Source organism: Trichoplusia ni, chromosome 27 (genome assembly GCF_003590095.1).
Source record: "Trichoplusia ni isolate ovarian cell line Hi5 chromosome 27, tn1, whole genome shotgun sequence".
NCBI lineage: Eukaryota > Metazoa > Arthropoda > Insecta > Lepidoptera > Noctuidae > Trichoplusia > Trichoplusia ni.
The window spans coordinates 4530903-4674200 of NC_039504.1; the positions used below are offsets into that span (position 1 = coordinate 4530903).

At 38.7% G+C, this 143298-nt stretch overlaps 14 protein-coding genes and 1 non-coding gene across 19 annotated transcripts in view; 9 read left to right on the forward strand and 6 right to left on the reverse strand.

The window, feature by feature from the left end:
• The first annotated feature begins 19571 nt into the window (after positions 1–19571).
• LOC113505761 (tetratricopeptide repeat protein 7B-like) lies at positions 19572–40020 on the forward strand. Its single transcript, XM_026888567.1, has 12 exons — positions 19572–19981; positions 21822–22101; positions 24956–25070; positions 25453–25604; positions 26960–27065; positions 27433–27552; positions 28043–29380; positions 37578–37713; positions 38149–38270; positions 38800–38916; positions 39223–39372; positions 39796–40020. The coding sequence occupies exons 1-12, from the start codon at positions 19855–19857 to the stop codon at positions 40018–40020; spliced, it is 2988 nt and encodes a 995-aa protein (XP_026744368.1). The 5' UTR covers positions 19572–19854.
• Positions 29477–31866, forward strand: LOC113505908. Its single transcript, XM_026888780.1, has one exon. The coding sequence runs from the start codon at positions 30279–30281 to the stop codon at positions 31524–31526; it is 1248 nt and encodes a 415-aa protein (XP_026744581.1). The 5' UTR covers positions 29477–30278; the 3' UTR covers positions 31527–31866.
• On the forward strand, positions 40010–43721 carry LOC113505762 (tetratricopeptide repeat protein 7B-like). Its single transcript, XM_026888568.1, has 5 exons — positions 40010–40492; positions 40838–40985; positions 43005–43086; positions 43170–43275; positions 43516–43721. The coding sequence occupies exons 1-5, from the start codon at positions 40306–40308 to the stop codon at positions 43719–43721; spliced, it is 729 nt and encodes a 242-aa protein (XP_026744369.1). The 5' UTR covers positions 40010–40305.
• A 6317-nt stretch (positions 43722–50038) lies between these two features.
• LOC113505909 lies at positions 50039–51298 on the forward strand. Its single transcript, XM_026888782.1, has 3 exons — positions 50039–50229; positions 50450–50657; positions 50967–51298. The coding sequence occupies exons 1-3, from the start codon at positions 50075–50077 to the stop codon at positions 51069–51071; spliced, it is 468 nt and encodes a 155-aa protein (XP_026744583.1). The 5' UTR covers positions 50039–50074; the 3' UTR covers positions 51072–51298.
• On the forward strand, positions 51125–52731 carry LOC113505763 (organic cation transporter protein-like). Its single transcript, XM_026888569.1, has 4 exons — positions 51125–51132; positions 51280–51434; positions 51742–52280; positions 52342–52731. Exons 1-4 carry the CDS (start codon positions 51125–51127, stop codon positions 52582–52584), a joined length of 945 nt encoding a protein of 314 aa, XP_026744370.1. The 3' UTR covers positions 52585–52731.
• Positions 52732–54284: 1553 nt separating this feature from the next.
• LOC113505907 (organic cation transporter protein-like) lies at positions 54285–68231 on the forward strand. The gene is made up of 7 exons (XM_026888779.1): positions 54285–54572; positions 61588–61789; positions 63650–63750; positions 65348–65502; positions 65635–66279; positions 66360–66541; positions 66815–68231. The coding sequence occupies exons 1-7, from the start codon at positions 54418–54420 to the stop codon at positions 66953–66955; spliced, it is 1581 nt and encodes a 526-aa protein (XP_026744580.1). The 5' UTR covers positions 54285–54417; the 3' UTR covers positions 66956–68231.
• Positions 68232–73568: 5337 nt separating this feature from the next.
• On the forward strand, positions 73569–78266 carry LOC113505949 (organic cation transporter protein-like). The gene is made up of 7 exons (XM_026888834.1): positions 73569–73882; positions 74632–74863; positions 74953–75208; positions 75293–75612; positions 75703–76009; positions 77117–77298; positions 77509–78266. Exons 1-7 carry the CDS (start codon positions 73656–73658, stop codon positions 77671–77673), a joined length of 1689 nt encoding a protein of 562 aa, XP_026744635.1. The 5' UTR covers positions 73569–73655; the 3' UTR covers positions 77674–78266.
• Positions 78267–80251: 1985 nt separating this feature from the next.
• On the reverse strand, positions 80252–109764 carry LOC113505947 (organic cation transporter protein-like). Of its 4 annotated transcripts, none has more exons than XM_026888829.1 (10): positions 108776–109764; positions 91747–91834; positions 90817–90989; positions 86013–86247; positions 83792–83892; positions 82859–83007; positions 82404–82732; positions 81550–81862; positions 81143–81324; positions 80252–80804 (listed from the first exon to the last, which is right to left on the reverse strand). In XM_026888829.1, the coding sequence occupies exons 2-10, from the start codon at positions 91771–91773 to the stop codon at positions 80577–80579; spliced, it is 1737 nt and encodes a 578-aa protein (XP_026744630.1). In that variant the 5' UTR covers positions 91774–91834; positions 108776–109764; the 3' UTR covers positions 80252–80576. The 4 variants fall into 4 exon arrangements, with proteins under 4 accessions (XP_026744630.1, XP_026744631.1, XP_026744634.1 ...); XM_026888830.1 differs by lacking the exon at positions 108776–109764 and adding an exon at positions 96891–97421; XM_026888833.1 differs by lacking the exon at positions 108776–109764 and adding an exon at positions 92831–93032.
• Positions 109765–109793: 29 nt separating this feature from the next.
• On the reverse strand, positions 109794–112239 carry LOC113505950 (organic cation transporter protein-like). Its single transcript, XM_026888835.1, has 6 exons — positions 111976–112239; positions 111668–111887; positions 111339–111594; positions 110607–111242; positions 110342–110523; positions 109794–110030 (listed from the first exon to the last, which is right to left on the reverse strand). The coding sequence occupies exons 1-6, from the start codon at positions 112173–112175 to the stop codon at positions 109878–109880; spliced, it is 1647 nt and encodes a 548-aa protein (XP_026744636.1). The 5' UTR covers positions 112176–112239; the 3' UTR covers positions 109794–109877.
• A 1220-nt stretch (positions 112240–113459) lies between these two features.
• LOC113505936 (organic cation transporter protein-like) lies at positions 113460–117402 on the reverse strand. The gene is made up of 6 exons (XM_026888817.1): positions 117128–117402; positions 116172–116391; positions 115843–116098; positions 114431–115072; positions 114158–114339; positions 113460–113944 (listed from the first exon to the last, which is right to left on the reverse strand). Exons 1-6 carry the CDS (start codon positions 117343–117345, stop codon positions 113777–113779), a joined length of 1686 nt encoding a protein of 561 aa, XP_026744618.1. The 5' UTR covers positions 117346–117402; the 3' UTR covers positions 113460–113776.
• A 5542-nt stretch (positions 117403–122944) lies between these two features.
• Positions 122945–127606, reverse strand: LOC113505937 (organic cation transporter protein-like). The gene is made up of 6 exons (XM_026888818.1): positions 126939–127606; positions 126191–126419; positions 124529–124784; positions 123745–124368; positions 123390–123571; positions 122945–123173 (listed from the first exon to the last, which is right to left on the reverse strand). Exons 1-6 carry the CDS (start codon positions 127127–127129, stop codon positions 123015–123017), a joined length of 1641 nt encoding a protein of 546 aa, XP_026744619.1. The 5' UTR covers positions 127130–127606; the 3' UTR covers positions 122945–123014.
• A 98-nt stretch (positions 127607–127704) lies between these two features.
• Positions 127705–130257, reverse strand: LOC113505938. Its single transcript, XM_026888819.1, has 3 exons — positions 129628–130257; positions 128589–128788; positions 127705–128284 (listed from the first exon to the last, which is right to left on the reverse strand). Exons 1-3 carry the CDS (start codon positions 129645–129647, stop codon positions 127743–127745), a joined length of 762 nt encoding a protein of 253 aa, XP_026744620.1. The 5' UTR covers positions 129648–130257; the 3' UTR covers positions 127705–127742.
• Positions 130258–130632: 375 nt separating this feature from the next.
• The window catches only part of LOC113505940, a 22653-nt gene continuing 9987 nt past the window's right edge, over positions 130633–143298 (reverse strand). Inside the window, exons 5-15 of the mRNA XM_026888820.1 lie at positions 133850–133976; positions 133289–133366; positions 133033–133119; positions 132794–132930; positions 132590–132682; positions 132140–132518; positions 131801–131987; positions 131588–131657; positions 131452–131510; positions 131189–131353; positions 130633–130903 (exon numbers count right to left, since the gene is read on the reverse strand). Of these exons, the coding sequence (XP_026744621.1) occupies positions 130703–130903; positions 131189–131353; positions 131452–131510; positions 131588–131657; positions 131801–131987; positions 132140–132518; positions 132590–132682; positions 132794–132930; positions 133033–133119; positions 133289–133366; positions 133850–133976 (1583 nt within the window). The 3' untranslated portion in view covers positions 130633–130702. The remainder of the gene's footprint in view (positions 130904–131188; positions 131354–131451; positions 131511–131587; positions 131658–131800; positions 131988–132139; positions 132519–132589; positions 132683–132793; positions 132931–133032; positions 133120–133288; positions 133367–133849; positions 133977–143298) is intronic.
• Positions 134214–134284, forward strand: Trnag-gcc. The gene has a single exon. It is a non-coding gene; the product is annotated as a tRNA-Gly (tRNA).
• Positions 138236–143298, forward strand: part of LOC113505942 (acetylcholinesterase collagenic tail peptide-like) — a 9065-nt gene continuing 4002 nt past the window's right edge. For both annotated transcript variants that reach the window (XM_026888823.1, XM_026888822.1), the window contains exons 1-2: positions 138236–138519; positions 141827–141965. In XM_026888823.1, the coding sequence (XP_026744624.1) occupies positions 138510–138519; positions 141827–141965 (149 nt within the window). In that variant the 5' untranslated portion in view covers positions 138236–138509. The remainder of the gene's footprint in view (positions 138520–141826; positions 141966–143298) is intronic.

Consider the following 143298-nt stretch of genomic DNA (forward strand, 5'->3'; position numbering starts at 1 on the left):
TTGAATATCTCACAGGTCCCCAATTATTTGGAAATGTGACTATGAAGGTGTCAACAAACATTTTGTAGTCACTAATTTCAAGCAGAAAATTCAGAAAGCAAATAAAGTATAAGATCCTGAATTAAACAGACCACTTCTCCCACAGTGAGTAGTAATTAAATCATATTAATAACCAAGAGATATGCTTCGCATCGACTTTCTGTAATTATCAGGAGGGTATTATCAAGTATACATGTGTAATCATATTTAATGACTGCTTAGCCATGCAGCGCACTACGGCGGTAGCAGCCGCGGTAATTGCCAAGCAATGGAGGGCGGCATCGATAGCTAACGGCATAATTCATGAGCCTCCGGGAGCACATAACTTTAGGCGATGAGAAGACACCATTTTCGTGAAACGAATCTAAGGGTTTCGGGAATGAGGAAGTCAAAAGATTGCGGTAATGGCCAAGATTGGAAGATTGGAGATTCGACAAATGTTATTGTTCAGCTATTAGATATGGAATTGTTGGGAAACGAGATTGGTTATCCAAAAGTACCGAAACTTCGCACAAATTCTTGAAAATGTTTTTTTTTTATAAGTCTCAACATATTTAATATAGAGGTTTAGTGCTCGGGGTATCCCATCTCGCAACGTAAACATCCAATACATCCCTTAAAATGTACAAAACATAATTAAAATATCAAATCGTTAGTTTTATTTCCTAGAGTGACATCTCCATAAGTTCAGCCCTCCACGACAAGCCACGCATTAATAATGATCGACGGATGTAATTGCTGAGTCGCGAACACTTGCATGCAATCAGTGACGGAGCTTATGACTTCTGTATGATAGAGGTGATTATAGGCAAATTGACGGTATAGTAGGAATTACTCGATGGTGCAGTTTATATGACAAAGTACTGGGCGAGTTTAATGGGAGAACTATTGATTAACAATAAAAACTATCAGAAAGAGTAAAAGATAGTGAATTTGCTTGTCTGGAAATGTCGGTAAAGGTTGCGCTCAGGAAAACTGATAAGGTTTGTAAAATGACCTATCGTGTCCCGAAATAGAAGGAATTACGATTTCATAAATAATCGATCCCATGCTGCGGTAAGGATTCTGTAGCGCCCCCTAGGGGCTCTGGGATGAGGTGTTGTTTAAGTCACTCTGTGATTTTTCATTAAATGAAGTTTAAAATACTGTCACTCATCATTTAGCAAATTGTGTTTGGATTAATTTGCCAATTTATAAAGTGATTTGATCTTTTCCAATAAATTTTTAGGTTTTCATACCCTAAAAAAATGTTTATTTTCATTGTCACATTAAAACTTTCACAATTAATCTTACGCAAGGACCTCCTTTTAAGTATATGGAATACCTGTGCTAGGAGACCCCTAAGTTATCGTATATCCAAAAGTAAGGAAAATAAACACGCGGTTAAGCAGAGGTAGTTACGGTCGCGCATGGTTTTTAAAAGCTTTTGAAGTAATTCGACAAATGTAGACCAAAATTCAAACAATACTGGTTAGGATGACGTGATTGCGGTGTTAAACCATCAATAAACAAGGAGCAACTCCATTACCGGATTGAGTAACCTCAATCCCGTGAACCGCAAGCAGTCGTCACAACACTTAGGGTACAAGTGTACAAGTCGCTGTGCAAACGGCGCTGGGCCACTGTGTCAACTAATTAGTGCCGGGCCCCGCCATGTGGTATTATTAAACCTCTTTGTTGCTACTGCTTTGTTCATTACAAGGGCGAGTGCCACTGTTTACATGTGCCCCGAATTGAATGACTCAGTGATGGGTCAATGGATTTGTTTGAAGTTTTAAGTGGGGTTAGGTCGAGATTTTGTGCTTGGAATGTTCCGTCGTTGATTGGGTGTAAGTTCTAATTTGCATATTATACCCTTAAGTAAACCCATCATTATTACTGGCCTTTTAATTTTATAAGGTCGTTCTTCATGATTAATATAATTTACATCCAATAACGTATTGGCAAAGTTGCAAGTGCCACGCCCAAAAAACTACCCGAACCAACATTATTATACGAGAGCTATGAATTTATTTTTCTAGGTTAACGTAGTGTTTCCTTTATAATTCGATTCAACCGAAAGTTTGAAACAACAATAAAGGGAGTTGGACGGGGTATAAACGTGCGACAAAAGGCTGCGGCTAAATAATAGAGCTTCAGCTAAATGTGTTGTGATGTGGGTCAAAGCGTGACCCAAGCGCGGCGTGGGGTCACACTGCCAGCAAGATTAGTTTATGAAGTGCAAAGAACGCCGCCGTCGATTTTACCAGTTTTTTTACGTTGCTTGTGGATCGATTACTATGTAATTTAATGTTCTTAATTGTAATTGAACTTTCATACAGTTATTAACCATCGCAATTTTGGCAGACCTGCTTCTATTTGTTTAAGAGAATCCGAACGATTAATAATGAAGAACAATGCGTACATAAAACATTTAATAATTAAAAGAAAAACATTTGAGGCTCAACCGCTGTAAGTGACACTACACGCCTAAACGCCGGCTAACGATGGCTATAATGATGAAACACGCGCTCACTAATGTTACACAAATGGTGTCCTACAGCCATTGCACTCGTCCACCTGACTGTACCTCCACACACTCCAGCACGCTCGCCACGTACACTCGAGAACAACAAGAGTTTTAACAAACGATGTATTTGTGAAACTGTTCGTATGTGTTCAATTTTATTTCTCGATATAGAAGCAGTAAATTCGCGAAACAAAAGTAATTAATACTTGAGGAAATGTTTGTTTCACAGCTTTCGTTGGATTAAATTGCTTCTGTGTTTGTGCGGCGTATGCTGTTTGCTTTTTAGCTGATTGTGTAAGTTATTAAAGGCAATTTCGGAAAATATTTTGATATGGTTTTTCTTTATTATTTTTTGCTACAGCTGGTGGAAAAAAGGTACTTGAAGATAAATTCTGTGAGTATTTTACTAAAATCTTATCAGAAAGCGCTAACCAAAATATAATCCAGGTACCTACACATGTTCGTATTATTACAAAGGATGGAATAACGTTCACTCGCTGGGTTCTGGCAGATATTTTGAAAGGACTTACTTCAGCTCTTTTAACAAAAACGAACTATATTTACTTTTAAAAGGCTGTTATTACATTAGTTATCGCAAACTTAAATATGCGTTGTTATAAAGCAATTTGCGTATAAATAGCGAAATATTTCATAGAAACAACGAAGGACGACGATCACCTTTCGAATTGAGACTTTTGTAATTGTAGAAGCAAGATGCAACTCTATGCTTTTTAGAGCGCCATCTCTTTCTTATACCTATAGTAATCTTACTATTATTTATAAGAGGCCGTGGTACGCCCCAGGTAAATTGATTCAGTGATTAAATCATATTCATGACTCGATACTTTGCGCGGTTTACATCAAACTTTCAATATTATTAGTATCTTTATAAAGACTTGTAAATGGATGGTCTTTTATTCATATTTCGTTTTATTATTGAATACCTTTACATATTTCCATTTATTACACAAATTCCTGAAAAGTTTTAGTAACGGAAACATCCAGTAAGCAACAGTTAGTGATTTATTAAGTGACCTGTAGTCACGGAGGAAGGTAGAGAGAGTTATTATTATAGTTAACTATTTTATACAATAGCTTTTCCCCGCGGCTTTGCTCATATTACCTTATAAATAACTTTATCAAATAAATTGGCTGTCGAATGCAGAATATCTTCCTATTGAAATTCATTTAGTTTAAGTATACTTGTATATTATTCTGCCAAAAGTAAATACATTTCTCTTTATAGTAGGTAAGTAGGTAACTCTTGAGTCGACCTCAGCAAATATCATTTCAGCATCAAAGCGAGGAGGAACGTACACTTAATATTAATTACTAAATACAATTAATTCCGAAGTACATGCTTTTGACAGGCGTAATAATAGAGATGTTTAGTCATTATCGAAAAGTAATACTGATACTCTTAGGCTTCTAGACTTCATACAAGATACAGAAACAGTGACCGTTATTATAATGTAAAACGGGGGAATTACGACTGGCGGGGTAAATCCGTAGAGACGATTTTGTTATGGTTTTAAAATGTTTTTTTTCAGAAGAAATAATGACGACTCTCGCTGTTTTATGATAAAACCGAAGCTGGTAATCCCTTTACAAAAAACAAGTCTATTTACGTCGCTAGTCCTATGTACCCCATATTACTTGGTGCTTTACGTTTTAATATTTATTACTATAGTAACTACTTCATACTGCAATAACTAGATTTATACTAGTATTGTATGCTCCAGATTAGCGGTTAGTAATTAGAACCGCCTAAGTATCAAGAATAATTTATAACGAGCTGATTGTGGTTGAGTTTATGTGAAGTATGATTTGGTCAGTTAAAACCTTAAATTAATATCATAATCTCGTCTTACTTGTCTATACATTGTAGTTTTGTTTGCTCAACTCACAATTAATATTGCTCTTTAAAAATAGAATGAAATGGATGAATGAATAAAGTACAAGCATAAGCTAATATCGTTCTAAATCATAATAAAATAATACATGATAAAAACCATTAAAAATAACTTTTATAAATGATAATTGAACCATTGTCGTAGATAACCCGACAAACTACAGTTACCGTCTAAGTTATATAATGTTCGTGAAAGACTAGTGCCAATAATGTTCGTCCCGCAACAATAGTCATATAATTAGCATAACAATGTTACCTGAACACAAACGCGCACATTTCTCCCTAATAGCTTCCACAATGGTCGCACGGAACGCTCATTTTACTTTTCCTTTCCTTTCATTATTCAAAGTTGATGAATTTTAAAAACTCGACAAAGCAAAGGTAATAAAGGGGAAGTTATAAATTCTTGTGGAGACGACGCCGCGCCCGCGCCTCGCCCGCGCCTCGCCCGCGCCTCGCCCGCGTCTCGCCCCCGCCTCGCACGCGCCCTGCTCACGTAGCCAGTAAGGCTATGGGTGGACTTAGTACTTAGATATGTAGTTTGGTAATAGATTTAAAAAGTTTTATCTATTTCCAATATGTACGCCTATCTTTTCAATTATTTTATGAAATTTGTTTTACATTTCATACCATCCTATCTTTTAAATAACTCGTCTTCCTACCCTTGAGAAAAATGGCGAAGTCTTGTCGTCGTAAAAGGGGCTTTCCGCTAAGATGAAAGCCTCTCTAAGCATTATTAAAAACGCAAGACGTAATTACTATGGACGGCTTCATGTCTAATATAATAACTTTAAAAGGAAGTAAAAGGGTTTGAACATTATCCGAGAACATTACGAGATTTACTACGCTTTCACTCTTGGCTACATTTTCATCAAACATCTTTTGATGATGAAGAGAATACGCCTTTTAAAATAACTATCTACTATATTCGTGTGGTATAATCAACTCTAGACATTTCAAAAAAAGTAGAACAAGTAAAAACTATAAAACATTTATTAGGTTCACAGACACAAGTTCATAGAGCCACGTAGCGAACGTACAGTCGACAACACTCTACACCCAACACCTTTATAACAAAGCAATAAGGTTGATTGTTGAATTCTTCAACACTCTCACCGTGGGCTAGGTTTTACGTAGGTACCGCGGTAACATGTAACAACGGAGCGGTAGCCAATAACAGTTTATGTGCCGCCATGTAACGTTAAATTGCTATTTTTATGACATCCACACTAACTCTGAAATAGTGAAAAAGTTCGGCAAGCGTGCCTTCAAATAATAATAAAAGTAAACGTTAATAGTTAGAGCGTAAGTACAAGTTACACGCGGGTCAAGTGTTATGACTTTACATTGTGAAAGATAATCACTTTTTGAAAAGGACTTTTGTCCAATAGGAAAAGTTAGTGAATAGAAACATGCCATGGAAGTGTTCCATAATTAACCTTATTAAGTAAAGTTAAAAGATCACTGAGTTGTATGAAAAAACAAGTCCAATACATTAATGTAGTAGTATTTTCAATAATAGTTGTTCACGATAATTATAAAAATGTTTCAAATTTAATAAAGAATCCTTCAAGGAACGATAAAACATAACCTTTTTTCTTTCTTATCGCAAATTCATAATGAATTATTCTGCTGTCTTTAGTAATGTTTCCAAGCTCACCATAATTTGTAATTCACGAACGTTATTGGCATCTTTATAGGGCGATATATTTTTATGTAAATGTCTGTCTGTAACATTTCTATTGGCGGAGGCTGCGGTCCATAACTCGTGTTAGTTATGACGTCATAACTCGTCCAGTTAACTGACCTGCCGCTGTCTATACGCATCACTATGTTGTACATAAAAAACCTACCATATATTATATTCTAAGTTGTATATATTGAAAATGTTGCAACATAATGCTTTTACCAAGAGTACAATTAAGAAAATAATAATGTATTAAACTTCTGTGTGTTTAAGAGCTCAACATAAATAGAGAACGTCTTGCTTTCATCATATACAAGAATATGTACTTCATCAACAGCTAATTGATCGAGTATTTTAACAAAATCGCAGCACAAGAAAGTAAGTACTTACTGACTTATGGAAAACTTCGATCATAACTCATGTGGAATAGAAATAAAAAAATAATATTTACCGTGATAGTTTAACATTACAGAAAATAAAAACTCTTTTGTATATAAATAAAGATGTTCACAACTATAACATTGATGGATGCAGTATTTTTATTGAATGCAGACATTTTACTACTAGTTCTACAACGATACTAGAATGTAAAGCTTTGGAGCAGCGTTTTATTATTATTTGCATTTTAAAGCCGAGTTAACGATCGCTGGTGACGACAGACTTGAAATGTTGAGGTATTTCCCCACAGCGCGCGCCGGCCGCCATGACACTCGCGCTCACTATTTATGGCATTTTAAATCCTAGACTTATTGTGAACTGCAGTATTCATGGTTAGCAGTCTCTTGAAAATCTATGAATTATGTATCAACGTGAAATATTTAGTTTATTTAAGTCGCTTCTGAACAGTATTATTATCATAGCGGGTAGATACGTGGCGTGGTACTGTATTTTACATAAATGAATCGTAATTCGCGTCAGGTGAAGCGGATTACTTCTATACAGCAGTGAGAGAATAGTACAGAGAAATCTTTGATAAAACTCACGTCTCACTTCTTATTAAATGATTCTTAAGAAAGAAAAAAGAAATTGGAAACGATAAATAAAAGTCCCACGTTGTACCTACTAGGTTTTATAATAATATGGAAAATTGCTATCAAAAGATACCTATCAAAGATACAACAGATGTGAAGAGAAAATAAGGAAATGAGAATTCATTAATATTACATTATGGACACATTAGTTTATATTAGTATTGATTACAAACAATAATAAAACTAATCAATGGTCATTTCCCGATGGCGATTGATTCAAAGCGTCTCTCTGCGCCGTCATAACAAACAGCTATGAAACTCTATAGCTCATTGAAGACCGTCCCATAACCTGAGGGCCTACCACCATCTCCTACAGTAACATTATCGCAGTTGTGGAAAAGAGAGGCCACTATACACCTTATAGTGCTCTATCCCGCTTACACAACTACAACAGTTTTACTTAAAGATACGTTGGTAGGCCCCTGAAGGTAGGTATAACCATGGCGTCGGGCACGCATGCGCAGTGGCGGGCGGCAGGCCCTCGCCGCGCAGTCGATATAAATTAATTAGCGGTAATGAGCACGCCGTATTCAGCTTTATGGAGAGCAAATTGTTGTTTAGAGCCGTCCCCGGTATTTATGTGGCTCTAGCGATTGTTTTCTGACAAATGTTTTATGATCGTGTTCGCTTGATTGGATCGTTTTTGTTATTGTTGTTCTATTGTTCAGGCTATAGCTTTGTGGATACGGTCGTTAGTTGGACCGCGGTATGAATGCTTCTTTTGGTAATAGATAGATAGCTGATTTAGGAAAAGGAATTTGTACAGGATTTAGATGATAATTTTTAACTGTCTTGAGATAGACTGAGGCTGTAAGAGGAAGGGGAAGACCTAGATAGAAGGACGAATGAATGAAGGAAAATGGTTGAAATGAAAACGTATAAAGAAATTAAAGAGGTAGAACAGGATCAAGTAAGATGGAAAGACTATGGATTTATTAGGATAGGTATTTCAGTATTTTCAAACCTTAAACCTACTGAATCGTAATTAGCGAATACACTAAAACGAAACTCTTTTTTTCTCTTTGGAATTTTACGTATATAAAGATATTTTATTAGACTAGGTAGTATGTACAGGCAATGATTACGTAAACGTACTGAAAATTTACTATTGTGAAAAATACAAGGGCGTATCTATGATATCCGCCGGATCGGGCTAAAACATTTGTTATCTTAATCTCTTTGGTAGCGATTGTAGCGAATTCTTTTTACATCCCAATATCGGCGGCGCCATTTACTTGCAAATCGCCACTTTGTTGGGCTCAAATACATGTAATCTTTTTACAATACTTTTTGTCATGTACTTACATACCTATACACGGTTATTTTTAGTCGTCTTACAAAAGCAGCCCAGTTCATGTATCCGACGTAAAATACCCCTAGGCGCGATTTTTTTTTTATAATCTACTAAGATATACTCTTAAAAATGATAAAATTGCCGCCGCCCGCGCCCCTCACCATTGTTACAAGGCTCGGACCGCGCTCGCAACAGAGCTGTGTTTCTAAAAAACTACGAATTGCATCATAATATTGAATAAAAATTGCATTAATTTTTGTTTCTAATCTCATAAATACCTATTGTTTTTATCATAAACGTGTTCTAGTCATTGGATACATGAACAGGGCTACTTTTGTAAGACGACTAAAAAATCACGGTGTATACATAATTATGTGTAAATTTTGGTGCCGTAGGTAAAGGTTTCGGAGTTTGACAATGAGAATCTATTAATTAGTAAGTAGGTAAAGACAGGATTATTCGTCCTGTATTAATAAATAACTAAGTACATTAGACATAAAGTAGATGCGAATTAATTACATAATCATCCACAAAATATAATTACAAAACGTCTGAGGAATTTCAATGAAACGTAATTAATCACGTTATGAAATGTTCAGAGTTGCGAAGACTTCATAAAGACGGTTGTTTGTAAGTAAAGTTAATGTAAATAAGGTGAACAAAGGTAGAGCGCGGGCAGCCCGCCGGCACCCGGAGGCCCGGAGCGGCCCGGAGCTGCCCGGAGTGTGCCCGGACGTGCCCGGAGGTGCCCGGAGCGCGCTCGCTAGATATCTGCCTCAAACGTAATAATAAACTCTGATTACATTATAACTCGGTACTACAATGTTCTTTTAGAACATCATTTGGATGAAAATTGTTTTCTTTATTAAATAAAATATTCTTTTTTTCTGTTTCTGGCATCTTTCTTGGGTAACTGTGTTGTGTACGGTCGATGGTATCATTTTTTAAGATTGGTACCACTGGACTCATATCTTTCTTCGTTATAAAACTCATGTCTTGTGCCTCTTCGGTTACTTACGGTTAGGCGATTAATGTCACTTTGAAATTATTTAAGTAATATAATTCGATATCACACCTGCTATTAACAGAATGTATTTCAACAATCTATACTCTATACTAATATATAAAGCTGAAGAGTTTGTTTGTTTGTTTGAACGCGCTAATCTCAGGAACTATTACTATACTTTGTATTGAATAGACAATTCATCGAGGAAGGTTTTAGGCTGCGACTAAGAGGAGCGAAGATACAATGGAAAATGTGGAAAAAACAGGGAAAATTATTCATCTTCAAGGGCTTTCGTTCATAAATTCCTAACTTATATCTTCTTACCACGCGGACAAAGTCGCGGACAATAGCTAGTGAAATAATAAGAGTAAAATGAACTACACTAATTGTAACCAAAGTCCCTCAAAGAGACTTCACTACTCTGATTCTTTACAAAGAGTAATTACTAACAAGGTAAACGCCCAAATGTACCGGTATCTAGGAGCTGGTCCTGTAGTGACGTCAGCGGTGCAGCAGCAGCAGGTCAAGGCCGGGTCGCCCGCAGCGCGAGCCTGACGCAGCCTGCGCACCAAACTCTTACTACATAACTTTAAATAACACCTACTTACAATATCCCCAGAGCGCTGGAAAAACGAGTTGCTGTGTCTTACATACCTATAGATAAATAATCCTTTTTAGTGAGGCGTGGGTTGTAGAAGAGGGATGAAAAAATTTCAGCACTTTTGCATTAAATTATGAGAATCTAACTACTTTCTACAGTATTTATAAAAAACCCTGTCCGCTCTTTAAAGAACTAAAAATGACTTGTGGGACGAGCTAAAAAAAATACATATTTCTTAAGCACAGCATGAACGAGAAATATTACTCTGAGTTTTGAGAAATTACCCTTAACTATCAAATCTCAATTTTAGACAGTTACCTGGATGATAAATTAGTTTTCTTTCGCGTCTATACATAACATACAGATTTTAACAAGATCACCAGTGATACTTTGTTTCAAATTTGGGCTTAATGCCAGTGGATGGTGTTACAGCTGAATATAGTTAATTAGGCCTAATGATGAACTTTACCAATAATACCGATGTGTTTCTACTTTCCACGTGGAAACTATATCATTAAGAAGGTACAGGTTAAATGTATAAATAACTTCTACCATTTCTATAATAATCTGACTTCCGAGGCAAGGAGGATAGTTACAAACTTCTGCTCTACATTTTAACGTAATCTAACTCTAAGAATGACTGAATAAAATGTTTTTAGTTCCTTAATGAAATCAAATATTCCATTTCTAAATATCACTTTACTTTTTACTTATCACAAATTTCAATATTTTTTTGGATTGCTTATGAAAAATAGTGAAGATATTTCTTAATTTTGATTCCGGCTTTATTTGAGGTATTTCGTTAAATATAAATTACGGTAACGTTGCAGTTATAGGTCAAGGGCGGCACTCCCGCATCCCCCCCGCCCGGCGGCCGCGCCCCCGCGCCCCCGTGCCCCGCCCCCGCGCCCCCGCGCCCGCCCCGCGCTCGCCCGTGTCCCGGCTCCAGCCGCACCGCGCGCCGCTCGATATTACAGCGTTACTTCAATACACCCCATTCATACATACATTACATGTAATCATTTGATTCAGCAGTATGATCTTAACTCTTTAGTTGATGATTAGCTGCTTGCAATAGGGCAATTCTCATTGAATTTCATGTATTTGTGATGTAGTATCACAAGAGCAATTTGTCCAACATACTTAAGTACTGCCAGAAAACACACTATAGGCAAGTTCAGGTAAAGAAAGAGTTAATCGAAACCACAAAAATATCAACTATGGACAAAATTGCAACGGTCACATGTCTCATAACTAACATAGGGCAAGATAATACAGTCTTACTAATACCGTTAACTGTACAAAATTTTTAAAAACTCATTTCTCATTGTAAAGAATTAACAAAAGTCCCAAAAGACTAGACATGTATAACTGAAATTGTAAGTAAGTTAGTGTTCCGTGGCGACCCTCGCCTCCGTCAAGTCATGACATCTCCTCGCAACAGGTCGAGGGTTGAGTGTTCCGCAGCCGGCGCCCGCCACCGCTGGCAGCCCGATGACAAATTAACAAATAAGCACCCGCTTTGCTAGTTCAAACGACGATGGTTTTTCATTAGAATTTCATTGAAAAGATAGGGCTAATGCCTTGCCATGTAGATACATGTTTAGGAAAATAGTGAGCTTATTTCCCAAAATCTAAAGAACAACTTTTCGAACAATATAGTATGATAATTTTCTCATAAACAGTTTTGAAGACGACCGCTACAACTATACAATCATTTTGTCGAGGAAATAGAAAGTGTATCAAGTAAGCCTATCTATAGAGATAGGGCGCTGTAAGTTCACCTTGACGTAAGTATTGCTGCAGGCGCAGGCCGCCAAGGACACGGAATGCGGCGTCCCGGGCAGCTCAGCCCGCTCCGACCCGCTCCGACCCGCTCCGACCCGCCTCCGGCCTGCCGGGCTCGCTCTGTATTAATTCGTTTCTCTTTAATATTAAACTAGTATTTGCGTATGATTCCGTTTCAATTTTCAATGTCTTCCCTTTTCAAGGTCTCCATGGAATTCTCATAAAAGTGTCCATAATGTTGGTTTCAAGGAAGACACACCAAGTGCGTATGTGTGTGTATTTGTGTGTATGTGTATGTATGTCTATTATGTTTCTGGATAGTAATAAACCCCATACATAATGAAACATTAGATAAGAATTCTGTAATTTCATTGTCCTTTGTGTTTCTTTTTTAATGCCACTACGATCATTTATGTCACGAGTACAAACAGACCCAGACTCAGAACAATCATTCACACTAACATTAAAATTTGTCCAACGTGTCCATCGAATTCGCGACACGTCGTGCTCAGTGTTTTTGGGATGGTACTCCTCAACCACTCGGCTATCCATACAGTACTTTTTATCAGCATGCCAAAAAAAACACATCTGTGAAGAAACCTAACTCCGTGATCGATTAGGCGTGGGAGTACCGCTCTTGTCAGACTTTGTACTTCATTATAATATTGTCTACCTATGTATGTATGTAGGTACTCGAACAAAGTTACTCGGAGATCAAAGGAGGCTTACAGCGGCGCATGTATGATACGCTGTAACTGTGTAACAAGGCTGGGTAGTTGGAAGCGGATTACGTACGACGACAAACATCTATGAATATTAATGTGAAACACATTATTATTATGTACAGAAATATTGTGTAGTCTTTGATACTGTATTTATAGCCAAGTACTACATTATCTATGCCTGTGTCGCTAAACATGTTATGATTACCTGACATATAGGAAATGTTTTTTTTTCTTTTTAATTTACGGATTTAGTCCCACCATATCCAACGCAATATACAGAAAAGTCGATCAACTGTCTTGCTACAGCTGACCTCGGCTTAGGGGAAGTGTATATTGTAAGATAAAACAGAAGGTATTTTCCATAAGGTATTAAATTAGAAAAAAAGACGTCTGAAAACTGCAAGCTCATACATAAAAGCATTTTTTATCGACTGAACCAATTTACAAACGAGCAATATCTCGTTCCAAATACAATGTATAAAATAAACTGAATATATAATACCATCCCTACATTGCACACGCCGCCACTCAAACTGAAACTCAGTCTTGTAAGTGTATGTCTCCATTACAGAACCCTCTCAGCCTCTCACTATATATCTTAGTTACGAAGGGGCTCCCTTACATAGCCCTAATAGAATAACAACCAGCTTCAAATTGTTTGGAAACTGAAATTAATATGAAGGTCCATTCAAGAGTTTATCTGTAAAAGTTGAAGTTTGTAAGACAAATATATCTTTCTGGGTGGTCGAGAAGAGAAGGAAATTAATTTAGGTGGTTTAATTTCTTTTACTAAACAACCTGTATACCTTTAATTAACTACCATCAATGTTATACAAAGCGAATGTTTCGTTGGAAATGTTCTGAAATATTCGCGCTGCGTACATCTCGCACAGATGCATCTGCAGCCCGTCAAGGACAGATCCTCGGCGATCGATACGTCACCGGCACCACGCAGTACACAGCGCGGCTCTACTTACATGAACATTTCACTTTGTTGAATGTTGTTGGAGGTGAGTAGTGGATTGTCGACTTTAGTGTTGGTTACATAACAAGTCGCCAATAAGAGTAAAAAGGTAAGTAAGAGAATAGAGACGGCGAAGACACATAAAAAGGAGTCACAATCTGAAGTTAATTACTGTAGTATGGAAATTTATCTATCTATATTATAGACTAGCTAGCTGTTGCCCGCAAAGATGAGTAATTTTCCCCGTTTTTTCCACATTTCCCATTGTATCTTCGATCCTATTAGTCGCAGCGCCTTCCTTGATAAATGGTCTATTCAACATTTTTCAATTGATTGATCTTAAGATCCTGAGATTAGCGCGTTCAAAAGATCAAACAAACTCTTTCGCTTTATAATATTAGTAAAGAAGTATAGAAGAGTAAGATAAAAATCCAGAATAAGACCATTTTAAAACAAAATAAGAATTCAAATGCCAAGTAGAGCCGACAAAGATTCAAAAAACAATAATTTAATTATCCCAGCGCAGGTGTAACATTACGCAGCGCTCCAATATCCTGTTACATATTCATTTCCTTATTAACTTACTCGCGAACGGAAAAGGTTTTCATTCGGAACTTTTTACATCGATATTTATATCCTCTTCGAAGAAGATTTTACCATTAAATCGGATCTCAAGTAAATTGAGATGAATGACGAAACGTTATGGATTTATATTAGTCGGGGAGATCGAAGCCTTGTTAGGTAGACAACAAGGTGATAATAAGGACAGCTATTTGGTGGAGATTAGATTGTAAGAGTTAAATTGAAAACTTTAGTGAGTTATATTGTCACTAACTCACAATACCTAAATGTAAGTAGTAAATGGTACTGAAAAATTAAACTACTAAATAAAAACTGAAGATACTGGATCTTATCTGGACATTTAGATATATCTCATATTATTTACATATAGTTTTGTACAACCCAATTCTATTTTCCAAATACTCATATTTAGTAACCGAATAGATTGAAAATGTTATTCGTATCTGCATCTCAGCCATAACGCAGACAACATGAGTCTAATAAGAATTTACGAGAGGAGCTGAGGCAGGCGGCCCCGGCTCGTGTCAGGTACGACCTCGTAAATCCTGATAGCATACACTCGATAACTGACTAAATAATGGCCACAATAACTACCCCTACGTGCCATTACTACAATGTCTTCTTTCGCTGACGTCTTATTCTACAGCTATTGGCCATTCTTCTAGTATCCTCTCGTTTGGAAAATGTTTTAGTCTGACGATAACTTCTCGCTACGGGTCATCAAGATGTATGGAGCGTAATATGTGCGAGTGGTTGCTGGTAAAGGAACTTAAAATAACGTGAATTTATATGAGCTCGCTGTACCGAATTCAAGTAAAAAAGGTATCCATTGATTCAGAACTAACTAAAGTTATTACATTTCATTCGAGGTGTTTGCTATCCTGATTGCTGCCGCTCTCTACATGGAACAAGTAAAATAGCTCCCTTCATTATAATTGCGAAGTTAATTGTTCGAGCCAACTGTTCGTAATTAACTTGATGAACTCGTTATGTATTCACAAATTAATCGGAACAAAGACGTGACGTATCACCGGCCGCCGGCTGCCGGCTGACCCTCGTCTCCACAACAGCGCTGGACTAAATTGAAAACGGAACATTTAGATCCCATTGCATTCGCTGATGGCCATAAAGGTAAACCAATTTGGTAGGGCGGGCCGCGAGAGTGATAACGCTGTCCTTTTCATCCGAGCCGCACCCGGCCGGGGCCCGGGGGGGAGCTGGCCCGACATTGACCCGCACTGCGCCGCGGTGCCTGCACAGGTGCGTCATTCATGTCCCCCCTGCGCCCGCCCGCACCCTGCGCCCCGCCGTGCCCCCAGCCTGCATAGCGGGTACATGTTGCAATGCCTTGTTACCGGATCAAACTAGTTTGTGGAAAATTGCACCGCCCAACGTGCTATGCTCGGGAAAATTGATATTTATGTGCAAATATGATGCTTACAGCTTACAGCTTTGTATGTAGGAGGTCGCCATGAATATACTTAAAAAGAAGAGGACATTTTCCGGAATTTTATCTCTTTTTAAAGTATTCCGAATCCCTAGCCTTGGCTGAGTTAAAAGCTATCTACTTAATGCAAACACAGCTTTTATACCGTACTTAATACTGGTACTGGAACTTTCTAACGCTAGGAAACTCAGTTATTTAGCCCCTTTTGGCGGAAAGTAATGCTGGCTTAGATATTACAGAGTCAATAGTTCCTCGGAGACCCTGGCCGGAGCCGGGGCAGGTACGTTAGCGCCGTTATCTCCGGGAAAATGGAGTCTGCTCCGCAGGTACCTATGAACAGGAAGATAGTGATTTTCGTCGTTCAAAGTATTTTGGGTAAATATAAGACATTAAGGGAAAATCTGGTCAGCGAGCTGTTACATACGCACGTAATATGGCTTTGAAGCCATTAAGGAAATAGAACGTCGGGGAGAGTCTAACCAGCGTAAGATTGCGTGTTGTATAAATTGTCTTACAGAAAATGGAAGGTACCTATTCAATAAGATCCCAATAAATATGAACGAAACACCGATTTTGTTTCCACAAGCTCAGCAGTTTAGAGCTCTATTAGGCAATCCTTTAGTAAATTCTATCCCCACGTTAACCGCTACTGGCAAATTAATGATATTTGATCGCGAGCACGCCACTCGAATGTCAAGGCGTCTCGTGTTGGATCCACTCAACACTGGCAACACTGGCATTACGGAATATTGCCTAGAACCAATTGGCACGCCGTTATCATTCTACATAATGAGTGCTATAAATTCTACCGCGGTTGGAGTTTTGTTAATAGAAATAAGGTTTTAATGATTTCCAGAATAAATGAATCGAATAAACCTACCTATTATGTTTTCTATAGACGTGAGCAACATTAATATTTTAGTAAAACGTTCTTTAAAACTTTTCAAAGCATTATAGTCAAAAGAAATTTAATTTAACTGTCTAATAATTTCCTCCAAATACCTATTTTCAGCCTAATTGACAGGGACATCATTATACGAAATAGGGATGTAATCAGGAATAGCTTTTTATTATTCAGGTACATATACATACATACATATAAGTCCACCAAAAGGTGAACTTGGCCTATAACATCTAGCCAATATATTTACTTTAAAGGCCCGTTTTAACGATCTCATTCATAAAAAAAGTATTTTACTTTATTGCTAAATTTGTTCTTTATAAATATTTTACGACACGGTTATGAAATATTTTACGGCAACAAATTACAGCCAGTAACAGTTGCGTGGGATGTGTATGTGATGTGCGAGCACCATTATATATCACACCAGTACCTGAAATATGAGCTGATAATACTAGACTATAGCTATAGTGGGAGCGAGATAGCGCAATACATCCAAATGGCTGTATCTACCTTCTATCTTTCAGTATGGCATCAGGCTTGCTTGAAGAGGTCGCAGTAGAGCTGAGCAGGTGTGGAGGTAAGGCTGTGTCCTCGCTGACGGCGCAGTGTCACCCGGCGATAATCCGGCGACCGCGACGTCACCGCCGCCGCGCCGCCCACAGCGCGCGCCCGCCCGGTGACCACACCTACACACACCTTAGGACTTTACTTACAAACGTACAATTCTTTTTATTAGAAAGAACATTTACCCTTAGGAATTTTATCGATTTTGCCTATTCAGGTTTGATTTACAAATAATATTCGTAGCGTCATCTACCGTGCGTAGGCTGTCATAGAAGCAAGATGATGTGAGCATTTTAATTCTCTGTATCGCTTTAATAACGCCAGCAGTTAATGAAGATAGATACAATACGTATAGCTCACCTAGAGTTGGAACTAAACTTTAATTCTGTAGATCAGACAACTTTGTATCCTCTGAGGTAATTAAACGCGGTGCACTTTGTGCCACAGCAGTGTGTATAATGACATAGACTACTCTACAACTCTGCTCTCTGTTCAGTCACTTATTCTGCATATACACTGACCATGTAGGTAAGTAAAGCAATGTTATTCTATACCTACGTTTTCTAAATAACTCTAGACATTATTACAGAATGCCAAAGTTCACGCTACCTGACTTACAACTTACAACTAACAGAACAGTTCCAAACTAGACACAAAGGATAACTCAGAAGTTTCTGTGTGAGCTAACTTATGTAATGGGCACACAGTACACGAATAAAGTTGTAAGACTGTTGTTACATGAACAAGTATTTGTTCCTTTACCAAACAGTTTTATTACGACCTTCGTATCAGTATTGCGATATTGGCTGTATGTAGGTAGGTATAAAAGCAGATAGTCAACTACCTTCATTACATTTTTGTTCTGAACCTAAACACAATTATCGCATGTGAAGCTAAACCCCCGTATTTCCGTGGCCTGTCCTGCGTCGGCGGCGCTACGTGGCGACAGTTCCCGCAGACGGCGCGCCCCTCGGAAGCAGTTATGCTGTAAATGTCAATCAAACGGCCATAACGTTTTTATATGCCCTCAACTGGGCCCGCGCTCCTCGTTCTTCCTTATTTGCCATTACCTACGCCAAATTGTTTTAATAGCTCCCACGTTTCGCTGAAAGAACTAATTTAGGTCCATTGTCATGTAATGTTTTTGTTTTGTTGACTCGAAAGGATTGGTTTGGGCTCTTAACATATATACATTGTTTGGATACTAACTTGCTTTATCTGCGTACTTAACTTTCAAATACGAAAGTAGTCTGTTAAAAAAATAAATTACGCTGACGACGTTTTAGCGTCGTATTTATTAGAAACAATAGAAATGGGCATTTTTATTACTAAATATAACACTGTTATAATCAAGTTAGGTAAGCGCACGTGCAAATGTCACTTAATTCTCCGATAACGTCCGGTGAACGCGACACGTCACGTGACTCTTAGTATGCGAATCATGGGAGTATTTAACGTGCCTATATCTATATCATTGTGAGTAAAAGTCTTTGAAAGAGTAAGTCAGATTAGTAATTCAATTCGGTGAATATTGATCCAACGGAGTATGGATGGAGGTACCTACCCCGAAATTAATTCCTTGCAAATTGTGTCAAATTATGTCATAATTAATTTGGGTGATTTATTTTGCCCAATATGCCAAGGTACAAACTAAATCATAGTAAAGTTAAAAATGTCAGGTTCAGTCTCGAAGGATGAGTTCACCAATCGCCTATTTACCTATTACAAGATATTGAGGTACAGAATAGACGTCATGAAAATAATTAAATTAAATATGAACTTTTTGATTGATATTACCTTACGCCAGTACGGCTGACTATCTTAACACATGTCTTTTGGTTCACAAAGTCATTCTTCCGACTTTAAGAAAATACCAGTTTAACCAAATAAATTGTCTTTAATTTGTCAACAACCCATGATTTTTATTATTTAAATAAAGTTAGTCTAATTTGTGTATGGAAAAACAATTTCCTGCCAACATGCAAGTTTTTACATCAAATCACCAGAACAATTTTAAAATTACATATCTATTAAAATAATTAAAGTAATAAATGTAAAATGTAGAATTTGAAGTGGTTTACTAGGAAATGGCCAATTTTTAAAATGATTGGCATGAACATAGCCCACATTATATTTATTTAATAACTGCTCATTATAAACATGATAGCCTCTTTAATATTATAATAATATGAATCATCAGATGTAAGGCTTTGCATTTTAAGTTTTCAAGGCTCTTACCGCCATCTGTTAGCAAGAACCAAAATTAATTTGCTTTCTGTCCATGGTGCGTGCGTTAACAGAGTTTGTTTTAATATTATCAAATCCACCAATTTCATGTAGCCTAAAATTATGTCACTTATTCAGTTTTAAATCATGTTTATTTCTTGTTATTAATTTGCATATAAATTGAATGGGAAAATCATTTAAAACTTTAATGCCCTCTTTATAAACACACTTTTTAGATAAATACATTTTATTAATTTTTAAATTAACAGATAACTGAATAATTTATAGTGCAGTTTCAGTAGGTATATTTAGCTAAATCTTATGCAACATTATTTTAGGCAATCGTCCTGGGCACGCAGTGAGGACGTGGGCGTAACAGATTTATTGCTTCAGAATGTGACTTGCGTTGCAGAATTGACTTCGCGAACTATGTTGTCATCTGTCAAATTTGGCCTTCAATTTGCTGGTGATCCTGGGAACCTTAATGCAATTTCGAAAAGGTTTTGCAATGTATGAGTGAAGTGTTTAATTAATTCAATGGTGTGACATACAATTCAAAGTATTCCCGTGTTAAAATGACATCGCGGAGTAAGAATGCAGTGCGAGGCTACGAGACAGAGATAGAGAAGAGTAGAGAGGAGTCTAACTGGAAGAAGGCGGTGGAGCTGGCGCAGCAGCTGAAGGCCAGGTCACCGCAGCACGGTCAGTGACACGGGACACTCGGTATCTGTGACGTTATGCAGGCTTGAGGCCTCAAAACTGAGGTCGATGCAGTGCAATTGTTATCATGAGAGCCTTAATATTGAATCATTACAGTCTTATCAGTTGAAGTTTAAAACATGATACATGTTTAGAGATTTCCGTTTGTGTACATACATGATAAGTATGAGCCAGCATGGTGTCACTGTAGGTTTATTATGATCATTATTTATTCATGTTTCCTTGAATGCCAGTTACAAAGTCATTTAGTTTTAATGAGTTTGTACTTGAAATAGTGACTAAGGCCAAAAGCTTTATTGTTAGTAATTACATTACCTTATTGTTGTTGTTATCATCATATATCAGCAGTCATTACTCTCTCTATGTTCAGTCTAAAAGTAGTAATGGTTTCCCCAAAATATAAGTATTTTTGTTATTTAAATATTATGGTTTTCCTGTGTAGACTGATATTAAAATAACACAATAGTTCAAACTGAATATCCAAATATTGGTTGAGTAATTATGAATTATAATTCTGTCATGTGCCCTACTATGCAAAATTGTTGAATCATCCACATTTGTATAATCATCAACCATTATAACAATGAAACCAATATTTAATATAGAGAACAACTAACTTCAGACATTTTATTTTACATTCTAGATAATATAATCATTTTCATGGTTAATTTGAGACTAGATGCGGTTGTGTGAAAGTTGTGGTATATTATTTATTATAATAGCTGTCTCAACAACAATTGCTTTGCCAGATAAATAAGATAAGGGAAAAAAATGGGCTATGTAAAATAGATGTTGTCTGATTCTCAGACCTACCAAATATAAACAAAAAAATTCATGAGAATTAGTCGAGCCGTTTCAGAGGACATCTCTTTCGCACACCATGACATGACAATTTATCAATGAATTTATTCAAAGATTGTGCTTAGAAAATTAATCTTACATTAATGGCAAACAATCAACAAAATTGCTTAACTTCATATGAAAGTAGGTCCCAAGGGGATTTTAATGTATATCATCTTATTAAATCTCAATATGTAAAGTACTTTCAATAGCAATGGCCAGATTGCACACAACAATATGTTTATAAAAATTATTACCTTTCCTAATAATATTGTCCTTCTAACATGAAATTAATGGCATATAGAAATTGCAATTGCAATAAAGTAGTAGTTTACCAACATAATGTGTTGTAGACTCATTTTAATAATAAATATTCTTATCAAGGCTTAGCAGTACAATGTTCAGTATTCTTTGCAACGATTTCAACGACAGGCTGTACCAAAATGTGACTTATTCAAACTTTTTAATTACTAGAACTTAATTTATTTATTGTATCCTGCCAAACTTCTAGAATGGAATCTTAATGATTCATTCTCATGTCGTTGTTTGTCTAACCAGTGAGACAATAATGGCTGGTGTTATTATATTACTTAGTGAAGATATATCTCTGCTGGTGTTGTCATGCTCTTTTAACTTCTAATTACCTGTAATCATGAGAAGTGCAGTTACAATTGTTGCCGTATCACTAATTGTTGTTTTGTGTTAGCTAACATTATTTTTGTTGGATTATGTTGTTCTTACAACATTTTGATGACATTTATATAAAAAGTTAATAGAAAGGTGTCCATGTACTTCAATATTTATTTTTTATTTTTAATATTTGCCTTTATAAGTAACATGCCACTTGACTTTTAGCTGTTATCTTGTATGGCCACACCCTTTTAATTAAATATTTTGGTACATATAAGTTCTATCCCAACCTGTTTTTGAAAGTAATGAAATAATACACTAGCTGAATTTTGTTTTTTTTTGTTCTCAACAGAAAGTCTCGCTCACTTCCTGATTGGTGAAGGCAAGCTAGAAGCACACTTGGAGGAATGGCCGCCGACGAAGGAGAACATAGAGCGTGCGCAGCGCGAGCTGTCGGAGGCGCGCGGCTACCTCACGCTCGCGACCGACGAGGCCGGCAAGCGCGCCGGCGTCGCGCTCGACGCGCACCTGCTGCTCGGCAAGCTCAACTACGCCTGCGGGGCCTACGATGACGCCTTGAAAAACTATAAACTGGCCGAGCTTAATACATTGACAGAGAAAGAGTTGCCTGTGTAAGTATTTATGTATGTATTACAATGCTTTTTAGTTAGTGTAATGTAGTCTGTGTTAGCAGAGTCGACTGCACGGATAGCCGAGTGGTTGAGGTCAACACGCATTACCCACTGCGCGCGTCGTGTCGTCGATTCCCGCGTAGGACAAGCATTTGTGTGATCCATGAATGCTTGTTCTGAGTCTGGATGTCTTTGTGCAGAGTTTTATGTTTGTTAAGACACAAGGATTTAATTCCTTACTGCGGGAGTCGTTTGTAAAAAGAAAAAAAAAGCTAATACATACAAAAGATAATCAAGATTAAGAGCGTAGTCTGGTATATCAGGTGTCGGATTTGAAACCAGTGTTGTTGTGAGAATTATATTCAATTAACACTTAATTGATAATACCCTTATTAACGAAATTCGCCATTCTCTCAGCGTAAAACTGGGAAATTTATTTGCGTCTAGGTATTAAAAAACTAGGTAAAGATAGATACTTATTTATGATGAAGGCATAAATAATGCCATCAAAATCGACTTTATTTATGCCAATTTAAAGCAAGTCAAGATAAAAGAGAATCGCATTCACGAGTATACAAAGATGTTGTTTTCTATTATTAGATTGTATTGAGTCATTGTATTTAAGTGGTACTTATTCTCTCCACATCACTAATTAACTTTTTGCGCTGATTGCTGCAGAACGTGATTGCAGTTCATGCAATATTATCAGCTAATTAGAATGCTCGTTATTGCTAAACAAAGTGTTTATGGTTGAATGGATTCATTGACTCATGGTGTAATTTATGAGTAATGTTGCTATTACCTAATATCTAATTTTGGTGTTCCTATTAAAATTAGGTGCGTGTCAAATTAATTACTGTTATAAATTTGAAAGTAACGGTATCTTCTTATTACGTGTTCGCTTCTCTAAACTGCTCATACGATTTCGATGAATATAATCCTCTGATATGGGGACAGTGGCTGATTGAACTGCAAGACAGAGTGAAGCTGCAGTCAAATCTAGATTATAATAATCATTTAAACAATATGGTGAAATATTCGTAGACATTATTTCCTTTCAATTAAATTATGCATTGATAACACAACAATCAGATTTGCCTTTTTTGTTGGAAAATTCTTAATTGTTATTTATCAAGAGCACCATTTTAACTATGGAGGGCGTAACACTAATGATTTGTTTTTAATTAAAAGCCGAGTTTTAATTAAAAGACTGTGGTTATTGATAATTAGTGATGTATAAAAATGATTACTTATTATTGCAATAGGTGTTAATACAAGTTGTAGCAATAATATTATACTAAGAGACGAACATAATATCGACATGAAAAGCCTATATTTAGAAGAACAAAAGTCTATAATGTAATAATACTTATGCAATACGTGACTTTAACTCACTAATGATTGATGATTATGATTGATAGTTTTTTATGTATTGTGAATGATCTCATGTAACTCATACTACCAATGTCTAAAGTGTACTTATTGAATTTTAAAATGATTTATGTATTACCAATGCTTTGAATTATTTGCGATAAACCTCAAATTTTGGTTTCAGATAATGATAGCTCATGATGTATTTTCATAATTAAACGACTTCTTAACAAGAGATGACATTAATAAATACTATAACGCTGGCTTTTATAATTTTGTCATGGAATGAAAATTTGATAAACCCATATTATGTTCAAGCACAAAGTATTTTTGGAGGTGTTTGGTATATGTTTACGTATGTGTCTTGAGAGTAAGGCATGTGCTGTGTGACGTCATATGATGAATATCAAACAGTATGACACGCTAAACAATCAGGTGTTTACAGCGTGATCAGTGGCGGCTTGCAGAAGTACCACTTTGCACAAAGTTATGACCTTGCATATACACACATACACACTCGGTCTTAAAGCTGAAGATGGTCTGTCTTGACTATCTTCTGTAGTGTTTCTAAAGAATCCTAGAAAGTTAATATGATGTCTATGAATATATTTTTTTTATGTACTGTCTACAGTGAGATTAAAGCGGTTCAGTTACACCTATGAAAAAGATAGTATAAAATATTTAGCTATAAAAAGTTATAATAAGAGGTTATTATTAGCCTTCTTCATTCAATTATTTAGTGGTACCTAGACGGACAAACATAGCGCGTGAATCACGATGCTGCATTGTCTGCTACGATTTTATCACCTGACAACTTTAGATGTTGATGATTACGTTATTATTCGTTTATCTATCCAGAGATCAAACATACCATGTGTCATAGACTCTGTACAGTAGCTTACAGTAATGCCGTTTATAATGTTTGACACGTTTTTATTTCCTCTTATCTGAGTATTAAATTGTTGATAAATGTTATCGTAAATAGTTGTTTTACACGTACATTGTTGGATATTAGATTTGTTACACATGAATCATACGAAATTAGAATTTTGTTGAGTTACTGAGATGAATAAACAAGTTTAGGTTAACTTCTAATTATCACTAATTGGTGAAGTCTAATACAGATTTCATTGTACTGGTTCTCAATACAACCAATTGCTCATTCACATTCACACATATTGCGGATAATATAAGACTGATACGATGTTGATGTCCTTAGGTAGAGTGTTAATTCACATTTTTTGATGAAGGAAGTTTTGCTTTTTATCTTTGAAAATAACACTGTACACTTGTCTTTCTATTTAAGTAAACTAGATACAAAATAATGTCTTGACCGACTTCGATCATGGCGGCTAGTATCTCAAAACACCAGCCCTTAGAATCGAGACCTTTGATTCGGCAGTACTCCAGACTTGCCACTAGGCTATCACAACTTTAGCACATTTAATATTACTACCTACTAACAAGTTACTTATCCAAACAGCCGGAGTCTGCGCATCGTGGCGGAGTCATACGCCATCAAGGGGCTCTGCTTAGAACAGAACACAATCCCCGGTTCCACCAGCAAGTACAAGCAGGCCGAGAGGGAGTCCGAAATGGTGAGTCTTTAGGACTAATAATATGTTCTTTTAAAAACTTATATACCTACTTAGCACTAAACTAAACGTAGATGTCACTACCATAGGTATGAGTAACACTCTCATATCGAAATTATTATTTATTATTTTCAATACCAAGTGTGTTTTGGAAAAGAAACAAGATTACATTTCGATCTGGCACAAATTAATTTATAACTTACCCCACGTAATAATTTTGTAACAATGTTTTGAAATGAACAGTAGTGATTCTTCAGATGCACGCATTCCGATCTTGTGTCTCGATTCTTCTATTTAAGACAGCCACCATCACACAGTATAACTTTAATTTGATGAAAGGCTGTAACGATTATGTATAATCCTATAGTAATGTTTCTGCCTCCAGATCCGCAGTTTCGAGCTATCCTCGGACCTGACGCTGCTGTACCTGCAGCGCACGGGCGCCAGCGCGCGCGCCGGGCCCACGCTCGAGACCGCGCTGCAGAGGGTGCCCATACTACACATACGGGCCGGCAGGCTGCAGAACGCTATCGACAGGTAATATCTGAGCAAACTTAAACATTATCATTATCTTGGGAGGAATGGACGTGTTAACCGGGGTATTACTGGAAAACACAAGCAGATTTAGGGTGCTTAGAGATCTTCATTTTCGGAAAACTTGTGGACTTTTTCCATCCCAAGAAATACATGTGTTTTAAAGGAGTTTGGCCCTGAGGTGTGAAAACCGTTTGTCGGAGACATCACGGTTTATAATGAGGTGATTGACCCCAGAAATTTGAGTCAGAGTCCGATATTATTAGTGATCGCACCACATAAATCGATAGGCGTTATTGATTCTTTATTGAAATTAATTTAAAGTCTGTCTCATTAAAATAAGGGAAAGAGTGTGATTGTGGGACTAAAATAATAATAACCAATTTCAGACCTTAAGGTGCTTTAAAAAAGTAAGTTCTTAAAATGTCGAGTGCTCTAAACGGAGGACATGTGCAGTGCCTCATACATTTTGTATCTAAAAGCAATAAGGTGCTATTTAAACATTGTTACTGTTTTATTTTCCTGCACAAAATTAGAGATCTATCCATAACTCTACTTCACTATAACGAATATAAATATTACTCCATGTTAGCTCTCGCTGTATCCCCTGTCGACTGAATGTGTCCTAGTCCTAATGTAACACGTTACCGTTGCCTGGCTTCGCGGCTTTGAGCACTCGCTCAGATTTGTGCTCAAATCCTATTAGCCTTGTGACATTAATTGTTACTACGTTACTCGTGTTACCTGTGCCTTCCGATACGCGTTATGTTAATGTTTCAATGACTTTTATATGAACACGGACAATGTATTTTGATATAAAGCACGTGTAGATATGACAAATATAATTGTTTGATCTCATTGATGAGCTTTGTCCTTTGTAAAATGTCAGCATATTTTAAATTAAAACGGCGTTATTAATGATGAATGGAATTGTCGATCCAGTTATTTTTTTATTTTGTAATATGGTATATCGCACTTTTTATTTTGAGATTGACCAAAAACGACTGATGAAGCTTGTAATGTTTTCTTACAAAATTAAAAGAATAAAGTGTGGTGGATTGTAAGACGTAGCGCGTTTTACCTTACCCTTATGTGTACTGTATAATTCATGCCTTATATAAGTGGCAATCCATTTCAATACAATTCAACTTTTCGATAAGCTAAATTTTTTGCTTCTGGTATCTTGATTGGTCGATGATATACTAAAACTCTCGGGTCGAGTCTGGATGAGACTGGCACATGACCTTAGAAATTGGCACGATGAAGTCAAGGCTGATGATCTTGATCACCATCCATCGATCCAGATTGTCTAAATTTACTGTCTCTGTCTCAACAGAATATCTTGTTATCTTTTACAGGTATAGAGAAATGTTAAACGCGGTGGAGTCGGTGTCGACGCAGGCGTTACGGCTGACACTTACGAGGCAGCTGGCCGAGGTGCTCATGAGAGGGGTCACTGGACAGGTAAACTAATTATATGTCATCGTAAAGGCAATAACCATAGGAAAATAATATGATTATGATCTGCTGGAAGAAATTTTATATGAAATAAGCAATACCTTTTAATCATTCTGAGCTTAATATTGTATGTCCGTTGTGTGTACAAAAACTAATAAATTAGATAAATAAATAAAATAAATGATTGTGGTGTTAATGTTAAAAAAAAACATGATAGGTGTGGACATATGCTGAGACTCTTGACACAATTGCGCTGACACCATTCGATAATGTGTCACAGACGATTCAAATATGTTTCATAGATCTTAACTAACAGTCCCAGATTTATCACTCGCTTAAAAGTAACTCCATTAAGTCTATAATCTACGTCCAGGTATACAAAGCGCCGGAGAAGCTCGCGGTGGAGCCGCCGCGAGGCACGCTGACGAGGCGGCGCGAGGACCACGTGTCCGAGGGACCCTGGAAACCGAAGAAGTATGCCGCCATCAACCAGGTGAGCGACACAGTGTTACGTTAGGTCTGTAGCAATGTATACTCAAGGCTCCAAATTACGTGTAATTTAAACCGGTTCAGGTTTATGGTCGAATTCTTCCCTGGGACCTCAGAGGCCTCTTGATGTTCATTTTTGTAAGTATGTTGTACAATATACTCGCTAAGCTATTACTGCATAAGTGAATCGATCACAGCTTAGCTTGTCGCGATTGGTCCGTGGTGACCATCTTTGTCATAACGAGTTCCTTCGTGTTTCGGAAGGCTCGTAATATCAGATATCGCAGACATCTTTAACAGTCGTTGCAGGTAATCAGAAGCTTCAATCTAATTTAATATGAGAGAAATAAAGACTTTGAATTAGAATTAGAATTTGAACCAGTCTAATTAGCTGAATTTGGTTAGACTCGAAGCCGACCCCAACATGGTCAGGAATAAGGCTAGGACGAACCTGAAGTTTTACACGGTGATTACAATGCTGTTGTTGTGTGCAGTTCGTCCCCCGCAACGAGTACGAGGAGGTGGTGTTGCTGCTGCTGGTGGGCGAGGCCATGGCCGTGCGCGACGCCGTGCTGTCGCAGAGCGCGGAGTTCGAGGCGGCGCGGGCGCACGCGCTGCGCAACGCCGTCGCCGTGGTGGACCTGCTGGCGCTGGCCGCCGCCAGGTGGGGGCAGCTGTGTCTGCTGCTGGAGGTGAGTTGCATGTACGAGGCGGCGCGGGCGCACGCGCTGCGCAACGCCGTCGCCGTGGTGGACCTGCTGGCGCTGGCCGCCGCCAGGTGGGGGCAGCTGTGTCTGCTGCTGGAGGTGAGTTGCATGTACGAGGCGGCGCGGGCGCACGCGCTGCGCAACGCCGTCGCCGTGGTGGACCTGCTGGCGCTGGCCGCCGCCAGGTGGGGGCAGCTGTGTCTGCTGCTGGAGGTGAGTTGCATGTACGAGGCGGCGCGGGCGCACGCGCTGCGCAACGCCGTCGCCGTGGTGGACCTGCTGGCGCTGGCCGCCGCCAGGTGGGGGCAGCTGTGTCTGCTGCTGGAGGTGAGTTGCATGTACGAGGCGGCGCGGGCGCACGCGCTGCGCAACGCCGTCGCCGTGGTGGACCTGCTGGCGCTGGCCGCCGCCAGGTGGGGGCAGCTGTGTCTGCTGCTGGAGGTGAGTTGCATGTACGAGGCGGCGCGGGCGCACGCGCTGCGCAACGCCGTCGCCGTGGTGGACCTGCTGGCGCTGGCCGCCGCCAGGTGGGGGCAGCTGTGTCTGCTGCTGGAGGTGAGTTGCATGTACGAGGCGGCGCGGGCGCACGCGCTGCGCAACGCCGTCGCCGTGGTGGACCTGCTGGCGCTGGCCGCCGCCAGGTGGGGGCAGCTGTGTCTGCTGCTGGAGGTGAGTTGCATGTACGAGGCGGCGCGGGCGCACGCGCTGCGCAACGCCGTCGCCGTGGTGGACCTGCTGGCGCTGGCCGCCGCCAGGTGGGGGCAGCTGTGTCTGCTGCTGGAGGTGAGTTGCATGTACGAGGCGGCGCGGGCGCACGCGCTGCGCAACGCCGTCGCCGTGGTGGACCTGCTGGCGCTGGCCGCCGCCAGGTGGGGGCAGCTGTGTCTGCTGCTGGAGGTGAGTTGCATGTACGAGGCGGCGCGGGCGCACGCGCTGCGCAACGCCGTCGCCGTGGTGGACCTGCTGGCGCTGGCCGCCGCCAGGTGGGGGCAGCTGTGTCTGCTGCTGGAGGTGAGTTGCATGTACGAGGCGGCGCGGGCGCACGCGCTGCGCAACGCCGTCGCCGTGGTGGACCTGCTGGCGCTGGCCGCCGCCAGGTGGGGGCAGCTGTGTCTGCTGCTGGAGGTGAGTTGCATGTACGATGCGCAATGCGATCCCCGCTCTTCCTCTGAGGGCTCAAGATCCGTGCCGGTGATTATACCTCAATAATTAAGTTTTTACTGCAGTCAACGATTTGCTTTTTCAGTTTCGTCAGTCAGTTCGACAGTAGTTCCTATTTGAATGATTCTTTTATCTGACAGTGAACCGCGATTGGATGATTTGTTTGACGCAATGTAATTTATGGTTAAAAGAACTTACCTTAAGTGAATTTCAACCAAAATTATACTTCGATGTTACATCCTCTAGATTTAACTTTACCATGTAGATGTTGAGCGTTGTGAGTTGCCGACCCAACCTGCAGTTTGTTTGATAACTTCAATAGAAATACCAGATCTACGCGCGGCAGAAGTAGTCGCGTGACGAGTGCTGTGGGCCGTGAATATGAGAGAGGGCGCTACTGTGCGCATGTAAACATCGGCTCCGTAGATAAATAAACTTTAAAAATAGCTCAAGTGTTTAAGTAGTGATAAAAAGTGAATAAAACTCAAGTTAATAAAGACCTTCAGTGAATAAAAGTGTAGTACAAGTCTTAACTTCATCTATTCTCAAAAAAATTCAATTTCTGCCAAATAACGACCAAATTTCAAATGTGTGAAAAAAAGCCGCGCAATATTTAGAAACACATCACCTGAGGTTTCAACTACCGAAAACAAACTTCGGGTCAAGTATCTATCACCATAAAAAGGTACGCAGATTCACTCTAAATTGTATGATTGAGAAATACCTATAAAAAGCAATTTAAAAGTGAACGAGATTAAATATAGAATTGTTAAAAGCGCCATCTGTTGATGAGTAGCAAGCCCCAAAAAGTTTCGATTCAATAAACTTAGAAAAATATCCAATAGAGGGCGTTGTTGTAAAAATGGCTCTAATATGTGCTGGTTGTAACGAAAACGTACCAAACACCGATTACCTAACCTGTTCATTATGTAACAGTATATATGACTTAGAGTGTGCCAATATCAATAAAGAGCGCTTCAAAATAATGGTGGAAACAAGGGGCATCGAAACCTGGAATTGCTTAGCTTGTTACTGCAAAATACCTAAGCGAGGCAACATTAACACACCCATACGCCCGCAAGAATATGATGAACGCCCAATAACCTCACCACCGGAAATAAATAACGTCACAATTAGGAGAACAACAAAACCTATGAATGATACAATCTGTTCCTTGGATCTAAGCCTACTGGGTGACACAATAAACATGCAAGATGGAGGTAAAACACCTCAATCCATTACACAAACACAAACAGAACTAACACTGCAGAACATAGGCGAAATGATAATGTTCCGATTAAAAGAAAACAATAGAGAAATTATCACCGAATTACAGAATACTATCCAAACAGAGATAAACAAGGCCATATCAAAGTTAAGACAAGATTTTGAACGCGAAACCAGTTGCTTACAAAGTCAAAATGAAGAGAGGAAAATAGACATACAACATGTAAACACAGAAATAGATAATTTAAAAACTGAAAATGAAAAGTTAAAAACTGAAATAGAGAACTTGAAGAAACAACAAAGAACAAACACTTACCAAAAGAATTGTACTGAAAGCTATTCTAAGAAAATAGTATTATATGGATTTGATGAATATAAGGAATCTGTGAATAACCTACACATGAGATTAATCGCCCTTTTTCGTGAATTTATGAACATTGACCTGATGGGGTACATCGAGGAAACCTATAGGATTGGCAAACGAAGCTCGAAAAACCGACCATTAGTGATAGAAATATTAAGCAAAAGGATGGTATCGTATCTAAAGGAAAACAGCTACGTCTTTCAAGGCACTAGACTATCTTTATCGGAATTCTTAGATGATGAAGCACGAAGAGATAGGAAATTGTTGCGCGAAGAAATGTTGAAAGCCAGAAAGCAAGGACTTCATGCAGTCATCCGCGATAATCAACTATTCATCAATGGAAAAATTACGAAAAATACAGATAATACAACCGACAGCCAAATAAACACAAATAAATGGAATACACAAGACCACACAGACCTATCATCTTCTCAAACCACCACAAACAATTTTTTTCGCCGCTTCACTGACTCAGGAGATAGAAGCAGAACCCCTCGAAAACAAAGACCAACAATTTAGAATATTATTTCAAAATGTCCAAAGCCTATTCAATAAACAACACTTATTGGAGGACTTCATTCAACAGGCACCAAAATACCATGCTATATGTGTATCGGAAACCTGGCTATCAAAAGAAAGACAGGACCTAATAAATTTTAGTGGCTACAAGATTGCAGCTTCATTCTGCCGAAAAACTCATGCTGGTGGAGGCGTCTGTATACTTCTACAAGAACATATAGAATACTTAGAGAGAAGTGATATAACAGACTTGTCAGTTGAATATATAATAGAAGTGTGTGCAATAGAATTACGATTAGAAAATTTATTATTAATAATTATTTACTGGAATAGGAGAGAGGAAGCTATATTCTATAAACAATTAAAACAATTGCTAGAATATTTAAATAAGAAAAACCCCAGACTTAATATTGTTATAGGAGGAGATTTTAATATAAATGTATTAGATAGTAACTTAAAAACAAACCAATTTTTAGATCTCATGTTAGAATTTAACTTTGTACAACGTATAAAAACACCAACACGAGTGACCCAAACCACCTCAATGTGTCTAGACTTAATATTTACTAATACGAACATTAGATCACATGCCATAGTCAAAGAGTTAGGGTTTTCTGATCACAGTAGTACAAGTTTACACTTAGCTGTACCCCGGCAAACTAAACAGATAGTCTGGTGTGTGGAAAAGAGACTGTTCAATAGTAAAAACACACAGCGATTCAAATCTAATTTAAAAGAAATAAAATGGCACGATATAATAAAACCCGGTAAGAACATAGATGAAAACTATGAATCATTTAATACTAAACTTACGGACATACTTAATAAATCCATGCCAAAAACAAAATTAAAGCTAAAGACAAACTATAAAAAACATTGGCTAACTAAAGGCATCAAAATTTCCTGTAAAAATAAAAGACTAGAAAAAATACTGTCCACAAAAACAAACAACCTCTTAATTAAACAACATTATAAAATATATGCAAAAATCCTAAAACAAATTGTAAATAAAGCTAAAAAACTACATTATATAAATAAATTAATGATATCGAATAATAAAGTGAAGACAATGTGGAAAATTATAAACGAACAAACGAATAAAAACATTAAAAAAGTAAAGAAAAACATAACACTTCACCTAAACGACAATGCTATCTCGGACCCAAAGCAAGCAGCAGACATATTTAATAACTTCTTTGCGTCTATCGGAGAAAATAATACCCAAAACCCTGCAAACAAACCTCGAACAACCCCTGTGATCCATCGCACAGAAAATACCATGTTCCTTAGTGCAGTAGGTCCCGATGAAATAAATTTAATATTAAAAAACCTTAAAAACAAAAACAGCTACGGAATAGATGAAATACCTCCAACTCTAGTCAAAAAGTGTGCAGAAGAGCTTACCCTTCCATTCTACTTGCTAATCAATCAGTCATTTGAAGAAGGAAGGTTTCCGAACTACCTAAAAAAAGCCATTATAAAACCAATCCACAAAAAAGACTCACAAACCGACCCCTCAAACTATCGCCCTATTGCCCTCTTACCCACAGCCTCAAAAGTATTCGAGAAAGTGATGTGTAATCGCGTTTATTCTTTTTGTGAAAAATATAAAATTTTTAATGAATCCCAAAATGGTTTCCGGAAAAATCACTCTACAGTTCTAGCAGTATATAATTTTATCCAGGAAGCTATTAACATAATCGATAGGAAACAATACGCTGTTGGTATGTTGCTAGACATGACAAAAGCTTACGATAAAGTACAATTCGATATTCTACTTAATAAGCTACAAGGAATAGGTATCCGCGGAAAATCTTACCAATGGTTCAAATCATATTTGGAAAATAGAGAACACCAAGTCGAAATAGAATTTTACAACGAACATACAAAAGAAATACAACACGTTCGGTCGGATAGCAAGCAAATTAACGCCTCAATACCCCAAGGAGTGTAATTGGATGCCTCTTATTTATTATCTATATAAATGACCTCCCTTCGATCATAAATGAGTCATGTGTTTTGTTTGCCGACGATATCTCAGTACTAACTTCTTGTCAAGACAATACTAACCTCACTAAAAAGCTTACAAGTATACTCGACAAAATAGTAACTTGGATGACAGAACACAACCTAGAGTTAAATTTTAATAAAACTAAAATTATGTCCTTCTATCCACATCAGAAAAGTCCTTTAGAAATAAAATTTAATTACAATAATGCTGAAATAGAAACTGTTAAAGAATTCAACCTACTCGGCTTATCTATAGATACAAATATAAACTGGAAATCACATATTAAAAAGATCAGGTCAAAGTTATCAAAATTCGCCTATGCCCTCCGTGAAATTAAAAAAGCAACAAATCTCTCTACTGCTCTGGTTACGTATTATGCCTATGCAAACGCATGGTTAAACTACGGCGTTATACTATGGGGTAATAGTACAGACGCATCCACACTTTTCATACTACAAAAACGACTTATTAGAATATTAGCTAACATAGAAAACACAGACAGCTGCAAACCCTTTTTTAAAGAACATAAAATTCTAACCCTTCCCTCCATATATATCTTAGAAATATGCAAATTCGTTAGACATAATCAAAAACTCTTCACTACACGCGAACACATACAAACTAACTATACACTGCGACACAAAAACAGGCTAAACCTACCAGGGTCTAAGCTGACAATACACTCTACAAGTACTTTAGTAATGTCAGTCAAAATATACAATAAATTACCAGATAAAATTAAAAATGAACAAAAATGTAACATATTTATAAACAATTTAAAACAATTCCTCATCCAAAAATGTTATTATAGTATAAAAGAATATTTAAGTGATAAAGTAAATAATTAAAACAGAAATAAATAAATAGTGTTAATTTATATAGAATAATAATAAAATATATTTATAATTTAAATTCATAGAAATGTAGATATGAATACCAAAACCAAATGTAGATAAGAATTGTAGAAATACTTTACCTATATTATTATTAATTTGTAAAACTGAAAATGTTATTAATAGCCCTCCTCCAAATTCTTATTTTTGTTATGCCCGACAGGGCCCACAATGCTCCAAAACTAATGTATCTTGTGTACCTACCACCTAAGTTCACATTGTGGAATGCAATAAATTTATTGAGTATTGAGTATTGAGTAATATATTGACGTCCACACCACTCCCACGTAACGTTTCTTTAATCCAGCGACTTATACTTTGTGAGCTAGCATTGTGGTATGGTTTCTTAGTGGTTAGAAATAACTTCTCTGTATCAGAAAGGTGTCTGTATTGTTTTGTTAATTCTATGTAAGAGCACAAGGTTGACGCTGGGCAAATTGGTTCTTTCTCTCTGAAACTTTGGGTTCTTTCCACTAGGTGCGGAAGTTTTATTGATAATTTTATTGATTTCAATGCTTATATGAGAATCATTTATTGTTACATCTTGTTCATTAATCAAAGACAACGCCTGCACACGTTGTCCCGTAGACAATGCGAGAAGAGTTGCGAGCTTTTTCGTTACTTACTTATCTAACCGTAAGGACGTGTTTGGAAACATTGTTGTTAAGTAGTTAAATACCAAATTAGGATCCTAGATCGTGTTGTGTTTAGGAAAACAAGGTTTGATTCTAAACACGCCTTTTAGGAATCTAGCAATGTTTTCATCACTGGGGCAAGTTTTATTCAGGATTAGTTTTAGTGCGGAACGATAACAATTTAATGTGTGATAGCTAGCACCTCTGTGAAATTTTAATATAAGTGAAGTTGATACATTATACAAATCGAGGTTATTAATTTGACAGAAACGAAACCATTATTTTAATGCATCATTGTACTGCGAAATTGTGTTATTTGATAAAGAATTTAGCATTATATCTACTGTGTCGTTACCGATGTTATTATTTAAGTACGCTTTCCGGATAATATTCCGCACGCCATGGCCAGGGTAAGGCTGTTCCACAGTGGGTGACGTACCCTAGAAGGTGACAGTAGGAGATTTTTATTAGGTATAAACAGCGGAAACCAGGGTTGTCCCGGCCAATAGGGTACGAGAATTATTCCTGTGGCTTCATCATCTATTATTTTTCTGAGACATTTTAAAATTAGAGCAAAAGGAGGAAAGGCTTGCAAAAAAATATTTATTCCAGCTGATAGTGAACGCGTCGATGTCGTAAGCCTCCGGATCTCGCTTCCAAGATATGTATCGTTGGCATTTACAGTTAGGCGCGAAGCGAATAGATCTATTTGTGGTCGGCCAACAGTGTTTATGATTTGCTGAAAAGAATTCGAATTAATTTCCCATTCTGTGTCTACATTGCTATATCTAGAGGCTTGGTCAGCATCGATGTTTTCGGAAGATTTAATATAAAAAGCGAATATGAAAATATTGCGTTGTTCATACCATTGCCAAATTCGTCTCGTAATACGATTGAGTGAGGGAATTGTATTCCCCCCATTTTATTTATGTAGGAAATGGCCGTAGTGTTATCTATTCGGAGTAAAACGTTAACATTATTATAATTTTTACAAAATAATTTTAAGCCAAAAAATACTGCGAGTAACTCCAAATAATTTCTGTGATTCTTTGTCTCGTCTGCTGACCATTGACCTCTTGTTTATGTTTGTCAATCTAGTGTCTGCAGCTTTAATTGCTAAGTTAGACCACCAGTTAAAATCATCTTGTAAATAGCCAAAAATTTTCGCGTTCATATGTTTCGTGTAGACCCAGCCGTACGCGACAGCCGGACATGCTGCGGTTAATGCACCTATGAATTGAGCGAAAACACGAATCGAGATTTGGGATCATTTTTGTATTTTCTTGACAAGTTCTATAATCTTATTTATTTTTTGTGTAGGTAGTTGTAATGACATCTTTGGAGAGTTTATTTCGAAGTTTAGAAAATTACAGTTTGACATGGAACAATATTACTTTTATCAAAGTTTATTATGAAGCCTAAGCTTTCTAGTGCTTGGATCGCTTTGTGTACAGTATTTTGACACGCTTGATAGCCCTCAGCTATGCACAGGATGTCATCAAGGTATGACACGAACTTGTTTTCTTAAAAATGTTAGTACTGGTTTCATGAGTTTTGTAAAGTTGTATGGCGCTCAAGCAATTGAATTCGTATAAAATATTGTTATGCCTGAATTTAAGGTATTTTTTATATTGTTGATGTATAGGCACTAGAAAATAAGCTTGTTTGAGGTCGATAAGTTTTGAGTCGATAAGGTTTGTAAGAACCTTTCGAGACTAACTTTACGGCTGTCCGAATATCTTCCATTTTAAAATGGTGAGTACTTATAAATTTATTTAATTTTTTAAGGTTTAGTATGAAACGAAAGCCTCCTGTGCTTTTGGGTGTTAAGAACACAGGAGAAATAAATTGGCCTGATTGCTCATCGCATTGTGATATAGCACCTAAGCTTTTAAGCTTTTCAATAGCAAGTTCCATCTCAAGCTTACAGTTAGGCGGGTTAGGCAGTTCTTTAGTTTGGAAGACTGTATATTCAAATGGAATTTTATATCCCCTTAGGTAAGATAGTATAATAGGGTCCTCGGTAATTAGTGACCAATTATGAAGGAATTAACGAATACGACCAGCATGTGGTACCTCTATTTGCGTCTCCGGTCGTGATGCCTGCTGGAGGGAGCCGTACGGGCGCGTAGTTGCTGCGTCCTCCTCGTTGCAGCAGGCGGCGGCTTTAAGCCGTTCGTTGCTGACGTCGCCGGCTTCGCTTGACTCTGTTGCTGGCGAGGAGGACCTCGCGCGTTTTCCGATAATGTCGTTCTCCTCTGGAATGGTTGCTACATAGGTGTTGACGATGCCGCACACGAAAAACGAATGAATAGTGAAGTGACAGAACTTCCGACCGGACCGAACGAGTGAACGGTTACCGAACGAATAACCGTTTTTATACTTTTTAAATTATTTTATAGATATTATATAAAAACGGACTACATGGTAAAATTAAATCTAGAGGATGTAACATCGAAGTATAATTATTATATAACAAATTAATGTACACTACAATGGTTGTCCCCGGCAGTCCCTGGAGCGCGCCATGAAGTTCTCGTTCGGGTGCGCGCACATGTGGCGGCAGCGCGCGCTGGCCACAGCCGCCGCCGCGCCCGCGCGCGCGCCGCCGCCCGCGCCGCTCACGCACAACACGCACGTCGCGCCTGGTATGAGCGCTGTTAACATTTTTTATTACATAATAAAAAATATTTCAGAATCATGTATGCCAATTTGAAATTTGACACATTAAAGTTACATTGATTAGCATTCACACTCAGTAACGCTTTACTGCTTTCTAAATACTCTTTCTGCTAACTTCTCTGACAGTAAGAGAACTTGAGAAACAACGCGACAAACACCTTATTATGCTCTCAATCCTACTTAAAAAAACTATCTTGTTATAAAGTCTTCTCTTTTTTTAAATATCTCCCACACTCAGCAATTCAATTCTTTACACACACAGTTCACAAATATTCAAATCACAAACTCAAAGACAAGAAACGGCTGACATCGTATCCTACCCAGGGATCCAACCTACTTCTCGTTGCACATAGCGAGCTTAGCGTGGTGCAGTCATAATAAACAATGTTGTCATCCGACAGGCAGCAGCGCGTGGAGTGCGGGTGTCCGCGCGGCCAGCGTGGCCCGCCGCGCCGCGCCGCTGTCCCCGCAGGACGCGCCGCTGCGCCTCGTGGCCGCCAACACCTGCTACAAGATGGGATGGGTCGGTAGCCGACAGCATGACACAATCATACAACTACCAAACTTTGATATTTATTTTAATCGACTCCCGCAGTAATTAGTTTAATCCTTGTATCAGTTTCATAAACATTTAAGTCACATGTCTGCATACAGGACAAGCATTTCTTGAGGATCGAACTCAAAACATGTCGCGCACAGTGCACACCACTCAATTATCCGTACAGTCATATCTTATGTCAAACCTGATATAGCGCATTTATTTATTGTTCGGTATTTATTGTGCCTTAATAATTTGTTCGCAAATTAAGATATATATATATATATATGGTCGCCGTTATCGAAAACGATAACTATATATATACATATACATATATATATACATATACATATATATATATATATATATATATATATATATATATATATACAGTTACACACACACAGTTCACTTTGTTCACACAGTTGCCATTGGCAATTCACCTCCTAGCGTGACCTCCTCTTTTTGGGCTTGGCGCTTTTCGTCTTTTTTTAAAGATATACCCGTTGTACAGATAGAGGAGGGTATCGAGATGGCGGAGGAGGCGCTGGCGATAGAGGAGGAGCAGGAGGGGCCCATGCTGGCGCGCTGCTGCCTCTACACCGCCATCGGGTACCAGATGAAGGCGCAGGTGCGTGCCAAACCCTTCACAGAGTAGTCAGACTCAGCGAAATAAAATTAAAATGTTATCTAAAAGTGGAGACATCCTCATATCCTACTTACAGAAAAAAATATTTTATTTATTATTTTTATACTTCAGAATTTATCAGTGTGGTGCGTACGTTTCTAAAAACACTAAATTTGTCTCTGTGGGACTTATCTCCCAGATGCAACAAACTTTAAAAAAAAATCAATATCACCACAAGAGCAGAGTCATTTAGTTTACCTGGAGTAAATCTGTGTAACATACTTAAAGTCCTTGTGTAACTATGTGTAGAAAACGAACGCGCGCATCGACAAGGAGGCGGCTAACGACAAGTCCCTGAAGCTGCTGTTGCGGTCGGTGCAGCTGGACAACAACGACCACCTCGCTTTCTACTACCTCGCGCTGCAGTACATGCATCTGGGCATGCTCAACGAGGCCATGGTGAGATATTTATTGGATTTGTTGTGATTTTTTTAGTTATATTTTTGGGCAGAAGTGCTGTGAAGTTTGATTGTAGTTTTTTTTCATTATTAATAGGAAATATGGTTGAACTTCTTATAGAAGACGTGACTTTTACGTGTGGGATGATTTTTGTATTATGTTCTCAAGTTCATTTTTGGGAAGGTGCCTTTTTCGGATCTTTTTATTTATGGGAGCTTTTGCAAAATAGATAGTGTGTAGACTTTTAAATTCTTAAGATTATTAATAGCGACAAGTGAAAGTCAGTCGAGTGACTTATCGAAGAGGAATAAGCAAATTAATCTGAGCTTTAACGTTTTTTAAAATATATCTTGTTTACGGGTCCATACCCTTACTCAAGTTCTGAATGTTAGTGCGCATAGTGTATACTGTGGGTGTGTGCAGGACGCGACCCGCGCGTGCCTGTCGGCGCGCGGCGAGTGCGGCGGCGGGCTGCGGCTGGCGGCGGCGCTGTGGTCGTGCGCGTGCGCGGGGTCGCGGGGCGCGCGCGCGCTGGCGGCGGCGCGCCTGGCGCGGGACCACTACCCCTCCGCCGACTGGCCGCTGGCCGCGCTCGCCGCGCTGCAGCTCACCTGGGAGACGCCCGAGGTACGAACACACACACACTAAGCACCATCACCATCATCATCATCAGCCCATATTCGAGCTGGCTGAACATAGAAAGATGTCGATGGCGTGTTATTGGGAGGCTTATGTCTAGCACTTACTAATACAACTCAAATAAATCTAAATATGAATTGCAAAAATTACTTTTGTTTCACAAATATCTCAGTTAAAAGCTTAGCCCGTTAATTTATCTCAAGTTAACGTTTAATGTCAGTGATCACTAATTAATTGATGCAAGATCAATTAATTAGTGATCACTGACATCTACTGGCACACTAGAAAATTATAATGATAAATCATGCGTCTACTATATCTAATTTTGTACACATGCAGGAAGCCTTAGCGACAGGGAAAGAGTTATTATCACTAGTAAATAATACTGAAAACGATGGAGAAATAGAAACGAATGGCTACGTAGAGCTGGACGCGCTGTCCGACTCGCAGCATGACGACACCACGAGCATTCGAGATGGGGGTATGTATCATACGTTTTGTCTTTTCGGCTTGTTGAAGGCTTTTGACTTTGTTCAACAGTTTATATTGAACACTTAAATTAGAGATTTGTATTACAATTCATAGGGGTGTCAATTAACATCAAAATATCAAAAAAGAATCAACAATTTTTACTAATAATTTATAAGATAATTAACGACTGTCAAATCAACAGTTGGAGTTCCTCAGGGTGGTATTTTTCGACCAGTCTTAAACATAACTAGAACTGATCAATTTGTATAGATAGATATGTTCAGAGTCTTTTTTCGTACTAAGTGAAGGATTGAAATCAGTGTGAGTGTATCTACACGTAGTTGTTACCCCGCAGCGTCCCTTCGCGCGGAGTCGGCGGGCGCGTACCGCATCGAGCGCGCGCTGTCGGAGGGCGCGTCGTCGCTGTCGGCGCAGCGGCCGCGCGCGCCGCACGCCGACACGCGCGCGCACGCCTGGCTGCTGCTCGCGCAACTCTGTCTCAGGTCACACCACACTATAGCTATCATACCGCATGTCTCATGTCCCTCCGCGCGCTGTCGGAGGGCGCGTCGTCGCTGTCGGCGCAGCGGCCGCGCGCGCCGCACGCCGACACGCGCGCGCACGCCTGGCTGCTGCTCGCGCAACTCTGTCTCAGGTCACACCACACTATAGCTATCATACCGCATGTCTCATGTCCCTCCGCGCGCTGTCGGAGGGCGCGTCGTCGCTGTCGGCGCAGCGGCCGCGCGCGCCGCACGCCGACACGCGCGCGCACGCCTGGCTGCTGCTCGCGCAACTCTGTCTCAGGTCACACCACACTATAGCTATCATACCGCATGTCTCATGTCCCTCCGCGCGCTGTCGGAGGGCGCGTCGTCGCTGTCGGCGCAGCGGCCGCGCGCGCCGCACGCCGACACGCGCGCGCACGCCTGGCTGCTGCTCGCGCAACTCTGTCTCAGGTCACACCACACTATAGCTATCATACCGCATGTCTCATGTCCCTCCGCGCGCTGTCGGAGGGCGCGTCGTCGCTGTCGGCGCAGCGGCCGCGCGCGCCGCACGCCGACACGCGCGCGCACGCCTGGCTGCTGCTCGCGCAACTCTGTCTCAGGTCACACCACACTATAGCTATCATACCGCATGTCTCATGTCCCTCCGCGCGCTGTCGGAGGGCGCGTCGTCGCTGTCGGCGCAGCGGCCGCGCGCGCCGCACGCCGACACGCGCGCGCACGCCTGGCTGCTGCTCGCGCAACTCTGTCTCAGGTCACACCACACTATAGCTATCATACCGCATGTCTCATGTCCCTCCGCGCGCTGTCGGAGGGCGCGTCGTCGCTGTCGGCGCAGCGGCCGCGCGCGCCGCACGCCGACACGCGCGCGCACGCCTGGCTGCTGCTCGCGCAACTCTGTCTCAGGCCACACCACACTATAGCTATCATACCGCATGTCTCATGTCCCTCCGCGCGCTGTCGGAGGGCGCGTCGTCGCTGTCGGCGCAGCGGCCGCGCGCGCCGCACGCCGACACGCGCGCGCACGCCTGGCTGCTGCTCGCGCAACTCTGTCTCAGGTCACACCACACTATAGCTATCATACCGCATGTCTCATGTCCCTCCGCGCGCTGTCGGAGGGCGCGTCGTCGCTGTCGGCGCAGCGGCCGCGCGCGCCGCACGCCGACACGCGCGCGCACGCCTGGCTGCTGCTCGCGCAACTCTGTCTCAGGTCACACCACACTATAGCTATCATACCGCATGTCTCATGTCCCTCCGCGCGCTGTCGGAGGGCGCGTCGTCGCTGTCGGCGCAGCGGCCGCGCGCGCCGCACGCCGACACGCGCGCGCACGCCTGGCTGCTGCTCGCGCAACTCTGTCTCAGGTCACACCACACTATAGCTATCATACCGCATGTCTCATGTCCCTCCGCGCGCTGTCGGAGGGCGCGTCGTCGCTGTCGGCGCAGCGGCCGCGCGCGCCGCACGCCGACACGCGCGCGCACGCCTGGCTGCTGCTCGCGCAACTCTGTCTCAGGTCACACCACACTATAGCTATCATACCGCATGTCTCATGTCCCTCCGCGCGCTGTCGGAGGGCGCGTCGTCGCTGTCGGCGCAGCGGCCGCGCGCGCCGCACGCCGACACGCGCGCGCACGCCTGGCTGCTGCTCGCGCAACTCTGTCTCAGGTCACACCACACTATAGCTATCATACCGCATGTCTCATGTCCCTCCGCGCGCTGTCGGAGGGCGCGTCGTCGCTGTCGGCGCAGCGGCCGCGCGCGCCGCACGCCGACACGCGCGCGCACGCCTGGCTGCTGCTCGCGCAACTCTGTCTCAGGTCACACCACACTATAGCTATCATACCGCATGTCTCATGTCACTTCTGTACCACTCCTACTTACAACTTGTTCACCTGAGCGGCGTGCTGCCAGTGCGCGGACATCGGCTCCGTGTCATGCCAATAGCGGCCGTACAATTCCAACTACGTATGATCACAGTTCTGTGTTAAATAACTCGTTTATTTCTTCAACAGGTTAGGGCGAGTGAGTGCGGCGGCCGGTTGTGTGTCAGAAGCGACTGCGTTGACGCCTTTTAGTCATCTCGTATTACATACTGTAAGTTTCTAAATAATTAATTATTCTCATTCTTTTTTAATTTGAAGTGATTAGTTATAACTGGTTTATTGTTTTGTTTTTAGCGGGGTTTAGTGCACGCGGCGAGTTCAGAGTGGGACGAGGCGCGGCAATGTTTCCAAAATGCTCTAGCTATACATCCTACCCATTTAGATAGTATGGTGCAGTTAGGTAAGTCAATTTTAATTTTATTGGTTTGATAGTGTGTGTTAGTGACATTGAGTATTTTTTGTTGGAAGGTGCATTGATATAAGATTAGTGCGAGTTGGTCGTGTGGTGTGCCTAATCGGACTTCAATTGAGATTATTTAACAAGATTTAAATTGTGGAAAAAAAATGTATCGTGGAGTGTTTGAAAAGTATTTTCTGCCTGTGGTGGCGTGTTGTAGTGTTGTTTGTTTGGTGGGCGCAGGCGCGGCGTACTACCAGCTGGGCTGGCTGGGGCTGGCGGAGCACTGGCTGCGCGGCGCGGCGGCGCTGGCCCCGCGGCGCGCCGACACGTGGCGGCGCCTGGCGCTGGTGCTGCGCGCGGCGGCCGAGCCGCTGGCCGCGGCCGACGCCGCCGCCGCCGCGCTGGCGCTCATGCCGCACGAGCCCGCGCTGCCGCCGCCGCTCTGATCGCGCCCGGACCTCACGCGCCACCCTGCACTAACTCTTCTGTCGATTCATCCATATTATTGTTGTTGCCGTGATTTCAAACTACAATATTTAGTAGATCCATCTACCTCATGTTATTGCCACAACAACATGCTGCACTATTACTGAAGAGTATCGTTTAAAGAAGCGTTATTCGAATAATTTTACAAGAAATACTCCATTAGTTCACTGCTCCATGTTTGCAAAACAATAAAAACTATATAGAACGATAATAATCAGGTCGAAACTAGCTAAAACTTCAGTTTTAGTATTAAACTAAACCAGTTTTAATGAAAACTCGAGATACATGTAGTACTGCCACCGAAATATCTTTACGTTAAATATGCACCATGTGACCCTATACAGATAAAGAAGATTCAAAGTAATATTTATATAAAAAAGTAAATACAGAAAAATCCTAAATAAAAATATATTTATCGATAAAAAATATTACGCCATAAAGCAGTTATATTTATATAAATAATTCAGTAAGATTATATCAAAGTATTATCTTCACAATAGAAGTTCTTGAACGCTGTCCTAGTTCTAAATTATAATCAAATGTAGAAATAATGAATGAATAGTGGATAGTCTCTCGTGGGTAACAAAACTGCCGACATAGTACTTATATTATTATGATATACTACTTCGTGTTCAAGTACATTGTATAATCTTCGAATGCTACAACGAATCGTGTCTATTCGTAACGATGTTGTCACCTGACATGACATCTTTAATTTGTATTCTTTGGTGTGTGTAATAGTCTGTCGAGATAATAGAACATATTCCCAAATGCGTTACATTATGTGGACAGATAAATATTTAAATGTGTTGCGGACTTCACAGTATAAAAATTATTCAAAAAATATCACTAACATTAAAAATATATGACATCGATAAATCATTCAAAAATTATGACAAAATACCCAAAAAAAAAAATCAGATATAAAAGTGTAAAGCACTAAATTGGAACAAGGTAGGAAATAAAACAATAAACGTAGCGAATAATATAGGCATAATGTAGTGCTGTGCTGATGTAGTCGGTGTTGCCAGTGTAACTATATATACGTAGCTATCTATATTCAAGTAGTACCTACTACCCTACGACTGACTACTGTTTAGGTAGCCTCGGAATTGATGTAGGCTCATGGACTCTACCACTACGTCGAAGAGTGATATAATTGTGTGAGCGAGACAGCAAACTACATGGCGTATAGCAGTGGCTCTCTTCCTTCCTAAGAGGTAGTGGTAGGCCACTAGGTTTATTATACATCGTGATATTTAACTATGGTCATCATAACAAACATTTAAAATCAAATCATTCACAGCCAGATGGCGTTTAAAGCAATTCTTCTTTTGTCTTTTTGCTCCTACACATACGAAATTGTTTCATATGATTTTCAAATAAGCTAATGCGTGGCTTAGCATTTTTAACGCTGAGAGAATTACTGTAGATATTATTATTCTGTTTGTATAAATGTATATATTTTACGATATCTGTCTCAATCCAAAATACTTATCTTGTGTTGATTCAATCTGTATAAAGTTTGTATATTGCAATTTTCTTTACTGTATTTAATACATCTATGTTTTCACGCCCATAAGTCACGATGTACAATATACCATTAAAGTTTCTCTCTTCTAAAGTATAATGACAACTGGTGGGGGTGGGGAGGGGATACGTTTATCACGTACGTTAGATACGAACAGTAAACTGTTACTAACCTATTAGACAATACATCTCCCTTTGTAGGTGTAAACTGACGGTTGTTGGGCTCATCTCACATTCATCTTCGTACTAACATATGGTTGTTAAGCGTACATTGATTTTTGTGTAAATGGAATAAGTTTGATTTTAGTAAATCGTTGCAATTTGCGGTGTTTAAAAAGGTTTAGCGAGAATTTAACGAGACTACATATTTTGTGGGCTTCAATAATAATAAAATACAATTTACTCATACTGAAGAGTTCGGATATTAATGAATGTTTCCTATCAGTAACAGATCGGTACAGCGAAGATGTGTGAGTGTGCTGTGTTCACGTGACCCCTGTGTGTACGTGTGTGTGTGTACTAGGTTTAATATCAATGCGTTCGATCGTAAAGATTCGTGTTACTATGCATTTTCTTTTAGAGCATTTAAACATAGCTGAACTGTCATATACAGATATGTAATTATTATTAAAAGGTAACTGAAGTCTATTACGTGTATGTTCCTACGATCAAAATGAGGTTCCTAAGTCAAAATCCAACAAAATATAATACTAATGTTTAAATGTTCTAAAGTTTTCGAGTCCCGTCCAATGGTTTCATATATTTGATTGTGTCTTGCATGTATGTTAGCCATACTTATATTTGCGGGAGTTACCTTCTTATTTAGCTAGATTATCATCATTTAAATTAATCGGAATATATCGTCAAGTGATTTTTAGCTTAAATATTGTTAATACTTTAAAATATTTTATTAATATTGCTGTTATAAGTATGGTTTAGGCGATTAAATTATTTACTATAACGAATAGACCAATTTGAGGAATATTTTTGCACCGTGTATCCGTGCTATTATTCTGACTTATTTAAATAAAAAAAATCCTTCGATTTTTTAAGTCTTAATGCATGGTGTATAATGTTTATTAGGTATATTACTTCTTAATATCAGAGTATTCGATAGTCGGCAAATGTTGGCTCACTTATTAGCTAAATCCTACAATATCACAAGTTTTCATATTGTATCATAGAACAAATATTTGGCAAACATTTGCCGCCAAAGAATACGGCTTATCAAGCTTCATCGCTCATTTCCACGTTAGCTAAGACTTTTGATTCATCGCCATTTATTAATAAGTATTGCGCATATCAGTATAAACTATTTTACTTTAGTACGCCTGGATAGATTTAATTGTTGCTAGTCCTTGTCACATTGTTTGCGCTCTGTCGCTACATAGTGTAAATAACATAGACTACAGAAATATACCCTGAGCAGAATATTTGTGACAGTCAGGTCAAGGTGTTGGTTCATCGGTCGGCCAATATGGTATTGATGTTCTTCAGCCAACATTGGACCAAGCAGCCAGCTTGTGATTCAAGATGAATTGTTTATTTCAAGCAATGTCTTAATGCTTTTGTGTTTAATTTAGATTTTAATTACATAGAAATCTCGCTTACAATTTCAAAAAGTAAATAATACCTATGTTTTCTACCATTTTGGCATACATAATCTATGACTTTTTGATGCCAGTGTTGTACAACACAATCGAATACCGTTTTTGGGTTAAGGCTTAATAACGTTAGCGAATTTGGTAGAGCAGGTTGGTATAGGAGTGTGTATCGTTTACACTATGTTTATATAGAGGTAATATAGGTTGTAAGTGGAGTGGGAGTGTGGTAGGAGTGTGGTGGCGGACGGGTGTCAGTGTGGTGTTAGCGTGGTGGTAGGACCAGTGTGCTGTACGTATTACATAAGTTTGGGGGCAAGCGGTGCGAAATGATGTTTTTAATGATAAAAATAATAGTTGATTAAGTCAACGCTACTGTCTTAAACTATGAAAACAATCCTATTCTAACATGTATTAACAGAAAAATAAAGGTAATATAAAAAGAGGGAAATACCTGAGCTTCTTTAGGAAAAGGAAGAAAATGTTTAAAATTATTCTCCTACACTTCGTATTGTAGCTCAAGTGATAACCCTTTGAACGTATAATTTCATGGTATCAACCGTGTAGTTATTGCGCCGCGTAACAAGGTAAACCCTGAAAATAACATAATGCCGCTATTAGCCGCTCGTAACTGAGTCGTAACCGCTCGATAATTAGCTAGCAGCGTCAGTAGGTACAACTACCTATACATATACTTTACAAGACAACTTTTCGCATCGATTGTATGATATTTAAAATAGTAACTAACATTCAGCGATTGTGACCTGAAATAATCTTTAAGGCATTAGAATCGAATATTTTTGATCCTTCCAAAATATTCGTCTTTTAATCGAGTAATCGATAAACATGTATATCGATTTTACCAAAATATTTATAAATCTTTGGTCGTGGTCTTGTGATTAAATCCTGTCAATAATTTGTGTCGCGTTTATAGTAGGTGTGTGTAGTGTTCTCGAGTGTAACGTAGACATTGGAGTGCCAATGTGTGTGTAAATACCGACGTAACTGTATTCTTATGTTTGTATTATAAAGCGTTCAATCTGTCGACATATGCAACTTTTAATTTGTATTCGATTATTTTCTTGTGTATATAACTGTAAACAGTTGTAATATATTAATGTTATTAAATAATTGCGCAGGTTGAGCCTAATTTTGTATCAAAAGTCAAGAATTTTAATCAGCGTTTGTTATCCTAAACAAGCTTAGATAGCGAAATAATTAATCTTATACATACCTGTGAGGATTATTTAGACAAAGCAAAATAAATTTGTTTAGACAATAGATTAAAAGACAATGTTTTCCAGCCGCTAGGGCTAGGATTCTGAGCGTATATTTTTGCTTGTTCGTCAACATATCGATATTCATAAACAATGTGTTGTGGTGCTTCAAATCGCCTCGGTTGTGATCAGACTGTGCAGTCGGCTACAGAAGTGCTCTCAAGTTAATAAAACCCACTATTTTATTAATCATGTGTCTTCTGATCAACATTGTGTTACTTTAGCCAATATACCTGTTATATTCTGACTTCTCTTAAGCTTTGTTATAATTCTTGTAATGTTTATAAAATAATGCCGTAACCATGTTATGTCGTGAAACGCTTTTGTAGCTGCCTGTACCACTCTAAGGATCTATTTTATGCAATTTGTTGAAATGTAGCACTCTGTTATTATGTAAGTGAAGGCATATATAAATGTATATTTTAGCACACGATGCAGTAACTCGGCAATTGTTAAACGTGAGTCAATGTCGCGACTGCATCATGTGTCCAATGTATGTTGTTCCATTCAATCAAAACTTTCTCGTGTGCGGGTTCCGAGAGTTTCTACTACCACGAAACTGTAGGAATCTGTGTCGAGAAATCTTCCAAATAACGCCATCTATGAAAAGTGATAGGTATGTGTCAGTGTTGTCTAATTCTACCCCTTCCTAGTGTTCACTAATCGTTATAAAGGCAAGTGGTCGAGGCGCAGCCCGCGCGCCGCCGGCCGGAACTCTCATCATATGAATATTGTATAGTATAACCCTGTAATCTAAAGACCAATGTAATATTTATTGTCGGTCGTTGTAGTTTAAATAAAACGATATTATTGTATTGTATTTCAGATGTTTTCTATCGTGACTGTATCGATCAGTAGCTAGCCGCGTCGGTCCCGCACTAGTTTCCGTAGGGTCCGCCGCAGGTGTCGCTAGTGAGCCGGGCCGGCCCGCGCCCGCCGCCCGCGACCTGTGTATATAACTCGATGTATACATATTATATATAAATACGTTTATAAACCTGTTGTGCTCTTGTGTACTTTACTACGTTGTAGATGTTGTTCTTGGCATTCGATGTTGACTGTATATAAAACGTTTAAGGATATTAAAAAAATAATAATTATTATGTTACATAATTATGTGTTTTATTTAAATTTTCCCGATGACACGTGTTGGGCTTAGCACCAATGTTACTTGTGTGTGCATTTTAAATGATGCTACACAAACAAGTGTGTAACGTTTATTCTCGAGTAAGTATTTGATAAATTGTTAAATTGTAGTTTTAGGTATAGTCGTACATCTCGACAACGGGCGCAACTATTGTGACGTTCCGTGCTTAGTTGGATAAGGTATTGCTGCAGCATCCAGCATTTTCCTCTAGATAATTGAATCCAATAATGAGTTGTGACCAAACTTGGATCACTCTTATAAGCTGTCATCACTTGATCAAAGATTTCTTGTTATCAATACTATTTTATCGGGTCAGACTTTTGCCGAGACAGGTGTATGTTTACTGAAACAGTTTTAAAAGAATGACCTGCTTCTGAAGTGCTGTAACTAAAAACTATTTTGAAGAGGACTTCACGTTTATCGTATATCTATATAGACCTTTTCTCTACTGTGTACCTACATAATGACGACAGCCGCTGTCTTCGACATGACAGTACACGTTACCTTCATTCGATTTCTTGTTTACTGCCGACTAATAGTCCTTATTTCAACATAAAATTTTACAGTTGCAGTCATTTCGAACTATGTTATATTAGTGGTAACTTAACCTGAAGCTTGGATATCTGTCATTGTAGTTTATTGCTGTTCTTATGTTTACGTATGACCGCGGATCTGTCCGGAGCAGTCCGGACCAGTTGGAGGTTCAGGAAATGCAGCGCGACTGCTTGAAGTGTGTGGGCTGGACTTGAGGCAACGCGATGATAGACGAGTTGGATCTGGAGACGATCCTGGGCGAGCTTGGGGACTTCAAGCGCTACCAGATATACGTGTTCCTGTACCTGGCTGTCACTATCATCGTCAGCGCCGTCTACAACTGTCAGTACGTGTTCGCAGCCGGACAGGTCGACTACAGGTCAGATAAAAGTGGATGTATATAACAAAGTAAAGATTTAATCCATCCATTTCGTTTCTGAACGTTCTGAGCTCGACCTTGGAAGATCTGTTTGATGACCGTGAGAGCTAGTGCGAGTTGCGCGGGGCTCGGGCTTACGAATGGAATAAACCGACTTCCTTATTCAACAGTCAGACTGCAAAACAGCACTAGGATTTAGAATTCGCCATTACATTTTTAGATGCCGAGTGCCGGTGTGCGAGTCAACTCCAGAAAAATTCGAAACGAACGGTTGGGGAAAGTTTGCTTTACCTGCCCCTGGTCCGCTCGGGTCCGAATGTTTCCGCCACCGCGTGGTCGGCAAGACTTGCGATGCTGCTAGCTTCACCAATGATACCGAAGCTTGTTACTCATGGGTCTACGAAAACCATGATACTATAGTTGCTGAGGCAAGTTAACTGTCTATAAAGATTAAGAACCTATTAGTAAAGCTCAGAAGAGAAGAGATTGTAAACTATTATAAAATCAACTCGGGAATCTTCTACAATTAGGTATATATTTTGTAGAACGTACGATCAATAGCTGCCAAGGTAACGGCCGTGCAGTGGCGTGAAAAGAACTATTTGACATCCCGAGTAACTGATAGAATTTAAGTAGGCATTTATTAAGTTAGGAACTATTGGAAATGGAGCTTTGTTGATGTGAATGGATGATTGGTTCGACTCCATTTAGTAATGTGGCGAATGTATCGCGTTTAGTTTGATATGGCGTGCGAGGAGTGGCGGCGGACGCTGGTGGGGACGGTGCACGGCGCGGGCGTGTTCGCCGCCATGCCCGCCACCGCCTTCGTGTCTGATATGTAAGTACATTCCTAGTACGTAGTTGGAATTTTATTTTATACAAAAAATCAGGTCAGATGATCGGGTAAACATTTTAATTGCCTATCCCTAGAAAACATATACTTTAAAACCAATTAGTTAGATATATTGTGGTATACCTATTTACTTTTCCATTTTGGACAATATTTTAAGATGGCCAAGAATCGCGCCTATGATAACTTATGTGTCTCAGATTCGGTCGCAAGCACGCCCTGGTGGGCACGTCGCTGGCTCCGGCAATCTTCGGCGTGCTGCGCGGCTACTGCAACAACTACATCGTGTATCTGGTGCTGGAGTTCCTCGAGGCTTTCGTCGGCGCCGGCACATACACCACCGCGTTTATTTTGGGTCCGTATTTCCTAAAGTAACAAGTCCATTTACGTAATGGTATCTGAAAACATTAAAATAAGTAGGTACATAAGTTCATATTATCCAGCACTCGTTTGTTTTTTTTTCTATTACTATGCTATTGTTCCAGCTCTGGAGATAGTGGATCTTAAGATGCGGGTGCTTGTTGGCAATTTAATGTCAAGCATGTTCGCTCTCGGCCAGTTTTTGTCTGCTGTGGCCGCATGGTGTTGGCCCTTCTGGAGAACTTACACTATCATCATTTTCTATCCATCGTTTTTGTTTGTATTCTATTATTTATTTGTAGACGAAAGTATGCGGTGGCTATTAAGCCACGGAAAAAAGCAACAAGCTGTGAATATTATTTTCAAAGCCGCAAGAATGAATAATATTCAGCTATCACCTAAAGCTCTCAGCATGTTGGTTGATCATAAACAGACCGTAGCCAGTCAGACGAGGCTCCCTAGGAGAGTGCTTAGGAGGACAGTGCGCGTGCGCGTGAAGCAGCCGTCCCTGTGTAGCCAGGTGCTGCACTCGAAGACCATCATGTACCGGCTGTGCGTGTGCTCGTTCTGGTGGGTGTCCGCCACTTTGATCTACTACGGGCTATCCATTAATTCAGTGTCGCTCGGCGGCAATAAGTACTTCAACTTCATGCTCATGTCCGCCGTAGAGATCCCCGGCTTCATCCTCAGCGTCATGACGCTTGATAGATTTGGCAGGAAGAGCTCTCTTATGACCTCCTTTTTCTTGTGCGGTATATCGCTTCTTGCTCAGCTGTTGACTACCGACGGTGAGATTTTTTTTAATTATAAATTTCCATTATTAATTTTTAATTTTAATTTATAATATTTTGAGATCACTCTATTTTTAATTTTTCTAAAGTTTTTTTAAGGTGGTGGTCTAGTTGACTGAAAATGTTTTAATTTTAGCACAAGTAACGATGGCGCTGGCGCTGGGTGCTAAGATGATGATCAGTATGATCTTCTGCTCGATTTACATCTACACGATCGAGTTGTTCCCGACGACGGCGCGCCACAGACTCATGGGCATCTGCTCCATGACCGGCCGCATCGGCGCCATGGTCGCGCCGCAGACGCCGCTCTTGGTATTCTCTATTCATCATTCTGGCTTTATTCATAACGATTAAATTTATAAAATGTGCTTTTTATGAGGGTTTGCTTGCACACACAGATGCGCTACCAGAAGTCACTTCCGTTCCTGATGTTCGGCGTGCTGGCGGGCACGGCAGGCATGCTGATGCTGCTGACGCCGGAGACGCTGCACCTGAAGCTGCCCGACACGGTGGCGCAGGCGGAGAACATGGCCGCGCCGCGTACCACCAGGCAGACTGACATCATCAGGGACTTGGAGACCAAGCTTTAATAACCTGTGTAGAACGGCAATGCTTGACTGACCTACCACAAGAAGGTTTTAGAGGCCGAAGAAACACTCTGACAATTGTGAAGGATTCGTAACAGAACCTGATTTCAAGGTTTCATTCAGGTTCATGAGTTTACTGAAAACTTTCTTGATTCAAAGGACAGATTTTTATATAGGTGCAATTTATTTTTAATATGTCTAAGGTGAATTCGATGTAATATCTACAAATGATGGATTCGTAATCATGAATGTTATTATCAAATTTATATTGTTTTTATTTTTTTCATTTTAAATAATTATTCATAGATTGATCATTTTAATTATGTCACTATAATTCTGAGATCTTTGGAGTTCCTCATTTGTTTAGTCATAAGTCACTATAATTAATATTTAATTGCTATAAACCCATTTTCATCCTTCTGCTGGCCAAATATCACTTTCTCCTCTTTCCATATTTCCCAGTCTTCCATCTGGGACAGCAATTATTGTTTAACCAAATTGTAAAGTTATTTTGCGACCTAACAAGTGTGGCCATATCCCGCTTATTGAGACTTACTGTTTCAATTTTAGTTTTCTATTTTGAAAACCCAAATTTGATTAATATAAAGTGGTTCAGTAATTTTGACTTTAAACTTAGTAATTTATAAATGAGGTAGATATGAGGTATCTTACAATAATATCGCAACAAGGTTCATGAGGTGACAGCTATCGTCTTAAATTATTATCACTTCAATTAAATAAGGAAAGGACGTCATTTTTACGATTATAGGTATTCATTAATTGACTTATTAGCATTGCTTAAAAAACCAAACGCGAAGCATTTATTAATATCCACCTTTCTATCTTAAAGTGTATCCAAACTTTCAATAAACAATTGTGTTAAATACGTGTCGTACGTGTCAAAAATAACTTCTATGTTGCAGTCATTTGAGGTTCCATGATAATATTATGAGTAAGACACAAAATGATGAAGATTTTAATAAAAAAATTGACAAAGTAAGTGTATTTATTTCTTTAGCACTAAACTACCGAAATTCAAATGATAATGAGTTAAGCGTATCCGTCAATTTATTTATTTAAACAAACTTATAAACAGTTCGTTCTTGTAGCATCTTAAAGTGACAGATGCTAAACAAATACACTATGTTTACTTACCAGACTCACAGACACACGCGCTCCAAACTGTCTGCTAGCTACTGTCCGGCGTCCTGCCTTCGAGACGTTGCGCAAAAACAGCTGAGTGAATGTTCACTTTCACAGTTTCGCCGAAATATCCATACAGTTGAATTGACAATATTATTTAAGACATGTCATCTTGAAACTGAATTGTTAAACGCATTTTTTGCACATTTATTGACCTAATCGCATCATGATATATTCAGGATTACCACATGTTCGATAGTAGGTTACTTACGTGCTCCAATGAAAGATTAAGTTCCGATAAGGTGTAAGTCTGGCGATAGGCTCAGAGTGTGGAGTGCCGTGACATTGAGTACACCTGTGGTCTGCGTTAGTATCGCGATAAGTGGCGGCGTGTCTCAGCAGCCGGCCGCGCCACACGCTCGCAGTCCGCGGCGCTCGCGCGTCGTCGCCCCGCACCATGTCGGTCTCTGTGGACCTGGACGCCATCCTGCAGGAGCTGGGCCAGTTCGGCCGCTACCAGATCCGCAACTACTGCTGGATCCTTCTCACTATACTGTTCAGCGCTGTCTACAACAGTCAGTACATTTTTGCCGCCGGCGAAATTCCTTACAGGTAAGACTTTTTTTTGATGACACTGAAAAAAAATATCAAAAATAAAAAGTAAAAATCTGGTTTAATTTCATTTGGTAGGTAGCTGCGCTAAAATTGATTATTTTGATTATCTACGATGGTTAACTTAAAATTGTTTTGTCATAAACTTTTGGTTCGAAAATCAGCTGTTGTGCAAAACTCATTAATTGCGTATTACTTAAACAGATAAGTTATTTTGCCTCCTAAGTATGAGATATAGCTTAAGGTTTTTAATTATAAAGTAAGGTCAGTAGAAAGTGTCTGCGACATCAAACAAGTTACGTGTTGACTACATGTGGGTACCTACAGGTATTGCGGCTGCGTGCGTGATGCACTTTCTTACGCGTGTACCTAGATTAGACAGAATAGTGGCTTGATTGGAAAACTTTTTTAAGGCTGCTCTTTCGTAAAAAGCTTGAAAAAAGCGTGCAGATGAAACAGCTTTTCGTCGGCACTTACAGAGAATTTATAATATTTTTTTTATTGGCATCACATAACAAATAAAAAGATCCCCAAATCACCTCCAATTCGTAGAGATGAAACCATTTTACTGCTTTATTTTTAATAAAAGAACATTAGAAAAAAATCTACTGCTTTGCAATAAGGGGAGAGACCTTATCAGGCAGTTACGCTTCAGAAAAACAATTGCTTTTGGGGGGACCGGCTTAAACAAAGTTTTTTTTTCGCTTCGGTAGTATGTTATAAAAACGGTAGTATGTATTAAAAATAATTCATGACCATCAAATGGTTTATCCGCTCCTTTTGAAGTACATACAATTAGAAGGAAGGAAGAAGGAAGGTCTAGGGTATCAGCAACAAGGACAATAACATTAACATGAGTGGCATCACTCATACAGGTACTTGCGTGACGAGGCATTCGAGGAAAGGTCTTCGTTTAAGCTTAGTTCGGTACGTACATGCGTGCTGCTGACTCATAGTATTATTAAGTCAGGAAGGCAGAAGCGATTTTAATCAGATTGCTAAATCCACTTATTCACTACCATTACTTATAATATCTGATAACATAGGTGCTTAAGCACTAGTGTCAAAATATCGATTGATCATATTTTAGGTAACGTTTCACGTTCAACCTCCCACCACTCCCGTAAGATCCCTTTTTTTGTTTTATCACATTTACAGAGTGAACTAGCTGGGTAGTAGCGGGAATGTAAAATGTAGGACGATCGAGAAACTTAAAACACCAGGAATCTAGACTATTTAAATACGGTAGAGAGATAAAGCTAGTTTACCTGTTTTCTGATCTAAACCTTAGCAAAAAATTTTCTTTAAACAACTTTCTTTGAAGTAAGTGTCAAATCAGGAAGGAGGTTGTATTTGTTCGCGGGTCGCGGGAGATGTGAACTGTTATCATCACGGTACACTTGCGAGGCCGCGACGCGCGTCACTAGACGTAGACATTCAATCGCTACCCAATGCACCGGAACGGTTTTGTCAAGTCTGACAATTTGTGAACCTATTTAAATAATTTAATTATTTATACGTGTTCGAGTTTACAGAACTGGACAAGTTAAGGTACGTTTGATAGGTCGGTCCGTGGATAGGCGACCATTTACGTCATAACGAGTTTTGGGCAATTGGGTTGACGAGGTCAAATAAAATCCTCTAGATGTCGCTTTTTGCAAAACTCTCTGATCTAGCTACATCCGTTCGGTTCGGTGACTATATTTTCTGTTACCGTTCTGAAGAGATGTCTTCGAATAATTACGTATAATTTTGAAAAGGCCCCATAATATGTACCGTGCATAAAAATCCATTGTATTTTTTGATTTCGTAGATATGCGTAAGTACATGTCAGTTATAGAATATTAACTTAAGATTAACTGAAACGTAAAATTATTAATTAGAACAAAAAATGTCTTCTTTTTATACTAAATGAGACCTTGAAAGGTATAAACAATGTTTATAATGGTTTCAAGTCTCGTATTTTCGAATTATAATAAAATAATAATAAGTAATTACTGTATTTTTTCTTGTAAAGAAACCTGTATTATTCTCGTTCTGAAGTGTTTTTATTGAAGTCAAAACAGGGTCATTTGTTTCTTACCGTTATATTTATTGCACTAAAAGACAAAACAAAAATAAAATTATGAATACATCTCACAAAACTACCAAACATATATAAACTTCTTTTCCTTAAACAGAACTGCTACAGTGTTTTTTATTATTCACTTATATTTAAATAATATGTCTCTTCTCAAAATTATGTGAGACAAGGAAAGTCAAGCAGTAACGTGGATGTCACTTTACCAATAGGGATGACGACTGGGTATAAAAAGAAAAAATCTCATTAGTCCCTCACTTAGATAATTGAAAAGTATTAGACACGTATTTTTTTCTTTTTCAGAAAAACTAGAATTGACAAAGATTAACTGTTTTAAAGTTTAGGACAGGGGGCTTGTGACGTAACGATATGGTAAAATTTATACACAATCGTGACGTAACGCGTTAGTTTCATTCACTGTAATTTGGTCAATTTATGTTTGCGGGACAAATTAAAAAATACGTATCCATTATTTAACAAAAAACTACAAGAGGGACACTGCAAAAAAAAATTGTCGTCATCCCTATTACCACTGCACGCGCTTTGGGTTCGATTCCTGCATGGTAGGTAAATAATTCTGTAAACATCGGACGATTAGCCCTGTTATAGTAAGTTTCCTTATTCTGTATGTGTATTGAATGTTTGTGAGATGCAGAGCGGGATTCACAAAAGAAGTTTTTTTTTTAAATGGAATCCGTTATTCATTATATTTTAGTATTACGGGTTTCGAACCCTGAACCGAGGCTATAGGCTCGCCATACGATGTTCTGCCTGCCTTGACCACAATGCCGTAAGCCTTGTTTGTAGTGACCTAAGGATGCCATCACCATAAATCTACATATCTACATAGTTAATTTCACAATTAAAATAAGGAAGAAAACGCTTCCTTATTTTAATTATTGTGAATATAGAATTGACAATGTCTTCTTCATACCTTTCGACTTACAAACTCTACATATTACAAATAAATAGTTATTTAAAGAAAACACACCATAAAACGTATTTTAGCATTATTACTAAGTAGTATCTTAAAGATGATGTGCAACATTATATATACAAACTAAACTTTAATGTATTATGAAAAGGTGCTTCATAATATCTGTGTCACCTTTTGAAATGGCATAAGGATAAATAAAACATACAATATAAGCAATAAACATAAATAAAAGCACGATTTTCTAGCATTATGTTTACCATAATTTGCATTTCATTGTTTAAAGAACAGATTTTGTATTTACGGTTCCCTAATTAATAACTTAAGATGAATGTGCTCACACAAGCCGTGCTATGATCTGTATTGTTTGTACGGAACTAAAAAATATTTAGCCCCGGATCTCGCACCATGTAACGAGCTGCCCCAGCAAGTTAAATAGTGAGACAGATTTACCTTTTTTTATATTTTGTATATATTCCAAAAAGTTAATCGTTAACAAACTATTTCAATTTCGTCGTGCCCAAGTATTTGGTACAAACACACCCTCACATAAGTCAACCATTAAGTTTAAAAGCAAGAATGTTGCATTGTGGGAGGGAGAAGCTTCTATATGTCCTCTAGCCCATGGTCTCGCTTGCACAACAGTAACGAGATGTTGGTATAGCTCATGTTCTCCAGTCATGGTTACGCAGCGTGCCAGGTACTAATCCTAGCCCACAATAACCTGGTATCTTGCCATTATCACCTATTAGAAGGTAATCTCCGATATTGCGTGTGTGGACGGCTGCCTGAGGCGCGTGGTCGACGATTATTCTGCACACGATAATACTGATCAATAGATATTTTTTGTTGAAAAGCTATGGAGCTTATCACACTAAATCAATGAAGTCAATAAAATGTCTCAATAAAAAATTGGCGATAATATGAAATATCGGCCTGTCTTATTAATAATTATTAGTTAGATATTGCATATCAGGTAAGTTTATTTTAAACTAGCTGTTGCCCGCGACTTCGTCCCCGTGGGTAGAAGATATAAGTTATGATTTATGATTGCCCTGTTTTTTTCACATTTTTAATTGTATCTTCGCTCCTATTAGTCGCAGCATGATGGTTTATAGCCTAAAGCCTTCCTCGATGAATAGTCTATTCAACACAAAAATAATTTTACAATTTGGACCAGTAGTTCCTGAGATTAGCGCGTTCAAACAAACAAACAAACTCTTCAGCTTTATATATTAGTATAGATATGACGCTACACGCGTTCTTAGCACACGAATATTAATTCTCAGATATTAAAGCATATCAATTGGCTTTATCTAGTTTCTAGACAAACTACGTATCAATTAAAAAACCCCTGTGTAATTTAATGTTTGAGGAAATAAGTAATAAGTAATTTAAATCCTATTTATCTCTTACAGTATTCATACCGTGAAGATATCAGACCCCAGTGACCTATTGTAGGTAATATATAGGTAGTTGAGTATATCAACACCGTCATCCTGTGGAGAGATGCGCGGGCGCCGCGCCGCGTGCTCGCGTCATGCGTGCGTATACGCAACTCTGGTAGCCGCCCACGCGCTAATGTTGCTGTTTTGATAGCAGTATCATAGTAGGAGTACTACGACTTACGGGCATTTTATTCAATCAGCTCATGCCTAAGTACACTGACAATTAACTGGTCAGCAATTGGAACCCATTATTAAAAAATATATATGACTGGATTTATTTAGTCATTCTGAACTGCCAGAGTATGTTTGACAAAACACTTTTATTATTTTTATTTTCCCTTTTTAAATACGACTCCAAGACTAAAGAATGTCTCCCGGAGGGTTTTTACAAACATTCAAGTCGCATCCATAAAGACAATCAGACACAGGACAATAATTCGTGCGTGGATCACATATACGTTTTAACGAACGGGTATCGAAACCGCGATACCTCACTCACAGTTGCTTTAGCGTGAGACACACCATCTTAAAATGATTTTGTCAATTATCCGTTCTCCTAACTGAACTCTATTGAAATAGTATCAAGGTGCCCATTTTACTTTCCAACAATAACATTTTAGCATACTCAGGACATTAACAGTTGTGTGCGTGGGTTGCGCTGCGCTGGCTAACAAGCGCGTCCTGCCAGACAACAGTCTCAAGATGTGCTCCTCAATGGATTTAACAATGGATGAATTATGCACTGCGCAAGAGTTGGAATATACCAGGACATGTTTACCACTTATGACATTAAGGATGACTGATATACACGTAGGTGTCTGTTTGTAGAACATGACCCAAATAGTGGTTTGGTTAAGTGGGGTACAACTGGATTACTCTGGACTAAGCGGATGAAGGAAACTGCTGTATGAGACCTAAAGTATAATTTACGCAATAGAATGCGGGACTGTAATAATGAGCAGTACCCTCGGAAAATCTTTACTTATTCTATAACAAATAAATACTTCATGATCGTATTTATCGGGTTAGCCTGACTGGTTTAGTTTGACACACAACTCCTGAAATGAAATGAACCTGCGCTACGTCAACTTATGATTAAGGACTCCTGTTGCGCCTGGAATAAGTAGGGCTGTTCTGATAAATACGTGTGCCTTATTAAAACAATATACTTAAGTCCAATAATTAATTATAGCAGGATTATTCACAGTGTAGGTAATGTGTTTAAGCAGTCCTTTAGTTACTCTTAATAGTATCGACCTTCGATACACAAACGCTGATCATAGTATAACAATATCCTCGTATCATAGCAGGGTAATCGGCATTGCGGTGGACTTCGTAAATAATAGAGCTATTGTTCGCTAATATGGAGATTCTTAATGGACATTGAGCCACTTCTTATAAGGTAAGTAGCAAAGAGTTGATCGTTCTGAGAGTACCTACTTCTTTCATTCGTAATTTTAGGGTTCCATCGGGTAAAGCGGCACACACCCCTATTTCTAAGGCACTGCTGCCTGTCGTTCACCGCTACATGAACCGCGATAGCTAAACTGTTGAAATTGTTACAGCTAATCTATTAAAGCAGATTTCATCAAGTTTAGCTCAGTGTTTTTTGGTGAAAAACGCGGTACGTTTATGTTCTAATTTTTTAGCCACTTCGTGCGTTCGGTTATTTTCTGCCATTATTGATATCAAGCGATGTCTTTGATATGCTGCGGGTATACCTATTACAAGGATTATAAATGCATGGTCTTTTCCACTTCCGCAGCCGCAAGATCGCCTTTCCATTTTATTAGACAAGTCTGAATACTATATCATTGACTATTGTATACATAATTGTTTCACGTTCTTTTTATAATATCTACTTACAAGTTGTACGTGTACGTATTGTGCCGCGTAAATGTGTTGTGTGCATTTTTTATGGCTTTTGTTTTCGTTGAATCATTGACCTTAAGTGATGGTACCTACACTACACGTACACTTGGAAGGCCTTCACATATCTTATCAAACAGAAGCGTAAACTTTCCTTAAATGTGGTATTTTACTAAGCAGATTTATTGTAATCATGGGATAAGTAACCGGTTTTGAAAGACTTATCTTCATAGATACTTTTATCCTGACAGTTATATATGAGTGACATGTGTCAGCGGCCTACACTGGCTTTGGCTATTGCGTAATAAATAAATATCACATTTGATATACTTGAAATAACTGCGACTGCCACGCGTCACGATAATATTATGAGCCACGATTATGATTAGAACAAATGTTCCTAATCTTACTCTAATGTTATTGCTATTCAATACACAAGACATCAAGATTAGCGTCTCCTGTAAAAAAAAACCGTAGCTGTCTTTGCTTACACTTGACAGACAGCTCGGCCTCAGTTATAGGTAGCATAGATGGGGTTCCGTTTTTGCCCTTTGGGTACAGAACCCCAAAAAACAAATGACAGAAACGAAATAAACGTCAAGAGTATTGAAATACCTTGAATTTTTATTGTTTAAGTTTTGATGGCTATTATCATTGGAGTTTAAGCACATATCTGATTTCCAGATGTGTAGTACCGGAATGCGACACGTCCCCCCCTCAGTTCGAGACGGGCGGGTGGGGCGCGTGGGCCCTGCCAGACGCCGGGGGGCGCTGCGCCCGGCTCGTGCCTCTGGACGGGGAGTGCTCCCCCAGCAGCTTCCACGTCAACGAGACGCAGGCCTGCGACCACTGGGTCTACGAGAACCAGAACACTATTGTGGCTGAGGTGAGTGATATATGATGAAGAGTTTTGTTTAAAAAAGAAAGGTAGTTCAGGTGTCAAGATGTATGGTCAATTATAGTACTCGCTGTTGCCAGCCGGCAGGCTTCAAAATGATCGCACAAGAACTTTAAATCGGGATGAAAACTATCGTATGCGTTATCCTCTGTGTTAGTAATCTGTTCAGCGGTTTTGCGTGAAAGGGGAACACACATCCATATATACAGGCTTTCGTGTTTATAATATTAGTAGGGTATTAGCAGGATAATAGGTATTAGATGGCTTAGGACAGACCAGTCTCGAGTAATATAGAAGAGGGCAGCATAATAATATTTTAGACAATCTCCTGTTTAAATTCTCTTTCGAAAAAAGGACCCGGTGTCTGATAACGCTATATCGCTGAAACCTATAGTATCGGAGTGTTCATGGTTCGATCACGTCCGTGTCACCCACTAATATTGAGTTTCATGACCGCGCCCTCGCGATCGCACTAATTATTAAAAGATAACGACTTTTTATCAGTTTCGTGTTCGCAATCAACAAGGTTTCTTACCCCTGCTACAGTCGCACACACCTGTGACACTTTTGCACTTATTCTAATAATGCAAAATTCGAGGGCGCCGTCTGGCGGAATTTATTTTTAGCAAATAACTAATGGGTATCGTAACTTTGTAAATGAAAGTACTTACATATAAATGTTCGTCTTTTTTGTTTTTTTTTGGCCTTATAATATATAATACCATAATAACAAGTAGTTTTCTAACATAACACTACGATCTTGGGTTTATGAATTGCGGCTCAGTGATTAATATCACGGTAAAGATTTTTGAATTTGCTACAATTTTGACTGTACAGATAAACGTGACGTGTTACGAGTTCGATCCCCGCTTAGGACAAACGTGTGTGAGTGTGTCACATATTATCTTGATCAGTTAGATTATACGTTGCAATTATTGATATTATTTTCCAATGGTATAAAAAATTGTACATGATCGATAAACTGATTATTTTGTTTGGGGTGGACGAAAAATATACCCTTTGTGTTAGCGACTGTACCAATGCCGTTGCATAAAATTCTGATAAATTCAAATTAAGTTGTTATCAGTATATTACATATCGTATCATGTTAATATCAACACGCAATAAATTATTTTAATATGCGAATATCGTGTGATGTTCATCATTCGGCTATTATCTTTAATTTCGCCTACACGATGTCTAATAAGGATGTGCCGGTGGATAACACTGAAGTGTTTTAATTAGGTGCTATAGGTAGTCCTCGTTGTTTCTACGTGAACTATACCTTAGTACTGTTGTAATATGATACATATTGGCATGAAACAGACGTCTGATATTACAGAGATAATTCTTAAACGTATTGATTAGAGAAAACAACTGAACAACGTCAGTTGTCAAAAAAGAATATCGTTCAAGGTTTCTTCTCGTGACACGAGTACGATTAAACATTGTCTAGTCTCTCAAGACAGATGATAACAATTAGACAAACCATTTAAAGTATTATTTAGCTTCTGCAGCTCATGGGCTTAGACTGTCTCTCGAGTCATTGTTTGCCTGTCTGAATGCCTCCCATAAATGATAAAAATAATAAAATGGAGAAAAGAATTAAAAGTCGCGTGTTTTAACTTATCGATAGGTATTTATCAGTTGGTAGCTAGTTTAAACTTGTTGGTGTTTTTAAATTTGTCACTTAATATTGGGAGTTTCTAAAACAACTATTAAATTAACAGTCAGTAGACACATGTCGGAAATATCTATATATTGGAAATATTTCTTGTTTCCAACCAAATAATGTTTATTGAAATATTGAGAGTAGTTTTCTAAAATCCCTGTTGCATGTCTCCTCAGTTCGACCTGGCGTGTGAGGAGTGGAAGCGCACGCTGGTGGGCACCATCCACGTCGCCGGCGTGTTCGCCACGCTGCCCATCACCGGCTTCATATCTGATACGTAAGTAGTAGAATACAAACCTCCATTTTGTTTTGAGGGGTGAATCACTAGTGCCTTCAACCCACGTCGAGGGGATATGTCGAGCTTCCACCGACTAAAAAACTCACCTTGTACTGCTTATGCTGTGGTCAGACTGCCCCAAGTCGTTTGGACTCCTTCTCGAGGGCTGGCTGTAAAGAACCCATGCCTCACTCCTCATAAGAACGGATGTACAGGACGCTGCACCCATCTCCATCTTGTCACTTAACTGACCGAGTGACAGGGTGCCTTCCCCGCCATCGCATCTGCAGGCCTTGCCTCACCGTGACTGTAGGTCATAAACTCAAGACATCTACCGTCACTACTGTTAGAGTTCTGGAGAAAGCGACACCTTGCTCTACACCCTGTATTGCGCTCACTCTACCTACATTTACCTAGCTTGAATTGCAAACAGTAAATTCCTAAATAAACGAAATAAATGAATAGGCTTTTTCCACTATTATATATCGTGCAAGAATTTATTTTCAAACATCTATTACAAATAACGTTTATCTGTAGTTAATGCTTTAAATGAATATTTATTTAGTGAAAAATTTATACTGATACTGGAATGTAGGTAAAAATTTTCAGACACAATAATAACACTGTACAAATACTAAGAAGTCAAAATAAATATTAGTTTCTTTTAATCTGTGGCTAATTGGCCTTGCTCTTGTCACAACTTTGTAACAAATATACATTGTTATTATCTTGAAGAGATATTGCGCATCAAAATGTAATCCTACTTAAGACTTAAGTGGCTAATGATTCTCTCTAATAAGCAACTGAAATGCTTTGTTGTCTAGAGAAAGAAATAACATAAAATATTCACCTATAGGCATTTTTTATCAATTTACTGCACGGATTGACGTGTCGCGGGTTCGATCCTCGAGTAGGACAATTCATTGTGATCCACGAATGATAGTTCTAAGTCTAAACAAAGGCTATCTGCTACTCGATTACAATTTAAACACAAATTGAGGATAGTTATAAAATATTTATTGAATATTGTGTACAGACGGCAGTCGTAACACCTGAATGTTTTAATTTAAATAAATGTTAGTAGTCGGTCTGGCTTGACGAGATAAATAATTGTTGTGCTATCAATAGAGCATGGTCTTACAATCATTATTATGGGTAATGACATCGATCGGTTGTGGTTTCGCAACAGCTATTTTACAGCTACTTGTCGATGACAGCCTGCAATCTTATATGAATCTATCTTAACATAAAATCTTGGTTACTTACGAGAGCTGTTTTTTTTTTAAACTAAAGTATATTCAATTTATGTTGCGACATAACACCCAGTCATCATCCACCTTTAACATCCAGTCTGAGCTAGCTACTTTTTTAGGACATCGTTCATTCTGATTTGAGGGCGTTCTACAACGTGCCGTTTTAAGGGTTGTGGCACAACTTAGGGAAGGATTATGGTCAGCAGTGGGCTTCGATAGGCTGAATTAATTGCTTGATAGAATTTAATGTACGCCTGGTTGGTAAAGGTACTTCTAAATGCCTTGTACGGCATAGTTTTTTCAAGTTTTTTCATGCTTTTGAGCTACGTGTTGTTGGTCTCTAGGTTCGGGCGCCGCACGGCTCTGGTGCTGACGTCAGTGGCGCCGGCGGTGGTGGGAGTGATCCGATCTTTCTCCACCTCCTACATCATGTACCTGTGCTTCGAGTTCCTCGAGGCTGTCGCCGGCGCCGGAGTCTATAGCACAGCCTTCATTCTTGGTATGCTTTAAATTGGTACTTTTTGATAACGTGAAATTATGCTGAAAGTATCTTTGCTTTGAACTAAGGTATATTTTGCTTGAAATTTTAACTAATTCAATCAATTCATTAAGTTTTAATGAATGATTTCAGCGCTCGAGATGGTGGGGCTAGACAAGCGAGTGCTGGGCGGCAACCTGATCTCCAGTACGTTCGCGCTCGGACAAGTGCTGACCGCCGGCGTGGCCTGGCTCATCCCCTACTGGAGGACTTACCTCGTCGTCATCTACGCTCCTTCTGTCCTCTTCATCTCCTACTACTGGCTCATAGAGGAAAGTGTGCGGTGGTTGCTCAGTGTAGGCAATAAAAAAGAAGCAGCGAGAATTATATTCAAAGTTGCTGCCATGAATAGGAAAAAACTCTCTGCTGAAACCATGAAGATGTTGGTTGAGGAACCCGAACCAACGAAACCTCAATTAAATGCACAGACTCCTGAGAAAACTGAACCCCAAAAATCCCTGTTCATGCAAGTTCTCAGATCTAAGACGTTGATGTTCCGCCTCTCGGTGTGCTCGTTCTGGTGGATCACTCTTACTTTTGTGTACTACGGACTGTCCATCAACTCGGTGTCGCTGTCAGGCAACGGCTACGTCAACTACATCCTGACATCACTGGTGGAGATCCCCGGCTACTGTCTCAGTGTGGTCACACTAGATCGCTTCGGGAGGAAGAGTTCCATCATGACTGCATTCATAATTTGTGGAGTTTCGTTAATAGCACTGCCGTTTGTACCAGAATGTAAGTCGACCGACATATTACTTTGAAATGATCAGATCCTAATTTATTAAAATATTTATGTAGATTATTTTACATTACAGCGTTGCCGTGGATGCAGACGACGCTGAACCTGATTGGCAAGCTGTGTATCAGCATGGCGTTCAGCAGTATCTACATCTACACGTCGGAGCTGTTCCCGACGCAGGCGCGGCACAGCCTGCTCGCCTTCTGCTCCATGATCGGCAGGATCGGGGCGCTGGTCGCACCGCAGACACCGCTACTGGTACCTTACTTTCATATACAATATCGATATCTAGGCACTGTGACATTCAATTTATTAATATCAAAACTAAACTTTACTCCACCAGGAAATGCGGCTTGGAATAACAAAAAAAGGCATCTTTATTTGATCTAATTCTTGATTGATCTCAGGCTTTTCACAACTTACAAGTAATTCGAAAAAAAAATTAACTGGAAAGCATATCTTTATACACAAAAGCATGTGAAACTAGTTTTCCAATTATACTTTGTATTAAGTGATCGGTCACATCAACAGATGGCGGTGATGGAGTCCCTCCCGTACCTGATCTTCGGCATCATGTCGGGCACGTCGGGCCTGCTGATGCTGCTGACGCCGGAGACGCTGCAGGCGCAGCTCCCAGACACCGTGGAGCAGGCCGAGCACATGAAGAAGTAACAGGAACTGCAGCAGCTGCCTACGATACTAACATTGTTCTCAAGTAGACTGCGGCAGTTCACGTGCCTGTGTTGTCTTATAAGTATAGGTTCGAATTAAATATACATAAGTAATTTAGTAAGAGTAAGAGATAAGTTTAACATATCATAGCACAAAATAAATAAGTTAGAGCCAATAGAACTGACAATAAATAACGGTTGTGACAAGTAAGCACAGTTAAATTAAACTTTTTATCAAATACTTTTCTAATAGAAAACAATTTTCTATCGATATGAAAGCTTTGGCGCTTTGGCGCGAGGGATGAACAGAGTAGTTATCTAAAATTAATAGATTATCTATTAGAAATAGTGGATTGGACGTAGTAGTAATTAATATTTAGATTATAGTGTCTTTAATTAGCTAAATGTCCTGTGATAGAAATAATAATTTATGTTACGTAAATATTTAAGTTTTATAACAAAAAAGACGTATTCTAGCATCGCAACACGCGCCAATTTGTTTTGGCGATGATAATCATATAATCAGTGAATAACAAAATATAAATGATCTTTTGTAATATTTTAATATACCTACAGGATTAAGTTTTTATTTCGCTTTTTTGATAATTTATATGTACATGACATACTCCTTTTAGATTCTTGGCGATGTCCGATATGAGTATTTATGCCGATGTCATTTAAATATGCATGTTTATGATCCCATTCATATAGTTAAGAAACGTGATTGAGATTAGTGAAGTATCGTCCGTATAACGTGCCCTTTAAGTCGTATAAGTTCGGCGATACAAGGCAAGTTCAACAAAAATCTTGGATCAAATAAAACTTTTTATCCATATGAAGTATTGAAACCGCTCCAGTGCTAGTCAGATTTGCAACACTGAAAGTTCCTTACGAATATGCTAGAGGAAAAGAAATTTATAATAGATATTGGTCAACCAGCCTACGGTTGCCTACGAAGATTATTGTTTTAGAAGAAGAGTTGTTGTTTGAAAAGCTCTTTAAAGTTCATATAAATATGAATTACATATGTAATTCAAATTATATAATTTATTAATGAAATGTAAACTGTAAGAATAAATCAAACTTCAATCAAGGTCTATTTAGGACGATTTTACGTGGCAACGAATTCGTTGCATTTCAAGAGATGCAAAACTTTATTATAATGTACACTTGTATTGACGTATAGTATTTTATTGATTTTTAGTATCAAGCTTTAGTGTGTATCGTGCGGAGTGTGTGAAATACAATTGTTAAATAATTATACATACTGTTGTAATGTTTTGAGTTTTCATTACGTAAGTTCCTACTCTACATTCTGGATACCTGCAATAAGATAAAGTTGCACACTAAGCCGAATAAATAATCTTTTTGCTAGTTACACGTCATGACAATGTTTGACTTTGCAAATCGTTAACCATCAGTCGTACATCCAACACCTCAATGTAGGAGTGAATGATTGCCAAACAAGGGTCATTTAAGTTTGATTGCAGAGTGCTATCATATCCAGCCAGATTGGTAAACAAAGCGTCCACTATGACTTTGTCACGGTGACTTTTAATAGTTTGAGATTGACAGAGATGATAACTCTCTGTGAACTCATGAGATTGAAAAGAAAAAGGCAGCCAAGATAATAATGGATGCACCCACTAAGTAGGGGCAGGCTACTACGTTTTTTTGTAATTCTTCGTCCTGCTAAAGTTATTTTGCAGAGGTTTTCTCAACTTCACTTTTCAATGGCAGAACAGTAAGTCTTTTTCTTGAGAGGAAGCTGGATGGCGTCTAATGACTTACTACAATAAGTTGAAGGTCGGCTATAAATACCTGGAAATACAAGGCATTTCTTCGTATGTATCTTAAATCTATTCGGCAATCTCCCGGTGGATAAAGATCTAGTGTCTTGGTATCTAAACACAACATGTGGCGTTTGTTCCCATTTTTTTCAGCTGTTTCTTTTCCTTTTTTCTTCTTCTAACTCTTCATCCCCGACCTTTCCATAACAATTATTTATTGATAACAGTAGATAAATATATTAGCATATCTGCCTTCCGGATTTCTCATGGATTCACAAATTCATTTTCCATGTCCAATCGAGATAGTTAGTGTTTACCTGATACGGTGATAATTATTAACTTATCACGTAAACAAACCCATGATTATCTCTTATATCTCTTGTTTAACCTTAGAAAGGCGTCCTTCATGTCAGAATATCCGGTAGTAGACTCCTATCTCATAAACCAGTTGAATGAGTGTTATCACTGACAATATTTATAATCCCGATTGATACCTGTTGATAACGACTCATCCTTGACAGGAGGGTGATCTCAGGGTTACTGAGACTACTTAACGGGTTTACTTTGAGGAGAACATGATATTAGAAGTTCTTTTCTAAGCTTCAATAAGCAAATTGTCGTAATAATCTTAGTAGCTGATAGATATTTGATCTGCTACATGTGAACTGGGATTCAGTTTAGATTTCCTTTCATTACAATGTGAGGTCCATTTACTAGATTTTTTGGTAAAACCTTCTTAGTTTTGTTCAGGAGTAGGCATGAAACCCAAAATATTTTGCCTGTCTCTAGCCATAAACCGTTTCGAACGGAAGACATTTCCCCATAACCTTGAGCAAATATTTTATCAAAATATTTATTTATCTATGAACCGTATTATTTATAATAAACGAATTAATTCTTGAAATTCCGTTTATCTTGATTGTTAATAGTATAAAGATAAAAAGATAGTAGATAGTTAAATTACATTTTACAGATTATGTATCGTAGGTATATTTGATTAGACTTATCTAAGTACATAAGCTTGCAAGTCACCATATCCTATTGAGAAATTCCTTTTCCTTTCGTACAGTTGATACCAGTTTAAATTAATCGTGTTCTCATTACACAACATTCTAGTCCACTGTCAATAGATGGCGTTAGTGGTATTATTGTTTTGTTTCAACGCAATGTGTACGTGAGAAAGGCGTAATGTGCGTATCTTATGTAGGTACCTAAAAAACAAATTAACTCTTATCTATTTTTATCAAAACGTAAGTTATAAACCATATCCTGTAAGCAGGAGTGGCGTCACCAGCACTTGACCACCACAGACTTAGTATATTGAGAACAAAGGAATAAATTAGAATTTTTTAATTGTCCTAATTCTATCAAAGAAGACGTATTTTACTGTAATTGTGAGAGTGCAAGTGGCAATATAACGAAGAATCTGCTTTTTATAACAGATTTCCTTTAGAAACGTACAACAATAAAATTAAATATTGTCGGAACTGCTTTTATTGCGCGAGCTATTGAAAATCCTCATGGACTTAAAAGAAAATGGGGCGAAGGGGTGTGCTGTCCCATCTAAATTGAAAAAAAAAATGCCTCTCTCTCCCATCTAAATTTACCAGCATACATCTCTGTTTCCTACAGTCGGGGCCTAAACGGGCGACGAACATAGGCCGGGCGCCTCCTTAACGGAACCAGTCTTGGTGGTGTGAAAAGTATTAGTAAGTTTTCTCCATAGCTAGAAGAAGGAAAAATTGGTATCACCATGCCCTGACCATGCAACAGCTGTTGCTCTTCAAGCGCCTTTTTGTAATTTTTTTAGGGTAACAACTATCTCTGAATAGGCTCTCAAGTTAGTTGAAATCGTTTTTATTTGTGGAAATTATTAAAAGCTCTGGATACCACCTCTGAGCACATCGCCACGGAAAAAAACCCATACCAAAACCACTTCCAAAATGCTGATTACTTTTTAAGACATGAGTTTCATATTTAGTCACGTGAACCACGCATAGGAATCCGAATAGAATGAGACATTATCGACAAAAATATATTATTTACTGAAACTAACTAAAGCTTGAATAACAGTTTCTTATAAAATCTATATATAAAAGTATGTGGATATAGCGTCTGTCCGCACACGAGGACATGACATAGCTTTACTTTGAATGCAGATGTTATTGTTTCTCTTTTACATTACTTACACTGTCGCTTGTTTAACTTGGGTATCATCATTCATTTTTCAATATTTACTAGAGTTTCCACAGCCCTACTTCAAACTAAGTAAGAGCGGACATATAAACTAAAAGGATATAATATATTGTCTGCACGTGTAGCCGAGTGGTTGAGGTCACCACGCCAAACCTACTGAGCGTTACGTGTCACGGGTTGTTCTGAGTCTGGGTGTGTTTGTGCACGTGATTTGTATTTTTGTAAAACGTCCCGCGACACAGGGATTTAATTCCTTACTGCTGGAGTAGCTTTCGAACAGAAGATTCCCGTCATACTTTTTCATCGTGACTCCTGTAAACAACCTGTTTCCGCATTCCTCATTGATGGAAGAGGCAAACGCCCTTTACTTAGTAGATAATGCAAGCTGATAAATACCTAGTCGATCAACATCAGGTCGGATCCTGACCGATATCTGTTGAATAACATAAAATGTTATCACATCATAGAAACTAGGTACAGGACACTCACAGCCGTTTTAGTTTATCTTTATCCTTCCCTTGGGCAATTAATACTTTAATATTTAGTATCAAGATTTATAAAAATATGGTATTTTTTCTCATGCACATATCGCGTCCGTTTGCCATTTTTTGGTACAAATTTGTTTCATTAATATGCACAATAACTATATTGTGAGTAATTGACTTCTTAAAAGAGAACTACTATAGGTATAGGTTAGTAAACTACTACTATAGGTTTGAACTACGTCCGTGTGTTTACAAACAAGAAGTGTCCGTAGTAGAAATTGTTAATGTATCATTGCACTTAACCGTACTTTGTCTGGCAATAACAATACTGGAAGTCTGGTTACCTACGAGGAGGGATGCCAGTCGTGCAGCGGTCGAGCCTGGAGGTGGACGTACGGCTGAGGGTTCAGGTCCCGGAGTCACAAAGGTAAATACCTGATACAAGTGTGATTGGTTCTGGTGATAAACTGATTACAATGCCGACTTCAAAAATCTTTAATCAGTGTTTGGGTGATCTTTTTGGGTTTAGTTTGATGAGTGGTTGAATGGTGTGGGCAAAAATATGATTTATCTGTGACTGGTTTGAATGATCACAGCCTCATATGAATAATCAATAAATACGATTTTCCGTCGTGGGGGCCTGGGCATGGGAGCTGTTGCGGTAAGGCTCGTTCCTTAAGAGCGCATCTGATTTAGCGGTCATTGATATTTCCATGGACTTGACCTGCCCAGCTTCTTGGCCACTTTTCCTGGCTCCTATCCAATGGGTACATAGTGTGAGGAAGATTACCCTTCTCTGGCTACGCCCTTTGTGCTGGGTTCAGTTCGCCTTTTGGCCTTGTAACTGGTAAGTCAACGAAAACGCTGTAGAGCACCTAGAACTGCTCAAGTTTTTTTTGAGTTGAAGCTTTGTGCTTGTTGAGGCTTTTCTGTTTTCCATACAAAGCGGCAAATCTTCTGAACAATATCCTGAACTGTGTCGTGGTTAGTAGTACTTTAAAACTGCTCTGCAATTTATTAGAACAATATTACTAATATAAATAGAGTTTTTAAAATGGAATCGTAAAAACCAAATCCATGTCGGGATGACAAGGACGCGCGGCGAAAACGAGCGCCTTGTCATGTCGAATAAGAGCAGAGAGTCGGTGAAGCTTAGCTAAGCATACATCAGTAGGATAGGAAACAAGATTACAAGTAAAATGAACAGTAGCACAGTAGTAGTTAGTTCAACTTGAAACATGTAAGCAAGAGACAGTTGAATCGGTCGCGTGCTGTCGCGAGCGGGCGCGGGTCACTCGTAATAACAAAACACTATCCCTCATCTACTACAGGCCCATATTATATCTATGACGTACTTCCATTCAGTTGTGTTATTTAAGCGGTACTGCACTTCGATACTAAATTGTGCATTATTTATGCAGCGTAAATTATGGCGGTTCGTAAATTACATTGCATATTTCATTCGGAGACAAATTATTATCTACAGATAAACGAAACAAACAAATATATTTTTAGTGCAGATTACAAAAGAAAGCATGGTTTTATTTTTAGATTTTGGAATTGTTTGTTAATTTCCCATGCTTGCTTACTTTCCTATTTCGACAGTTCAGATAGTCGAGTGGTTGAGGTACTCCCTGTCAAACATATTTAACGACTTGTCGCGGGTTCGATTCCCGTGTAGGAAAAATAAAATATACATTCAAAGTCGTTTGCATAAATTTTCACGCACTTTTCATTTTTATTAAATGATATTTAGGATAATTGACTAATTAATTAATATGAATACATCACAAATGATGATGACTCTAGTTTCACACAGTATAATTTGTAGTAAATGTAATAACAAAGAACGATGACTACTTACTAACTAACCAATTTGCAAAGAACACTTTGTTGGCTTGTGAAACATTTTATGAAAATCATTTTTCCAAAAACGGACTTTAACAATATTTGGAATTAAACGCAAAGTTTTATAAATAAAAGCCGTCAAACACAGTAAATAGCGATCTAAAGTGACACGAACTAGTTTTTCTCAGCATATGACGGTCGCTACTGGCCACGATAAGCTTATCTATAAATTAATATATTATTATAATCCTCTAACGATTATATTTGATAAGATTTCCTCTTGTTTCGTAGCAATGCTTTATAGTTCACTTCATCGGGGCGCGGAGCTCAAGTCAGCACGCCAGCCTGTCGCGGACACCAGGGGAAACAGACACTGCCCGAAATGGAGGACAAGAGGACCAGCGACGCGGGGGACGCCGGCAGGACTGGCGTCAAGGACCGCAAGGGCAGCGTGTTCGAGAAGAGCATCGACCTGGACTACGTGCTAGTGAACGAGATCGGCCAGTTCGGGAAGTACCAGATGGTGAACCTGCTGCTCGTGGCCATCCCGCTCGCCATGTCCGCCTTTATGAGCGAGTACATCTTCTCCGCCGCCGCTATACCGCACAGGTAAAACATTGTATTTTATACATTAGCATTGATGAAGTACGAACGATTACTGTTTTGCGACTCCTTATTTTTTATTATAATATTTAACTTTATCTGTTAATTGTAATTGCTTGCATCGTAAAACTTCAAGAACAATGAATTTGTGAGCTATTATAATCATCACTACAAAGTGTAGAACAAAGCCCATGCTTTATTTAGTAGAGAAAAATAGTCAGTCAGATTGTATTAACTGTCAAAATGTATTAACAATTTTTTACGCTTATTTATATATCAAAATAATATTCTACGCTAAAAAGTCTAGCACAGCATTTTAATTATCGTTTAATGTTGACTCGCTGTAACCATCTATTTGGTCGGAATTTATTGATTAAGAACGCTTATTTCGAATTTGTTTTTGTTACGATGCAGCGATGGTATGAATTCTTATCATAATAAAGTACGTTAAAGAATTACCTTAGCATAGTCATATTGTCATTGTACCCGTGCGAAGCCGGGGCGGGTGGCTAGTACTCCATAACTGTTATCAAAGTTTTTGTGAGTCGGCCTCGCAGCACTGCGTTTCACAAACATTAAATTCAGATCGCATCCGCGACAAATTTTAAATTATGGTGTTTACAGCAGAAACGCACTGTCTGTGGCACTGTGTGTCTAGTTAGACTGACTGCGGAGCCTCATTAATATGGTTCCGCTTTGGATACGGACCTGTAAAGACAATAAATAAATTAGTTAAATTGCACCTATTTCACCAGATGTCAGATCCCGGAGTGTGGAGAATACACAAAAGATCATTTGATAGACCCGTCGTGGTTACTCAACGCGGTGCCGGCGGCCGACAACGCGAACGGCTTCGACAGCTGCTCGCGGTTCACGAACACCGGCGTCAACGGCTCGCTGCAGTCGTGCCCCAGCAATCTGTTCACACCCCAACTGCAGGACTGCGACGGCTTCGTATATGCAAGGGACAACTCCGTCGTGTATGACGTCAGTATTTTTGTTCTATTTTATGTTCTTAGATTCTAAATGGCATAAATTTTTGATGTAGGTACTCACAATTGATTTTCTTCCTTTAGTTTGATCTCGGGTGTCAAGACTGGCTCCGTGCCCTGGCCGGAACATTGAGCAGCGTGGGAACCCTACTTGTGCTACCCATAGCAGGTTTCGTGTCTGACAATTACGGGAGACGAGTGGCGCTGGTCATCAGTGTCGTGAACCTGGCCATCTTTGGTATCATCCGAGCCTTCTCCGTCAACTACCCCATGTATCTGACCCTACAGTTGCTGCAGACCACATTGGGCGCCGGGACTTTCAGTTCTTCTTATATTTTCGGTATGTCCAATAAAAAAACACATTAACAAATAATATGGGCTTTATGTGGTAAAGTTTTTTCTACAATTCTGATAATTCTTGCAGCTACTGAGTTCGTGGGCCCAAAGTACCGAGTATTGACAAGCGCTACCTGCTCTTCCATGTTTGCCGTCGGCCAGGTGATCCTCGGAGGAGTGGCGTGGTTGATCCAGCCCTGGAGATACATGATCTTGGCTCTACACATCCCTTGTTTCCTCATCATTGCCTATTACTGGATTTTAAATGAAAGCGTGAGGTGGCTTCTGTCTCAACAAAAATTTGACGAGGCAAAGATAGTACTGGAGAAGGTGGCCAAACGTAACGGCACTCAGATTAGTGAAAAGTCAATGAATGCTTTGTTGACTCCTCCGCCGAAGGTTGAAAGGGTAAGGTTTTTTTAAGTTTGGTTTTATTCAAATGATCATACGTATATTTTTTTGAGGGGAAGTGAGTTAATGGAAATGTTTTAATTCTAGGAGGAAGGCGCACCCGAGCCTCCCGGTGTGTTCGCCGCCATCTTTAAGTCTCCAGTACTGCTGCGTCGTGTCTGCACCACGCCCATCTGGTGGATCACCACCACCTTCGTGTACTACGGGCTGTCCATCAACGCCACCAGCCTGTCGGACACCATGTACCTGAACTACATCCTCACCTGCCTTATCGAGATCCCCGGCTTCTACACGGCCGTGCTCATCCTCGACAGGATCGGCAGGAAGGCCACGCTCTCCAGCGGGTTCCTCTTCAGCGCTGCCTGCAACATCGCCTTCGCATTCATTCCTGACGGTAAGCTTCTGTCCTTATTCTATTTATACGATACCAATGCTTGAAGACTTTTTAATTTTTTTAGTTTTACAGCTTAGTATGATAAAATCGGCGGCAGCCATTGTGTTTGTATTAACACGTATTTATACAAGTAAATAAATGAAAGATACCTACCGACGCATACAAAACACAATTGACGTTTATGTTTAAGTTTAAAGCGATATCGGGCTTCTATCAAAACTTTAATTTACATTAATCAACAGATTACGATTAATCTGTTGATTGATATAAATTGACATTTTTATTGCGATGCGGATAAATTAAGTCATCGGCACTTTCGTCAAGCATTGTATAAATCATTTAGTCCGATATGGTTTGTAAAATGAATGAAAAATAGCGAGTGCCATAGTCATGGTTTCATCACCCATTGACAAATGTCGAACACTGCTATTCTACACTGTTTCTTTGCTTCAATAGATGTTTCTGGAATGGCATGAAGTACAATAATGTAAAGTTTTAACAAATTAACCGTTTTCAGAGCTTCATTTCGTAAACCATTAGCAGTATGAAGTAAATATATTCATTGCAAAATTTAATTCATAGTGGATTTTACTATGACTTCATAGTAAAATTTAGTGATGATGAATTAGGTAGGTACAGAAGTAGAACTTGACCAAGAGATCAGTTGTGAAAAAAGTGAAGTGTGCTCTGAAAAACCCTAATTTAATCATATGTGACCTTAAACCTTCAAATTATTTTAATGATTTATTATTTCCCAAATACACGTGGTTGATTAGATAAGCGATTGATTACAGCAATGTTAGCATTTAATGCGACACCAAATAAAACGATGTAGTGGCACGTGACCGTTGCTAACCAGCAGCGTTAAAAAGTATCAAATATACGACCTCCGCACAAAGGTGTTCAATCCTTGTGTTATTACATGTGCGAGAGGGTGCCAGAACATATGGTTCGTCGGGCACAGTGGGTTTGGCGGGATGACTCTGATATCGGTACAGTCTTTATTAACTTTTCTTCATTAATTTATTTATTTCCTCTTCTTCATTTAACTAGACAAAAACTATCAAAATATGTTGAGGTCTAACATCAAATCTGTTCGTTTCTTAGACTACGCCACCCTGCGGCTGGTGATCTACCTGCTGGGCAAGTTCGGCATCTCGGTGGTGTTCACGTCGCTGTACCTGTACACCTCGGAGCTGTACCCTACGCAGTACCGCCACAGCCTGCTCGCCTTCTCCTCTATGATCGGGCGCATCGGTTCCATCACTGCTCCCCTCACTCCAGTACTTGTAAGTAATGTTGTGATAAGACAATACAAATGTTCCTTTTGAGTTCTGTAGAAGACGGCCATTTTTTACCCATGTTTTATTGAAATTTATCCTCACATTCTCACCATGATTCACAATTTAGTATGTCCAGCCAAATTAACATCCCCAACCAAAACTCTGTGCCAAATTTTCAGTAGCTGATGTTAATTTCTAACGTCAATGTGTTTCTAGATGGACTACTGGCAAGGCATCCCGTCCGTGATGTTCGGCGCAATGGGCATCCTGTCTGGTATCCTGGTGCTCACGCAGCCCGAGACCCTCGGCTGCAAGATGCCTGACACCCTCGAGGACGCAGAGGCCATCGGCAAACCAGAATCCAAGCTCAACACAAATTAAACCATATACTCTTGAAAATAATGACTACTTTACACTCGCTTGCGACCTTAAAAATATTAATAAGGTCGCTTTAGGATAACAGAAAAGATAAAGCTATTTGTAAATTGATTATTTATTTAAAATCTATAAAGTACAAATAGTGATGTAATTGAGTAGTACCTATCCTAATTTCCATACAATCATGTCGATTGGTTTAATGTGCTCTAGAAGGAGTTTCATTCACAAAGCGGTTGACTGCTACGTAGAGTTGGTTCTTAGTATTTCTTACTCGTGTGTATAAATAGATAGTAGAGAGAGAATACTCACTGAGCTACGTCCATATTTTGGGAATCCCTAATTACTAGCCATAAAATAAATGCTAGTTGAATAGTGAAATCAACAGATTTTGTGGAAATTGCGATAATAATTATCGTAATATCGAATTGAATCGATTATAATCGGCTTAAGTTGAATAATACATCAGCGAGGTTAGGTGCTATCTATATGTGTGTCCTGTGTTATTATTACTGCTCTCTTAGTTACGTAATGTACTCATTAATACCTAGTGGTAGGATCGTCACGATTGTTTGTTTATAATAAAAGACTCTATTGTATGTCCGACTTGTTATTTATGTTGTGTTCGTCTGAATATCTGCGGTTGTTCTAGTATCTGTGCCAGCACAGGAGCTATTGTGGTGCTCCGCAATTCGTTTAGGGTCGTTTACACTCTTGATCATTAAAGTTTAAACCATTTTAATATGGTTATCAAAATATATGAGTTTCTATAATGTCGACAACAGCACTTGAAGATTTCCTAATTTACTTACTTGATGTATTAACGTACTTAATAAGGTAGATAGAGATAAAAATCAAAATAAAACAACCACTATTTTGTATATAAATTATTATGAAGATTTACAAAATGATATGGAAACTGTACAAATAGTTTAGGATGAGAAAATCTAGACATCTTATTACAGTCAGTGCAAAATAAATCGGAGCTTCTAAAATTAGCTAAGTTTTGCAAAATAACAAAGAAGGTAAGATGAATATCGCCGCTTTATTTTGCGCCTGCTGTACTCCACACAGCGGCCGCGCGCCGCGTCGTGTGCCGATGATAACTGTATCACACACATGTACTGCTATCAGTGTAGTTACATTACCAGATGATTAATTATAAAAACAATAGGTTATCAGATCAAACTTAAGGCAAGAACATTGCGCAGCTCGTCCTATTAAAATTATTTAAATACTTTGTCTCATAAACCCGTCATTTGACGTACATTAATATGTTTACATAAAATATGCAAGTTATGCGCAGGTAGCATGATTGTGCCTTCTCATTTCTGCGTGTTAATGACTGTCAGATATGTTCATGAAAGAATAAATACAGATTTATTTGATGTGAAATGCTTATCAGTGCTTGAACTATAATACCTCTTGCTCGCATATTTAGCTTACGTTACACGAAATCACGCTTATAGCCAAGTCAAATAGAGTTTAGCAAAGAGTGGCAGGCCTACGCTAGTGTGAGTCCTATACACCCCGCCCGCGTAAATGCATCGCTTCTGGCTTCGCTCTACTACGCGTCACAAGCAATGGCCGAAGGACCGTGCCCTGTTCAAACACCCTACTTCCTCCCCGTACTGTAGAATGGATGTGGTACCTCGATTGAGAGTATTTTAAGACTGAGCCTGTTTTGTATAACAATGTCTGCACGATACAGCTGCTACACCTCTACAAGTATATGTTGTTAAAATTAAGAGGAAAAATAAAATAGAAAATATTTTGCATAAGTCACGATATATCAAATTAAAAAATGTTGTGGATTATAAAGATGTGGTACATGTAAGGTTGTTTCTGTCTGTACTTATTACAATTACATAACCGTAGACTACTCAGTTCACATATTACAATTAACTATGAAGCATGTTATAAAGGATTGGTAGAATAGAAATGAGGATGACGTCACAAGGGCTTGAGTCGACACGGATGCACGGATGAAATTCAATGAGATTAACAAAATACTTATAGAAATTGAGATTCTTATCATTACTAATGGGATGAGTTTTGTGTTCCAAATATTACAAAAGCCGTGAATGATTTAAGATGAGATGATGACATTTTTATTGAAAGTGTATGTTGATGCGATGAATATTTTTTTACAAAAATCATGAAATATCGCTTGGTACTGTGACAAATATTTGTCAAATGATTCAAGTGGGATAATTACGTAAAAAATAACAATCTTAATGAATGGGAAATATTACAAAAATATTATTAACATCTAAATGTTAGTTGATGATGAAAGCACAACGTAGGCTGAATATGTCTTTCTCATTGGCTTCGTATAAAATTGAGATCTTATCGTCGCGTCCAGTCGAAAAGGAACTAAGTCTAGCAATTAATTACAGGTACAGTATAAATATTATAATTATAACTTATTACGTTAGGATGATTATATTATACTGAGGCGGGCTATTGCCACATAAGACACGGTGTCAGCAAATTAATACAAATCTGTGTTGCTTCATTGTTCGTTACAGAATTAACCAGTCGCATAATTGTTGTCAAGACGATGTTTTTTTTATGATTTATAAATTTTATTCAATGCTTGCATGTATTTACTGTCACCGTTGCTCTATAAGGTAACTTTATCCTAACGGCTTCCAATAACCAAATATCACAAAAACCTTATTGCCTACATGATATCACACTAAGCTTAAACCTTTATAGAGTCCGTAATTAGGTAATACGAGTCCGACATCTTATAATACAAGACGATAGGTTCTATGAAAGTTTTTTTGAGATTCGGCTTGAACCAGTCGATCAGAAGAGATGACGTCACTACATGAGTCCTTGACAGTTGCGTTGCGCGTCACTCCTCACTATTATTTGTCGTTACTGTTATTATGAACTACACATCACTGAGCTTCTTTATCTTTGGTGAGGGTGACGGCGACCCTGGGCAGGTCGTCCCTGGTGACGTCCCCGGCGGGCTCGTCCTCGGGCTGGTGGTCGAGGTTCTCGGCGTCGAGCACGTCGTCGGGCAGCGCGGCGCGGCTCGTGTCCGGCAGCAGCAGCGCCAGCACCGCCGGGCCCAGCGCCACGATACCGAACACTATGCTCGGCAGACCAGACATGTACTTCTCCTACAATATAGATTTCATGTGAATATTTAAAAGCTTTCTTCAATACAGATTAATGACGAACGGTTGCAGAATTATTTCACAACTTATTATCTTACATCATTAGATAACATCGATCGCCGCGTAGAAACGGAAACCAGACGGTGAAATATTTAGCTGTAAGTACCTACAGCAAATGTTTTACAAAATTACAGATATGCATCCGCACATTATAACCATTTTTTTCATTACTTTTATGATGCCAATACTCAAGCAAACCATAAATCATGGGACACCACTTATTCGGGTTCTGTTAGCCCTGTAAGATTTTCGTGTACGAAACTTAAAGAGCGTTTGTTTACCAGCAGCGGCGCCTGCGGAGCCAGCACAGAGCCGAGGCGGCCGACAGTGTTGGCGATGTTGGTGAGCGAGTTGCGCGACGTGGTGGGGAACACCTCCATGGCCACCACATACATGGAGAACACGCCGTAGCTGCTGCACATCTTGCCCACCAGATAAAACAGCACCGACGCCCACCAGATCGCTGCAATTAGGAAATTAATACTTATTGTCTGAACGGTGTTTTAAATTAATTTTTAATTAACTTTATTGATGATCAGAGTGTACTTGTTATTGTAACAAAACAGAATAGTATTTAGAAATAGGTTTGTTGTATCAATTTTATTTTTATTTTGTGTTTATGTCCAAATTAGATAACGAGATGTTGAGAGCGCTTTCCTATAAATAATAAGGCAATCAAAATACTTACACTTGGGCACAAAGGCGGAGGAAATAAAGAATATACAGCACAAGGTGTAGGCGACACAGATGGGGGTCTTCCTGCCGAACCTCGTGAGTGTGAGCGCGGTGATGATCCTGGTGGGTACGGAGACCAGCAGCAGCGCAGAGAAGTTCAGGTACTTGTTGCCGGACACGCTGGTCGAGTTGATGATGGTGCCGTTGTAAACGAACGTGCAGCAGATGAAGCACGCCGCGATCAGCAGCACGCGCAGCAGGATCGTGCGCGAGCGGAGCACGGACAGCAGGTGGGGCTGCTCCGACTGGGATCTCTTCTCACCATCCTGAAAACCATATCGATTCGTCTGAGATACCTATGTATTACAGTAATAGTTAAAAATAGTTAGTAAAAGCCACGCTTAAATAATTTAATCGCTAGATAAGACTGATTGATCTTTCAGACATTACGTATTATAATTATCAACACCATTATCGTTAGTTTTGCGTATACAATATCTGTGTTTGGTTTATCTGCCGCTAGATAGGTATGGATCAAAGATCAGCAATCTACATGCAACCACGTATTCTATTCAAATTGTCTACTTTGTGTGGAGTTTGCTGAACCTTCACAGTGGAGGCTGATACAAAACCGTTATTTGAATGGGGCTCCATTACATCATTAATACAGAAATGTTATCGGTTAAAGATCCGGAACGGATGTTCATGACATTAAAAGCAATTCTCCATGAATTGCTTTTATGTCGATGAATGTTACATAGGACAATCGACAATATTAAGGACATTGGCCAATGTTAGAGGATATTTTTAAACGAGCTTTACTGTTTCTAGGTTAATCGTTTGCAAAATTAGATGAAATATCCTTACCTCATCATTCTTGCTGCTCTCTCCAGCTATAGTTTTTAACATTTGCTTGGCTTTGTTCGAGAGCTGTATATTATTGATCTTGGCGACTTTGTTCAGCACTCTGACGGCTTCATCATTCTTGTTGTGCGCCAGCAGCCACCTGACACCCTCGTCCACGAGGAAGATGTAGAAGACGACGACGAGCAGCGGCGCGTAGATGGCACGCATCATGTGGCGCCAGTAGGGGATCTTCCACGCGATCAGCCCGAAGAACGCGCTGCCGATGCTGGCCAGGATGTCCGAGATGCACGAGAACATCACGCGACGCTTCTGGCTCACGGTCTCTAAAGCTAAAAGATTAAGAAAAATGTTCATTATTCTGTTATATTCTTCGATTTCATTTTTAATAAAATGCAGAATAAAACCTATTAGAAAATTCAATTGCAAAAAAATGTTTCCGATTGCCCAGTACTCACATAGAACCATGGAGGCATTCCCGTAGCCGAGTGCGGTCTCGAGGAACTCGAAAACCAGCAGCATCCAGTAGTTGACGGAGAAGGACTTGATGAGGCCGGCCACGCCCACCACCAGCGGCGTGCCCACTATTATCACCTTACGACCGTATCTGAACACCAGACATGTTTTTCATTTATACCGATCACCAAGAAAGGTTATACTTATAAATAATTTCGTAGAATAATGATGGTGTTGGTGTAAAGTTGTGTGGCCTTCACTAATAGAAAACGGTGAGTGGGTGATCTTAGAGGCAAAAGAATGAAGTAATGAATGTGAGCAAAACACACAACAATATATAGTTTTGAATGTGGAGGAAATCTTAGTCACAAATCATTTATTTACAAAGAAAATAATAACTAATAAACTTTTGTTTTCACCTTTAAATAATTTACTGAAATGATGTTGCTGTTTCCAAACAATTTATTTTAGGACAATAGTAGTGCTTACATCCGAAACTAATGTGTATTTTGTTTCTTGTGCTTCCTGTAGACCTTGACCTTGCTTTACTTAAGCATTATTGTGAAAATTTATTTAAATAAGTACATTGCTAATTGTAGCATGTTGTATCTTTAATTTTCAACTTCTCTAGAAATTAGTCCAAACTACGAAGTTTGTTAAATCGTCTTGTGGGTGTATGGCATCATTAGATTAAAGCCCCGAGACGATCAAACGGGTTTGATTACACTCATACATAATATTGTTTTGACCATATGTTTGATTGATTGGGAGTTTTTAAGAAGAAGTTTCATATTTTGCTAATTAGTAAGTACCTACCTACGTTTTACTCAGGTGTGAGAGTTTTGGACAATTTCGTTTTAAGTAGCTACCATGAAAGTATCTGACATGCACATTTTCATTGCTTCGGCAGCTATTTCTGGTGACTTAGTACTTACTTGTCTGATATAAGTCCGGAGATAACAAATGAGAACACGAGTCCCAGGTTGTGGACGGTGCCGATGAGGGTCCGCTTCCACGGCTGACACCCGAGGTCGAACTATGAACAATGTGATCATACGCCATTATAATGTACAGGAAGAGCTAAGCTAGCATACGTGGTAGTAAGGGATAAATTAGGATATTAGCTGTTTATAAATGGGCTTTTTAAAATCAGATGCTCCAAACGATTTTCACGCAGCCGTTGATGCACCGTCCTACTTATTGCATGCACACGCCAGCCGGGGCTCTTATTGAAAGGTGAGGATCGTTTAAGGATTGTTTTGAGCATCGCCTTTTTTTCGGTCGCCCCCTATTGAAAAGAGAAAACGGTTTGTGTATCATTCATATTTTACTATGGTGAAATTATTTTGTTGTTTTATTTCTGTTATCCAGGTTAGGTACATGGTCCGGTTGGGTTACATCACCTAAGCTGTCTGGAGATTATCAGCACTTTCGATAAGTTTTTTTTTTATAATTAGTGTAATTTTCACAATATCAAATATTATCCCCAATCTTATCAATAAAGTGTATATTTAGAATATTTCGGCTAAGTACTAGCTGACGCAAGGACTTGTTATGGTTGCCGAGTATCGCAGCTAATCAAGTGTATTCAATTAACTCGACTGTTGAAACTAAACAGTTTTCTATGTGCGAAGATGTTAAATTACTCGAGGAAAATATATTTCATCTAGATTCATGACTTTTTACGACAGCAATAATTTTATATTAGTGATAAAAGAGGAAGTCATAAATTGTAGAGAAATACAATAATGAGCAAGTAAAATGTATGGCAACAAAATAACTGATTGTACACACATCGTGCCGGCACATACACAATTACATTAAGTAGTGTTTTGTCCGAGTAATGTGTTCCGAACAACAAGTCACCGTGATGTGTACGCGCATGACCGATGCCTATTGTGGATGACCACTTCAACTAGACGCTATTAACAAAAACAAACTGATTTTCTTTTTTGCTTACAACATAAAAACAACTCAAATGGCACAATGACCTGAACTATTATTACTTCGGAAGGTTAAGTCATGCAGCCTGCAGGCTTGCTGGAGTCTGACGTACTATTAGATACCAAATATGCCACTTTAATTTGTGCATAATTTTTACCACTAGCTACAACCACATTGAAATTCCAAGGATTATTATTAAGGGTTATAAAATCGCGCGCACTTTCCTGATTCAATGTATTTACCTTATGGTGATAGGTGAGTTTAATATAATTTCTGTGATTCAAATAGGAAATTGTGAAAAAAGATTGGAAATCGTTTTATGCTCGTGCAGATCACCAGTGTTGTCTTGTAGAGAAATGATAAATGATAGTGATCGTGTGTGGAGACAGCGCAGCAGCCGCTCATTACCGCTGAGCTCGGTACCGCGGCGGCATCCGCGCGCCCCCGTGCGTGACGCGGCCCTGAACCTGCGCGATCACCGTCATTTCACAGCGCACCGTAATCACCCAGTTATCATTATCACGTAAATAAACAACGTGCAATCGAAAAATCTGCGTAAATTATGGATGTATGCGCTTGAGGCTGTTGTAGAGTTTGGTGCGGTATTTCTTCCGGATCACTTGACCTGGTGCTGACCGGTATAATTTTTAATACTTATTAACCTATTTGGAATAAATGACTTTTGAATTCGAATTTTGACTTGGAAAAGGGGCTGTTATGTGTTTATTTAAGTATGCATACTACAATGATCGGGCATTCTTGACAAAATACCGCATTAGGGCAAATTTAAATCTGCGATAATTAGAATTTGAATCGCCAATCTTTAATATGCCGCGTAGAAACGAGAGCCATATGTAATCATGATTATCCACTTAAGGGACTTCTCAGCATTTTGTGTTATTTTATCACATACTTAATACCTATTTCGTTTGATCTGGATCCTGGCTATTAGCTCTCGTGTCGTCGTGACAATGCGAATCGTTTCCGATGGTCTAGACATGATGTGGTATCTTTTTAAGCACGTTTTTATTTTTAGGCATGCGTTTAACAAAACTTTGAATATTATATACTTTTTCAGAGATTTAAGCACAGCTTAAAAATGGGCGTTTTTCGTACCAAGAGACTGTAACTATTACGTGTATTGTACTAGTGTGTACTAGTATGTAAGAAGATGAAATGTATTTCTAGTGTGTTTTGGTATAGAATACTCACTTCAGCGACGATACTGTTGTAGTCTTCATAAATGACCTTCTCGCAGCGCTTGGTCTTGTTCCAGGAGAAGTTCTCCGGCGCACACGTGTATTGCTGGCTCAGCATGGAGCTGTTATGCGTGGCCTCGTCATAAGGCGTCATTCTATAGCAGGTGTTGGTTTCGTTCGTGAGCGCGTACGGCATCCACGACGCGTTGAACCGCGAGTCCAGTGCCTCGCACTCCGGGACCGCACATCTGGAATTAAATATATTATTCCAGGTGAATAACTTATATGCAGACGGAATAATTATGCATTTAAAGTAAGACTACTATTTTTGGTCATCATCATCATCATCATCATCATCATCATCATCATCATCATCATCATCATCAGCCTTTAGTTGTCCACTGCTGGACATAGGCCTCCTATGTGCGCCATAGCGCCCTGTCTTCAGCTTGCCGCATCCAGCATCCGCCTGCAGTCTTTCGCTAGTCGTCATCCCACCTGGCCAATGGGCGTCCTAAACGTCTGCCGAGTCGCGGTCTCCACTCAAGAACATTTTTTTTACATCCTTACTAATATTATAAATGTGAAAGTAACTCTGTCTGTTTGTCTGTCAGTCTGTTACGCTTTCACGTCTAAACCACTGAACCGATTTTAATGAAATTTGGTACATAGATAAAGTTGACCTTGAGAAAGAACATAGGATAGTTTTTATCCCGGACTTCTATTGGAAACGCGATATAACCGACCTCGACGTGGGCGAAGCCGCGGGCGAAAGGCTAGTAAATTTAATAAAAAGCAAAAGAATATGTAACAGCAAAGTTGTGCCGTGCTAAATAATATTTTTTGTTTAGGTACTTGTTAATTAATATAAACACAACAGATACTTAATGAACAACATCAAAAGCGAATACAAAACAAAGGTTCTCAGTAATTATTCTTCTTATAATCTGTGATCCAATTTCGGACCATTGAAAATTTAACACGAGTCATTTAACATTACATTTAATCATATTTAATTTTGGGTTTAGATAAATGGGGTGATGACAAAGGCTGTTTGCGGTGATGAATGATTGTATGTCAACAAGACTATAGCACAATACACTTGTGCCTGATTTAATTATTTGGCTAATGTTAATAGTAGCGAGTAACTTGAGTCACGGCTGTGAACATGTGTCGGTCAACGTCTCCGCCTGTTATGTTTGCAAGTAACGTGTCGCCGTGGTATTGTCATGGTAATTGGATGACTAGGAAACACAGATTACGCATCTACGAAAATATAGCTGAAGATTTAAGAAGCTGTTGTGTAGCATCACAAATATGTAAAAATGGCTTAAGTATTACCAGCTTATTCTAAGCCCACGACATTATTGGAAAGGTGGTTTTTTCTGCTAGAAAAGACTATCCTCCATTTTAATGTTGGTTTACTTAGGAGGCAACTTAACCGGCTTTAACATTGATTTCACCGAAAAACGAATTCTGTTCTTAAGAAGAATACAATTTCTCTCAAAAAAGAATTATATTAATCAATTCCCAAACTGCAAGCACACGTGAAACGTTATATAATTTTGGCTATAAACGATTTTATGTGCGAGATATGGCTCACTTTGAAGCAGTTTACATGTATAGATGAGGTACAGAAGATACACTAAAAAGACTTATACTATATTGTAGGTACACGTATATGCCACGGTATTCCTCCTAAACAGCTAGGCCGATAGCGATATTTTTAAGGAGATTGCACCCAAACGCTAAAGACGGAATTAGTAAAGCTCCGCTGTCTGTCCGTCACCATTCGGTATTTCATTAACTGTGTTAGCTAGCCAGTCGATATTTCATGGCTACGGCAAATACTAAAAAGTGAAGATCGAGAATAAGCAACGATTGCTACTGTTCTAAATTTGTTGATGGGTGGCAAAAGAATTTGAGGGAAATATTTTTTCGGTGTCGCAAGTATGAGAGTTATGAGAGTTATTTTTTTTTTAATAAATGCAGACAACATCACATACATTGTTCTGAACCCAAAGTAAGTTGCTGAAGCACTTGTGTTATGGAATTCAGATACAACGAAGGTACCACAAACACCCAGACCCGAGACAATGTAGAAATGTGAATTTTTACATTGACCCGACCGGGGATCGAACCCGGGACCTCAGAGCTGGCGACACCTTGAAACCGGTGCGTACGCCACTCGACCACGGAGGTCGTCATAATAAAGTATAAATCGCCATTGACCGGATATATTTTGGATGCGTTTGGATGATGTCGTAGCTAAGTCAGTTAGTAAGTTAGTATTGTGTGCAGGTATACCAGCAGTGTATGAAGAATTGCAACGCATTGCCATACACCGACACAAAAACGCGGATGACGTAGCACGGCGGTTCAGGTTTAGTCAGTAAAAGTCTGACGCTACCCATTTCCTCCCCCGAGGGAATGGGTGTCCACGAGGATACCCACGTCTTACCAAAAAAAAACAGGTATACCAGCAGTGGCATAAGCACGACGTCATTTCTATTTACGCCCGACGCTGCTGCTGCTATTTTACAAGTATATAAGTTAAGTTTAATGTACCTAGTGATAAAATGTGATATGTTAGTAATAGTTTTATGGTATTTTAAAAGTATAAATAATTATTTAATATCCAAGCAATAAAATAAAATACAACATACCTAATATATATTGCTCAATGTTATCGCAGTATATAGGAAATTTTAAAGCCATTTGTAATTAATATAGTTTATGTTGTACTAGCTGTTGACCGCGGACCTGCCCGCTAATTGAAAATGATGCTACGGGAACATAAAATCCCATGTGGTATTCTGGTAATCATCTACCTGAGCACCAAGTTTCATCTTAATCCGTTCAGAGGGTTTTGCATGAAAGAGGAACAAACACCCATACATACAAAGTTTCACTGTTCTAATATTAGAAGGATTTTATGCGAGTGAACCTTCTGGAGATTACTTGTATCGTGTCCACCTGCTCAGCTGAAGGTCGCACCAGATGTGTGTTGTATAATACGCTTTATTTATTGTTTTATTTTAACGACTACTTTGACACCTGTTCCTTTTTCGCACGCAATATTTGTGAATGAGTAAGTTGAATGCGAGGAACGACTCACATTTTTACAAGTGTTATTGTGACGATTATTTAAACAAAATATGAGCCAGTTTCTATTATTCATTAACAAAGACACAAGAGAAGCTTGTTAAAAGTTATTAAAGTTGTGTATATCTTTTTCTATTTGTTATATGTATTCATATTGATTTTATTTACTTAGTACTTACTTGCACCTGAGCTCTCGTCAGTAATGAATAGACATAAAAGAAAGTTTTGAAAAATCAATCGTCAATAAAATTTTAATAAAAGGACAAATATCAACTAATTTAGTAGTTTAGTGTTCACTTGTTAATAACTTCAATGTGTGTTCACTATTAATAATTTGTATGATACGAAATATCTCCATATTGAATAACCTGGTGCTTACAATGTTAAAATGTGATAAACAAACACACGTGAACAAACATTGTATACCTATTGATATAAATACATGATTTATAATCCATTAAATATTTAATATAATATTTAAAAAAGAAACAACAGTTACTGACAAAAAAGAAAAAGTAATTCGTCCAACAACCTTTTTGCTTTGAAATTATATCGTGATATTCTATTATAAATTGGTGTTTAAATAATCAAAGAAAGTAATATGATTTCATTAAACAGCGTCAATATTATTTAACATTAAACGATGGAGCAGTAGTGTTAGCAAGCTTTAGGTGTTACGCTCAATAAGTTGACGTAAGACGATTGTGCACCGTTTACATAAGTCTCCGGCAATAGGCTGTAACAGCGAACTCCAAGTTTCATAATGTTAAGTAAACTGTACCACACTTTCGAGAAGGTAAAACATCCAACACGATGTTTTCCTTCCTTCCCTTGCATCTTAATCTCTACCTATCGTAACAGATTGACATACGACTCTATAACATCTGAGTCATAAACATAGGTAACAGTAATATAGTGGACACTCTTAGGTAAACATTTATGTCTTCCAGTAGGTATTACCTAATAAAACAATATAGAAGGTTAAATATGCCCTTTGTGTAACTACTTTCTGCGGTTGTAAGTGTAAAAGCGATTGGAAATGGAAACTATTACGGAAGAAAAATATCAGTTGAGCCGATTTCTTAAAGGATAGAAAATAATGAAATATAGTTTGGTACAGAATGTAGGAAGAAGGAAATTCTTAGCTAAATGAGTAATATAACCGCAAGTGAGTGATCATGTCTCGTCACAGACACACCTGCGGGAAACAAGGATACTAAGACGAGGACGTCACAGGAAAATTGGAAATCAACTCTCATAGCGTCACTAACTCTTAACTTTCTTTCCTTCACAAACCTCTTTGCGAACTAATTCTCATGCTCATTTTTACCTAAGAAACTAACTACGGTTTTATTCACCCGCCACGAGACATGACTGCTTTTTTTAGCTTTGGGATAAGCTGTAAAGAAGCTATTACTTTTCCTTAACTTCTTCATTAGAAATTGAAATGAAACTACTTTTACGGATTTTATCGCGGTTTAATTTTTTATTTTAGTTCCAGACGTTTCGACACCTTTGCAGGTATCATGGTCACGGTCTGCCCCTCAAAAATTAAACCGCGATAAAATCCGTAAAAGTAGTTTTATTTCAATGTCTAACATTCGCGTTCTTCATTAGAAATTGTGCCCAAGCCTTAACATAAAGACTAATTTTATTTTCTTTCGATGTTTATGAGTGTCGGGATCCCACTAGTGTTTGGTATAAAGACTGACCTGAAATCGACTTCAGCGGCTGTGAAGACATAGTTGAAGTTGCACATGGCGAGGAACGAGTCTCGGAAGGCGAGCAGGAGCAGCAGCAGCAGCTGGTACTTGCCGAAGCTGCCCAGCTCGCTCAGGATGCCGTCCAGGTTGAACTGGCTCTCCTTGCCGCTCTCATCTGACACCTGCAGCCAAACCAACACGATAATCAACGTACGAACATATAGACGTGTTAGGCAGACCCACACAGTTATTAAGTGCGCTGGACGTGCACCATGTACTCTCATAGATGGATAGTTCCTGCTGTTGAAGCGAGACAACGCACTACAAGAGCGCGCGGAGGCAGTTTGCAAAATAAAAAGTCGTAATTTTGCTAAAGCGATCGAAATAATCGCACTGCGCCTGTATGAAAATATTATGACTGTATGGGTCATTAAAAAAGTGTAATTGTATGAATTTTCGCACGAGGCAGGCTTTATATTGAGCGTCTAGAAACACTTTCAATTTTATGTATTTAAGCATAGAGGAATTTTCATGTAGAGTTTATGTAAATATTTAAATAATTGAAAAACTAGTTCGCTGAAAGATTTTCTTTTTTTTCAGAACAATCAGTAGAGTTTATTATACCCTCTTTAGAAATATATTTTGTATCTTCTCGCACCCCACAGTAAAGTTTTAAACACTTTCATTTTAGACTACGAAAATAATAACTATAGCTCTAAACTGAAGGATTCAAATTAACTAGTATTTGTAATGTTATTGTAAGTCCTTTATAAAACAACCAAACCAAGATATGACATGTGTACACAGTAATAGTAAATCGTTGTATGATATTGAGGAACTATTCCTCATTATTTCCTTCCACTGTTAATGGTGCATCAATACGAATAACTAACTTTAAGTATAAACAATAAAAGAAAAAAGGTTGCATACGTTACTCACTTTGACGCTTGTTTCCTTGGTAACCATGGCGACGGCTAGCGGCGGCGGTTCAAAGGCTGCTGCACTGGTTGTCACCACTGCGCAGCATCTGCAATAACAGGATCACTCACTCACTGTCCCACACAACACAACAACACGTATACAAGACATATTTCTTGGCCCAGATATTAAATATGTTGATACTAAGTTACAGGTACTGATGAAACATAATATATTTGTTTAATTAAATGACAAAAATTAATACGGAATGTTACCGTAACGAAAGGTAACCAGCTCTACAAATAAACACTCTATTTTAAGAATGAGAACTCAAATCTGTTTAAATATTAATATAGTATACGTCAACCAACCCTAAATCTGTGTAATTATTTTTAATTTTTGAATAAATTAAAAAAATACCAAAAATAATATATGTTTAGAAAACTTCCGTATATTTCGATACTGTGCAGGCGATACTAATAAAAACGCGTTAAGAAAACCGCTATCAAATAATTACAAGATTAGCTGATGGTAATATGAAAGTTTCCGGAGAGTGCCGGGCGGGTGCCGCTTGCCGCAGGGTTGTGACAATAAGACACGGCAGAACAATCATGCATATTTAAAGTACTTTCCTCTGCGTACGTAGGTAACTACTGACTAATAGATATTACAATAACGTCATACAACTGACACCTCGAATGGTTTAAGAACATTAAGACATGTTTTGTTTAAATGGATGAGGAAGATACACGTTTACCTTATTTTTGCGATAGTTCAATAAATTATCGCGATTTTATACAACGAGTTTCACAATAGGAAATAATACGTTTTTTTTAAGTAGAATGCATTATCTGATTTGCTCAACCTAGTTACGCGGACAACACGGTACACAGAAAATCCGGCCTCTGACAACCCTAAATAACTATCGAAGATGTACGTATAAATGCCAACACCTCAATTTGCCGTCCAAAACACGGACAGACTCATTTTAATAGAGGATCACCCATTCATGGGCAGACCGCGCCGAGCGACGCTTAACTTGCGAACGATCGTCACACAGGGCTGTTGCTTAGCTAGAAACTCCTCAATCAACAATAATACTTACTACTAATAAATAAGATTTATAACGTGACAAACTTGCAGTAAATCTTCTACAGAAAAACAGCTAGAAAACTGTACAAATAATAAAGCATTGTCGATGCATATGTGTCGAGAACAATACAATTAAATGGTCACATAAAACATGAAAGTAAAATCACAATAACAGCCGAGTGTATCACACGGGTTCACGTTCACGACTATTAGAAAATTAATTATTACTTATTTAATGTTTATTTTATTACATGCTATCGATAAACTGTTCAATTATTATGTAACGAGTTTTATATTATAGTGGTTGTTACCGATCACAGGTAATATGCCGCCGTGGGATGGTGTGGGTTCAAGTCCAGTTTAGTAATGAACTTCTAATACATTTGGGCACAGATCTCACTAACATTCAGGAAGGGGCCTTAATTCTATTATATACAATTATTGTCCAAATCTCTTTGTAATTTGACACTATTGGTATTCTCTTCAGCAATGATGCGGATAACTGTCCAAAGGCACAATTAATAACTCATTAATGAAGCGATAATTATAATTATTTCGGAATAGTAAAACAATAGTGTAGTTGGTATATTTTCTTATTTCTGGTTTAAGAGTACCGAAACTAATAAACAATACTGATTACTTATGACAATACTATAGCATTATTTTGAACTCAAGATTCATAAATGACAATAAAAATTGAAAACACACATTACATGTATTTTACGTACTAATAAAATTGAAATAAAAACGATATGAAATTATAGAAAACAAGTAACAAAACAACTGTAAATTATAAAAGATATATTTTATGTAAGAACAGAAAGTGTATAATTTAAACTCTTAATTGTAGTTTTCTTACACGTGGTAACAAGATGATCATTTAGGAATACGATATGCATAGCTTAATATAGACAATTCACGCTTATAAAAATAGTCCAATGCGTTTAGGTTCTGTAATTTCCCTGCAAGTGTTATTATCTGAAATCAACTAGTATGATACAGAATGAGTTCAAGTTTAACGGTTCGCGGTAATTTTTGTAATTACGATTCTATACTTATAATAAGGTACGTTCTGGACACGGTGCGTAAGGATACAAAAATGTTCATGAACGAAATGACTTTTCATTGCATACATACATGTATTTCATTGATTATATTAAATGTATATTTTAAAAGGTAAGACTGCGTGCTACTGGGGACTTTGTTGCGACCTTTCTTCTCATGCAGCAAGAGTACTAAGGAAGGAATAAAGGGTGTCCAAATAAGGGCTGCTATGCTCTCCATTATATTTTGCCCTTCAAAATGCTATTTACTTTAATAATTTGATTCTTTTTTCTTATATCTATCATCTTACTGTTTGCATAGCAAGTGGAAAATATTTATTCGGAAGTACTTTTTTCTTACGGCGGATTCAGTTAAAACACGTGCAGCTGTTGACATAGCAATACTGAATACTGTCAGAATGTAGACGGACGTAATGTGAGTACTGGATATAATACATTCACGATATATATTACAGAATCTTACCTCATACACCATTAGGATACTGCTTTATACTTATGAATAGGTAATTAAAAGAGGATTTACTCGTAAATAAGTATAACAAAAGATACACAAGTAAAAAAAGTGTTACTTGTCTGTTCGTTTGGCTAAAAGTCTTGGGATATTAATTGTTTAGTTTAAGATAATATCCCCCCAAACTACAATAGTATTTAACTAGAAATATCATTTGTTCAGGAAATAGTATTTTAAAGAAGTCAACATGTCATTCAAGTGACATGTCGTTGTAATTGTTTCGTAGTGACCGCTCTAGCACAAACACTAAACAACAAGCTGACTTAGACGTTGTCGCGGTTGTCATTTCGCATTTGTTTAATTACTCTAGCTCTTATTCCATTCTATATATCTTCATTTGTTACTAAATGTATCTGGTAATGAGAATTAAAAATATTTAATATTGACTTTAGTTATTGAATTAAAACTTAACAGTATTATTAAGTACGATAATTTTATAAATATATTTCCTTAGGTATGCCGTACTTTACCGTAGGTTTACGATACTTTTGCAATACATGACGCTGTGATAGACGTAAGCTCTTGGAAATGTAAACAGATGCCGTGCGGGGGCATCCGCGGGCTCAGCTAGTATGTAAACATTCAACCGTTGTACTATAACACACACCAAGTGACATGTAACTGTCTCCTCGTGGAGTGACTAATGCCCCCGAAATACCGCACAAAGGAGCGAGAGACAAAGAGTGCGCAAACATTTTGAATATTTGTCACTTCGGAGAACTGTGTGACCGAAATACTTCTGCCGATGAATAAATTTTAATGTTGTTGATGTGAAGAAAGCTAATAACATCTACGTGATTTTTATTCAATTTTGCTAGAGTCATAATTTATTTGATTTTCTTATAATCTTGTGGTTTACTAGAAATCGCCGGTTCAAACCCAAATCTTTTTGATGTTTTGAATATTTCATGAGTATAGTAACGAACTAAAGAAGTATATGTATTAACGAAGAATAAAAATAAGATTTAGGCATAGTATACAATATTGACTTTTATCAACACAAAACCAGCATAGATACGGTCACAATTTATACAGAGGGTTCAATTTTTTTTTTTCAGAATAGACTACTACTTTTTGCGAAGGTTAGCTTCTACACATTCTGTCCTCTATGCTGTTTGAACTTTGAGGCGGGAATGTTGGATAAACCTTTTTGAATAAAACAAACATTAACACTAAATAATATCAAATAAGGTGCAATGAAACATTACTTATTAACATAAAATAACACAGTAAATACCATACCTATGACTGAACTAAACTAAAACTGAATCTACCTTTCAAGTATCACTGGAATTTGCACTTTACTATTATATTAATAAAGCTCCTAACTATATTCGGAATAGATAAATTCTTCACTTGACACTTCACCATGACAGTTGACGTTATAGATTTTTTTTAAGTATTTTAAATGAGGTTTTAATGTTGAGCGTGTGAATTTAGTTAGCGCGTGGTTTATCAGCCGGTTACAAGTGTGTATTGGAGTGGACATTGGGCTTGTGACTCAGTAACCCAATTCTCATTGTGTTTCGGCAACAAGAGCAAGAGCAACTCTTAAACACTACGGTTTATGAATGGCTACGATAAGAGAGCGGAGGAGGCGGCGAGAAGCATGCCGAATGTAACTTGACGAAATTTTGGAAAAAGTTTTGTTCTTTGGCAATAACAGTTTTTATTTACAGGTTAAAGATATTTAATTATGATCTGGTCTTTTGTTTTTTTTTTTATAATACTAAGTTTAGTGATGCGTTTTTGTCCGCGTTTTCCTTTAAATGAGAGAAAGCTCTTAAAACTGAAGATTTCTCTAAACTTTCTTCACTTTAGCATAGTCTAACTAAGAAAGGTATAGATCATATTCTATTTATGAAATATATTTCCTATTTGTTAAATACCGTTATGTAATAGAAAAGTGTGTTGATTGAAAAGCATTCACCGTTTGACATTGAAAACTAATATAATATTATGTTGTTGTAGATTTATTAGTTCCATCTAATCGTCCATGTTACATGAAGTTAAATATTTCACCGTATCAGCCTACACTTTATTACTAGCCAATGAAACTTGCAAGTACATGTGCAATTAATTTATGTACCTAGTGACTCTAGTGAGGCCAAATAAAATAAGCATAAGTAACTGGCCGATGGCAAATAAACTGTAATAGTTAAAATCTCTTCATCAGAAAAGTTCAGTTTCGTATACATTTAGTCGCTTAGTTACTATGTTGCTTCAAGGGCCTAAGCAGAGCTAAAGCAAGTCATATGCAGACTGCACGTGGTCGCCGACCCGCCGACCTCCATGTCTTATATATTCAGTTCAAGTTCACTCATTGTTCCATTTAACTAAATTATTTATTCAAACAGTACTTGAGCCATACCTGCATTCTAGGTAACATACAAAGTTATCACACAGAAACCGGTTAAAGATTTTTTCTTCTTAAAAATCTCAAAAACAAATGCGTATCCAAAAAGTGTTAGTTCTCGTCGCACGCGAGTACTACTTACACAACTCAGTTACGGCGGTGTTTACAGCTCACCGTAAGCTCACAAGTCACAGTTGCGCAAATCCGTTACACAATCACTGAACTACTGAAAGCCTCCGAACGTTTCCCGACGTTTATATACGTGATACAATCGGTACATAACAATTCTTACACGTAATTAGGTACTTATTGAAGCTATTGTGTGGCGGTGGCTACTCGCGCAGTCATCGTCACCGGTACCCCGAGCGTCCAGGCGCGGGCGGCGGCGAGGGTAGTACTGAGAACTGAGGGCATGAGTAATGTGCATACGTGTAGGTACTGCTATGTGTTATCAATACACTTTTTACAGTTATAATTTAACATTATGCATAGCAAAAGTGTTGTTTTGTCCAGCTGTTTATTGAAGTTGCAGAAGTTGTATGATGATGATGGGACCCAAGATGCGGGCCCTGTCTTTCTCACAGTCAGTACATTTTTGGTGTCTCATCATCACCCAATTTACCTACACTTATTGATTTTAGGATCCATCCAACTTCCTGGTTGTTTGGTAATCTTATCCTTGCTTCACGTGAAAACATTTTAAAACATTTTTTAGATGAAAAGAGTAATTTCTAAAACAATATTTTACAAGACATGTCTATACGCAAAATATAAGAAACTCCTTAACTTCTTTCAGTTTCTTGTCAAGCAAAACTTACTAGTGGTTAGTGAGTCAAGTGCGAATTTCCTAAAGTAGTGTTACGCATAATTGTGGGCTATTGTTTAAGTTTGTCCGGAGCACAGATAATACGAGGAAGTGCTGGTCGTGTGACACGCCGCGCACTGGGACTCCACTATTGTCTAGCGGCATAACAACACTCACACCCTTTGTTACAATTACCAGAATATCTAACTTATAAGAGAAGGGGTTACAAATAGACAACATGTAGGAGAAAATCCGATATCATGCCAACCAGTGTTGGTCAAATTAAATGTCTTAATTTTTTAATTCAATTTTATTTTTCGTAAAACACATCAATAGATAAGGGCTGTACATTAAAGGTTAGATTTATCCTTAATGCTGATTTCATCTGACTTTGACACACATTACGTGGGCGTGATGAGTTTGATGTGATTTCTGCTCGCCCGCGTTTCCTTGTACATACGTCAATGGAGAAATAACGTTTACTTATGACGCTAGGATTCCCAAGAATTGCTCAATGTTACATATCCTTTAGTTGTGATCAAAGAGTACCCAAAGCTACATAAACAACAGATATGATCTTGATTCTATCTCATAACGTTACTGTCTCTTCTTGCAATAATTTCAGTGAAAAGTACAGTAACATCCTGGTTACAAGCCATGTTAAAGTATAAGGTGTAATGCGCAATGTGAATGCGTATCGAATGTAACGTACACTCGGTCACGCCGCACTTCAGCACAAAGTCAAACATTTGAGGTGCCGCTTATCTCCGGCGCACTCACCTGAGTCACCTCGAAGGTTTTATTCATTAATTCTCTATTCTGGGAAAAGGCAAACAGTATAACTTTGCTTTCCTGCATTTGACAAGACAGTGGAGGGAATGCAGTTGACATAACTATAAGTTTATACAAGCTGTAAAATAGATACTATACAACAAAGTTTTTTTTACTTTTAGTATAATTAAACATAGAAAACTAAGTATAGCTTAAGTAATTAATGGTTAAGTCATAGTCAACCCTATTCAGAAGCTTCGTAAGTGACATCAAAACAACAACACGTGTTGTGGAGCACACTACGCTTGTTTACAAGATGCTCGCTCACGACTTATCACAAACAATGCGGCCCGCACGAACACAGCGCCCGCCGCAAACATCTATTCACCGTCTGACAACACCTAACTTGTTGTTTGGTGTATTTTTATAAAACTGTCCCACGGTGGTATTGTCCAGCCCGTCGGGAGTACCTCCGCCAATAATGTTTTGAAAATACACTGTTATACTACAGAATATGGCTGGATAAGTCTAGATTCCGGAAGAGCCTAGAGTTACAACTAGGTTTACCCGCAGTCGCCATGTTGCACGGAACATGTTCATAATATTAAACTCAAGCTACCTATATAAATTATACTCCGCGCCTTTCATTTTAATAAATAACAAAATATTGCATGTATGCATATAACATTTTCAGATAATTAAATGGATTGACTCAATGAAGCTCAATGTAACGGTATATACACGGTGATTTTTTAGTCGTCTTACAAAAGCCTACCAAAGCCCAGTTCATGTATCCGACGTAAATTACCCCTAGGCGCGATTATTATTTTTTATCATCAACTAAGATAATAAGTACGAAGAAAATTAAACAAGAGAAATCTGAAAAATACTCTTAAAAATGATAAAATTGTCGCCGCCCGCGCCCCTCACCATTGTTACAAGGCTCGCAACAGAGCTGTGTTTCTAAAAAACTACGAATTGCATCATAATATTGAAAATTATATAAAAATAATATTAAAAATTGCATTTATTTTTTCCAAATCTCATAAATACCTATTTTTTTATCATGAACGTGTTCTAGTCATTGGATACTGGGCTGCTTTTGTAAGACGACTAAAAAATCACGGTGTATAAATGCTTAGCCTCAATATTTGGCTTGAAATTCATCATCTGTAAATTTCAACAGTTTGACTATCGTGGTTAGGTGCACATTATTACTTTACACCTACAGAGCATAGTACTGGGTCCAGTCTAGTTTAGAAGTACACCATTTTTACTTAGTACCACTGACTGGCTTGATAGCATGAACAATTCATGATCTCTAAAAAAAGCAAATGTTGCGGAACGTGTAAATCAAAAGTGTGTTGAAAAAGAAACCAAGATTATTAAAGAAATGCCGAGATACATCTGACTAGCACGTCTACGCGACTTCTACACTTGATGCAGAGCGTAGCGCTCGCGTAGCCGTAGACAAGTGAATGGCCTACGAAATTTAGGCACTGCTACAAATTGGGCGAGTTTTATCTATTTTTAAATTATACAAAAAATAATTCATTGTATAGGTTAATATTTTATTTCAGTTCAATCAAACTTTTACATACTATAGGTACGTGTTTTTACTGATGTCAGTATCGAAGCAATTAAAAATTATTGTAATTGTAACATGAATTCCAGATATAAACAAACTAAAAAAATTGTCCAATCTTCATCTTATTTTTTCATATTTAAGAAGTACTTATATAAGAACAATCCAACTAGCGGAGCAACGGTTTAATATCCCGTTCATAAACACAGTTCACCGCGACCGGCGCGATCCCGTAACATGCAAAAAGAAGACTGAACAATACAGTTGAAATAAGAAAGTCTTCTTTTTATAGAATTAGCGCGAAACTGTAAGATAAGCAGGTCGTTATCAGCTGTCACGTATGGGTAGCATACAGCCTTCACGGCGGAACGCGAGCCGCGCTACCGAGAACTACGACGCCGAGTTCTTGATAGCTTACGAGTTACGTTACTATTTAACTGACATATAGTTTTCGACTGCAAACTAATAACACGATTATTATTTTTATTTTTTTAATTATTACCTAGTTTTTTACCGCAGTTTTACACGTATGGATATCGACTTTTTTCTGCAAGTAAGTTTAAGTTCGTTTAAATCCAGGATGAGAGCTATATATCAAAAAAACATTTCAAACATTATGAAATGATAATTTGTGTGTTGTTGTATGTTTGACATAATATATTTATATTAGTGTGATGTAGTGTTCAAGTGAGTCGCTTGTTAATCAGAGACCTCTGCGTCGGGTCAGACGCATGTGTTAGCATATCTAGTCACCCAGTTACACATGACAGTACTTACACGCTTCGTAACTAGAACTAACTGTAAGTATAATACATTCAAGGTTATTTTTACTATATGCGCATGACTTGAAGATGACTGCGTCTTTTCTACATATATTTTTTTCATACATTCCGGTGTAGCCATGCATCAAAAGCTGCGATAGGCCTTTATACTGGGTTACTTACAAATAATAAATGTTTGTCGAGAAAAATGACGGCCTTTTGTTTTCAACGTCAGTGTCTTCTCAGACAGGAAGGGGAAAAGTGAAATAAACGCCACCACAAAACCACAATGACCAACCAGAAAGTACTCTTACTCTGCATGACGTCACACGTACAAAGTCATGCCGGTGTTGTGACGTCACAAGTGTTGCTCGTCACCGGGCCGCAGGTCAAGGTTTCTGTACCGCTGATGTCACGGGAATCCGGCAAATACATGACTTTGGAGGAAAATAAATATTTACTAAATAAAATATTTGTGGAAGTAGGTATAATTTAACGTTCTCCATGATAATACTCAATATCACCAATTTTTCTTTATTTTCGTTCCTTTCAAATATTGCATATATTTTTTTAATAAATCATCTAGATACACAAGCATATTTTTAATAGTAACTTAATAATAAACAACATAATATAATTACGTGACCTTATTAGACAATCTATAATATTATGTTCGATTACTCGTAGATATTACGCCTGTCTCTGTTGGAGAGGGGTGGTGGAGCTATCTATCTATCTCCGCTTACATAATCCGAATGTTTACAATAAGCCACTACACGTGCACTAGACTTACACGCAGGAATTCTAATACATTTATCAAGATCACTGAACAAAGGCTGTGCGGAGGGCACACTTAGCAAAACAAACGTAATATATGCCGAGCAACTAGTTAACATATCAAACTGTTGCTTTACGTTGATACTCATGTTTTGAATAACTTACTCTATAATGTTATTGTTAATTACAAAGGGAAGTAATTTTTATGGTTCCTTTAATAGAGGGTATAAACGGATCTTTATTACTTAGGCTTCGCTCTCTGTCTGTCTGTCTTTCACGAGACTATATTTTATGACCCGTGACCTAGACTTAGAACAAGCATTTGTATGATCCACGACCATACAAATGCTTGAAAGTTAGCTTTGCAGATGTTTTCTGTGCATCTTTTCTCTAAATCTGTTGATTATCTTATTTGATTGATAAATATAATATGGAGTATTCGAATTAATGGTGGCATAACCTTCCTAAGGCAAAAAGTTCAAAGAATCTGCACATTTGATAACATGCCTTCACCGTGGTTTGTGATTCACTAACGGTAGATTAAAGTCCACATGACACACGCAAGCGGGGGTCACGACTCCAGAACTTCGTGATGTGTTGACTCAAGGGTTTGGTGTGTATCAATATTAATTCAATTCGGAAAACTTTTGTTTGTTATTAATAGCTTTAGAAAAGTGTTTGAAAGTTAAACGTTGGAAACGTCGCTGCAGCAAGTGTTATTATTATTTTGATCATAGAGACACCCACCGTGACGCCATGATTAAATAACCTTAGGTTAATATATATAATAACCTTGTTAGGTTTAAATTGTTACACTATTTGTATATCCTGATCAAAACCGTTGCAAAATGTACAAAGATTACTTTCCATAACATTTATACGAATCCTAACGGACGTGAATAGATTTGTCTCGTATTGACGTGTTTGTATGAATGATATCATAAAAATACCAGGTTGTGTCGCGCATTACCCGGCACCGGCACCATGCAGGACACGATTCCTAAAGTCGTGCACGGTCTACGAGATGCGGCCTCTGATATCTAAAGCTATTGAATTATAGTTTGTTGTTGTAAAAATTGAATATGTGAGTTATAATGTGCATTCTTAAGCCGACTTATCAACTTCCGTAGGTATTTTATAATTATTTTTTACAAAAATGTCATCTAGAGTGAGTGTGAGGTGCATTTAATTTGCTCTTTCATTGTCCACTTCGCGTCGTACAGATAAGGACCAAGAGATTTCAGTAGGAAGGCATCAGGTAGAAGAAGTGTACATTCACAGTGTATATTCTAATACAAAAAGGTCACAGGTTACACGGTCACTATTTATTATAGTTACAGGTAGCTAAGTGACTTGAAGATTATTTACCGTTCGACAAGCGGCTGTTAGTGCACTTATTAAATCAGAACATCAATCATTTATTCACCTGTAAACTTTTTGTCTTTGAAGGTGAAGAAGTCCAAGAAGTCTTTATGAATTCTCAAATCTTTTGGAAACGAGTAACTGTTACAGCACAGTATTACGAGTTCCTGGTAATTATTACGCCGCACGCTGGGGTGATTGGTATTATGACGATTTTCGCTCATAAGCCATAAAGCCTCGTCGCGGATGCGTTTTATTATTGTTCGACCTTGGACTCACGTGCTCAGCTGATTTGATACAACACAAACATATAAACCGGCATAGAGAAGTTCCTCCTTTTTCGCAGTCGGCTAAAATCACTTGAAAGTCCATTTCGTCATTTACCAGTTTATTCAATCTGTGCTAATCATGTTCTGATTCATAACGTTTTCCTGTGCTATAATTGTCACTAATAGATATCAATTTAAACTCCTTTACGGTAAAATATCTGGATAACAGTTAAATCGGCTTCCATTTTCCTAAAATACTTCTACCTAATAATAAGAATTTTCTTGTGAATACGTTAGTCTAAAATTAACTAACTGGTAGGTATATAATGTTTGTCCAGCTAGTTCCAACACATACGGCAGGCAGAACAGCTGACGTCACAAACGTCATGTAACTGAGTCAGTTCCTTTGAATTCGTTTCATTGTCTCGTGCCCTAACACCTGCGCGTGCGCCGGGGATCTGCGACTGTTGTGCTACTGATAACACACCACTTGTACCAACATGCACAATATAAGCCGAAGAATTCTTTACCGCTCTTGGCTTTCAGAATGTGGTCATTTAAGGGTAAAATTTAGACAATTACAACTAAGATTTTCTTTGAAAACTGATCTAAAATTAAAAATATTCTTCCAAATCTCATGTGAAGTACTGCAATTGGCTGTATGTTTTTCGATCAATCAATCATTGTTATTATTCTTGTGATCCGTATAGAAACCGAGCGGCATCGTGACACAATTCAACTCTTTTTATTGATGTTACAAACTACGTCACTAACAAATATTTAATATGTCAATCCAATAGATTAGGAGCAACAACGATAAGTATATAGAGCAGTCATTGCCCCCATTTTTGTAGTTGTTGGGGTTGAAGCTGAGAGTCCAGCCGGTATCGGGCGGCGCGCGGCGGAGTCTGCGCGCGACCCCGGGGCACTCGCGATAACACGGGCAGTGACGAACAACACAATGTGTATCCATACAGAGGTAACATACTATTCCTTTAGATATAGGTTTCACGATATATTTAGGCATGACACTGATCCTTGTAGCCTTAAAAACCCGCTGGCTTTGTTGCGACATTTCTTCTCGAGGCAGTCCAAGTAGCTCAAAAGAAGAAAAGGAATTTAAAAGCCTCATTATATCCTACCCACAGAATAAATGATGAGTAAGAAATGAGTATGTAAGGGGAAGTTTGAAAGTGGCACTGGTTATAGAAAAACTACGTGGCAACCGGCTGTCATGGCATGTTATGCGGAGGAATGAGATTCATGTGGTAAGGAAGGTGTTGAGTATGGATGTAGGGGAAGAGGACGACCGAGGAAACGATGGATGGATTGTGTGAAAGACGATATGGCTGCAAAGAGTGTTTCTTGTGAGATGAAGTCAGATAGAAAGGTATGGAAGGAGAGGACATGTTGCGTCGACCCCAAATAATAATTAGGGTTATGATGATGAGAATAAATGATGAACTCATGATGTAACAGTTATATTCATGGTTTCTTCTAATCGAGTGGTGGCTACAAAGAATGACAAAAAAATCAAGCAAAATGAAAAAAAAATGTTGTAAATGAAGAGAACAGATAGAACTGTAGTGCAAGTACAGAGGGAGATGAGGAACTTCTAAGACACCGCAATAAAGGCGGGCCTATATATAGATAAGTAGGTAAAATTTTGAGTAAAAAAAACTATGTCTGGAGGTATGTTATCACTTGAAGATGAACTTCTTGTTTCGCTTATTTCTGTAATTTCTACTCCACTCTATATGCATAGATAATGCGTACATACAGTAATGTGCAATGTCATGTACATGCTAATGTTGGTATTGTAGTGAGGACATGAATATGCGATATTCGAAGGGAAAAGTGTTTACATTATGAATTGTGACAGGTATTGAGGTTACACTAGTAAGGTTCCGCATGGGAAGGACGATGCTAAACTTTCTGTTTCCTGACCCTCCGCTATCCGTCTATATCCAACAAAAATTCGAAATATACAAAAAAGTGGTGAATATAGATATATTAGTAGCTAGTTGATGACTGACTCGGACTGTGTGTCATACCACCATTATTATCTACTTAAGAGGATCCGATTTTAAGGAGCCATGCAACTATAAGAGACAGCTTTACTTAAATTTTAGATTTAATAAAAAACATCCGAACGGTAACAATTTTTGTTGAGTTCTATATAATGAACTCGGCCTCTTGTATACAGTAAGTACTTCACACGTGACAAACACGTGAAGGTATTAAACATGCCGCAGCATTTAATATTACAGTTCAAAAAATATTATATCGTGTAAATGTATATTTCAAAAGAGAACCGCTAAACTCGGCCTATAAACCTGGCCTGCGGAGTACCAGGATTAAGCAAAACTAGCCTTATTCCTGGGAAATTTTGTGCTGATGAGGCGAGCTGAACTCTTACTCTACTCTAACACGTTGCCATAGTCGATATGTTCAAATTTATGATGAAGATCAATAAATAAATCACAACCATAATGGTATGTAGTCTGGTCGGACAAATCAATCTGGCCGCATCGTTTATTAATTACGAAATTAATCGAACACCCTAATTGAGTCGCTATCTACAAATCATTAAATAGCTTGTCTCTTTGTCGGTTCGTGCTACCATAATTAATGACCATCTTTAATGGTTTATAATGTCTAAAGCACTTAACGTTAAAATTGTATTATATTTGTGACGGGAGATACAACGATATCCGGAAACACAACAAGAGAAGTATGCCGGGTGTAATTGAGCTACAGAATGCACGCTCACGCGACGCTATCAACATATTTGATAATGGTATATTACGCGCGTCGGTAAATAACGCGAGCCTCACCTGTGGGTAGGAGCGGGATGGCGCACTGCGCGGTGTACAGCGGCATCTCGCTTCCTCACCTACTATAATCTTATATTGTGAGGTCTTAGTAGGTACTCTGCAGGCTGTTGTCGTTGCTGTAGACAGGTGATACTAGCTATTGCGAGTGGCTCTGAAGATTTGAAGATTTCGCTCGGATTTTTTGTCAGATTAGGTACTTGTTTTAGATTGCCCGCATATTCTTCCAGTTTTTAGCATAATTTATTTAAAATTAATTTAATTATGATTGATCATTAATACGACATTTACAACCGATTTTGATCATACTTAATTCTATTGATAAAATATATCTTTACATTATAATATTTTTCTATTATTTACCACTCATGAAGGATGGGACAATCTCGCGCAGGGTGGACGGTAAGAACAATAACCGTGTGCCTCTCGGAACGACGGATGTGATAACTTAAACTAAACTGAGTAGAACTAACTCATATCGCAACTTAAATATTATGTATGTTAAGATGACCGTCTGAGAAAAGGTTAGCCATTATTAGATTAATTAAACCTCCCATAAGAAGTTCACACTTCAAACCAGTTTAAGTCAAATCAGTATGATCATCTCTCCCTTAGATTCGGTTTTATCTCTCTGTTTCGAAGTTAAATTATCACGTAAGTAGGAGTTAATGATTGCAGTCATATTGACTTCTTGCGTGTGATAAACCTACTTATTCAAATGTTTAAAAAGCCTACAAGTTGACTCCTAACCTTCGAGTCTATAAACCTCATAAAGTTATTAAACAATACTGGATTATATGTAAACATATTAGTTACCTACTGCCGTAATCGAGACCTCATCATCAAAACAAATAATGTAAGTAGTGACGTTAATAACTGATCATATTAATAACAAATAAACTTTTACTATTTGTGGTTTCTTAGGTTTACGCGAATGTTAGACATTGAAATGAAACGACTTTTACGGATTTTATCGCGGTTTAATTTTGAGTCTGCCCGTGCCCTGGTCACGGAGTCTGCCCGTGACCATGATACCTGCAAAGGTGTCGAAACGTCGGGAACTAAAACCAAAAATTAAACCGCGATAAAATCCGTAAAAGTCGTTTCATTTTACTATTTGGTTAGAATTTTTTTTTCTAACCAAATGGGACGAGACAAAACCAGACAAGTGAAACCCCCGCGACACAACTATTTAATTCCTCAGTCAGGGCGGTTATAACTTAACTCAAACTTTGATAGAAATGACTTTAGCTCAGTTATCACGTATTATCCATAAAGGTATAAAGTATATGAACACAAGGATCTTTGTAAAGCCACGTTTCCCTTTAAACAATAACAGCGCCTCTTGTGACAGTAGCGTGCGGTAGTCACTTCAGCCACATACAGCTGTTGACACAGACTTGTAATGTTTGTTTTACATTCCTATAAAACTCAGAGGTCGTTGTTTGATTAATTGCCGTGAGAAATATAAATCAATGTTCCATTTTTCTGTAAATACTCTTTATGGACTTAATCCAAACATTACTCTTTATCTGAAGACTAAGTTCTTATTTTTACCTAACTTACTGTAACTATTAGATCGCCGGAACGTTCTTTGTGTGCGGGTCTGAAAATGCTGCCGCGTAATAATTCTGGTGACTTAAACTATGTCTGCTTCGCTCTTGACACAATATTGCAGCATATTGCAGTAGCAGTAGGTGCAGAAACAAAACAACGTCGTCCATACCAACCCCCGAGTCCGAAACCGATCGGAACATCATATAAATGAAATAATATCAGTTTATAAAAAATGCGTTATGATTGACGCTAGTAGCTAAGCATGGCTGACCCTTAAGAACTTTGATCCCGATTAGCCCGCCGGCGCCGCTGACCTAGTGTCGTATGTGTAACTTATCTGGCAGGTCACAGTATTTACACTGACCAGCGACTTTACGTTAACTTGTTCCCGTGCGAATAAAAACATAACGGTTTATTGATAAACTTTAATTTAAACTCTCGCAGTAGGTAAACAGTGTAACAATTTGATGTTTACATGGATATCGGAAACTCAGACTGAACGTAATCTCTGGCTCTCCGGAGAATAAGGGATGGTGGAAACAATAATAAACAATTAAATACAATTGCAAGTCAAGATATTAATGAGTGAAATACAGAAAAATTACTTATTTTACGGATTTCATTTTATTTTCACGTTAGATAATAACGTTCGAAGAAAATTATTTTCAAAAACTAGGTACTTACGGTTTTTTTCATGTTGAGATTTCTTGAATGTATAACATTAACATTACTCAGTTATAGATGTATTAGAATATAATTAACATAATTATGTTCATTATATTCTTATTCCGATAATAATACTTAAGTAGTAAACTTAATGATTTACTTCCATAATAAGATTGGGAGCTTCACAAAAAAATATTGTCGTGGAAGTGATATTATAGCGCACAATTTGGCAAATGTCTTATTCTTAGTCTTACTATACCTACCTTATTTATATTATTTAAAGGGATCTTTCTTATATCCCGAAAGTCACTAGCAAAATCACTCAATAGTAAACAATTCTTAATGGAGAAAAAAATAGAATGCGCTTTTGTTTGGGTCATTATATTATGAAAGAGGGTTTCCAGCTTTAGTACAAAATTTAACACAATCGCAGAAAACAGGGACGAATTGTAATTATTATAATAATGAGGTCCTGTCGCGAGTTAAAACTGGTAGAAATATAATATATATTCGTATTTAATGTTCTGAATGGTTACGAAAGCAACCGGTAACGTGAGTTAATACGGAATATATTTAAATAAATTGATACGTGAGGTGTCCAGAGGCAGATTAAATAATATCAAAACAAAACAAAACTTACCAAACTATGTTAAAAGTAATATGTGTTCATGATCACTACACTGTATTTTATAATGTAAGTCGCGGCGTGTCGCGGCTGTGTGCGTGCGTGTTGCATGTGCGGGCGGCGCGCGCGCCTCGCTCCGCTGTCAAACGCGTCTGCGTCGGCGCAGCGGCGTGTGTCCACACACCACACATTACACTAATATATAGTGATTTTCATGTTATTTAAATTATTAAACAAACACATTATTATATGATTCAGTTTTACGTTTAAAGTTGCTTCAAAACATTACGATCCCGTACAATCACATAGTCTTGTTTTCTTTGACTTAGATAACAAAGAATAGTTTTCCTATAAATGTTATATGACTGGAAACTTATTATTTTGCCTAACATGCACTTTCAATCGATGTACTATTAAATATCATTACCTGAGAACGAATTATAACTACTTTGTTCAGCGCCTGAAAATAATATCCTAGTTGGATACGGATTTTCACAGACAAGGTGCAACATTGCAATGTTCAGGCATTTAGTGATATTTCAGTTAAAACTCCGGTTCCAACAATCTGAGGTATTGTTATATTCGTATTTATTAATATAATATAATAAAATAAATAAAAATATATTTTTAACCGCATTGGTAAATCCGCACACCATGCTAAGCGTGTACGTTCTAATCAAGATGTGTTATCTATAGCTACTCGTAATAAAAGCAATGTGGTGAGGCAACAGTCTGACCTGGGCGTCATGAGGTCGGGTGTCAAGATCGGACCAAATAGGCTTCAACAGTCAGCTGAAACCAGTAGTTTGCTCCTGTTATATTTTATTTTCTTTTTATATAAAACAATTTCTTGTACAATGATTGCAATAGTAGCATACGCAGTTACATATTACAAAATACCTATCTTTACAATCCCCGACATTTCCACAGGTAGTTATTACACACTAAAGTACATTGTCAAGGGCCTATATAAACATAACTTTCATCGTAATTTTGACTTATAATAATAAGTAAGGTTGAAATACTTATTATGTAATTTGAGAGAGAATGCGTTTATTAGTAATTGCACTTTTTTGTCCGCTAATAAACATGAGATTTCTATTTTTTTTTAATTTCCTCATCGTTTGTCCTTGCCGAGGTTATCGGCCTGCTCCAGCGTGTCGGGCAGCTTGGTGCCGAGCGTCTCCGGCGTCGCGAAGATCAGAATGCCCGACAGCAAGGCGAACGAGCCGAACAGCACGAACGGGAGCTCTTCAAACCACTGCGCCCCCTGTGAATACGTGCATGGATGAATAATTAGCTATGCAATATGACGATTTTATACGTAGCATAGCTAATTTGAAAACCTGTTATGTATGTATAGATTTATAATTAAAGGTATTTGTTTTTTTTTTTATTAATTTATACAGAGTGGTTTAGGTTACCTCGCCAAATCCTCTGAGGGTTGTCACGGGTTCGATTTCTTCTGGTTTGACAAGCACTTGCTTGTCCTGAGTCAAGTCTGATTATGAAACCCTCCACGACTTAGGTTTCTTAATTAAGTACACGATTTTTAACCAAGTAACGAAATCATTCTCTTACGAAGGCAGGAGTTAGTGGCGCCAGCATGGATCCGATTCTCCCCATCATTGACGAGTAAGCGAACAGAGTGTGGCGGTGCTTAGTGGGGTACAGCTCGGACGTGTACACGTATACTGAGGTCACCACCATTGCTATAGCGCACTTAGCGATCAGGTAAACTGTCAACGACACTGCATACATATCTGAAACAATACCATTCATATTATTTTAATATAAATCTACTTGTTACACGTTGACATCAAGGAAACCAAGTTTTATATCTTACCAGTGGGTATGAAGATGTATGCAATCTGACATGCGGCGCAGACCAGATACGCACTAGCCAACACAGGCCGCCGTCCAATCACATTCATCAGTACGAATGCAATCCAGTACCCAGGGATCTCGACGGCGGCCACAGCCACGTAGTTGAGGTACCGGTTGCCGGACATGTTGACGGCGTTGATGGACAGTCCGTAGTATATGAAGGTGGTGGTGATCCACCACACGGGCGACACCAGCACGCGCACCAGCACGCGCTTGTGCCGGAACACCTGCACGATCAGCCAGGGCTCGTTGCCGTTATGTGTTATCGTTTCATTCTGCAACTTCTCTGCAGCCGCCTCACGTAAAGCAGCCAAGGTCTTCTCAGATATTTCTTTTCCATTTACATGAGCCACTTTTTTAAGAAGAGCTTCTGATTCATCGAAACGTCCTTTACTCATATACCACCTGACCGATTCGCTGATAAGCCAATAGTACGCGATTGTGATGAACTGAGGGATGTACAACGCGAGTGTGAGTTTCCTCCAGTTAGGTACGACCCACGCTATCAACCCCATTGTCACTTGTCCCAGTGCAAAGCCAGTGTTTAACGCTGCTCCAATAGCTACACGGTACTTTGGTCCAACCAGCTCCATCACTAAAGAAACAATAGTAACCATAATTGAAGGTCATCCATCATTGGGAAATGCAAATTTTAACCATTTTAAAGAAAATGCTTAATTTAAAAACTTACTCAAAATATAAACACTAGTAAACCCGCCGGAACCAAATGTAGCTTCGAAGAACTCTGAGAACATGAATCCGAGGTAGGTGTCGGCCCAGTAGCGCGTGACGCCGAGCCAGGCCGTGTTGAAGGCGTTGATGGTGAGCGCGACGCGGCGGCCCCAGCGGTCCGACACGAAGCCGGTGATGGGCAGCGCCGTCAGCGTGCCGAACGTGCGGACCGTGCCGATCAGCGAGCGCCGCCACTCGTCGCACGCCAGCCCGTACTGCGGCAACACACACACGTCAGCGGTCAGCCAGAACTGCACCTACCGAGCTGTGGCGGCTGCTGTCACTCACATCGTACACTACGGAGTGCGTGTTCTCGAACACGTACTGCTCGCAGGGAAGCACGGTGTCGCGGTCGAACAGCGCGGCGGGGCACGTGTCGCTGGCCACCTGCCGCAGCGACGAGGACGCGTTGCCGAAGCGCTGGCAGTTGTCGTTGCACGGCACCGCGTTCGGCAACCAGTACGGAGAGAACTCCGCTGGCTCTACTTCACACTCCGGAATCAGACACCTACAAAAGTACCCGAAGAAATCGTTCAGAACTCCGATAATAGTAAAAAACGGATACATTGAAAAAAATAGTAATAACTGGCACTTTCCTGGTGCTGATCCGGGCCGTAGTAAACATGTACTCAACAGCTGCCCATGCACTGAAGATCACCATCACTAGCGCTAGCACAAATGTACGAAACTGGAATCTACCAAATTGTCCGATCTCTTCAATAAGCAGAGTATCGAGGTCCATCTTCTTTTTAGGGACTGGTGAGTCCACCTCTTGATCTTTTTGTAAGTCGGTCATTTTAAATAAACTTCATCGAACCACAAATACTTGTGTTTGCCAATACAACAATAAGTGGAATAATTTCCGCACACACTTTGACGAACTCATATTTATCTAAATTTACAGCACCTGATAAGTGTAAACTCTATTAGATACCAGGAGCCACTAACTATAAAAAGATTACAGATTGTGTAACGTTTTTCATGATATTAAGAATAAGGCTGACACGTCGTCACGTGAGAGTTGACTCATATCGGCTTTAATTTGGGTTTTGCTTTGATGTTGATTTCAAGTTCCTTCCTTAGGTAATATGTATTTCTAAGTTTATTTACAATATGTTAAATGTTTCCCTGTGTAGTCATTATTTCCAATAGAAATGGGATTAGTTGCAATCCAATACAGATCGAGGTGAGTCTCTGAAACAAAAAACTAACACTAATACGTGTAGGTGCTTTAGTTAAAATTACCCTCGATCCGCAGCTGAACTTGACGCTGACTTCAAAAAGAAGCAGGTTCTCAATTCATCTATCTTTTTTACCTTTGTTATCTCAGTTTTTCGGACTGCATGAACGATAAACGATCAGATACTGCTGATTCTTTTTTAATTTACCGTGAATTAGCTGTCATTTGTTCCCATAAAAATTAACCTAGTTTGACTCGGTTTTCTGCTTTTTATAAGTAGGTTGCAAGCTTTTGATCTTAAAAAAAAAATACAGAGGACCGACAACAGAGGCCTAATAATATTAAATTTGCTGGTGTGAGAGTAAGATGCCGCTTTATTGCGTTCAAATAATGTGTCAAATCAAAACCAAAAAGAGAACCAAACCACTTTCAGAAGTAGGTTATTCTGCTCAAATTTTTTTTACAGCGCAGCTCTTTATGATAATGAATATTATGTATGGAAAGATGTTTTTTGTTTTCTTGAAGAATTTTCCATACACGGATACTAAAATATTATATTCTTTGGTGCGGTAATCATTAAAACAAGGTTTTTTACTTTTCATTTGAGTTATAATATTCACTACCTCTATCATATCAAAGTTGGTCTTATTGGGATCAGCTAAGCCGATAACAGTGCGTCCCTCGAACGAACACGATTAGTTTTTTTATTAAATAAATTATTTATTTTATCAATTAATTAATTATTTTTATATTGTTATATTTTTTATATATTGTAATGCCTTTCTATTATTTCCAGGTTGTGTGATGTCAGGTATTGGGGTTCACCTTTCAAGAAATCGCGAAAGATAGAGAAGTCTAAAAAAAAGGGGAGACCTTTGCCTATAATTATATAAAAGAATATGTGTTGCTATAGTGGATTTATTAATGTATGCTCTTTTCATATCGTTTTTCATTTTTATGAGAAAGTTTGTTTAAAATGATTGCATTGAAACCACATTGTAACATTGTACGTCCTTAAAACTATCCTAACATTATTCTAAAACTAAAGGTTACACAAGATTATAATCTGAAGCTACGTTTAAATCTGGTTCCGTCTTTTACGTCCTCGTACACACGTTACAACGAAGCAAGTCCATACAGTATTATAACATCAGCCCCATCTTCACTGGGTACCTATACATCTATCACATTAATAACGAGATTATACATTTCTTTGGTTATTTATCGGCGTCCTTCTTGTTCTTAAGGCCGAGCTGTTCGGCCTGCTCGAAGGTGTCGGGCATGGTGGTGCCGAGCGTCTCCGGCGTCAGGAAGATTAGGATGCCCGACAGGAAGGCGAACGATCCGAACAGAACGAAAGGCAGCTCCTCAAACCATTGAGCACCCTGTAAACAGATAATGTAGCAGTAATCCGATCATAAAGGTGTCAGGTAAAGACTATAAATGGCCAAACACAGACGACGTATCGCGGGTTCGATCCCTGCGTAGGCTGCGGAGGAGCGCTTAATGTTTGTGAAACCTGAGCTACACAATGATTTAATGGAGGTGTCGTGTTCAAAAAATTACAGAAGTTAGTAGTCTATGAAAAATTAACTTACAAAAGCAGGCGTGAGCGGTGCGAGCATGGACCCGATGCGACCCATCATGGAGGAGTAGGCGAACAAGCTGTGCCGGTGCTTGGTGGGGTACAGCTCCGCCGTGTACACATATACTGACGTCATCACCACCGCTATGGCGTACTTGGCTATCAGGTATACCGTTAGCGACAGCGCGTACAAATCTACAATGACAAAAATCATGCAAGTCATCAGCAAAACATAAAGGGAGGTGGATACTACGATGTAAATTTTATTTATAGTGTATCTACTAACCGTCAGGCATAAATATGTAACCGATCTGGCACGCAGCACAAACCCAGAAGGCGCCAGCTAGTACTGGTTTCCTCCCAACCTTGCTTATCAGGAAGAATGCTGTCCAGTACCCGGGGATCTCGACGGCGGCCACGGCCACGTAGTTGAGGTACCGGTTGCCGGACATGTTGACGGCGTTGATGGACAGTCCGTAGTAGATAAAGGTGGTGGTGATCCACCACACGGGCGACACCAGCACGCGCACCAGCACTCGCTTGTGCCGGAACACCTGCACGATCAGCCAGGGCTCGTTTCCATTGCGCTGAGCCTCTAGCTTGCTGTTCCTTTGTTCCTCCTCTGCAGTACGTCTTAATGCTTGCAAAGACTTTTCTGACACTTGTTTGCCATTATATTGGGCCACTTTTCTGAGTAGAGCCTCTGATTCATCGAAGCGGCCCTTACTCATGTACCACCTGACTGACTCGCTGATGAGCCAGAAGTAGAAGATAGTGATGAACTGCGGGATGTAGAGTGCGAGCGTGAGGTTCCTCCAGTTGGGGACGCCCCACGCTATCAGACCCATCGTCACTTGGCCCAGCGAGAAGCAAGTGTTCGTGGCTGCCCCAACAGCGACACGGAATTTCGGACCCACTAATTCCATCACTGGAAATGGAAAACAAGTAGATGCTCTATATCAGGAAGTTTGTAAAACTGTAGTCTTTAAAATTAGATAAATAAGAAAGGCCCTTTAAACGGAAAGGCTACGCAGAAGTTAAATAATGAAACGAAAATCAACAAAGTCTACAGTGGTCAGACATTAGTACCTACATTTTGTATTTTGGTTAAACCTGTTAGAAAACCAATTTATCCATTCGGGGATTTAAAAAGCACTTTAGGGTGTCGGTGCGTATTGGATAAAAGTAAATAATTACTTTAATATTGGTAAGAAAGTGAGCAATCAATCATTATGAATAATCAAGATAAAAATGAAAACATAGCAAGTTATCTTAATAAAAACATTGTCGTGTAATCTTAGACAATAAAGTTTATTTATTAGCACGCTGCTATCATAAATTCCCAGTGACCCTTGATATTTGCTATTTTAACTAATTGTCAGTAGTGCTCGTGATATCCAAATAGGCAGTTACTACTAATTACCGGGACTTTTTTATAATAATAAATGTAATGGTTTCTAATTTGATCATAGTTATAATTAGTATTTGCACTACACTCTAATTATGACGTGGGAATAAATATTGTTGGCACCACAATTGTTTCTCATAAATTTTGTTACTTTCGTTGATCTAAGAGTAAGTATATAGCTTATACATTACAAGTTTTTGGTAGAACCCCAAATGTCAAAATAAGCCTGAACCTGATGAAGGTACCTTAACCATGGCGTATAAAAAATGAGAATTAATTACACAACTTACACAAAATGTAAACACTGGAAAACCCGCCGGAACCGAATGTGGCTTCGAAGAACTCTGAGAACATAAATCCGAGGTAGGTGTCGGCCCAGTAGCGCGTGACGCCGAGCCAGGCCGTGTTGAAGGCGTTGATGGTGAGCGCGACGCGGCGGCCCCAGCGGTCCGACACGAAGCCGGTGATGGGCAGCGCCGTCAGCGTGCCGAACGTGCGGACCGTGCCGATCAGCGAGCGCCGCCACTCGTCGCACGCCAGCCCGTACTGCGGCAACACACACACGTCAGCGGTCAGCCAGAACTGCACCTACCGAGCTGTGGCGGCTGCTGTCACTCACATCGTACACTACGGAGTGCGTGTTCTCGAACACGTACTGCTCGCAGGGAAGCACGGTGTCGCGGTCGAACAGCGCGGCGGGGCACGTGTCGCTGGCCACCTGCCGCAGCGACGAGGACGCGTTGCCGAAGCGCTGGCAGTTGTCGTTGCTCGGCACCGCGTTCGGCAACCAGTACGGAGAGAACTCCGCTGGCTCTACTTCACACTCCGGAATCAGACACCTAGAAAGCATTTGTTTTAATTAGCCGGTAGAATTACCGCTGGAGGTCAATTTCAAGCCTCTTCCCTATTGTTCCCGTTTCTATTCTGGACGGTTTATTGATTAACTCAATCAATGCGTCGAATTAGTCTCGTCATCTCATTAAAGGATTCCTTATCGTCATTTTATGTTAACTTAAATTCATTCATATAGAATATTTTTTAACGACCAGACAATTATTTGCAATCATTATTTAATTTATATGTTGTCGGTCCCTCGCAAAAAGGCTAGAATAAATATGGAACTAGTTAGGTAAATTGTTATAGGCGTCTAAGGGGTCATCTTCCTGATAGTCGGTCTATATGGTCATAATTATTTGAGATATTTCGAAATGCGCTTTTCGTAATATTTGTTATTAATTTAGCAATTATTTTCAATATAATTTTGTATTCGCTCGTATTATTTATATTTGGCTGGTAGTTCAAAACTAACCCTGTGTTGGCAAAAAAAAATTTTGTACTTTCTACAATACTTAATTTTGTACTAAGTATAATAATGTATGCAAAATTTGTTCGCATCTGGTTCTTCTTTATGCAAATGGAGTCATATCAAAAGTATAATGGATTTTATTTCAAGTAGGCCACATGAAATAAAAACTTATGGTTTTTATTTTTGGCCAGTCATCAGGTAAGCTACGTAGGAGTCCGTTATAAATAGTATGATATATAAAAAAATAGAGCGTGAATTAAATAGTTTACCTGGTGCTTATGCGAGAAGTGGTGAAGACATACTCCACGGCGCCCCATGCCGCGAAGATGACCAGCAGCACGGACAGCAGGCAGGTCCGCAGCTGGTACCTGCCAAACTGGCCGATCTCCTCAACGAGGATGGTGTCCAGGTCCATCTTTCGCTCTTCATCTGGAGTAAGGACCTCGAAGTCCACGTCGGACTTCTTGTCTTCGCGAGAGTACGCCATGTCGGGCCTGCGCGTGCAGCTCGGCCAGTCTGCACAATAACGTGCTCCTCAAACTTTATCTAGTTTTATAACAAACTGCTGATAAAATATACCTATTAACCTCCGCCGTCTGCCGGCTTAGTATTTACGTATTTATTGTGGTTTTATTGTGGGAACTTGATTAGACATTATGTTAATTCATCATGTATCTTCACAAACACAGCTTTCCAGGTAATTTACTTTAGGCTATTTATATCCAAATCGAAGTATGTTAAATGTAATCTTTACTGTTTTCATTACCTCTAGGTCATATACATGTGAATACGAGTAGGTATTTTTGTCATATTGTTGTCACATTCTTTACTCTTGCCACTATCGGTATCTTAGACCATGCTAGCGTAAGATGAATAATGTATATGCACAAACTTATTCGGCTTAGTTGACGATAATTCTAGTGATCCTCTAAGCTAAGCGCTCGGAAATGGGCACTTCTACATACGATGCAAATAATTGACGGGCCTGTTGGTCTAGTGGTTAGTGACCCTGACTGCTATACCGGAGGTCGTGGGTTCGATTCCCACCCAGGACAAATGTTTGTGTGATGAGCACGATCATTTGTTCTGTGTCTGGGTGTTATTTATCTATATTATGTATTTATTTAGAAATATATAAGTATGTTTATCAGTTGTCTAGTACTCATAATACAAGCTCTGCTTAGTTTGAGACTAGATGGCGTTGTGTGAATGTTGTCCAATATTATTATTATTATTAATTATTAGATACTAGCTGACCGGCAATTCCCAGGGCATAGGGGTGCAGAAGATTTTTGTGCTTCTGGCAGTTTTATGAGAAAAAAGTGGATAAGTATTTTTTATTTTGTATTGCAAACAAATTGATCATAGTACAGTAAATGGAAGTAACGCGTGACGTCAGTATTGTGTAAAAATTAAGTAAAGTCAAAGTATACAAACAAGTCAAAGTTCTGACATATGTAGGTCGCCCGTTTTTTAAATTTAAATCTGTTTATTTCCAATCTGTTTTCTTTAGAAATATGTCTAAAGAAAATATCACATAAAATTAATGTTATGATTTTTCATTTGATGTGCAACCTGTGTCATTTTTATTTTCAGATCTTATTTTTTTGTAAGTACAAACCTTATGTAGTTATCATACATCATTTTTATACTATTTTTGTTATTTATTAGTTCATAGATGTTTTGTTCATTTTTAATAGTCTCAATCTGGCGATTTCAATAAGTTTTACATACTTGTATAGGATAGGCACTATCAAAAGGATAGCCTTCAGAGCCACTAGCAGTTACGTTATGTGTCGGCCTGTGGTTGTCAATGCACGCATGCCACTTTCTGTCACAGGCTTGCTCAGTTCGATCTGATACTTTCCTCAAAAGGCCCGTGTTTCCCCATTTTACTCGCCTTTTAAAATTGTCTTTACTTTAAAAGTGACTGGGAGTGTTAGCTCAGTTTCTTTCGACATTTCTTCTCAGGGAACTCCAGAGTTCTCAAAAAAACACATGTAGGTAAAAATGATGATATAACCTTCTTGCAGAATAAATGACAACATTGAATTGAACATCAAAGTAAAAGCTGTTTATCATTTACAATTTAAATTGTTAAGATTAAATCAAAAATACGTATCCAATGTTTTTGATTATATCTGTCTAACATCTGCCTATAATTATACCTAGATGTTGTCTTTCGGTGTAGATAGAACATTTATTAAATGCGAATAAAAAAGCTTGTTTATATTTTTAAACATAAAAATCTGTCAACTAAAACTAAAAATTTTAAAAATAAACGATTTAAAAATAATAACACTTATGTAATTCAAGTTTGTACAGCTGTACTTATTACAAATCTATAAATATAATAATTGTAAGCTTATCTACACAACAAGCATGACATTAGAAAATAGCAAAACTTTAGTTCACTACCATGACGTATTACTTTAAAAACATCTAAGCGATTACCTTTTGGTCACCACAAACCTTTAACTAGCTCGTACCCGTGGCTTTGCTTATGAGGGCATTAATTTTTTTATGAAGTTGTATTTAAGGAGCGTGTCATAGATACATGCTTGTTTTCGTTTATGTCGCTAATCGTGACAGAAAACGTTGTCTAGTTTTCCTATCTTGTATATGACACCATGCACAAGTTACTCGTATCAGTTTGTCAGTATATGACAGCTGGGCACTGGCTTCTTCCTCATAGGAACAGTTTGAATATTGATCACAACTCGCCCCTGCGAATGCAGGTTGGCTTCCGCTGTTGGCCTACACTGTCTATTAATTGTGTATTAGAATAATTAAGACAGTAAAATATGTTGCGACTTTAATGTTTGTGAACCCCTGGGACAGAAGGAATATACTATTTGTGCGTAAGTCGTTTAAAAAAGCATTTAGAAAACTTTACGCATGCAAATCAGCTCGTGCATATTTTTTAATCACTTTGCTGTAAGAACGTAACATATGGACAGACACCGTACTCTCACATATAATATTAGTACGGATTAGTGTGTCGCGAACTGTACCCAAACAAAGTCCACCGTTATTTTATTAATCGCTTCTTGCCAGACATAGATATTGCAATAAGAAGTTATAAATAGTTATGACATAATTATTGATCAAGATTATTGAAATTAATGGCGCTTGAAACGGTATCATCGATTGACATAATATTGTGTAATAATAACATGTAAATATAACGTTTTTGGTAAACCATGTGACTTGAAGGATTAAAATCCTTTTTTTGTTTAAAAAAAAAACAATTCGTGACAGCCGGCTACATTATATTTTGTACTTTTGATTATTACCTTGACTTCATTTTGTCACATGCTCTCTTCACAAAATCATCATTGCAGAAAAATCGAATAACAAATGGAAATATGCTAAGTATTCTTTAAATAAAACACAAGACTTACACTGTGGGAGAAAAGCCTGCAGTAAGTGATTGCATTTAAATGTCCAGGCATTACAATTGCGTAACATTGCCAGTAGCGCATTCTCCACACATGGTTATTAAAGATGCAATTTGTGTAAGTGATTGATTGGCGGCGTGCATACCTTCATAATGTATCGGGAAAATCAATTACGAATTACACTGCAGCTTTAGGATCAGGAACGATATACTGAAACATTCTGTACTGCTATTAATGACCTATTGATGTTTAGTGTCCAAGAATGGGCTTTTATTTTTCCTTTTGTTTTACTTTTAAGAAAACCTTGACAAACTTATATTTTTGCGTAGACCAGTTGAATACCGATGTCGGATTATTTAAATAAATCAATAAGTATAGTATAATCTTATCCGAAACAAAAGCGTCATTTTGGCAGTGCGTCAAGTCTGAGCCCAATTAGTGTGGTGAGTTTAGGATTAGCTTTAATGTGTAAACAGAAGATAACTTGGAAAACGCTATATACGAAACTGCTAATTTGCAAAAATTATTTCGTTATTTCCAGTACACAATTATTTAGCTAAATATACATTATTGTATTTTTGACTCCTCTCTGAGCTGGTGAGATGGCATGCAGGACTTTTATCCTTCCAAAGTTCTGGGAGTCTGGTGCTTTTCAATCTTGCACACCGGGCCTGTTTGTTACTGCTAGTTATGGGATAGGATTTAGGAATAACCTTTAAACAAGCGAGACCTAGTAGAACCCATGCAACATTCAAGGACTCTATTCAGCGACTGTAAACGGATGAGTTCGGACTTTATGCCCCGTCATCAGGCGCTTGCCTTCACGCGGACTTGGTGTGAAACAGACAGACTGACGTAGGATCAGACTGATAGTGTACTTAAACTGGGTTAGATTAGATTTTGTCACATTTATTTTACCTATAATTCAAACAATTAGCTACGAATACCTACGGAAAAATGCTTGGGCTAATACGTAAGCACCAGCGCCAAGGATTATGCGGCAATATTGTAGACTACCGTGATGTCATCGCCACAAAATATTGAAGGTCACTGATAGCGTTCGTTGCCTTTTCAGTTGGCCCAAAATGAAAAAAAAATAGAAATGTTCATATTTACTAATTATACCAAGGCTACAAAACTCACAGAGAAGATCTGAAAGACGCGGTGGACATCCAACTTAAAAATAAATCATTTTTTGAAAAAGAAGTATATTATTGTCGTTTTTGTTTAAAAGTCCCTTTTGTTAAAGTATCCATAAAATGATTCATTCTATCATTGTCCCACGGCTGGGCACTGGCCTCTTCTCATAGGTTTAACCACATGAAAATGGCATTGGTAACCACACTAACTCAATGTGGGTTAGCGATTTCTGATATTTTTTGAAAGCCAGGTTTCCTTGCGATGTTTTCCTTCACCGTTTGTAAGTGGTGTATCCTCGAAATTGTCACATTGGTACTTGCATTCCAATCCGTACATACCTAGAGTGGCGAGACCACCACGACAATTTTTTTTTTAATTTGAAATTCGTACCCAAGTGCGTATTTGTAGCCAAATATTCATAGCTGTCCTATAAATGAATGGATGCAATTACTTTTTTTAAACATCAACTTGTTTTACTCCAATTTAAAATTCGCAAAACATCTCGAACGTGAATACAAAAATGCAAGTGTGTGCAAATGCAAACATTTGTTTCATTCCCATTGAACTCGTTATGGACTTTGAAGTGGGAATATTTGTGTTGATCCCTTTATGCGTATGGGTGATGTTTGTTGGATGCGCGATATATTGAAAACGCCACATAAAAAATGACATTTCAGAAATTATGACCTACATTTCTGGTTTTGAGTATTCATACTAGTACGGGTAACCGGAACCGTATCCAATATCTGCCACCTCGCTAATCCTATTATAATAATCAATATTAAGTAAGTAGACAGAAAGGAACAACTCCAAGGTTCAAATTGACGATAACACTTTGAGAAGACAACCTTGACACATATTTAAAGCTTCAAGTATTGTTTTATTGGATTAAAAAATTAAGATAACCAATCTTCCGGTTGTATTGTAATTAATTAAAGTTTAATCGTTAATTTTAATGATTAAGTGGTCTGTATAATAATTTCTGGTGTTGTTATGTTAACTCTCCATGTTTTCAATGCCGCTAAATTACTCTTGAAAACGAAAACATTGAGCGTCAGTGGGACAATATTATAAATTAAACAACCTTCATTTTATTAACAAACTTGTTTGTTTCTTGCAAAATGCAACATAAATCAAAAGGCACAGAGTATCGCTGGGCAGTAGTAACCAGATGTAATTTAAGTTAGGTGATCAGACGAAAACGGACGGAAATTTCGTGCGTTACTGATAGCGCTTGCATCACTTTTATTTGAGGGTTTCTAAAACGTGATTATTCATCTTTTGTAGAAAATTCGTTTCATCTTTCGGTTGAGTGCAGCCTCGATGTTAATATTGAACGTACGTTATTTGTTGCAAATAGCGTTTTATTTATTTTTTGGTTGAGGTCGCCATATCCAACCCACTGAGCGCGACGTGTCGCGGGTTTGATCCCCGCGTAGGACAAGCACTTGTGTGAACCACGAATGATTGTTCTGAGTTTGGGCGTCTTTGTGGGTGCGATTTGAATGTTTGCGAATAGTTTTTAAATAAAACAAAAATATTTAAAAATATAAAAATAATTTATTTTCGAGTATTTATAACTAGTTATCAGGCGTTTATCACAGAGATCACGTGTTCAGCTGGTTTGTTTGTTCTTGCCGAGCTGCTCGGCGTCCTCGAAGGTGTCGGGCAGCTTGGTGCCCAGCGTCTCCGGCGTCGTGAAGATCAGCAGGCCGGACAGCAGCGCGAAGCTGCCGAATAGCACCGACGGGAACGGCTCCCACACTTCCAAGGCCTGGCAAAAATAAGTATAATATATTATAATATAGCCCTCGCTTAATATATGAAGATAGGCAAAAATATAGTTTCTTTGGTTTAATTTCGGGATTCAGGGGATCAAGGCGTTTTAGTCAGAGCCGGAGCCGTTACGTCGATTCCTGACCTTATAGAAGCCAAATTTTTTACCTCATTACAAAAAAAAACTTTTGTCTTGTATAAAAGGAAGACTCACAAGTGCAGGAGTGAGTGGCGCGGTGATGGAGCCGAGCCGGCCCACCATGGAAGAGAAGGCAAACAGGTTATGGCGGTACTTGGTAGGGTACAGCTCCGCCGTGTACACGTACACTGACGTCATCACGATGGCGATGCAGTACTTGCCGAACAGGTACAGCGCCAGCTGCACGCCATCGTTACCTGAAGCACACAATTCATAGCATTATCAGCAGGGATAAATCACAATACCTTAGCTATTCAATATTTTAAAATGATATGTATATATATAATGATATTCCTTCGAAATCCTTACGGAAGTAGGTACTAGGTAGGTATAATACTTATAGAGTAATTAATAGATAAATAATATTTACCATCAGGCATAAAAGCGAAAGCGAACTGGCAGCCGGCACAGAGCCAGTACGCGCAGATGAGCACGGGCTTGCGGCCCACGCGGTCCAGCAGCAGGATGGCCGTCCAGTAGCCGGGGATCTCAATGGCCGCTACCGCCACGTAGTTCAAGTACCCGTTGCCCGTCATGTTCACAGAGTTGATGTTCATGCCGTAGTACACCAGCGTGTTCGTGATCCACCAGATGGGCGACACTATGCACCGCGACAGGATCACGCGGGATCTCAGAACCAGAATAGGCAACCATGGCTCTGCTACCTTTTCTTTCTTCTTCTCGGCTTCAGCTGTGGCACGTAAAGCTTGTAAACTCTTTTCAGACAGCTCTTTCTTGTTAGCCTTTGCAACTTTCTTCAAAATCTGTTCGGACTCTTCGTAACGGCCTTTGATCATAAGCCAACGCACGGATTCTGAGAGGATCCAGAAATAACTGACGACGAGGATCTGTGGTGCGTACAGGACCTGGGTAAGGGGGCGCCATGACGGTACACCCCACGCGATGAACCCGAGGATCACCTGCCCGAGGGCGAAGAGAGTAGAGATTGTCGCTCCAGCTATCACACGGTACTTTGGACCCACCAATTCCGTTACTGTAAGTTAGAAAATTTTATTTTAATAATTTATTTCTTGCAAACGGTTTAATTGGTTAAATATACATCCTAAACGATTAGCCTATTCAACATAAAAGGAATAACACCCTAAAAGTCACTTTTAGACTTTTTCGTGAAGCTTTGTGTAACTTGAACTTACCTAAAATATAGCATGAGGAGTAAGCGCCGGCCCCCACTGAGGACTCAATAACCTCAAGCGCGAGGAACCACTCGTAGGAGTTGACGAAGGAGCGCACGAGGCCGATCCAGCCGGTGTTGAAGGCGTTGATGGTGAGCGCCACGCGGCGGCCCCAGCGGTCCGAGATGTAGCCCGTGATGGGCAGCACCAGCAGCGTGCCGATCGTGCGGATGGAGCCGATCTGCGAGCGCCGCCACTCGTCACACGCCATGTCGAACTGGAAAGAGCAGGTGCTTATGTAGCTCAACATAAGGATAACTCGGCTCATTAGAAAACGGCATCACTATATAACTAACTACCTATTAAGATTATTTTGTAATACATGTCAATTGTGGTACATGTCTGCTAAACGAAGAAGGTTAATATGATGGTGCACCTAGGGCCTCTACTGTAACGTTTTAAAAGAGTCTGCAAAACGGCCTACTTTAAATAAAACCTTTTGTTTTTACTTGTTTCTTAGTCTACCCAAAATGGTATTTCATATAAATTTATCAATTCAACATTTCGTATAGTTCGTTCACAAGAGCAAAAAGCCTATTATTTTAGTGACGATGGTGCCTACTTACAGAATAAGTCATCATTTCATCTTATAAGGATACTAGAACGAAAGTGTGAAGGTTAGCTCTTTGCAAATGGGGTTAAGTTCACCTCTTCCTGCTATCTCTATAAACATTATTATCTGGTCTATCATTCAAAATAATACAACTGATTACGATAAAGTTTATAATCGGATTACCGTATCATTACATTCCGCATTCGATATATCAATGAAGAGGGTTTTTGACATAATAAAATTTATAAACTTTATTTATTGCTACGATAACGAACACCGTCATTATCACCAAAAGTAGCACGTGCTACAGAGTAAATCGTATTCGTTTTGTATGTCTATGACCACCACTCGAAGATAATTTCTGACCAGAATTACCTGGCGGCTATTAGATACAGAATATAGACTGAACAGTGATAGCAATACTCTTACCTTTTTTATTCCCCCTCAAAGGAACTTTAGGAACCCAACTTGAGTTTTTATTTATTCCTGGATATGCAGATATTATTATGATTTATCGAGGTCATTTAAAAAATATATATTTATCATAAAATAATCCACTTAATAAAAAATATGGTAATATAGATAAGATTAACAGGCTGCATAAAGTGCCGAAACGCATATTTTATTTGAAAATATACTTTACAAGATGATAAAACAACCGTGTACGTGTGATGACGAAATTGTTTTTAAAATAAATAGGTACCTAAAATATTATCTTATGCCAAACTTTTTGGATTTGCAGTCCACAAATCAAATAGTCAATAAATCCCATGGAGGTTTGATTGTTTATCTACACCAATCTATAATTATCTTGTGAATCTTAAGTTATCACTAGGAAGTCCAACAATAAAAATCTATAGACTCTTTAAAACGATAAACAATGCTTTGGAAGTCAAAAGCAGTTCCGTTCAGTCAAAGAAACCTTAATAAACTGGAATTACAATTACATGCCTCATTTTACATGCCTCGTTATGGTTTTTCGAGTATCTTGATTGTGATGTTGGTCAAAATTTTCGTAGTACGACAAAAGTACTTCAAATTACTAGCCTATTATAACATGGGTAACTTACATCATAAACAACACTGAGCTGGTTCTCATACACGTAGGCGTCACACTCTTGCGTCTGCGTGCGGTCGAACAGCTCGGCGGGGCAGGTGCCGGGCGCCACCACCGCTGACGTCACGTTGCGGTACCGCTCGCAGCCCTCGAAGCTGGTCTGCGTCGTGCCCGGGATCGCGTTCAGCACCCACGACGGAGCGAAATCCGGATTGTCGCCGTCGCACTCCGGGACCAGGCATCTGAGAAATGTAGGGTAGGAAATTATATACGCCGTTACTAGTGTAGTCAGAGAAACCATTTGAATATCTATGGATAAATTTTGTGTTATAGAAAATGGTATATTTTCTCAGTTTAAGCCATGGTTAGATATATTGAGAGACCTTATTATGTATGTAATGTTTTAGAGTTTTGTATGAATATACATAGGTATAGAGACACCTCGTTTAAGCACTCTTGGTAAGTACTCACTGATACCTTTGCGTATATTGTGTACTTTACCCAGAGTCGTACCCGCGCCGGAAACCGGATACATACGTCGGTCAAGAGCCTAACATAACTGTCGGAATATACTTATATAAAGCGAGCCTTTTGCTCATCTGCTAATTAAAACACCAATTTTGGAATACAGATAACTGGGAAGACTTTAAAAGTAAAATGTAAAATAAATAAAAATACTGATGGCGAGTATGCAGGTTTCGCATCTATAGAATAAATTTTCAGAGATTTATTTGGAATGAATGCATCTAAGTTAGTCTTACCTTGTGTTTATCCTGGCAGTGGTAAAAATATATTCTCCTGAAGCAAAGGCTGAGAATATAACAGGGAAAGCAGCCAGTAACAACGTCACGATCTGGTATTTTCCAAACTGGCCCACTTCGTCCACCAGGATATTGTCCAAGTCTATGGGCTTGTTGGCTTTTCCCGCCTCAGCCTTCTCGTCGGCAGTCATGTTTCTAGTTGTTTATTCTCTCGGTACTTGATCTTTAAGGAGAGCGGTACGCGACACAGCGCGACCACTCCGAGAATAATGCCGAAATTGGCGGCATCCAACCTGGGATTACTTTAATTAATCAGCACACGTCAACTCAAGGTTAACGCTATTAGCAAGTATCTGAATACTAATGATAATATTTATCACTTATATTATTAGGGATAAGAAAAACAATAAACTAATATGCGTACCACTAGTAAAGTTTCACGCAATTCTAGGGATTATTACATCAAGGCAAGGATGAAAGTCGCGTGCAAGAAAATTATGAATAAATTAAACTTTGATAAGCCTTTGGTCCACGGGCCACACGTGAGCTAGATAAGTTCTTCACCGGTCAGTATCTGCTTAATTTGTTACCGATAAGTGATAGCGAACGTACTTGATCCTGTCATCATTCAATGATAACGTTGTTGTGCTCGAGTAATCACTGATGAAAACTTCCACTTCAGCTAATCGTGTAATGGATAACCGATTAATAGTACTAAGTACATGCAAACTTCATAAGTGTCGAAGATAACAATTAAACGGCCACACTGTCTTAAAACTATTTAATGCACCATAATAATTAATATCACTCGCTATCGGAGTCCACATTAGACGTCCTTTCTCGTTTTAGTTTCACTACTTGTCTGTCTCTCATTTTCAAACTGTTGATGAGCTTCATGACTTGTATCCGGAACTCGAACTTGGCGGTCTCGGAGAGTTTCTTGACGGAGGGCGTGATGGACTTGAAGAAGGCTCTGTCCTCGTCCTCCTCTTTCTGTATGAGGTTGGCGAGGACGGTGACGATGTTCTCGTCGCAGTCATCCTTGCCGCCGCTGTAGTCGAGCTTGGGCCGCTTGGCGGGGCCGGCGCCGGCGTCGTTCTCCACGCCCTCATCGATGTCCACGAACACCTCGTTGAGCCAGTTGTGTGTGTTGTCGTTGTCTCCCTCGTCATTAGAAGCGCGCTCCTCCATGAAGCTCTTGTCTCCGTGGCCCTTCTTATCCACCAGGTAGATGGGGTCGAGAAACTGCATCTCCTCGGAGTACAAGTACGGCCGCCGCACTCCGGGCTTGCGTGATTTTACATATGAGTCCCGCACGTTATACCACTTCCTTGTGATTATTGTACCTGTTAAACAAATTGAAAAAAAAATTCTACATCACCAAACCATAGAATCCTGACAAAAAAAAATAGTGAGAAATGAAAGCCAAGTTCAAGTTATGATTTTTGCTTTGTGTTGACTTCAACTGAAATTTAATGAATGAATTCGTGTAATAGGTACTACAAACGGTAATACATATTGGCCAATTCTCTTATTTGAAATTGGCTTGCTTAAGCGTGTTCAGATACTTTACGACAATATGTACCTCTCAAATAGATCGTGAAAAATATACATTTTACTTAAGAAAATAAATTGTCGTATGTTGCTGACCTATAAGGTTCTTCTTGCTGTCGTCGAGCGTGTCGTAGGCGGGCTCGAACTCGAGGTAGATGTCGTGCCAGCACTTGTCCTTCTCGGCGCGGTCGCGGTACGAGGGGTGGCAGCGGTCCCACAGGCACCGCTTCTTGCGAACCAACTCGATCAGCTCGCGAGTTGCTATCATCTTCTTCGAGAACCGCTGCATGCTGGTACTGCACGTGGTAACATACCAATGTACTAAGCACTCATACTCTTACCAAGTTATATCAATATTCGGAAGGACATTATGAAAAGGCAGCGTAAGTCGCAACCACAAACATTTTTGTACTTAAATTATAATCTGTTTACATTTCAAAATATCGATTGATCTATAAAAATGTGTAATATTAAGCCTAAGATTTATGTTGATGTAAGGTACCTGCGCCGATAATAGAGTTTTCGTTAAAGTTACTTTTTTTTAACTAACTGTTCCGCATTTAGCTAAGGTATCACCAGTTTGAGTTCAGATTTTGACTTGAACAAATTCCCATTAGTATCTATGTATATGTAGTAATATATTATGTCATCCCGTACCAATTCTAATAAGTATCAGAAATGCGAGTTTAAAAAGTAGAGTTCTTAATTGATAAATGTCGTTTGGTTCTGAGTCATTAACGTCAATCTAAAACAATTGAATAGCTATTATGTTTAAATCACCACGTTTTAAGAAACCTGATCATTATTGCGGATTTCACTAAAACACTATAAAAGTTCATTGACAACTAGTATGCAAATATAGGTAAACACCGCTGACCTTGAACTACTTTGTAGAATATTGAACTAAGAAACAGAATAAAGACGTCAATCGACCTTACAGCTACTAACATAGAGACCAAAATAGAATGACCGCGCTGGTAAGCGCGCGCAATGTCACGACTTGCATATTATCAACGATTTAATATAGAGACTCGTTTTAATATTGTTTGTAAATAATATTAGAAAAATAAACAAAATCTCAAAGCTCAGTGAAAGTGTTTCCGTGCGGCTCGCTGTGTGAGTAGCGCCGACCTACCTTGTGTCCGAGTCCGACATTATCGATATCTTCAAACTGCTCTTATCCGGTTTCAAAATGGCCGTTTCTCTTAAAATTTTCACAAAACTTAGTTAAAACTACTTTAACCACATTTTTGACGTCAAATTTTCAGTGTTTTGTTATAATAAATGTATATTTTGTAGTAAACGTTGTGCAAAAATGCGTATATTCCCCTAGCGAGTTTACACAATACTGTCGGCGGCGAAGCGGAGCGGCAGCCGCGCGCCGGACGGCCGCTATCCGGTCCGCAGAACGGCAACGCCGCGTACGGGATTTGGAAGAGTCGCAACGTAGCGCGCTCTACTATGGAGAGCTACTTATTGTTTGTATAATGTCGGGTTGACACCGTCTTTGTATTTTTTCCGTAGGCACGGGTAATGTCTCGGCCTGCTTTTTTATTTATATTGTAGGCAAAGAGGTATTGCTCGGTATTGCGCTTAGTTGCTTGAAGATCCGATGTTTCAATGATTTAAAAACAACGAGCGGAAACTACGGTAGTTGATTGTAAGTCGCTGGCTTTTTCAAGCGCCGGAAGATGCTAGATATATACATGATTTAAAACAAAAGAAACGCATGTATTTTCGTAAACAACACTTTATTAATTCTTAATAATAATAATGTTTTTAACGAAATAGAATCCGATAAAAAAATAAATAAAGAAATAAAATTTTATCTTTATATTACCTTTCCTTTAATTATTAAGATTGATTTAGGTACTTTATTTATTTTTTTGTATCGTATATTGACTAGGTAAATATTTTTATTCAGTATGATACTTATCGTCTAACTTACAGAAAACTAGGTGTTTACTTTTTATACATGGTACATAGCTCCATGTCTCCAAAATGGGCATACAGTTTAACCTAAGAAATGCGGTTTTTTAGGTCATAGTCAAACGCCTCCGAGTCGAAAAACCATCTTGATTGTTTAAGCAGCTGATTTGTATGGCTTTTGTTTGAGAAAAAATTATTTTTTTGAAGGCCCTTGAAGGTTTCATGATGTTAAGTGTGAGTTAACCCGTAACGTTCATCTCCTCGTTATCCAACATGTGACGTCAGTAGTCAGTATCGGAGTCCTGGTGCGTGTCGCGCGGCTTGATGATGCCGAGCTTGGTGGCGAGCGCGGCCACGTTGGCGCGCACCTCCTCCTGCACCAGGTTGAAGGACATGGCGAGCAGCGCGATGCCGAACAGCAGGTACAGCGAGCACAGCGCGATTGAGTGCACCGCCGCCGCCGCGTCGTCCACGCTCTGACCCTGGCCGGGCGAGAAACCGAAATATTTACCTTACTATCAAAAGACTAAAAATAAGGAAGCCGGTAAAGTCGTCAAGGATATACGAAGGTGTAACCGCAATCGAAAAAATAAAGGGAACCCAATTACAATACAGGGAAATAATAAAGGGAAAAACTGTAAGAGGAATTTTCATTATTTATCCCTTTGCTGACTCATTCACAAATCCAGGAAAGTGAAGAAGACAAGATTATTCATCTTGAAATGTTATGTAGCAATAAAACTTGTAGCTTCCAAGGAGGTAATCACCTGCGCAGGTACAAAGTCCCCGAAGCCAATGGTGGTGAGAGTGATGAAGCAGAAGTAGGCGGCGTCCAGGTAGGCCCAGCCCTCCCAGCTCTTGAAGAGGAACGTGCCTGCCACGATGTACGACGCCACTAGGAACACGCACAGCCAGATGGGAACCGGCTTGATCTGCACCGCGACACAAACATAAAAAGGTTTGAGAGGCTAGCAAACAATGCAATAATCGATATAACGTAGGTTTGATTGAGTTACTAATATCAGCTTACCTCTTCTTTCACCACGTCAGGCTGAACATGGTATATGTCTGATTGGCGAGAACCCCATGCTGAAATTAAAGCAAAATAAGTAAGATCCTGCTGTAAGTATTTACTCCTGCTATATTAGAGTACTCTTGTCAATTACCTGCAGGTGGTCTCCGTCGCGGCATCACGGCTATTTCATCGCTCCAGTCATCCCTTTCCAAGGAAGGCGTCTGAACAAAGAATCATTTTACAAACGGGTACATAACAAGATGCTTTAGGAAGCAAATTACGTATTAGTAAAAAAGAGAAAAAATTTTTTAATGGCTCATTTTGCCGTCATCATGGGTAATAGCAAATGCGCAATTACACGTACTCGTGTGCGATGCCTGGTGTCGTCCACAGTGTAAAGGCGGCGCAGCGGGCGGCGCGGCTCGGGCGCGCGCTCCTCCTCCCAGCGCGGCTCGTGCTCGTACATGGCGGAGCGCGCGCGGCGCTGGCGCCGGCCCGCACGCTCGCACACCTCGTCGCGCTCGAAGTACTCCGACCTGCCTCGCTCTGACCTAACAGATAGCGCCACATAATCAACAATTAACACATATCATGTTCTTCCACTGATATTAAATGGCAATGTTACGATTACCATGGAAAGTAGTCTATAATGGAGAATTTCAAACTACAAATAAGTTTTATTTAATGAAGTTGCCTGCTGTACCTCCAGTCTCGCCTCGGCCGGCGTCCCCTCTGGTAGTCGAACTCGTAGTCCTCATCCTCGGGGTCATACCCGCGGTCCCGGGCCGCCGGCTCGTCCCGCTCGCGGCGCCGCTCGCGCTCCAGCGCCTGCCTTTCCTTGAAGTTCTCGTAGTCCACGTCGTGCAGGTCGTGCATCTCGAACATGTCTTTCGGGTCATCCTCGAAATGCCTTTGGTCATCGAAGTCCCGCCGCGGCCCGTACTCCGGCTTCGCTTTAGCCGGGCGTGGCAACGACTTACTGCGTAGCTCGGACTTGGATGCTTTCTTAACGTGATGCGTCTCCAAATCTTTTAAAGCCGCTTCTAAGTCTTCCAGCGGTAAGGAAATTTTGGGGAATTCTTCTGTAATAGGGAATAACATGTAGGTACTTTCAATACCTGATTTTATAGAGTCAATATAGCTATTGTTTTACCTTCTGCCTCATCGTCATAGTTGTCTCGACCTTCTCGACTGTACTTCTCATAACGCACAGGTGAGCGATCTTCAGGATCGTAGTCTCTGATACCTAAAACCAATAATTTGATAACCATAACGAAATATGGAAAAGTAGAGTTCCTATAATAAGATTAGTGTACGGTACAATCCTAGTAAAGAGGTAATATTAGTAGTAGGTTACCATGTGGCCGAGCGTACACGGGAGGCTGCGTGTGTGAGCGTGTGCGCGGCAGTGACGTGGTGTGCGCGGGTGCGGGCGGTGGCAGAGCCTGCCGGGAGCGCCGCACGCGCCCGCTACTGTACCCGCTGTCACGGTACCTGTCGCAAGGGCATTTTATAAACCCTACTTCAACATTCATAGCTCATCTCACTACAGAGTCTCTAATGTATAATACTTATAAATAACTAAGGACTCTTGACCTGCAGTCGGTGTCGGAGTGCGCTCGCTCGACGGGCCGGCCTCGCCGTCGTGTAGAGCCGCGCACGCTGCCGCCGCGCACTGAACGTCTGTGTTAACAAACACTATTAAAACCGAACATAGGTACCTTTTTTAATAAGGTTTTAGGATTTATTCAGGTCTATTATTTCTAGGTCAGCTACACTAATTGAAAAGGTTGATCGTACATTGCTATAGTATGATTAAGGCAATAAGGTAACATAGTAGTGCTGGACTGACCTCGTCGACGGATGATGCCGGTGACGTCGTTTTGGTGGGCGCGTGCACACATAGCAGCAAACACGCCAGTATAGGAATCTGCAAGGAATTCTCATATATTACTCCTTAATTGTTAACCAAGAGAACGAATATAAAGCATGCAAAGAGACGAAGATGCGCCTAAAATTTAAATCTGAGCAATTCATCAGAATGAGCAATTTATTGAGAAAAAAAACACCTTGAACCGTTTCCGATTGTGAGAGAGTACCTTTTTCAAAAAGTTCCTAAAAATATTATCAAAACTATAAATTTTAGATTCATCCCTTTGAGGTTGTGCTTATGTTAAAGCCTAAAAATTTGTGAAGAGAGAATAATAAATACCTTATTAGTTTTTATTATTTTTTATACATGTGCCTTTGTATCAGACTTTTGCAATCAATAAACAATCAGTACATTTTGTAGCAAAATTGCCTTATGATAATATCTTAGCAATCACTGCGCAGTCGTTTTGTTGCCATTTTTATATTTCAATTCCCATGTCCTGTAAATTATAACACTTATACTATTGTAGAGTCTACGCACCTGAAGGAAGACGCCATGACGTCACCGATGTTGGAGAGACACAGCAGCATGAGCGGGATGCCCAGGATTGCGTAGAATATTGTCACCACCTTCCCAGTTTGAGTCTTCGGCGCTATGTGCCCATACCCTGTGGAATTTCATCGAAATTGGTGAAGCCGTTTGAATGTGCAACAAGCACACACGTGTTATAATTATATTATTTTTATAACCGTACTTATTTACAATCACTATTTGGTCAGATAGAATAATGAATGTACCTTTGTTATACTCGAGATTGACATTACGCACATAATCACTTGTGAGCTGTCACAATTTTTTGTATAAATGCCGACCTGGTACTAATCTTTCGTTCACATTTGTATCAGCATCGGTGGTTCAGTGGTAGAATGCTCGCCTGCCACGCGGGCGGCCCGGGTTCGATTCCCGGCCGATGCATCTCTTTTTGCATCTTAAAACAATGTTTTATATAATTTTGTGTTATAATTACATGGCTTTTAATACCGTCACAGAAAGTTAAGTTATTTCAACATTATATCGGATGAAAGTACAATAGTTAGTAGGTTAGCGACTTGGTTTAGCAACGCATATTGCTAGCACTATGCAGCGGTCTCGCAATGACTTGGGAATTCCGCTGCGCGGTATTGAGTACGAGCGTAGTGTATGGAAGGGATATAGTAAACGATGGCAGCGCACGGTGTGGCAGAATTGTGTAACAAAAGGGGTTAGTGAAACTTGTCAAACGCTGTTTTGAAAATGGGTCATTCTCCGGTGACAACCCGAGAACTATTTATCTGTAATAAATAAATAAAATCGTTAATAGATATATACTTTAACTACCGTAGAATACTAAAATGTGTGAATGTTTTTAGGTTAGAAAAGTACTTACGTTTAAACTTGTGTTATAGGGTGTTACGGTCACCGATGTTTGACGAATGATGTTTGCTCGTATTAAATAACTATTGCCATTAGTTCTTAGTTCTTCGACATTCCTTACGTGTTCAGCTAAAACCATTTTTTTTCCCTTCAGCATAGTTTGGGGCTGGAAACTTATTTCATGTTTTACACTCTCAAAACCAGTTTTTATAATCACATCCATGTTCTCCTTAATTGTTTTTAACATATATCTATAAAAACACTATTTATTGTCTTTCTATATATTTACTTTATTTATTTTAGAACAATAAACATTATGCACTTGTCATTCACTGTTTGACATACTCCCCTTTTGTTGCGTTTACATGGTGGCGCTGGTGTCGTGCACGTTCCGTATAAACAACTCGTTCTTATATTACTTAAATGCCTAATTGGCCTACATAGGTCTGACAGTCCCGAAACAATCAAAAGGACGCACAAAATGGGGTCATACTATACTCATGTTTGAAACATATTTCAATCATGTTTGTTACCAGTTAAAAAAAACTTATAGAAAATCTGCAAATATAAAGTTTCCAATCCTAATCCTTATCACCATTCTTTAAACTAGTAAAATGTTTCTGATTATAATTTAATAGACATTCTCTGTCTGAATTAGCTATCCAGCAACATCTTACCCACAAGGGTATTCTTCGATGACAACACTACTCATATTATTTACTAGCTGTTTCCCGCGACTTCGTCCACGTGGGTAGAATATAAGTTATGATTTATACCTGCCCTGTTTTTTTTTCACATTTTCCATTATAACTTCGCTCCTATTAGTCGGAGCATGATGGTTTATAGCCTAAAGCCTTCCTCGATGAATGGTATAATCAACACAAAAAGAATTTTTCAATTTGGACCAGTAGTTCCTGATATTAGCGCGTTCAAACAAACGAACAAACTCTTCAGCTTTATATATTAGTATAGATTACGATATGTTGTATATTTTTAAGCTATTCATAAACATTACATATTTTCCTTCACACGATTCGAATGATCTCATATCAACTAGATGCATTATCGTCAAGTAATAGATTTTCTAAGTATGTTTTCTTTTTTTCTCTCTATTTACAATTCTTTGTAAAATTATTAATCATTTCAGAAGAATACCTTTGTCAGTAAGTAACAATAATTTCAAAAAACAGATTTTTAAATGGATAACTCTACTTCGGCGAAAAGATTTTATGTACCCGCGTAAATCTCAGAAACGTGTAATAAATTTCTTTATTACAGTAGATAAGGCTCAGTTCGGTCATAGATATTTTATATAAAATTCTATTATGATTGTCGCACCTGCGTCTCTTGTATAACTGATAGAAAACTAATGAACATGACATAACATAATCGAAGTCTTTTACTGCGGCTTTATGTAACGCGCTAGGTATGTGCTCACACGTGTCCACTGGATTTCGGTGATATTATTTACGCTCCATTGATTTATATGCTACCATAAGATTAGCATGTGTCCCTTCCGCGTCCACATCCTTTCAAACATAATTATAAATTGGTGTGAACAACACCTCTATTTCAATACACTTTCGGTTGATTTTCGTGGTTCGTTGCTAGTACTGATGTGTTGTCCATCGTGACCGACAAAAATAAATCGTAATTATAACATTATCTGCGATCAATAAGCTGGTAAATACGTAGGTTTTTTGTGAAATCGAACGGTTTCCTGTGTTATTTGAAACGGATACCGGCGAGGTCGGCTTCTTGCGACCTCTCAACATGTATGGAGCACGGTGACGCCGGCCGCCGAGCCGCGCCGCTGCTGCTGCTCATGTGGGACTTTCCGAGCTATTATAATAAATCTGAGTAAATACGTACTAACTTAAATTATTCGGCAGAAGTCATAATACCTTTATACTACTCAGTTCTCAGTTCGTGGAAACTTCGAATCAATTTCGACTCTACTTTTTCTTCAAAATAGATTTATTCATTGTTCAGCACCAACAATTGCCATGCCACAACAATAAACTAAAAAAATATCGAGTTTCCAATTAAGAATAAGGAACAGCTAGATATGTATATTAATTTAGTATGTATTTTTGAAATATGAGTGCAAACGTATGTATCCACGCTACACTCTTGAAAAGTCAGTAATACAGCACAATACATTGAAATATGTTTTTGTAACTAAATTAATATTTGAGTATATTATTTAGATCATATATTATTAGAGTTATAAATGACCGGCCTTGTTTTATCCGAATATGGTAATTATGAGCTAAAGTAAAGGACAAGGTTTATTGTGTCTCGTCATCTATATCACGATTATGTTTTAAAATTTAGTGAAAACCGAATGTGGTGAAATATATTATGTAAGAATACTCGACACATGACAAGATAAAACTGACAAAGTTTAACACATATCATGTACTAAGAAGAAAACCGTGAGTGGCGTGCTTCTGGGTTTCATGCTTTAGCGATTGTCCAAGGAAGAGCCAGTACTTACACTATTTTTAAATTAGAACTAGCAGACAGACTTGTCGGAAACTACGCGCTAAATATCACAATCATTTTCAAATTCTACTTTTGTATGTAAAGAGTCAACGTCCTTTTCAGTATTTGTTAGTGCAGCTCTATTTTCCGCTGTCGCTGCCAGTTCCTCTCAGCTCTGTACCCATCAAAATTAGAAGATAATAGAGACATAATAGCAGAGATTGCAGCCTCCTGTTAGTGTAATTGGGTCGTCGATAGCAGAACAATAGCGATTGGGCGTCGTTAGCGCCGACCTCCGTGCTTCCCCAGCGAACAGTGACAGCGAGATGCTGAGTGCTGTGTCCATACGGAACCAGCACACCCGGACACTTTCCCTTTCAGTTATCAATGGTTTTTAAATATTTTCTAGGCGACAAAAACAAATAGCATATAAGGAGAGTTTTAGATATATAGGGCATAATACCAAGGAGAGTCTACAAGTAAAAATGTATGCCAATAAAATTATTCCTTATTTTTTTAGAACCATCGTTCATGTTCTATGTTGGTACGACTGATATTGTAAACTTTGAGTTTAGTTAAACCGTTTTGTGTTATGTTTAATTATTAAGAAAAGTTATAATTTGTTTAGGGATGGTGTTACTATCTTTGCCTGGAGTATCGGTGTCCCAGATCGACGAAACGTGTAGTGTTCGCGACGACCTTCAACTTACGACACGTAGCGTCACCCTTCAGTGTTGCGCCGCTAAACTGTTGCCGAGACCCTAACGGGGTGATTAACTTATAAAATTTAAAACAAATTGAAATATATAAAACGTACAGTAAACGTAAAACGTACAGATACCGCCTAAACTTAGTAATTTAGATTTCCATATTGACCTTTCTAACTAAATGAATTATCATTAGTACCTGTCTCTTATGTTACAAAATAAAATTGATTAAAATGAAATGAAATAAAAACTCTATAACTTTCATTAGACGTAAAACTCATTCCGTCTAAATCTTTGGAAAGAGTCTTGCATTGAACCAGCTTTAATGAACCCTCGGTTTTGCATGTTGCAAGTGTTTCAGTTTGTAATTCGTCGGCAGCAGCATGTTAGCGGCGCGGCGCGTACGCAAGTGCAGCTGAAACCTGCGGCGGCGGCTGCAGAGCGCGCAGTTACATAACGCGGGGCAAGCAGAGCAGTCGCTCCAGTACTCAGCCGCGTTACACCGGTGTCATGTGTTGACCGAAATATTAAAATTAATACATCTCAAGTACAAATTAATAATTTATTTAATCTGGTGCAGTTTCTATCGAAGTATGAATTTTGGTTCGTATTTGTTTATTTATTTTTTTGCTTAATTCATATCAAAAGTATAATTTTATTGGTGTAATTTCATTTTATTTTACTAATATTATAATTCATAGTCATAATTATAATATTTTCTACTAATTTGTTAAAACTCTAAAACCTGACTAAAATTTATTAAACAAGTATAAAAGCAAATTTTTCAATAAAATATGAAAAAAATAAAAAATTAATTTGAAAATTACTACTAACATCGACATTTTAAGTTTTCTAAAATAACTCAGTTTGAAGGTGCTCAAAAGGGTCTACGCTGACCATGCGTATTTATATTACAATTAGAGTGTTAACAGAGACCAATCCACTATTCTGTCCAAAGGAAGTTTTGGTTAAGACCAGAGCGCTGGCAGCCCTTTATTAATAGTACCTGTGTCGAAGTGATTAACAAACTAAATCGATTTTAAATCACATGCTACGTAATATGAACTGAATTATTATCCCACTAATATTATAAAGTTTGTGAGTGTGTATATTTGTTACTTCTTCACGTCAAAACGGCTGAACTAATTTCAATGAAATTTGGTATGGACTTAGCTGAAACTCTGGATTAACACATAGGCTGCAATTTATTACGAGAAAATATCTTATTTCAAAACCACGCGGACAAAGTCGCGGGTAACAGCTAGTTTTTTATAATGTGATATGACTTTGGTCACATTTTAAGTAAAGGTTATCTAGCTGACGCGATTATCCTTGAATGTTTGCGCAACCCTTTTATTGGCCGCCCACGGGTTTCCCATAAAACGCTTAAATTCGTTCACCATTTAGGTATTTACCTACATTGCTGCTCATTTACAGAAGTGTATTATGTGTTACGTATTAAACAGGCAATGGTTATCAAACTAGTTATTTCAAAACAAAGCCTATCATGAGGTAGCGTGCGAAGACTAAAGAGAATTGCAACAGCATTAATATTAGTCGGTATTTAGTAATATTGCTTAGTTATGGCTTAGAAACTCGAATATATTTCGGCCCTACTATTTATGTTTTCAAGCAGTTTTGGATCACACGAGATTTTCTTTTAATACTGATCATATGTAAAAAAAAATAGTGAATTTTCACATTGACGAGTAGATAAAAAAATAATCCTTTGATCCTTACTGAAATGATCGACACCTAATTTCAAATTGCGCAATCAATGCATCTGATCACATTTCACGTAATATATTCAACACAGCATCGATGACGCGAGCTCACAGCTGGTGTTGCTTATTGTTTACATATAATAAAACAATCGCCTGTCGTTCGGATGTCCGAGTAACCGCCGCCGTGCTGTCATCGGCCCTCGATTCCTTGTCTACTATTAACTAACTTTTGAAACCAACATGACAACGATTTTGTTGTCTTATTACTACTTTTTTTCATTTGGTCTAAATGTAGTCGTAACTGTACATATGTTAAATATTTATTCCTAAAGCATTTTCTTGAAGGTTTCCCGCCCTACCGCTCAGCGGAAGTCGTTAGTTTTCAGATGACATCAACTCATTAACGTTGATGATTCCTCTTTGACTATAATGTTTATATGACGTCTATCTAGATTTCGCGTTGTTTTGTTAAAGCAAAATATGAGTTTATTTGGCAATGTTTTTTTAGTTTTGTTTCTTTATCAAAAGAAAGACCTTAAACCACTCTACAACTTCATTTTTTATCTGAGCTCCTTAATAAGACTTGATCGCTGCCTGAGCTTTTCATATTAAAATTTGCGTACCAAAAATATAATTTACTATTTGGAAAAGTTGTCTTAAATAATAATATTAAAAAACATAAGACGTATATATCGCAAGATACTCGTACGAATGATACATCACTACATAGGGCGTTTTAGAAAACTATCAGCCTCATATCCTCTGCGAAGCATGTTACTGCCAGCTAAACTAAAGTTCTAGAGTTTTGCAGTCATTGATAATTATTATAATAGTGTAAGAGAGGGATATTTGTAAACCGGCGCTCGTCAGCGACTTGTGTGCGCATGCGCGATGTTTGCAAACCTCAGCTCCACTGACTCATCCAGCACTAACCAACAGATACATTATCTAATTACTATTGTTTACTTGCAATAGTAACTTGTGCTCTCCTCACTTTTCATTTTTCTCCCCGACTAGATGAGATAGAAGTATATATCTCTTTACTTTCCCGCCCTCAATTATTTCTTTTCCAATATGTAAACCGTCATTTCCCCGCACCTGCAGTAAATATTCTCAGCACGGTATATTTCACGCATCTTAGTTTTCCATGATGTAACAATAACTAAGTCTATTCATGATTGCAGTTGTTTCAGGCATTATAAGCGCCATAAATGCCGCGCTTCCGTACAACTACAATTAAAATACTACTTTATTTGCATGTAATTACGCAACGTTTGGCCTGTAGTGTAGCCCAGGGATACATTGTGATTGCCATTGTCCTGTAAACACATGGGCAATTATTCTTGAGTCATTTGTGACTCATTCTTCAGACCCCATTCAGCATTGTCGCATTAATTAAAAACTACTCGATAATTATTGAAATTATTTGCATTTACTCATAAGATTATCGTCACGCGAATAAGATACGAAACCTTTTGTGAGTCACACTTCAATAAAAAACTATTAGCTAACTAAAAAACCAGTCGGTTTCCTCGCACCATTTGCTAACAATTATTTGTAATTTAACTATTGCAAAAAATACGTTCCATTTACTGTCATGTTTTTGTGAGCTAATAATTTAAAGCGATTTTTTATAGAGGCTTATTAAATCGAAGGACTATTAGATATAAGACTCTAGTGAACCCACAAAGTTTAAAAGGTGCAACGTGTAATTCCACGACAATGTAGAAAATCTTTAAGCGCTATATCCAAAATTTATTGCACACAATAATAAGCAGAGCTTTACTTCCTAAAATTGCTATCGTTTTAAGGTAACCGTCTTAGACTATTCTTCTATGCAGGGCAGAGGTGGATAGTGGTGGGCCCCTGGTACATGCCCCATCTCATTTTATATTAAAGTTCTCAACAACTTCAACAAGGCTTCCGCGTGTTAAACATTTCCTGTGTGCCAAAATTTTTCCCTAAACGAAAAAAGAAACAAATAGCACATTTATTGGTCTATCAGCTGGCGAGCAATTTCAATTTAATTTAAGTCAGATCATATTAAAATTCCAAAATTCTAGCCAATCTTGAAAACCTAAACTCTTGTGACAAAATTTTCGATTTTATCAGATTGTTGTAAAGGGATCACGATCGACTTTTCCCCTTACTATTTTATTTACATTGGTGATGATGGTATTCCGCAGGTGTGTGCTGGGTGGTGCTGGCGTGCGCGGTGGCGGCGCGGGCCGCGGACAAGCCGTGGCGCTGGCCGGAGGGCGCCGCCTCCGTGCGCATCGACACCAAGGTGCGCTTCCTCGACAGCGACAGCGAGGAGACCTTCAAGTGAGTATCTACTGGCTGTAGCCGACAGACTACGAAAACATGCACTTTCTATTACCAATATGGTGACCAAATATGAAGCAGAAACTTCCATATACCGAGATAAAATGCTGAAGATTAGGCCTTAGCGGTTCTCGATAAGAAAATACTATCTGTGATGGAAGATAGGTATCAAAACTTGGGATGTATAGACGAAATCCGCCCAAAACTGTTTCTGAGATTACTCTCGATGATCGATCATGAAACATGGATTTCGCCTAACAAAATATTTTTTGCCATTAATACTGACTCCGGTTTCGAATATAATAATGTAGTTTCTTTATGCAACGCAGTATTTGTTGGTGTTTTCCTAGACTTTCATATTTCCTAAGAGTAGCCCAGTAATCGCCTGACTTACTCTCTGTTGCAACAATTAGTAGTTAGTCTGGGGTTTGTCTGTTGCGTCGTTATTGACTTGCGTCATGAAACATTTAACAACATTTACATGTTGCACCGCCCTATATGGGAGGCAGCTTATATAAAAGTTTCTAGTTGAACTGATCTCATAGATAGGAGATTCTGTTCAAATCAATTCAAAATTCATTTATTCAAATTAGGCTACCAAGTAGCATTTTCTGAAGGTCAGATTAAATTGGACCAGTTTCGCCCACCCATCATATTGTTTCTTTAATCACCACACATTGTCCCAATGGAATGAACTAAAAAATATTGAAATAGACTTGGGAAGGGTCCCTACTCTAGGACTAAACACCAGCCTGTATTTATCCCACGGCTGGGCTTTTTCGGGTTTATAACCCGTTAATATATATGTAACCGATGTTAAATGACAAAAGTTACATAATCATGAAATTTTCCCCTTCTAATCATTTAATGCATGTAGTTAAAGTTTTTAATTACTTTTTAATCTTATTTTTAATTTAGTTTGTAACTACTTATTACGATTGAGAATTTGATCGGTGTAAATACCTCTTAAATGTTTATTGATATGTAAAACTACGTCATGCTTACAGGTGATAAAAATGATTATCCAACTGTACATTCTTTGTGGACAAGACATTTTAAAATCATGTAATCAGGCTATTCAGGACGTTCTCCATACCGCATATAATTTCAATCCATTCTGAACACGCAAATCCATCTTCCGAAATTTCATTCAAATGTTTTTCTTCGAATTACATTTTATTTTTGACCTCTACCTCCGTTATTACAGGTGTAAGCTTTGTTTTCGGCCTGTCGTTACCTAACTTGTTTGCCTCATAAATTGTGCTTAGTTTATTACTCGCACATACTTTAAGACTGGGTGTAACGTGTACTAAAAATAGTCATTAAAATGTTT

Excerpts from the sequence above, each read along its gene's own strand:
- LOC113505950 (XM_026888835.1), bottom strand. The coding sequence starts at position 112,175 with ATGACCGACTTACAAAAAGATCAAGAGGTGGACTCACCAGTCCCTAAA. Across the intron at positions 111,888-111,975 it reads ACGGCCCGGATCAGCACCAG|GTGTCTGATTCCGGAGTGTG; the intron begins GAAAGTGCCAGT and ends GTACTTTTGTAG. Across the intron at positions 110,031-110,341 it reads CGCCACTAACTCCTGCCTTC|GGGGCGCAGTGGTTTGAAGA; the intron begins GTAAGAGAATGA and ends ACGTATTCACAG.
- LOC113505907 (XM_026888779.1), top strand. The coding sequence starts at position 54,418 with ATGTCGGTCTCTGTGGACCTGGACGCCATCCTGCAGGAGCTGGGCCAG. Across the intron at positions 61,790-63,649 it reads AGAACACTATTGTGGCTGAG|TTCGACCTGGCGTGTGAGGA; the intron begins GTGAGTGATATA and ends ATGTCTCCTCAG. Across the intron at positions 63,751-65,347 it reads ACCGGCTTCATATCTGATAC|GTTCGGGCGCCGCACGGCTC; the intron begins GTAAGTAGTAGA and ends GTTGGTCTCTAG.
- LOC113505936 (XM_026888817.1), bottom strand. The coding sequence starts at position 117,345 with ATGGCGTACTCTCGCGAAGACAAGAAGTCCGACGTGGACTTCGAGGTC. Across the intron at positions 116,099-116,171 it reads CGCACTCCGTAGTGTACGAT|TACGGGCTGGCGTGCGACGA; the intron begins GTGAGTGACAGC and ends GTGTTGCCGCAG. Across the intron at positions 113,945-114,157 it reads CACCGCTCACGCCTGCTTTT|GGTGCTCAATGGTTTGAGGA; the intron begins GTAAGTTAATTT and ends ATCTGTTTACAG.
- LOC113505761 (XM_026888567.1), top strand. The coding sequence starts at position 19,855 with ATGACATCGCGGAGTAAGAATGCAGTGCGAGGCTACGAGACAGAGATA. Across the intron at positions 25,071-25,452 it reads CCGAGAGGGAGTCCGAAATG|ATCCGCAGTTTCGAGCTATC; the intron begins GTGAGTCTTTAG and ends TTCTGCCTCCAG. Across the intron at positions 27,553-28,042 it reads AGTATGCCGCCATCAACCAG|TTCGTCCCCCGCAACGAGTA; the intron begins GTGAGCGACACA and ends TGTTGTGTGCAG.
- LOC113505908 (XM_026888780.1), top strand. The coding sequence starts at position 30,279 with ATGGCTCTAATATGTGCTGGTTGTAACGAAAACGTACCAAACACCGAT.
- LOC113505763 (XM_026888569.1), top strand. Across the intron at positions 51,435-51,741 it reads CACCACCGCGTTTATTTTGG|ACGAAAGTATGCGGTGGCTA; the intron begins GTCCGTATTTCC and ends ATTTATTTGTAG. Across the intron at positions 52,281-52,341 it reads TAATTTTTAATTTTAATTTA|TTGACTGAAAATGTTTTAAT; the intron begins TAATATTTTGAG and ends GTGGTGGTCTAG.
- LOC113505947 (XM_026888829.1), bottom strand. The coding sequence starts at position 91,773 with ATGGTTACCAAGGAAACAAGCGTCAAA. Across the intron at positions 90,990-91,746 it reads CCAAGGAAACAAGCGTCAAA|GTGTCAGATGAGAGCGGCAA; the intron begins GTGAGTAACGTA and ends GTTTGGCTGCAG. Across the intron at positions 83,008-83,791 it reads TCCGGACTTATATCAGACAA|ATACGGTCGTAAGGTGATAA; the intron begins GTAAGTACTAAG and ends TCTGGTGTTCAG.
- LOC113505938 (XM_026888819.1), bottom strand. The coding sequence starts at position 129,647 with ATGTCGGACTCGGACACAAG. Across the intron at positions 128,789-129,627 it reads ATGTCGGACTCGGACACAAG|TACCAGCATGCAGCGGTTCT; the intron begins GTAGGTCGGCGC and ends TACCACGTGCAG. Across the intron at positions 128,285-128,588 it reads CAGCAAGAAGAACCTTATAG|GTACAATAATCACAAGGAAG; the intron begins GTCAGCAACATA and ends TTTGTTTAACAG.
- LOC113505762 (XM_026888568.1), top strand. The coding sequence starts at position 40,306 with ATGATAAATCATGCGTCTACTATATCTAATTTTGTACACATGCAGGAA. Across the intron at positions 40,493-40,837 it reads CACGAGCATTCGAGATGGGG|CGTCCCTTCGCGCGGAGTCG; the intron begins GTATGTATCATA and ends GTTACCCCGCAG. Across the intron at positions 43,276-43,515 it reads AGATAGTATGGTGCAGTTAG|GCGCGGCGTACTACCAGCTG; the intron begins GTAAGTCAATTT and ends TGGTGGGCGCAG.
- LOC113505909 (XM_026888782.1), top strand. The coding sequence starts at position 50,075 with ATGATAGACGAGTTGGATCTGGAGACGATCCTGGGCGAGCTTGGGGAC. Across the intron at positions 50,230-50,449 it reads GCCGGACAGGTCGACTACAG|ATGCCGAGTGCCGGTGTGCG; the intron begins GTCAGATAAAAG and ends TTACATTTTTAG. Across the intron at positions 50,658-50,966 it reads ATGATACTATAGTTGCTGAG|TTTGATATGGCGTGCGAGGA; the intron begins GCAAGTTAACTG and ends TATCGCGTTTAG.
- LOC113505949 (XM_026888834.1), top strand. The coding sequence starts at position 73,656 with ATGGAGGACAAGAGGACCAGCGACGCGGGGGACGCCGGCAGGACTGGC. Across the intron at positions 75,613-75,702 it reads CTCCGCCGAAGGTTGAAAGG|GAGGAAGGCGCACCCGAGCC; the intron begins GTAAGGTTTTTT and ends TTTTAATTCTAG. Across the intron at positions 77,299-77,508 it reads CTCCCCTCACTCCAGTACTT|ATGGACTACTGGCAAGGCAT; the intron begins GTAAGTAATGTT and ends ATGTGTTTCTAG.
- LOC113505937 (XM_026888818.1), bottom strand. The coding sequence starts at position 127,129 with ATGACTGCCGACGAGAAGGCTGAGGCGGGAAAAGCCAACAAGCCCATA. Across the intron at positions 124,369-124,528 it reads CTCCTCATGCTATATTTTAG|TAACGGAATTGGTGGGTCCA; the intron begins GTAAGTTCAAGT and ends TCTAACTTACAG. Across the intron at positions 123,572-123,744 it reads TTTCGCTTTTATGCCTGATG|GTAACGATGGCGTGCAGCTG; the intron begins GTAAATATTATT and ends TGTGTGCTTCAG.